Source organism: Schistocerca cancellata, chromosome 3 (genome assembly GCF_023864275.1).
Source record: "Schistocerca cancellata isolate TAMUIC-IGC-003103 chromosome 3, iqSchCanc2.1, whole genome shotgun sequence".
NCBI lineage: Eukaryota > Metazoa > Arthropoda > Insecta > Orthoptera > Acrididae > Schistocerca > Schistocerca cancellata.
The window spans coordinates 251123143-251267321 of NC_064628.1; the positions used below are offsets into that span (position 1 = coordinate 251123143).

The 144179-nt window shown below is 42.7% G+C and overlaps 1 protein-coding gene across 1 annotated transcript; it reads left to right on the top strand.

Annotated features, from left to right (window-relative positions):
- Positions 1 to 1744: 1744 nt before the first annotated feature.
- Positions 1745 to 90432, top strand: LOC126176246 (uncharacterized). The gene is made up of 6 exons (XM_049923392.1): positions 1745 to 1795; positions 24078 to 24172; positions 65814 to 66110; positions 76171 to 76222; positions 78310 to 78429; positions 90263 to 90432. Exons 2-6 carry the CDS (start codon positions 24098 to 24100, stop codon positions 90430 to 90432), a joined length of 714 nt encoding a protein of 237 aa, XP_049779349.1. The 5' UTR covers positions 1745 to 1795; positions 24078 to 24097.
- Positions 90433 to 144179: the final 53747 nt, after the last annotated feature.

Consider the following 144179-nt stretch of genomic DNA (forward strand, 5'->3'; position numbering starts at 1 on the left):
AACCGTGATAGCGTTACGGAGATGTTTAACAAACTCAAGTGGCAGATTCTGCAAGAGAGGCGCTCTGCATCGCGGTGTAGCTTGCTCGCCAGGTTTCGAGAGCGTGCGTTTCTGGATGAGGTATCGAATATATTGCTTCCCCCTACTTATACCTCCCGAGGAGCTCACGAATGTAAAATTAGAGAGATTAGAGCGCGCGCAGAGGCCTTCAGACAGTCGTTCTTCCCGCGAACCATACGCGACTGGAACAGGAAAGGGAGGTAATGACAGTGGCACGTAAAGTGCCCTCCGCCACACACCGTTGGGTGGCTTGCGGAGTATAAATGTAGATGTAGATGTAGAACCTGGACTCGCATTCGGGAGGATGACGGTTCAAACCTGCGTCCGGTCATCCTGATTTAGGTTTTCCGTAATTTCCCTGAATCGCTGCAGGCAAATGCAGGGATGGGCCCTTTGATAGGACACGACCGACTTCCTTCCTTAATCCGATGGGCCGAAAGACCACGCTGTTTCGTCCCCTCTCCCAAATCAACCAACCAACCTTCTCTTGAGGAAGAAGTTTCGACACTTATGGAAGAATCTTCCACAGACATTCAGGCACCTCATGGAGGGTCTCCCCACCGGAGTTCTAGCCCTCGTAGAGGCGACAGTTTGACACACCTCATAATAGCCCACTAACAGGTGCACAGGTATTTTTGATTACGTAGTGTATTTCTCTCCTCGTCGATTCTGCGTAAAACTTACTCAATTACTGTTTTATCTACATAATTTTCAACATCCTTCTGTGGCACCACATGTCAAACGTATATATGCTCGTCTTTTTGGTTTTCCCATTATGATTCACTTCCACATAATGCTGTGCTGGAAACCTGCTTTCTCAGAAATTTGTTCCACAAAATAAGTCCGATTTCTGATACTCGTAGACGTCTTTTGGTCATGAATGCACTCTTCTCCTGTGTTAGTCTATTTTTGCATCCTCCTTGCTTCGTCCGTCATGCGATATTTCGCTTGCAAAGTAGCACAACTCCTTCGTGACCCTCAGTTATGATGTCAAGTTGATCACTAATCTCATTTACTCCCGTCTTTTTTCGATTAACCATTAGTCTATAGTGCGTGCTCATTAGAATTTAGTTATTCCTCACTTTCCCTGAGAACATTAGTGTCATCAGCGAATCACGTCACTGACATCACTTCACCTCGAATTTTAATCCCACTCCGGAACCTTTGTTTTACTTGCATCACTGCTCCGTCGATGCATAGTCTGAACAGCAGGAACGAAAGATTACATCCGTCCCCGAAACCCTTTCTCAACCAAGCACTTCGTTCTTGGTTTTCCAGTATTACTTTTCCCTCTTGGTTTTTTCCAAAGCTTACACCTGTCTTTCTGAAAATTTCGGACATTTTGCATCGTTTTGCTTTGTCGCCCGCCTTTTATAGCTCGACAAATGCTGTGAATATGTCTTTATTTTTCTTAAATCTTGCTTCTTTTATCAAGTGCAGCATCAGAACTTCCCGTCTGGTGCCTCTACTTTTCCCAAAGCCAAACTGGTCGTCTTGTAAGAAATCCTCAGTCTTGCGAAATCGGATGAATACTTTTGAAATACTGTCTATTTTTCCTCGAGATAAAGTCCACCTTCCGCTTCGGCGTGCTATGCTTGACCACGACGTCCACGGAGCGGCTTAGCCGGTGCGCGCCTCTCGGTGATATATTGAGGCGAGATCGCGCTTCAGCCAGTAGCTGTCCGCCTGCGACTGCGAGCGTATCCTCCAGCGGAGACTGCCGGCACTACAGCAGGTAGGTACCGCTGCGGAGTGCTGCTGGAACGGCAGGTGTTCCGCCGTTGGGATGGATAATATCGCTAATGCAAACGACAGTGGCTCATTTCTTACGTATATGTACATTACTTTATAGACCTAAGGACTGCATACTTCACTCAAGAAGTGACTACGTTTACGCAAATGGACCCGATATATGTACTTCAGAATATATCGAATTTCAAGGCTGCAGCGATTTGTGTTTTTTTTTTTTTTCTCCTGTCTTAATACCCTATTTTCGATGGTTAAAGGTGCAGCAGGGGCACAGTGAAGAACTACCAAACTGTCGATTTTCACAATCCTTACATAATGCTAAATTGCAACTTTTTTAAAAATTTATGTTGGCTATTGGCCTGAAGGCCACACAGCAATCTCTGTGTTACAGGAATTTTCTAGGATTTTACATTGTAAGGCTCTATTTATTTAAAAATTGTGTACTAACTGTAAAATACATTGTCTGATGAATGATTGCTGCTACATTAGAATGTAATGGTTCATGATACCTGATTAACTGTTGTACGATATCACTTTGCCGGTTTGCATACAGCTTACATTCGAAAATAATGTGACTTAAATCTCTTACTGCTACTCTTTCACAGTAAGAATTATGTCGAATGTGTATTCGGTGAACATGGCTGGGGAATAATCCATAATTAGCTCTCGCGCGGAGTATTATTTGCTTTAATTGTGTGAAACCAGAGCGTCGAGGGTATGTTTGGCGATATTTGTCTGTTTTATTTCCTGTTATTGCGCATCGATGATTAAGATTCGTTTTGCCTTTGCCGTCTTGCTCTTCTGTATAGTGTAATCTTTACGTGTAATGTCTGTAGTAATATGTTTTTGAGTGTGCAGTTTTGAGCGTCTGTCTTCTCTACGTCATCGAATTATTGATTACATTTAATGTTAGCGCGTCCCTTGATACATATAAACTTCATCTTCCTGAGATCTTCGTTTTCCTTGGTGTCTTTTATAATCTCCGTTACCAGTGCGTTAGTTTTCTTGAGAAGGGGTAGTATCAACATTTCTGGGATCAAGCTCCTACAATCCATTAAAATCAAAGTGTTTTTTACTGTTACGTTCCGCAAGTAATGTGAAGTTGCAAGTATAGTTCTGGTTTCTCTACAAAAACTAGAAGTCCCACTGCGAAACAAATCATTACCTCGTAAACTGTACTAGGGGTTAGGTATTTGTAACCCATTCTTTCATTAGCTGTGGTTTTGGAGCCTTCAGTATATATCTCGAAATATTCTTGGCAATTATCAAAATGGAACTATCAAGACAATTTTGTTGCGATACAGGTTTGTGGATATGAATGTTATCATTGAGATTCAGGAAGGGAGTGGGTGTCTGGTTGATCGGTTTATATGAAGTTTAAGAGTGTGGATGTGCTTAGCTGCAAATGACCTTTTACAACCAGTGGTGCTACTAAAAGCATTACACTGACGTGACGAGCTGCATACTGGTCAAACAGACTATAGCAGCTAGACTGATTGAGCATTAACGAAGTTGGAGATTGCACAAGTCAAATTCCACTTTTGCTGAACATTTACTGCAGGTGAGTCGTAAACACAAAGTAATCACAAGATGTTCTACCTACAACCAACAAAGGCAAAAAAACTTATTTGAAGGACTTTGGGCAAAAAAACCTTTTTGCTCCAAACCCTACCTGGTTCTAAACGTTTGCTTCTTATCCTTAAATATAAAGTAAAGCACTAACACTTTACGTTACTGCTAAGTTTGTTTGTTACAAGCGATGTTAAGCGAATCGTTGGTAGCAGTTGAACTAGTTGAAGTACTTCATGATTCAAGATGAGTATTAATAAGGGAAATATTTCAGTTAGGCCACTTTACTTCCCTAGAATCCCACAATCCATTACGCAACTTATTCTCTTAATGACATGTTTTGAAATAAGCCTACGTGTGATGGGAAGCGTACGCTTAAGCTGTTTCGTCATTTTATTACAATTTCTCTGTCATCGAAAACACATAGTGTTCCAGTTCCCCCTTCAGCGGTGTTTCGCGGCCATTATTTATCACGCTGGAACTCTTCGCAGTTAATGAAGAAATGAACGAGCCACTTATAGTAATCTCCGTAGTGCCGTTTTAGCTGCTATATCCAAAATATTTCGCGCATCATGGCTGTACAAGACATACATTTTATCTTTGCTTTTCTCTTCCCTAGCTTTGAAACATCGGAGAAAGGAAGACCTTGGACAAATATTATATTAGCAATGTGACTGCCACACGTTATGTGACGAATTAGTACATACTTTGTCGTTGTTTGACGTCGCATCTCACTTATTTTCCCGTGAGGAAACAATATTCCCGATAGTATTGTACTTCTTGTTGCGTTCTGCAGTCTGAATATTGTTTTGATGCAACTCTTCACACTGGCGTATGTTGTCGAAGCCTCGTCATAACTGTACAACAACTGTGACGTAACATCCGTTTGAAACTGACTGTTGTACATGCGCCTTGTGCTTCCTCTGCAATGTTTAGCCCCACTCTTTCTTATAGTACCAAGGTAACGATTCCTCTATACATCAGCATGTGCCCTATAAAGAAATCCGTTCTTTTTGTCAAGCTGTTCTTCTACAATTTTCTTTCTCCCTAAATTAGATTCAGTACTTCACTAGTTAACCGATCTACCCACTTAATCTTCAGCATTCTTCTGTAGCATCAAATTTCAAAATCTTCTACTTTCTTCTTGTTTCAAATGTTTATCATCAATATCAGTCATGCTTCACTTTTGGACAAGGCTACACTCCAGACTGTTCCGATATCATAGGACTGGGTGGCTGTATTAGTAAGTGTCGAGGCTGGAATTGAATCTTAATTTCTCTAAGTGGGCTTCAACAACTGAAAATCAAACTCTCCCTGATGTTCAACACCCATCTCCCTCTGTATGATGACAGGAAGCGAACGCTGTCTCGCACCTAATTGACTATTGATCTTGGCCGACCGTCCAAGACACCTCCCGCAAGATCGGGTAGTGAGACTTCAACGCAGGCCAGACGTAGAACACACTGCGGCAGGATCTCTGAAACTACAATCGTCCTAGAAATAACTTAGAACAAACTTAGCAGCGGACTTAATATCTTAAGCTTCCAACGAACATTTAACTTTTTCTATCGCCCCTTTTTAGCTCTAACTTTTATGCCGTCGTCGACACTGTGGAGTCTTCTACCATAGGAAGCGTGGAAGAGGATTTTATTTGGGGGCCGGTGTCCTGTTTCTACAACAAAACTGCACACATTTATTAACAGGGTTCTTTATTCGTAAGAACAAGAAGCTACTTACACTCCTGGAAATTGAAATAAGAACACCGTGAATTCATTGTCCCAGGAAGGGGAAACTTTATTGACACATTCCTGGGGTCAGATACATCACATGATCACACTGACAGAACCACAGGCACATAGACACAGGCAACAGAGCATGCACAATGTCGGCACTAGTGCAGTGTATATCCACCTTTCGCAGCAATGCAGGCTGCTATTCTCCCATGGAGACGATCGTAGAGATGCTGGATGTAGTCCTGTGGAACGGCTTGCCATGCCATTTCCACCTGGCGCCTCAGTTGGACCAGCGTTCGTGCTGGACGTGCAGACCGCGTGAGACGACGCTTCATCCAGTCCCAAACATGCTCAATGGGGGACAGATCCGGAGATCTTGCTGGCCAGGGTAGTTGACTTACACCTTCTAGAGCACGTTGGGTGGCACGGGATACATGCGGGCGTGCATTGTCCTGTTGGAACAGCAAGTTCCCTTGCCGGTCTAGGAATGGTAGAACGATGGGTTCGATGACGGTTTGGATGTACCGTGCACTATTCAGCGTCCCCTCGACGATCACCAGTGGTGTACGGCCAGTGTAGGAGATCGCTCCCCACACCATGATGCCGGGTGTTGGCCCTGTGTGCCTCGGTCGTATGCAGTCCTGATTGTGGCGCTCACCTGCACGGCGCCAAACACGCATACGACCATCATTGGCACCAAGGCAGAAGTGACTCTCATCGCTGAAGACGACACGTCTCCATTCGTCCCTCCATTCACGCCTGTCGCGACACCACTGGAGGCGGGCTGCACGATGTTGGGGCGTGAGCGGAAGACGGCCTAACGGTGTGCAGGACCGTAGCCCAGCTTCATGGAGACGGTTGCGAATGGTCCTCGCCGATATCCCAGGAGCAACAGTGTCCCTAATTTGCTGGGAAGTGGCGGTGCGGTCCCCTACGGCACTGCGTAGGATCCTACGGTCTTGGCGTGCATCCGTGCGTCGCTGCGGTCTGGTCCCAGGTCGACGGGCACGTGCACCTTCCGGCGACCACTGGCGACAACATCGATGTACTGTGGAGACCTCACGCCCCACGTGTTGAGCAATTCGGCCGTACGTCCACCCGGCCTCCCGCATGCCCACTATACGCCCTCGCTCAAAGTCCGTCAACTGCACATACGGTCCACGTCCACGCTGTCGCGGCATGCTACGAATGTTAAAGACTGCGATGGATCTCCGTATGCCACGGCAAACTGGCTGACACCGACGGCGGCGGTGCACAAATGCTGCGCAGCTAGCGCCATTCGACGGCCAACACCGCGGTTCCTGGTGTGTTCGCTGTGCCGTGCGTGTGATCATTGCTTGTACAGCCCTCTCGCAGTGTCCGGAGCAAGTATGGTGGGTCTGACACACCGGTGTCAAAGTGTTCTTTTTTCCATTTCCAGGAGTGTATTTTTAAACAAATTGCTGTGGTACAAGCTCTTCTGTAATAGTCCTCATTAGCCTCACTGCTGGTGCAGTACACGTCCCGCTATGCACACTACTCTGGTCACTACGTGCTGCCTGAGACTGAGACTTTGAATGCGACTGCGACTGTCTGTGGCTGATTGGGCCCTCTGATCCGCGGCAGCGATCTTAATACTGGTGGTCGAGAGAGCGTTGGCTGTGGGTTTCTTGCGAGTCTGTCTTCGGCCTCTCCCCTGACAGGTGGACTTGATTCAGCGCCTATTATCGATCTTCTTGCAACCTCTTTGCCGACTGATGTGCTGGCGACAGCTTACGCCAGCAGACTAAAGTGCGTGGCCCATAACGAAGCTCAACTTCAAATCAAATGGTTCAAATGGCTCTGAGCACTATCGGACTTAACATCTGTGGTCATCAGTCCCCTAGAATTTAGAACTACTTAAACCTAACTAACCTAAGGACATCACACACATCCATACCCGAGGCAGGATTCGAACCTGCGACCGTAGCAGTCGCGCGGTTCCGGACTGAGCGCCTAGAGCTGCTCGGCCACCGCGGCCGGCGAAGCTCAACTACTTAGCCCCACAATAAAAAGAAATATCACAGAACAAGAAAGGGCGGTAGGCAACTTTAATACTAGAGTAAGATTTATACCACCAAACACATAAATGGCAGGCAAAACAGAATCAAGCTTTAGCAACAAGTTTCTTACAACTTAGAAGTGACCAAGCGCATGATTACTACATGCAGACAGAGTAGGCTAACATTGCTTTGCCACAAGGCTTTTAAAACTTACTACACTAAATTTAACACTGGCCAAGCTCAATGATCACTATACTCAAACAATAAGTTACCGACACCGAAAGGTACTACACGCTTTTAATCTCCCCAACTGCAATGCGATTGCTTAACCTTAACAGGGCGTAAGCATTCAAGTGAGGCCGAACACTGGTCAGGCTATAACCAACCGCACGGACCCTTAGGCGCTGCCCAAAACGATGTTAAACAAGCCCGTGCGTGCATACACAGCTCATCAGTTGCGGTCAAAAGCTCTTACTGAATCTTTACTAACTGCAGTGCTGCATCACTTTAATACTCTACAGAAGAGAAGCACGCTGCTTCGAAGAACACAGTCCGTGATACAACTGTCTCAAAATGGCAACATACACACTTTATAATAAAAACTTAAGAGCCAATTCAAAGGAACAATACGATAAAAGCCCTGACCAAACAACGCCCTGCACTTCCAGGACATAGTTACCGCACAACAAAACACGGGAACTTCTCAACTTTCAGTTTTTTAAAAACACAACATGTCCACGCTACAGACCACCACTACCTCCCCCTTTTTAGTTACATCAATAGCAACAACCAAACACGGACGATCCAGAACCACCACAGCCAAGAATGGTGTCACTGCTGAATAACGACCGTTTCTGTCAGCCTACTACGACGGACCACTGTCCTAACATTCCGTTGCAACCAATGAAACTTTTGCCACCAACGTTGTCGCCGGAGGCAATCCTTACAACATTCCACAACGGCCTCCTTATACCACAATAAGACAAGGAGAATCTTGCGCAGCACCTCTAGAATAGTAGCAGCTACTCCGTAACGGTCGTTTCCATCGCTTTACTACGGTGGACATGCTTTTGTAGTTCTCTTTAGCAACAAGAAGGTTATCAAGCACAGCTGTTATCGAAGCCAGTCCTTGCAACAACCCATAAAGTCCGCACCACAAAACAAGACAAGGAAATCAACACGTCACATACAGTTGAAGAATCAGGCTAACAATTCGCAGTCGTTACCGGCACTTTAATACGATAGAAAACTCCACCAAGAAGCTAATGAACCAAGGTAGCTGTCTTAGCCAGTTCTCGTAGTCAACCACCGTGGCAACACCACAGAGCTTCCTGTCGTTGGCGTGTTTTATCGGCTATGTCTTCTTAAGGCAGACATAAACGTTACAAAGACGCTACTCACCACTTAACCGAACCCTGCCCGCAATGTCGAAGGAAAACAACGGGAACGATCAGCCGAGCCTAACCAAAAATCCTGGCTACGAATTACTCTCTCCAGTATCGTGACTGAGTCCAACTGATAACCGAAATGACGGACCACCACTGAAGTATTTCAGCACTTTCGCAGATCTTGACCCTGGCCAACACAGCTCTGCCTCGTCGCTGTGATGCCCCTACGCAACGCTGCGGCCGTAAACATCGGCAATCAAGAACTTGCTTGCACTACTCCACGCTGTCACCTGTGACGCCTCTAGCGCCACCGCATCGTCACTCGCGCCTCTAGGCACTTCCAACTACCATGAAATACAGGGGGAACTGTGGTAGAACCGGAACTGCTAGAAATGCAAATTGCCGGAGGAGGAAACCAACCGGCACAAGACGAATATCTTATGAAATGCATTCCTAAATTGCCTCAGTATTGTCTCTAAATTTACATTCGTTATTAACGAATTTGGCTTTTTCAGTAATGCTTCTCTTACGGTTGCCAGAATGCATTTTATATCCTCTCAAGTTCTGCCATCGTCAGTTATTTTGCAACCCAGATAGCAAAACGAGGCAGTTCATCAGCATCGCACTAATCAATTCGACTACATTCCATCAGCCTAGTTTAACTTTTGCTGCTCTTCATCTTATAACTTCTGTTAAAGAGACTAACCTTTCCACTCAACTGCTCTTCCAGTGCCGTCTCTGCCTTCTAGATCTTTGTATCTTACCGTTTTATTTTCAGAATTTCATTGTCAAAAGCGTTCTCTCAGTCTTCAAATTCTGGATTGTGCGATTGCCTTTGTGCAGTCTACCTTGTGAAATAAGTCTTAGAAACAGTATTCCCTCTCGAATTGCTACATTTCTTCGCAAATCTAGTCCTTCCCCACGTCGGTTTCTATCAGTGCTTCCCTTCCTATGTAAGTAATTCAGCCGTCGGAGTGGCCGAGCGGTTCTAGGCGCTACAGTCTGGAACCGCGCGACCACTACGGTCGCAGGTTCGAATCCTGCCTCGGCCATGTATGTGTGTGATGTCCTTAGGTTAGTTAGGTTTAAGTAGTTCTACGTTCTAGGGGACTGATGACCACAGCAGTTAAGTCCCATAGTGCTCAGAGTCATTTGAACCATTGTGAAGTAATTCACCTGAATATTTTGCCACCACGACTTATTAACCTCATGGATCTGTAATGTTCACACCTGTCAGTATCTCCTCTCTAATACTCGATCCATTAAAATACACAGTCTTACATCACCAGCAGCTGAGTGCAGTCACAGAAAAAAGTCAAATTTGTCATTTCGTGAGCACTAAGTTACCCAGATGGTGCATATTCATTTCGAATCTGTGCTGAAGTCTCATGGCATCGGTCTTCTTTCGCTTAATTACTGCCGTACCCCTCTGAAAGCAGCCTCTCCATTTACATCTATAACCCACAATGAATGTAGTTCCAGGATTATTTTCCATTTTCTGGTAGCGCGCGCCGCGGAATTTGAATCTGCGACAGACGTCATGGACGTCGAAGACCCCTAGAGGTCTTTGCACCATCGCGCCGTAAGCTGTGGCGGCGCGCCCCTCCTGGTCCGCTTTTAGTGTGAGGGCGCCACAGTGGAACACGTGGTTCCAGCAGCCCCTGATATAGTACTTATGCACCTGCCTCTCTCTCAGCCAGCCCGCCGCTTCCCCTGCTGCCCCTTACTCTCCCCTCCTTTTCCATCCTCTCTGACCTTTCTCTCGAGGGGTCCCACCTGGCAGTTTTAGTCTTCATCGTGTTTGCTCAAAGTGGGTTTGAAGTGTGTTGTTCCAGAGTATTTTTAATACTGTGACCGAATTTTAACCTGTGCATGCTCATTCAGTGTCTTCTCTGTGTTTTAAGAATCGCGAACTGTGTTTTTTAACTTTCTGGTGACTTTTTTAACTGTCCCCCATGAACGTCTCCATGTCAGTGTATTTTTACCTCCATTTTCTCACGTTTCTGTTTTATGTTCCTCCCCTTTTCTATCGCCTTATGTATGTATCATTTTATTCTTGTTTTAGTTGTCATATCACTCGGCTGAAGAGCGGCGGATTGTGCCGCTGACAGCCCTCCCCTGCCTATATGGGGCAAGAGAATGAAATCTAACGTAAAAAAAAGCTCAGCTGGCCAGTCTAATCTTGTGTACATCTGTGGACACTTCACCTCACATTAGACAGCTTACTTACTTTCTTTTTCTGTGTACAAGTGGACGTGTTTGTTAGGTTTTCTTGTGACACCGTTGTTCGATCTTGTTGTTGTTGTTTGTTCTGTCCTTCGTGCGTCGTATCCGTCCTCTCCCGTTCTGTTATTGTTCGTGGGCCTCTCTGTGGGTCCTGCCATGCTTTCCATCATTTCAACCCAGCGACTGTCCCGGTCGCAGTTACAACACATTTCGTATTCGATTCCCAGTAATGGGGAAGACCTGGTTTCATCGCAGCGATTTATGACCACTCCCAACCTGTTACTTTCCAGATCGTTCGCCTCTACTTCCCCATCCCCCTCCTCCTCTCCTCCTCACTCTAGGCCACATAGGCTGCTATCCTGCATTTAGCATTTAATTTGACACTGATTGGTCTGAAGGCACATGTTGGTCTTCATTTTCAAAATGATTTATTACTCAATTAATTAGCCTTATGACTTTAATTTATTATTCAAGATGACTGCCTCTATATTTATGTTTACCACTATAATTTATTATCAAAGATGACTGCATCTGTATCCATGTCACCTGTACTCAAGGACCCATAATAGCCTAATTTAGAAACGCTGGGAAATTGGAGAAGTCAAAGAGAGGCACAGAAGATGGACAAAAATATGGAAAGATCAGAAACACATTTACGATGTCCAGGGCGAATTAGGAAAACCGGTATCCTGTCGGCTCATAATGGATATGTTGTGGATTGGCAAGACAGCCAACCCACTATGAGGAAGCCGAAAGGCACACATTTAAGCTCACGCAGGCTGGCGTGAGGTCTGGAACAGGACAAGGTAATTATACTAGCAAAAAACGTACGTAGCTGCTGGAATACTTCACTTTAATCCATAATTGGTGAACATTGCTCTTGACGGTACATGTTTTACAGCATCAATAGTAACTGGTAATGGCGCCTTGCTAGGTCGTAGCAAATGACGTAGTTGAAGGCTATGCTAACTGTCGTCTCGGAAAATGAGAGCGTAATTTGTCAGTGAACCATCGCTAGCAAAGTCGGCTGTACAACTGGGGCGAGTGCTAGGAAGACTCTAGACCTGCCGTGTGGCGGCGCTCGGTCTGCAATCACTGATAGTGGCGACACGCGGTTCCGACGTATACTAACGGACCGCGGCAGATTTAAAGGCTACCACCTAGCACGTGTGGTGTCTGGCGGTGACACCACAGGATAAATACAGGTCCTGTGTGTTTTTTTCAGTGAATATTTTACCCTTATTCCTGAAAAATCTAGGCAAGTTCAGGTGACGGTAGAGGCTGATAGCGAGCACGCACTCGTCTTTCCAAAGTATACCACAAAGGTTCAATAATATTGAGATCTGATGACTGTGATGGCCAAGGGAGATGCCCAAGTTCATTCTCGTGCTCACAAAACAAGTCTTGGATGATGCGAGCTGTGTGAACAGGGTCACTGTCGTCTTGGAACGTGTCATCTCCATTGAAGAGAAATACGGTATAGACCTGATGAGCAAACATCGTCACATAATCCTTGGCAGTACTGCGATCTTGTAGAATAATCAAGGACCTCATTGAATGCATGACGTGGCTTCCCAAATCATCACCAAACCGCTGCCATATTTCACTCTTGGAACATAAACTCTGCCAACTGTTGAAAACAGTATGAACAAGACTCATCCAAACAAACTACTTTTTTCCATTGTTCTGTACTCCAGGTTTTATGACTTCGGCACAACATTTTTCTGCTGCGGCCATTTCTATCCATGACGAGTGGTTTTGAAATTCCAGATCGCCCCTCAATTCCTTGCTTATGAAGCTACCTTCATGTTGGTTCAGTGCTGACAGTGTGTCACGAGTGTGACATTCAGTTCTGCAGTGACTTTTGTAGTTGCCGTCCTCAAAAGTTTCGTCGGTCCTCGTCTACGACGGTCTGTCACGACCACTCAACACACACTTTCGTCCTCATTGCGACTTAGCAGCTGATGTGTTTCTGCCTTTCATATAACTCCTATAAATTAACGATACGTTTCCTCTCGAGACACCGAACACTTCGGCTACCTTGGTTGCGGAAGCATCGACCATATGAGCACCAGCAACTGGCCCACGTTCGACTTCACTTAGGTTAACCTAATGCACTGTGACTATACAGAAGGCTGTTCTGACCACGACTGAAACCTGCATCGTGTTGAGGATATTGCACAGTTTCCGTGTCTGGTCAGATACAACAACACAACGTGCAGTCTTGGATAGTCTGTGTTTATGTTCAATCACGCCTTCCTTGCGGTGTTTACTTATTTTTGTCCATCCACCGTAGCTTGTATACTGCATGGTCTTTTCTTAAAATACACTACTGGCCATTAACATTGCGACACCACGAAGGTGACGTGCTACAGAAGCGAAATTTAACCGACAGGAAGAAGATGCTGTGATGTGCAAATGATTAGCTTTTCAGAGCATTCACACAAGGTTGGCGCCGGTGGCGACACCTACAACGTGCTGACATGAGGAAAGTTTCCAACCGATTTATCATACACTAACAGCAGTTGACCGGCGTTGCTTCGTGAAACGTTGTTGTGATGCCTCGTGTAAGGAGGAGAAATGCGTACCATCACGTTTCCGACTTTGATAAAGGTCGGATTGTAGCCTATCGCGAATGCGGTTTATCGTATTGTGACATTGCTCCTCGCGTTCGTCAAGATCCAATGGATGTTAGCAGAATATGGAATCGGTGGGTTCAGGAGGGTAATACGGAAGTCCGTGTTGGATCCCAACCGCCTCATATCACTAGCAGTCGAGATGACAGGTATCTTATCCGCATGACTGTAACGGATCGTGCAGCCACGTCTCGATCTCTGAGTCAACACATGGGCACGTTTGCAAGACAACAATCATCTGCACGAACAGTTAGACGACGTTTGCAGCAGCATGGACTATCAGCTCGGAGACCATGGCTGCGGTTACCCTTGACGCTGCATCACAGACAGGAGCGTCTGCGATGTTGTACTCAACGACGAACCTGGGTGCACGAATGGCAAAACGTCATTTTTTTCGGATGAATACAGGTTCTGTTTACAGCATCGTGATGGTCGCATCCGTGTTTGGCTACATCGCGGTGAACTCACATTGGAAGCGTGTATTCGTCATCGCCATACTGACGTATCACCCGGCGTGATGGTATGGGGCGCCAGTGGTTCCACGTCTCGGTCACCTCTTGTTCGCATTGACGGCACTTTGAACAGTTGACGTTACATTTCAGATGTGTTGCGACCTGTGGCTCTACCCTTCATTCGATCACTGCGAAACCATAAATTTCAGCAGGATAATGCACGACCTCATGTTGGAGGTCCTGTACGGGCCCTTCTGGGTACAGAAAATTTTCGACTGATGCCCGCGCCACCACATTCTCCAGATCTCTCACCAATTGAAAACATCTGGTCAATGGTGGCCGAGTGACTGGCTCGTCACCGTACGCCAGTCACTACTCTTGAAGAACTGTGGTACCGTGTTGAATCTGCATAGGCAGCTGTACCTGTACACGCCATCCAATCTCTGTTGGACTCAATGCCCAGGTGTATCAAGGCCGTTATTACGGCCAGAGGTGGTTGTTCTGGGTACTGATTTCTCAGGATCTATGCACCCAAACTGCGTGAAAATGTAATCACATGTCAGTTCTAGTATAATATATTTGTTCAATAAATACCCGTTTATCATCTGCATTTCTTCTTGGTGTAGCAATTTTAATGGCCAGTAGCGTACATAGGTAGTAATTAAGGGTTGATACTTTCAGCTATCCACTTCATTTCATGTTCATCTAACTCTTCACTTTCAACTACCTTTCAGTGTCACCTAACTATTTCTCAAGATCGTCATGCAATGACACATGTAGATTACTGTAAATACGTGTCTTTCTCCACTGTGTTTATGTGTGTGTGTGTGTGTGTGTGTGTGTGTGTGTGTGTATGTGTATGTGAGTGAGTGAGTGGGTGGGTGGGTGGGTGGGTAGGTGGGTGTATTGTAGAATAGGATGGGCTAAGAACGCATCTTTATCTAAACAAATACTGCTGATGACCCTTCAAGCTCTGCTGGCCAACCGCCGACATACTACACCGCCTAGGGTCCAACTCCACCAGTGTAGCCTAAAAGCAACAACTTTGCGAGAGAGCTGTGCCATACGAGGTGGCTCAGCCTTCAGCTAATGAAAGCGCACGTCCCATCTGGCCGGCTCGGAGGCCCGGTGTGGAATAGTTCTTCTAGTGCTGCTGTCGGTATCCCTCCGCGATTGCGCTGGTAAGCTGCTAATAGCTCCTGGTCCATACACCACCACTCCTATGTGCCATCGCATATGTAATCAGCGGCGCTCTCTGTGTCAAATGTGAGAGCAGCCGAGCGCTGACAGGTGCTGCATAGCCGCTGCTAGCAAGTCACTGCACTGCTCCGTGTCACACTCCTCCGTCCACTACGGACACAGCCCGACTTTGACATTAGTTTCAGCCAAACATGGACTAGTATTTTTGATAAATAATTACTTTGCTATAAAGATCAAACCAATCTGAGCAGTTACTTAGATCAGCAAAAGGCGCCATGCAACCTGCACGTGTTTCGTACGAATTTAAACGGGATTCCATGGGAGAAAGACAAGCCGTGTTCGTTAAATTTAGAAGATGGCAACATATAGAGCATCCCAGTCAACACCGATCAGTCGAAAGTCACAGTATTTTTTAAAAAGTCGTAACTGCAGTAGAAAAAATTTTTTCACTAACAAACCAATGACTTTCATTTAGTTCTGAAGATGGAACAAAGTCGGGCTGATTAACGAATTGTAGATTAGATCCTCTACAAGGCTGACACACGTGCATGGTGTTTTCTGCAACTTGTCTGATATATAGGTCAGCCTGAGACTTTTCTTGGGTGCTTTCTGATATCCTCAATTGCAAATACAGACCTGGTTTCACATCTCTGCGATAAATGGTATACTGTGCGCTTTAGGTGGTTCGTTTCGAACAGGTACAACGCGTTTAAAACGTCTAATGTGGAATACCTTTTCCATAGTAGCTACAGTAATTCATATAAACCACTTCCACTTTAATATTTACGGAGCGTTGTCACACTACCACAGATTTCTTTGCTTATGAATCAGTAACGCCTTCATTTTTTTAACGACTGAGAGCGACACTGACTTATCTTTTCAAATCATGCATTTACCATATTTATGTTTTCTCCAAGCAACATAATATGATCCATTCGTAAATAGCAATGGTTTTAATATTCTATTACAAAACCCCAAGGTGCTCGAACCAAAATTGTACTTCCAAAATGTATGAGGATTAGAGAATTCGAAGACGCGTAATGACAAAAGTCAGCGGATGTACTTATTAAAGAATCTTAATTAGCATTTTCTTTTCCACATAGTTTACAGAAAAATAATTAAAACAATAGGCTGACAAAACATATATTCTTGGATGCAAGTTAGCAGCTCTTACCCACCCTATTCTTTTCGTGTACAACTCAAATTTGTACCTTTAACAAAAGCGTGGCTGTTAAATGTAGTACATTGTAGAACATTGTTCACAGCTTACACATCTTCTGTTGCAAATTTCGATTACTTCTTCTGTATACAGTTTTTTCTAGGGGTACTTACAAATCAGTGAAACATTGCTAAAGTGGGAATTATAAAGAATTGTGATCGAACTCAGTACTACACAAATTACAAATATCCTGGAATGTTTCAATATTCCTCTATGAGTGTACAGATATGTGCTGTTATTTCCCACTTAAACTGTGGCGTAATGTTATATGACAGCATGTGCTTACTATGTAATTTTATGTGTAGCTTAGAATGTTTCGTCTTTCCTTTACTAAACTACAAATATGTTGTGTGATCTTCCTCTTATATCTAGTCTACATTAAAAGCCTAGATCTTTCGTCGCGAAATCCGATTACTTCTTCTTTATGCTAATTTTTCTACTTGTATCTGCAAATCAGTGCAATATTTTTGAAGTGGGAATTGCAAAGAATTCTAACGTATAGGTGCAGGTAGTGAATTATAACGGTTATGTTACAGATGGTTTGTGTAGTAATAGAACTGCATGTTTTCCATGGTCCACACTGACCAGCCAAAACATTATATCACTGCCCACCACAACACTGGATGCTGCCAGGTGGCTTTGCGGGCACGTGACGTGGAAACAAAAGTATGTAAGCTTAACAGACACGGAAGGGGAATCATGGGAAATCGGACGGGAACTCGATTGAGATAACCGACTTTAACAAAGGGCAGTTTATTATAAGGCAGTGCCTGTGAACGAGTACCTCAAAAACGGCGAAGCTCGTCGAATGGTCACGTGCTACTATCGTGATCATCTACGGAAAGAGGTGGAAGGACAGTGAAACTACCACCAGCCACTAAATGGTCGGACGTCCATGACTCTTCACAGAACGTGGGGTTCGGAAGCTTGTCTGCTCTGTAAAGTAGGATAGATGGTGATATGTGGTATCTCTGTCGAAAGAACACAACGCTAGAGCACGCACAAGTGTATCGAAGCACACCGTTCTTTGCACATTGTTGAACATGCAGCTCCGTAACAGACACCTCTACCTCTTCACATGTTGGCCCAACGATATCGTCAATTTCGATTGCATTTGATAGGGGCCATCGGTGTTCGACCGTCGATCAATGGGAACGTGCCGGTTCCTCGGTTGAATCTCATTTTTGCTACACTAGGTTGCTGGTCGTCTCCACAAATGCCGTCATCGAGGTGAATGGTGGCTCGAAGCGTACAGCGTGCCACGGACGCAGACTGATGGGAACAATATTATTTCATGGGAGACATTCTCCTGTGCCTGCATGGGTCTTGTGGTAGTAATCGACGACACGCTAACAGCTGTGAACCATCTGCTTTCTTTCATGCTTGATGGCTTCCCCGTCAGCGATTTCATCTTTTAGCAGTATAACTGTCCGTGTCTGGAGACAGAACCGTGTTACAGTGGATTGAGGAGCATTATAGTGAAATCAGGTTGATGTCTCGTGGACCAAATTAAGCTACTGTAAATCCTATGAAACCCATCTGGGACGCTATTGGGTGCCATCACCGCTTATGCAAATCAGTGGCCCGTTATTTACGCGAATTATATGACCTGCGTGTAGACAACTAATGTTACATACTTACACAAACCTACCAACAAACTGTCGGATCCCTGACACCCACAAGCTATTAAGCAGCGATCATAATGTTTTGTCTCATCAGTTGAAATGCAGCTGCTGCCTCGAGATATTACTAGGTTATCAGAGTATACAAGTTGCTTCTGCCACATATCCTATAACTGGACTCTGAATGATGTTCTACACTCAAATCGTAGAACCCTTGTTAAAAGACGATTCAGAACTGTGGAACACAGGCATAAATCCTTTAACAACAGTACTTTTCAGGAAATAAAATGATGTTCTTTTAACGAAATTATTTTATTTTTCCGCCAGCCCTGCTTTTTAATTTTCACGTGATTTAGATGTTTATAAAAATGAGTAGTCATTATAGCTCAGTCAATAAGGTAGTTGCAGAGATTTATACAAAATAGAGCAGTCCCATTACTATCATATCCCCAATTGGCTGAGCTATAATGACTTCATTTTTTTGAGAATTTTAAGAAACAAATACGAATGCAACGTACTGACAAAATTATTTTATTTATTCCCTCTTACAATGCTCACAGTTCTGTTACAAAGAGTTATTCCCAAAACTGCAGAGTGATAACAGGGATTTATGTAGAAAAAAAGAATGTATTGTTTTTTAACAACAGTGACTTATTTTTCAAAGTTAAAAATGTCAAAAATGTATGTTAACACAGGAAATTGCTATATTATAAACGACGGAGTTTCCCCTTTATTCATCTACACAGACAGTAATCACTACGAATGAACGTAATGGAGTTAAACCTTTTATCCGCCAAAGTTATTCGCCTGTGTGAATTTAATACATCAAAACTGCTGTCACCTTAGGTGAAACAGGGTCTCCAACACGCAGAATATAAGGAAAGCAGGACTACATATTTAACACAAACAACTGCGTCTCTGAATGGAAAGAACAGTAGTCTCATCTCTTCCTGGAGGCAAATTCTACGCAGTCGAGCACTGACGAAAGCCCTCAGTCATACGCTGTTCTGATTCTGCATTCGGGATAAAAATTTTGTCAAATTTCTGAAAATTTTATGGAAATTTAATATCGGTTACATGCATTGCAGTATTTATGTCAATCTTTAACCTTCATGAGAATCACAAAGACATTTGAAAAAATAACACAGAAGATTCAACCTCTCGATTTTGCAATTGTTTCCAAACTTCGAACCCTCGACCAAAATAGAAACACACAGTTTCTTTACAAATATGAAAGGGTGCCAGGCCCGCCTCGTATGTTCTATATTTAGGATGATTTAATCCAGTGTAGAGGGCGATGTCTTATACATCTTGTGCTGAACTGCGCAACAGTGATAGTGCAGTGGATAAATGGAGAAATAGTTCCTTTCCATACAGGCTACAATTATTGTACAAAAGTCAGTTTGATGCATAGTATTTGACTCGTCATAGACCTAATTCCACAGGTTGACCCACCTCAGACATCCCCTATCTTACACAGACTTGTCTTCATAGTTTCATCTATTCTCAAGAGATCCAAGATGCTGACACTTCCAGTCACGTGATCAATACATCATTTCTTGTCATACCTTCTACGTTTGCTTGTACATTAAATCAGTTGTAAATTCCTATCCTAATTGTGCTTTTCTTTGTGTGTACCAGACCTGTCATGAGAGGATTCACTGCAGACCCTACCCCAGACCTAACATGGAAGGATGCACCACTGGACGCCAACCAAGCGCAGATGGAACCAGCTCCAAACACTGCCCCAGACCTAACGCACCTGGCTCCATTCCCACATCCTACCAACATTTATAGAGATGCTCCATTCTCTTTTCCTTCCTAAGATACGGACTCCCGGTCTAGGGGTAGCATCTTTGACTAGGCCAGCCTCCCGGGTACGAGTCCAGCATCTGATTAAATTTTGAATAAAAATCATCTGCAATGGCAGCTGAAGATCCTCGGTATAAGGAGCGATCCTCATTTCGCCAACGAACTTTTCAGAGGCGGAGGAGGAGAGGAAAGAGATTCGGGCCACCTACTTCCCCTTACGAAGGGAAACTGTGCTTGAAAGTGGAAGAATCAGCAATAATCAACAGCATGAAGCAAGTGGTAACCACTACATTAAAGACACACAAAGTGTATCCATGGGACATGTGGCCTCTAATGGAAAAAGTGTGACGATGATGCCTCCATTGAGAAAAGATTGCGGACTTATCCACTACCTCGGTTGTTGGGAGGGAACTGCGAAGTGGAAGAGAAACATGACAAAAACGTTGAATAACCAACGACATGGCAATACATTACGAGTCGGAAGCTGGAACGTCTGAAGTGTGAAAATGGCAGGGAAGTCAGAATATATGAAAAGAAAAATGCAAAAACTCAGCCTAGATATAGAGCAGGTCAGTGGAGTGAAATGGAAAGTAGATAGGGATGTTTAATCAGGCGAGTATAGTGCAATGTCAACAGCAACCGAAAATGGTATAACTGGAGTAGGACTTGTAACTAATAAGAAGGTGGATAGAGAATGACTTACTGTGAACAGTTCAGTGATACTACCCCAGCCATACCGCAACTGGATCCACTCTCACACCCTACCAACATTTGTAGACATGCTACCTTCATTTTTCCTCCCCAATATACGGACCCGTAGTCTAGTTGACTAGTCCAAGAATGACCTTTTCGCTGTACTATTTACTGTATTCCAATATCGGTCTTACTCTATATCTATACCCTCTACAGCTCCCTCTAGAACGCCGCTATTTCCCTGATGTGTTGACAGATGTCATATCAGTCTATTATTCTCTGTTCCTTCTTCTTGTCACTGTTTTTCGTATATTCCTTGTTGATTCTGCGGAGAATCTCCTCATTCCTTACCTTATCAGACCATTAGGGGCCGAACTGCACAATAACCCTGGGTTCGGTGTGGGGCGGCTGTGGGGTAGTGGACTGCTGTAGCCTGTTGTGGGGTTGTGTACCACTGCGGGCTACAGCGGGGACGAAGCCTCTCCGTCGTTTCTAGGTCCCCAGTTCCATTCAATACAATACAATACAATACAAGGACTCTCACGGACATGATGGAGTGCCTACAGAATATAAAAGTACTGTGCTGTGCATGTTAGCCCTGTATTTAGCCATATTTGTAATTTTTCCTTTAGGAATGGTCAGTTTCCTGAACGATTAAGTACTCAGTAGTAAAGCCGCTTTCTAAAAAGGGAGAAAAGGATAATGTAGACAATTTTAGACCTATTTCTATGTCATCAGTGTTTGCGAAAGTTATTGAAAAGGCAATGTATATCAGGATAATTGATCTTTTTGTATCACACGATTTGCTGTCAATGTACAGTTCGGATTTAGAAGTCGTTTAACAACTGAAAATGTAATATTCTCTCTTCTCTGTGAGGTACTGGATGGGTTAAACAAAAGGTTTAGAACTCTAGGCATATTTTTTTATTTAACTAGGAGGCATTTGATTTCGTTGATCACAAAATATTACTCCAGAAGCTGGACCGTTACGGAATACGGGGAGTAGCTCACAATTTGCTCACTTCTTACTTTAGCAACAGACAGCAAAATATCATTAGTCACGATGTTGAGAATGGCTGTGATGTGGGGTCTGAGTGGGGTACAGTCAAGTGGGGGGTTCCCCATGGATCAGCGATGGGACCACTCCTTTTCCTTATTTATATAAATGATATACCTTCTAGTATTATGGGTAACTCTAAAATATTTCTGTTTGCTTATGACACCAGCTTGATACTAAAGGATGTTGCAAACATTGGCCCAGTTTCAAATAGTGCAGCTCATGACGTAAGTTCATGGTTTGTAGAAAATAAACTAACGCTAAATCACAGTAAGACTCAGTTTTTACAGTTTCTAACACACAATTCAACAAAACCTGACGTTTTAATTTCACTGAATGGATATGTGATTAGGGAAACTGAACAGTTCAAATTCCTGGGTGTTGAGATAAAAAATAAACTGTCATGAAAAGCCCACGTTCAGGATCTTGTTCAAAGACTTAATGCTGACATTTTTACTACTCGAACGGTATCTGAAGTGAGTGATCGTTGAACACGAAAATTTGTCTACTTTGCTTATTTTCATTCGCTTATGTCGTATGGTATTATATTTTGGGGTAACTCTTCCCATGCTAAAAGGATATTTTTGGCTCAGAAACGGTCGGGACGGACAATAAGTGGTGTAAATTCACGAACCTCTTGTCAACCCCTGTTTACGAGTCTGGGTATTTTGACATTGGCCTCTCAATATATTCCTTACTGTCATTTCTTTTTGTATCCCGCCTGGGAGGCGGCGCGTGGGTAAGGAACAGGAACAGGAAAAGGTACTAATCTCTCGGTACTGCAGATACTGTTAAAGCACCTTTACTAGCGGATAACATATGCAAATATATTACACAGCTTTCAATGTGGTGCGAAGTTGAAGTGAAGTGTCCTGGCTGTCTGCGCCTGATCAAATAGGGTGAAGCAGTCGGGAAGCTCGTCCACCTCGACAGCGCCGACTAGAGGGTGCTGTCGTCGGTTTCTCTCGTAGTGCCAACCTAGCAGAGTGGAACGTAATAAGTAGCACACAACTTCATCTGCAGTGCCTGATGTCGGCGAGGATTACACCTTTACCATAGTCACTTTTGTCCGTAGTTATGCCGTTATCTGAGGAGGGTAATTCGCATCGTTGTAACATCATTAGTAACCCCATCGTTCACAAGACTACGCCATTTTGTAGCAGGTAGGTACCGGCACACACAACTAACAACTTAATTAACAGTTAACTAAGCAACTGGCCATTGCAGAAACCTCATCATGACATCCGCAAATTTATCCGAACATACATGATGCCTGAACCTGAACGAATATGAATCACACAACCAAAGTATCGACTCGGATCCCAATTCAGAGACGTAATAAAGACAGTAGCAATCTCCACTGGTAACAACCAAGTTAAAAGTTAAGCCGTCTAAAGCAGCTCTCACGATTCAAATTCGCTGCTTGCTATTTTCATCAACGAAGTCACTGAAAGACCCATTATCCGCCTTGTTCCACAACTACAGGAATCGAAGAGCCTATCCGACGTCCGAACTGGAAAGACCCACTGGCCCAACAATGTCGCCTCTGGCAGTCAGTTCCACAAAACTGTTAATGTCCTGCAGAGTTGCACACCCTGTCGCATCACGCGACGAAGACAGATAGCCACGGCAGTCTGGCGCGCCAGGAGCGATCACGTGACAACTTGAAAGGTTGCCGAGCGAGAGCGACAACACAGAAACAGCGCCGCACTGCATAAACGCGGCGATTCAAGTTGCCGGACGGATGAACACGCCGGCCTGTGTGCCCGAGCGATTCTAGGCGCTTCAGTCTGGAGCCGCGCAACCACTACGGTCGCAGGTTCGAATCCTGCCTCGGGCATGGATGTGTTTGATGTCCTTAGGTTAGTTAGGTTTAAGTAGTTCTAAATTCTAGGTGCTGATGACCTTAGATGTTAAACCCCATAGTGCTCAGAGCCATTTGAACCGATTGAACGGATGAACACCCGGCGCTCCTTCAAGCCAAGTTCTGTGCGACAGAAGCTGTGAGGTATATGGAAAGTTGATATTTCCTTGAACTGTTTATGTTATCAACGAAATTGTTGCGTAGTAACATAATTATTTATATTGCCATTGGGGTGTATGAAATGCTCATTTTCCTTTGGGATAGATATTTCAATTTGAATCGTCTCAGAATTGTCTCCCTTCTGCAATTTGTACGCCATAGACTTAATTAAATTTTAACATTTGCCTTGCACGTTACTTCACCTTTTCCATCTATGCTGTCATTTGTTTCCCCTTTCCATCATCAATAAATTTAAGGAGGAACAGCATTTAATTTGTGATACTACAAAAGTAAAACCTTTGTCGTGTATATTTCACATATCGAAGTTTATTTTTAACGTTCATCCAGGTTCGTGATTTGAAATTAAGCAAAACCACTCTGCAGAAGACTGACGTAGCACTTTAAAGAGTTCAGTCACCTCAAACACTCTCCAGATTCCCAGATGACCAGTTACCATGTAGAATGTCACTGCCTTTCTATTCTCATGAAGGCAGAAATGACACGTGGCTAGACAAAGTTCGGAAAGGTACTTGTCTGACCATCCAGCTGTTCCATTAGTTATTACTCGCTGTCTGATAGATCAAAGACATTTGACTCCACGCTTGATTTTGTTCCAGAGACTGGCCGAGTAGGAGACATGGCGTGGATCGCGACAGTGCTGCTTTTAGTGATGGTGACAACCTCCAGCGCATCTGTTATTGGCATACCACCGGTGAGTACACAGATTTCCTCTGTACCATCAAAACTCATGTTCAATAAGTGCAGCTGCTCCACTTTTAAAAGGACGAACACTTGTTCACCCAGAATGTTCTCTTGACAGGACATCAACAACTGTTATTCATTATCAATGATAAAATCCACCATAGCTGTAAAAAATATTTATTTCTAAAAAGGAAAGCATAATCCAGTCTCAGGACATATATCCCATCTTCAAGTACGTACTATATTGTGAGCCAACAAAGAATGCATAACTGAGGTTAAAATAGGTTAAAGTATGTTAAAATTGGCTAAAATTTGTTAAAACGTCTTGAAACTGTGTTGTGCTCTCCTGTTTAGAAGTAAATTCACTTTGTGGTCATGGATACGCCCAATCGAAGTATCTCCTTTAGATCCCCACATCGACCCACCTTACTGAGCTAATTCCATTCCACTGACTGGCAAGTACACATTACTTTACTGCCATCACTTACGTCAGCAGTGGAGGGTCAGATGACCACCTAGTACCACCTCTACACCGTTCACAGCGTTCCAAAGCCACCAGCTTTCTCTCTTAAGGGGCTAACTAATACTTTGCAGTGACCCGGCCTATTCTCTATCACTACTCATCAGAGTGGGCGAAGGAAATGTTGAGCGAGAGGGCAGTCTCACGTCGGGGTGTTCAGTTAAACAGCGGTAGTACTGACAGATGTTCATTCAAACAGCCGTACACTGCTCTGCGGCCCTCCTCAGGGCCGCACTGTGTGTGTGTGTGTGTGTGTGTGTGTGTGTGTGTGTGTGTGTGTGTGTAAATGCAGCAGATTGTAGAATGCACTGACACCCCAATTATGTCGGTGACGTCCCTTGTCATGGGTAGCGGGCTGCGCCCTGTGGGTCGCTCGCAGACGAAGACGAGGGTGACCTTCTCGGGCCCTCCGGAACTGTGTGATCCCCACGTGTACTCGCTGACCCCATGTCGTGCGTTTGGGCGCAGTCAGCGATACCAGATACCCTGTTGCAAAGCGGCAGTGATAGAGCCACCCCCACTCCCCGCCCCCCAGCGGTAGACTAGGACAGTGGCTGGTGATGTTTGGGTGGCTACAAGGCCACAAGGGCGCACCTCCACCTGACGGATCATAGGCATCACGCAGTCCGTCTGCAGAAGTCCATCGGAGAGTGGAAGCTGGCTCGGCACTAGCTTCCCACATGGGTGAGATTTCTCCCAAGACCTACAGCCTCCACGCCACTGATGCCTCCTACCGCAACTCGATCAGTTAATCAGTGGACATGTTACCGGCAGATATATATCGCTCAGTGGTAGCCATGGTTTCTCTGAAACTCAAAGGCCCTTCATTCTCTTCGGTTCAAGATGCAGGCAGCATGGTGGCACGACTGATTTCTGTAAGTCTCTATACTCGTTTACTTGCACGCTTATAGCTGCACTTCTGGAGCAGTCCTACTGGAGGGGAACGAGTAGGTTAGCCATATACTTGTCCTGTCAGTTTTTCCAAGCTCACTCCGACACGAGCACCGGTTACTAGGCAGGACCACACTTGCAACGTATGAGTTTCTCGGAAGCACGCAAGTGCTCTGAGTTATAAAACGTTACTTCACTCTTCGTCACATTGTATTGCTGCATTTGTGATTCCAGGCGCCTCGGCCGTAAACAGTGTCGCAACCCCGTCTGGCCAGACTGGAGTGTTTTGAAGTCATGTCAACAGTACTACCCAGTGTCTAACGTGATTAGCACATCGCCGGAACTGGCCTCTACAGCCTGGCTGCGGCTCGATTTAAAGTTCAAAAATTTACAATCAGCACGCCTAACTTTTTTGGGGTACAACAATTTTATCCGGTGAGCTTAACTGTCTCACAATTGGTTGAGATTCTGTCTATTGTATGTAGTCTCGTGCTGTTAATATTATTCGGTAAAGTCAACAGAGATCCCGGCCAGGCCGTCAGCCGTCGTGTTTACAGCAAGAAAAGAAAGAGCCGGAGAAAGCAACAGCGTTACCATCCGGTATTTTAGCTACTGGAGCACTGTAGCTCACCGAATGTTTTGCAGAAATCCTTGATTACCTTTTCTATGTTCGATATCATACAGTGTCAATTTATCAACATTTTAGCGTGTTTTAATACGTCAGTCGCTTAATAAAGTATTATTTCTATGAGTTTCTTTACTTCAGCTTTTCCGAAAAATCTAATTTGTCCTTCTCAGCTATGTTTGACCTTCAATAAAGTTTATTTGTTTACGCTAGCACTTTTTAAAATGAAATCTTACAGACAAAATCATTTTTGTAGGAAATTCTTTCCTGGCCTTGTAGTCCAGTATGTGGAGCAAAAGCTGGGGAGTTTTCACACAAACGTTCGTTCCTTATATTGTTCATATTTATAGCAGGATGGTTGCTTTATGCCGGCCGCGGTGGCCGTGCGGTTCTAGGCGCTTCAGTCCGGAACCCCGCGATTGCTACGGTCGCAGGTTCGAATCCTGCCTGGGCCATGGATGTGTGTGATGTCCTTAGGTTAGTTAGGTTTAAGTAGTTCTAAGTTCTAGGGGACTGATGACCTCAGTTGTTCAGTCCCATAGTGCTCAGAGCCATTTGAACCATTTTTGGTTGCTTTATGTCCGTTTTTTTTTCATATTAGGCCGCAAATGAAGTGTGAATGGGTAGAAGTACAGATATTTTTATGTATGTACACGCATCAGTATGTTGATTGTTTTTCCTCTGCGTCGAACAGTCTTCTCACAAACGCGTTAAGAACCTTACATGATATTTTCTGCTTGGCTGTACATAGATAGCTAAGTTAACGACGCAGAGCAGTAAAAACTGCCCGTTTTCCATCCACAGCTGGATATACACATATCAAAAAAAGCTATGCATCACCTCGGTTCAGAGAGTTCCGGAACCTGTACAGAAAATTGGAATAGAGATCAACATAAACATCATTTCCGCCCTTTTTATTGCTCATGGAAACCACACATAGCATGTTGTACCACCATAAAGCGAGATCTTCAGAGGTGGTGGTCCAGACTGCTCTACACAACGGTACCTCTAATACCCAGTAGCACGTCCTCTTGCATTGATGCATGCCTGCATTCGTCGTGGCATACTATCCACAAGTTCCTCAAAGCACTGTTGGTCCAGACTGTTCCATTCCTCAACGGCGATTCGGCGTAGATCCCTCAGAGTGATTGGTGGGTCACGTCCATAAAGAGACCTTTTCAATCCATCCCAGACATGTTCGATAGCGTGATGTCTGTAGATCATGCTGGCTACTCTAGTCGAGCGATGTCGTTATCCTGATTGAAGTCATTCACAAGATGTGCACGATGGGGGCGTGAATTGTCGTCCATGAAGACGAATGCCACTCCAATATTCTGCCGATACGGTTGCACTACCGGTCGGAGGATGGTATACACGTATCGTACAGCCGTTACGGCGCCTTCCGTAACCACCAGCGGCGTACGTCAGCCCCACATAATGCCAACACAAAACAGCAGGGAATCTCCACCTTGCTGCACTCGCTGGACAGTGTGTCTAAGGCGTTCAGCCTGACCGGGTTGTCTGCAAACATGTCTCCGACAATGGTCTGGTTGAAGGCATATGCGACGCTCATCGGTGAAGAGAACGTGATACCAATCCTGAGCGGTCAATTCCGCATGTTGTTGGGCCCATCTGCACCGTGCTGCATGGTGTTTTGGTTGCAAAGATGGACCTAGCCATGGACGTTGGGAGTGAAGTTGCACGTCATGCAGCCTATTGCGCACAGTTTGAGTCGTAACACGACGTCTTGTGGCTGCACGAAAAGCATTATTCAACATGGTGGCGTTGTGGCCGAGCCATAATCCGCAGGTAGCGGCCATCCACTGCGGTAGTAGCCCTTCGGCGGCCTGAGCAACACATATCATCGACAGTACCTGTCTTTCTGTATCTCCTCCATGTCCGAACAACATCGCTTTGGTTCACTCTGAGATACTTGGACACTTCCCTTGTTGAGATCCCTTCCTGACACAGAGTAACAATACGGACGCGATCGAACTGCGGTATTGACCCTCTAGACATGATTGAACTACAGTCAACACGAGCCGTGTACCTCCTTCCTGGTGGAATGACTGGAACTGATCGGCTGTCGAATCCCCCTACGTCTAATAGGGGCTGCTCATGCATGGTTGTTTACATCTTTGGGCGGGTTTAGTGACATCTCTGAACAGTGAAAGGAATTGTGTCTGTGATGCAATATCGACAGTCAACGTCTATGTTCAGGATTTCTGGGAACAGGGGTGATGCAAAACTTTTGTTGATGTGTGTATGACCTGCTGCTACAGGTAAACTTAACATTGATGTCTTCCTTATGCCGCATGTATTTGGACGTACTATCCAATCTAAAAATATAAAACTTGTAATAACAACAAACATTAATCAGAAGATATGGTAAAACTGATCTAATGTTATTCAGTACACTATCCTCGGTCATCAATAGCAGTGTCTGTACTTACACCCCTCATGTGTACTTGTCACTACCACATGTGTTATTGTTTATGTTTGTTTCTTTATTCATGTTACTCACATTGTCCAAGTCTTCTCAGATCATGATGGGGAGAGACAAGACAGAATGATAAGCACGGTGCACACACAAGTTCTGTTCTGTTCAAATAGCACCAATGAGATGGCTAACGTTATGCCCCTAACTGAATTGTTCATCATCGACAGTCACATATGCTCTCACTTCTTGAGATCGAGTGGCGAATCTTGTAGTTTACTCCAGCACATCAGTGCATTGACCTGGAGATCACTCCACCACTAGGATTCGAATCTACTAACTCCGATATCTAGCGACACTGCACAAACGTACGTTAATGAGCTCGGCTACTGGTAAAGTGATTTATACAGCATTATCAAGAACTTCACTGACAAACTTTCAGACGCCGCGCGGGATTAGCCGAGCAGTCTAAGGCGCTGCAGTCATAGACTGTGCGGCTGATCTCGGCGGAGGTTCGAGTCCTCCCTCGGGCTTGGGTGTGTGTGTTTCTCCTTAGGGTAATTTAGGTTAAGTAGTATGTAAGCTTACGGACTGATGACCTTAGCAGTTACGTCCCATAAGATTCCACACACATTTTTTTAACAAACTTTCAGATGTTTTTTAGGGAAGCCCTCTGACTATGTTGGATATTAGTGATTCACGGTCTCTGGCGGTTCTTCGCAGTGTTATTGTATTTCGTTCGTTTTCTTACCCCCATTTATCTTATCAGAGGCAACCAATTCATAGTACTCTTTCTTCTGAGGGCTGTTGCTCTGCGTTGTGTGTTGCACATTTCTGTTATTGCACATTACAAGCTTTTTCACTGTTATGAAGATATTTTCACAGAAACAAGAGTGATTGCTGCTACAAACCGATTAAATGGCTCTGAGCACTATGCGACTTAACTTCTGAGGTCATCAGTCCCCTAGAACTTAGAACTAATTAAACCTAACTAACCTAAGGACATCACACACATCCATGCCCGAGGCAGGATTCGAACCTGCAACCGTAGCGGTCGCTCGGCTCCAGACTGTAGTGCCTAGAACCGCACGACCACTACGGCCGGCAAACCGATTAAATCATAACTACATTATTACTCTGTGACTGTTCACTCTGTGACACGGTATCGCTGAACAACCTCTCAAAGATTGTTGCTGGAGTTTTAGTCTACAGTGTGTAATGGTTCGATAAACTCCATACATTGGTACTACTGTCAAAAATTCTTCAGGAATTCGCTTCACCACGTGGACATCATTTTCAAATAAATAATTAGATCTGAAAGTGACATAATACGAAATACAGTAATGGGACAGATGCGCTGTCTACTAATAAATAACGAATGGTAAAAGTTGCTCAAAATGAACGTAAAATCCTATTTTCTCAACTCATTCGACGCCAGATAAGCCATCAGGCTGACTAGCTCCGTAGTAATACTCTTTTGTCAGCTCTGACTGAGATCCTGTTGACAACCGTTCCGTCACAAAATGGAAAGCTGCTCCCTATTCTCCCGCAGTTATCATTCCCGGATTTTGGCAGGTGTCTCTTTCATAACAACTGAAGTTCTGTAAAATGCAGGGCTCCTCGTGTATTTACGTTTTTGACGAAGACAGAAATATGAAAGTTCCGGCATTGGGATCGCACTTACTCTCGACATGTTCCATAAATCACGTTTCAGGTATTAATTTATATATGAATGCATGGTGTCTGTTTTCCGAAAGGACAGACACCACGCATTCGTATATAATTGATGCTCCTAACTGGGCAATGGAACCATCTTCTTCAGTGCGGATACACAAATATGTCCGACCTCCTGTAGGAATCTCAAAGTAGCGAACACGAAGGAAATGGACAGGGACTGCGGATAGGTAGCACTGGATGGGAGTGTGGGTGGGCCATGTGGCGTGCCGAGGTAGTCTGCGCAGCTGCGATAGCGCTGTGGCTCAGAGGTTACCACACCTGCCTAGCAAGCAGGAGATCCTGCGTTCGAATACGCCGGCACGGTAGCTCAGCGTGTTTGCCCAGAGAGGCGCTAGCCCTCTTAATAAAAAGCTGAGTAAAGGAAAGAACGATCAACTTGAACGGATGTCCTGTGACGTCCGCCCAACCAAACGCCCCGAACGATACCGAACAAAATGAAAAAAAAAAAAAATCCTGCTGCGCTACACATTTTCATTCGTCGGTGCTGATTCCGCACAATGTCCCGATGCAGCTGACACCAGTGATTCCTTTCCTTTCTTTCCCTCTCCACCTTCAATTTACATAAAATATCAGTTTTCAAGTTCCTATTCTAACAGTGAGTCAGAAGTAGAATTACCCGAATTCCATGTGCCAAAGATGCTGAAGAAATTTTTCATAGCTGGCTAAGGGCAATGACACCTGAACGACTCGGTTGGGAGCCTTCAGTAACGGGACTATCGTTCGCTGAAGCCTAAAGATGGTGTGGCAGGTTTTCCGACCGGTGCACTCACTGTACATCCTGTGCAGTTTACCAGCTCCACATATGTCGATCGCCATATACTTTGAGGGAGACATTCATTTTACTGAGATCTGCTGCGAAAAATGTAAAACGTTAAGCCCCACGCAGAATAACTGATGAATCTGAGGCTGTTCAACACAGTGTCTCCTGTCACATGAATAGAATTACAAAAGCTGAGAGTTCTATTCGGAATGGCAACAATTCTCATTCCGATATAAGAATGGACTCGTGGTCAGAAGGTCACCATCCAGTCATCCAAATTTAGACTTTCTCGTTATGACTGATAAATGGTGTGCTTCCGGGTATGCGGCTCAGTTTGAAGCTCAGTTCGAGTCCAGAGAGCGAGTACACATACTCCTAGCTAACAGCAAATCTTACGTCTGCCACAGACGGCCCCCGCCAGGCAGACTACACTCAAGACACCCCTGTGTACCATATACATACACAAGCACTTGCAGGTGCAACCAAGAGGAAAACAATTTTTCAAAACAAACATAATCTGCTAGAGACTAATGTGAACCTTTTCCTGCAGAGGTCGCCTCACAGATACTGGGAAAGTTGGAGTACTCCGGCGGCCTCCACCGGCTTTATAAGTCCAGCGCAGTAGCAGTACAGCCGTTTCCCCGCCAAGCTAGGTCCAGCTCCAACGGACCTCACCGATGCTCTTGATGAATGGTCGTCTACAAGTTATTTGTTTTCGTGTGTATATAGTGATTGTTCGAGAAGTGTAGTTCAGTTTTCAATAAAGAATATTATACTGAGTGTTCTACAATACTGAGTATTCTAAAGCAAAACCCGCAGCATCTGAAGAAGTTCAGTGCGTAGGCAGTCGAAAAACTGTGCAAAAGTGGAAACTATGGTTCGGCTGTATACCTGGAAGCACATAATTAATCAAATTTACACTTATCGAGATTTCCTTAAAATCTTCAACGCGAAGCTACGACGGTTCCTTCGAAAGATGATCTGAGCGATGCGCTCTGCCATCTTTCTGCTACTAAGCTTCTGCTTAAGCTCCAGCCACGACGACAGCAACTAAGACAGAATTGTAATTCATTTCATTCCTATCAAGATCATAAATGTTCTGACAAATAACATATGAATTTAAAATGAAAGGCCGGCCGCGGTGGTCTAGCGGTTCTGGCGCTGCAGTCCGGAACCGCGGGACTGCTACGGTTGCAGGTTCGAATCCTGCCTCGGGCATGGGTGTGTGTGATGTCCTTAGGTTAGTTAGGTTTAAGTAGTTCTAAGTTCTAGGGGACTTATGACCTAAGATGTTGAGTCCCATAGTGCTCAGAGCCATTTGAACCATTAAAATGAAAAAATCTCTTTGTTGTGGGTTGAAACTTCAGTGTGAAGTAACTTTCACCTCTTATTGAAAAACTTTAACTTTTAGGTTGGGTTCGCGACTGCAGAACTTACTGAAAGACAGCCATCTGCCCTATTTAATCGAGTTTGTCGTAGGAAATTGAGTACCGTACACCACGTGGGTCGCTAGAATTTATAAAATCTGGGATACTGTGCCCGCATCTCGTGGTCGTGCGGTAGCGTTCTCGCTTCCCACGCCCGGGTTCCCGGGTTCGATTCCCGGCAGGGTCAGGGATTTTCTCTGCCTCGTGATGGCTGGGTGTTGTGTGCTGTCCTTAGGTTAGTTAGGTTTAAGTAGTTCTAAGTTCTAGGGGACTTATGACCACAGCAGTTGAGTCCCATAGTGCTCAGAGCCATTTGAACCATTTGGGATACTGTATTGAGCATTACATCTGCAAGAAAAATATTGTAGAGAGATGGTATAATTTTAGTCAGAATCTGACAGAATTCTGACTTGGATAGTGAGCATATGTATAGTGTGATATTTATCTACTGTCACTGTGTGGTGCATGTATTGCTAATTTTAGTTAGTTGTCACTGAGAACAAACGCTGTCAGTGCTGCCTCAGTAGGTCAGGCTAGTGGATGAACTAGTCGGTACTCAACTAGCCGCCAAAATATATGTAATGCAACTGTGACAGGTTTGTAATAAACACTCAATGACTTGGTGATACCTGCTACGACAATTAGCAGACTTTTCCAACTTATATTGTAGCGTGGTGGCTTGGGTTGACAGCATAAAAGGGCGAAATTGACTGAGTTCAGCTTAATATTTGAACACTTTTTCATTTATTACTTGTAATAACTTGAGTCAAGATCAGTACAAAAGTGCAAATTTACTCAAACACACTAATTGTCCTAATAACTGAAATCATACTGGGATCAGCAATAATGTTTTAAACACTCTGACTCAATAAAATTCTACTGCGTTTAGTCACAAGAAATAAGGCATAACATTAACGGCCAGTAGAACAAATATTCCCAATTTTTACTCAGATTTAGAAATTAAAAATGAAATATTAACAAAAATGCTCTCTAACAGAATTTCTTAAAACGACAATCACTAGTTTGATTTAAAATCCAATAAAATTTCAGTTTAACTATGTTTTACAAAAATGCACGTGCTCATTATAACAATTTCAAAGAGATCTACATCTACATACATACTCCACAATCCACCATACGGTGCGCGGCGGGGGGTACCTCGTACCACAACTAGCATCTTCTCTCCTTGTTCCACTCCCAAACAGAACGAGGTAAAAATGACTGCCTATATGCCTCTGTACGAGCCCTAATCTCCCTTATCTTATCTTTGTGGTCTTTCCGTGAAATGTAAGTTGGTGGCAGTAAAATTGTACTGCAGTCAGCCTCAAATGCTGGTTCTCTAAATTTCCTCAGTAGCGATTCACGAAAATAACGCCTCCTTTCCTCTAGAGACTCCCACCCGAGTTCCTGAAGCATTTCCGTAACACTCGCGTGATGATCAAACCTACCAGTAACAAATCTAGGAGCCCGCCTCTGAATTGCTTCTATGTCCTCCCTCAGTCCGACCTGATAGGGATCCCAAACGCTCGAGCAGTACTCAAGAATAGGTCTCCTTTACAGATGAACCACATCTTCCCAAAATTCTACCAATGAACCGAAGAGGACCATCCGCCTTCCCCACAACTGCCATTACATGCGTGTCCCACTTCATATCGCTCTGAAATGTTACGCCCAAATATTTAATCGACGTGACTGTGTCAAGCGCTACACTACTAATGGAGTATTCAAACATTACAGGATTCGTTTTCCTATTCATCTGCATTAATTTACATTTATCTATATTTAGAGTTAGCTGCCATTCTTTACACCAATCACAAATCCTGTCCAAGTCATCTTGACTTATGACCTAAGATGTTGAGTGCCATAGTGCTCAGAGCCATTTGAACCATTTATTTTTGAACCAAGTCATCTTGTATCCTGTTACAGTCACTCAACGACGACACCTTCTCGTACACCACAGCATCATCAGCAAACAGCTGCACATTGCTATCCACCCTATCCAAAAGATCGTTTATGTAGCTAGAAAACAACAGCGGACCTACCACACTTCCCTGGGGCACTCCAGATGATACCCTCACCTCCGATGAACACTCACCATCGAGGACAACGGGGTTCTATTACTTAAGAAGTCTACGAGCCACTCACATACTTGGGAACCAATCCCATATGCTCGTACCTTAGTTAGGAGTCTGCAGTGGGGCACCGAATCAAACGCTTTCCAGAAGTCAAGGAATATGGCATCCGTCTGATACCCTTCATCCATGGTTCGCAAGATATCATGTGAAAAAAGGGCGAGTTGCGTTTCGCAGGAGCGATGCTTTCTAAAGCTGTGCTGATGCATGGACAGCACTTCTCTGTCTCAAGGCAATTCATTATATACGAAATGTTCGAGAATCCTGCAACAAACCGATGTTAAGGATATTGGTCTGTAATTTTGAGGATCCGTTCTTCTACCCTTCTTATATACAGGCGTTGTTGTGGCGTAGCAAGAGCCACGCCACTCGGAGGTAGCCGAAAGGCACGCGATGTTACAAATGGCGCCTTGCTAAGTCGTAGCCATTAACTTAGCTGAAGGCTATTCTAACTGTCTCTCGGCAAATGAGAGGAAGGCTGCGTACGTCTAGTCGCTAGCAATGTCGTCCGTACAACTGGGGCGAGTGCTAGTCCGTCTTTCTAGACCTGCCATGTGGTGGCGCTAGGTCTGCAAGTACTGATGGCGGCGACACGCGGGTCCGACATGTACTAATGGACCGCGGCCGATTTAAGCTACCACCTAGCAAGTGTGGTGTCTGGCGGTGACACCACAGGCGTCACCTGCGCTTTTTTCCAGTCGCTCGGAACTTTACGTTGGGCAACAGTTTCGCGATAAATGCAAGCTAAGTAAGGAGCCAATGCAGTAGAGTACTCTCTGTAAAACCGAATTGGAGTCCCATCAGGACCTGGCGATTTATTTATTTTCAACCCATTCGGCTGCTTCCCAACCCCATGGATGTCTATCACTATGTCCCCCATACGTGAATCTGTACGAGACTCAAACGGCGGTATGGCTGTACGATCCTCCTGCGTGAAAGATTTCTCAAATGCTAAATTTAAAATTTCAGCTTTCGTTTTGCTGTCTTCCGTTGGCAGGCCAGACTGATCAGTGAGTGACTGGATGGAAGCCTTCGACCCGCTTACCGATTTTACGTAAGACCAGAATTTCCTTGGGTTTTCAGCAAGATCTTTTCCTAAGGTATGACGGTGGTAGTGGTTGAATGCTTCGCGCATCGCTCTTTTTACAACAGCACAAATCTCTACTAACTTTTGCCTGTCCTCATTCTCCCGATCTTTCTTGTACCACGAGTGCAACTGCCTTTGTTTCCTGAGCATTCTCCGAATAGCGCTGTTGAACCACGGTGGGTCTTTTCCGTCCGTAACCCACTTTTTCGGCACATACTTTTCCAATACGTGATATACAATGTGTTTAAAATTTGCCCATAATTCTTCCACATTCATCGTACCGGAAGTAAATGAAGTCGATTCATTTACTAAGTGGGATGCTAACAACTTTTTATCTGCTGTTTCTAGTAAGAATACTCTCCTAGCCTTCTTGACCGACTTTTTAACTTTCGTAACCATAGTCGTAATGACAACATCATGATCACTAATCCCTGTCTCAACACTGACGTCGACCAGAGTGGCCGAGCGGTTCTAGGCGCTACAGTCAGGAACCGCGCGGCCGCTACGGTCGCAGGTTCGAATCCTGCCTCGGGCATGGATGTGTGTGATGTCCTTAGGTTAGTTAGGTTTAAGTAGCTCTAAGTTCTAGGGGACTGATGACCACAGCAGTTAAGTCCCATAGTGCTCAGAGCCATTTGAACCATTTTTTCAACACTGACACCGTCGATGAGGTCTGGTCTGTTCGTGGCTACCAGATCTAAAATATTACCATTACGCGTTGGCTGCCGATTTAGCTGCTCAAGACAGTTTTCGGTATCAAATCTAAATTTACATGGAATCGTGAAGAGAGCGGTAACTTCAGTCGGTCCGATCCCAAGTGCTCGTTTTATCATATCGTGTTTTTCAGAGTATGAATGTCAGCTCGTACGAATGTAAGGAAATGTGACAGACTGCCCTGAAAGAACTCACTATCACAAAAAGGAAACCATGGCTTCTTAGCACAGCCTGATAGTAGAGTATCATCTACAAGTCTAACAAGACAGTCGTGCATCAACAACGCATTCATACAAAGCCTGTAACTGTAAAATAACTTTAAAATGCAATGGGCAGTCAGATTCATAGCAACAGTATAACTTAAACTAATCAAACAACTGCCTACTAACAACGTACACTGATACATCGTCAGTCCCTATACAGAATTAGGCGAACACAATCAATTACCAAACCTGTGAAGTTTTAAATAGACGCTGTCGGTGCACAATCTGTGACTGGCAACTGTAAAAAGGCGATATAACTACAACAAAATCACAGTACCCGTTTTTATTTGAAGCAAACACGTGTCACAGCCGAATTCACTCCGTGCGTCCCACTTGATTAGCTACACTATAATCGAAGAAGTAACTTCAGCCCACCGCCTCACGTAGTCGACAATACAGCAAGGACGCTATCGTCCAGTGCGTGCGCGCCCTTTAACAAACCACGTTCAAAACTTGGGGCAATGGCCCTCCAGGGCGAGCGAGTGACTGCCTTTTCTCGGATCTCCGTGCACTGACTGACCGACCACTTCCGTGTCAGCACTGCGGCCAGATAAACGCTTCCCTAACCAGAGAGAGCGAGCCTCAAGGCGCCAGGAAGTATAGCCAACCTGTGACTTAAACCTGACAGTGTCAACTTGGGCAATAGTGTTCAACATGGTACAGTCGATGAGTGACTTACTGAACAAATGACAAGGCATGGATTGCTATTGTCGCTTCCTACTTGTTGATCGTCTTCTGAACATCTATCGATACGACACGGAGGTTTTAGAGCTTGAGGAACTGCCCCTTGTTCAGGCATCTGAATGGCCAAACTTCAATAAGAAATCTGGCCATATAATGTGTGGAATGTGCATACCTTCTTCGAAAAATATTGGTTACCACGCATTTACGCATGTCCAGCCCTGACCTGGATGTTTACTTCGCTTGCCACCGACCAAACTTTTTTTTTTTTTTTTTCTTTTAGTCATAAGTCTCTTGACTGGTTTGACGCCGCCCACCACGAATTCCTCTCTTGTGCCAAGCACTTCATCACAGAGAAGAACTTACAACCCACGTCCTCAGTTATTTGTCGGATGTATTTCCATTCCAATCTCTGCCTTCCTCTACAGTTTTTACTCTCTACAGCTCCCTCTAGTATCATGGAAGTCATTCCCTCATTCCTATCATCCTGTTCCTTCCCCTTATCAGTATTTTCCACATGTTCCTTTCCTCTTACATTCTGCGGATGACCTCCTCATTCCTTACCTTATCAGTCCTTCTACTTTTCAACATTCTTCTGCAGCCCCACGGCTCAAATGCTTCCATTCTCTTCTGTTCCGGTTTTCCCATAAACCATGTTTCACTATCATACAATGCTGTGTTCCAAACGCACATTCTCAAAAGTTCCCTCCTGATATTAAGGCCTATATTTGATAATAGATTTATCTTTGCCAGGAATGCCCTTTTCGCCAGTGCTAGCCTGATTTTGATGTCCCCCTTGCTCTGTCCGTCATGGGTCATTTTGCTGCCTAGGCAGCAGAAGTCCTTAACTTCATCTACTTCGTGATCACAAATCCTGATGGTAAGTTACTCGGTGTTCTCATTTCTGCTACTTCTCGTTACCATCTTCTCTGACTTACTTTCAGTTCATATTCTGAGCTCATTATAAAGTTCATTCCATTCAAGACGTCTTGTAATTCTACTTCAATTTCAATGAGAACAGCAATGCCATCAGCGAATCTTATCAGCGACATCCTTTCACCTTCATTTTTAATTCTACTCCAGACCCTTCCTTTTATTTCCGTCATTGCTTCTCGGATGTACAGGTTGAACAGTAGGGACGAAAGACCTGGTCCCCGTCTTACATGCTTTTTAATGCTAACATTACGTTCTTGGTCTTCCACTCTAACTGTTGCCTCTTGGCTCTTGCACATACTTTACATTACGCGTCTTTCTCTGTAGCTTACCCCAATTTTCTCAGAATTTCGAAAATCTTACACTATTTGACACTGTCGAACGCTTTCTCCAAGTCAAGGACCCCAATGGACGTAGCATGATTTCTCTTTAGTCTTGCTTCCATTATCAACTGCAATATCAAAACTGCCTCACTGGTGTCTTTACCTTTTCTAATGCCAAACTGATCATCATCTAACACATCCTCAAATTATTTTTTCATTATTGTGTATATTATTCTAGTCAGCAACTTGGATACATGCGCTGTTAAGCTGACTGCGCGGTAATTCTCGCACCCTGTCCGTTCTGGCAACCTTCGGAATTGTGTGGATGATGCATGATGCTTTATTCAGTCAGATGGTATATCGCCAGACTCATACAGTCTGCGCCCCAAGGTGAATAGCCGTTTCGTTGTCACTTTCCCCAATGATTTAGAAATTCTGATGGAATCTTATCCATCCCATCCACCCTATTTGATCCCAATGCTTCCAAAACTCATTTAAATTCTGATTGTAATACTGGATCCCCTATCTCCTCTACATCGACTTCTGTTTCTCCTTCTATCAGATCATCAGCCAAATACTCACGCTCATGGAAGAGACTTTCAGTTTATTCTTTCCACCTGTACGTTCTCCCCTTCGCATTTAACAGCGGAATTCTCCCATTGCACTCTTAATGTTACCACCCTTGCCTTTAATTTCAGAGAATAATGTTTATTTTTCTATATGCTAAGTCCGTCCTTCCGACAATCATTTCATTTTCCATTTTTTCACATTTTTCATGCAGCGGCTTCGCCTTAGCTTCCTGCACTTCTTATTTACTATACCTACATGAGTTGTATCTTTGTATTTCTCAAGTTTCCTGAACATCTATGTGCTTCTTTCTTTCGTCGATCAGCTGAAGTATTTCTTCTGTTACCCATGCTTTCTTCACCATTACCTTCCTTGTACCTACGTTTTTTCCGAATTCTGTGATTTCCCTTTCTAGAGATGTCCATTCCTCTTCAATTTAACTGTCTACTGAGCTATGCCATATCGCAGTATCTATAACCTTGAAGAACTTCAAGCGTATCTCTTCTTTCCTTACTACTTCCGTATCCCACCTCAGTGCACATTGATTCTTACTGACTAGTCACTTAAACTTCAGCCTACCCTTTATCACCAGTAAATTGTGAGCTGAATCTATATATACTCCTGGGTATGCCTTACAATCCAGTATCTGATTTCGGAATCTCTGCCTGACCATGATGTAACCTAATTGAAATCTTCCCTTACCTTCAGGACTTTTACAACTGTATTTCCTCCTCTTGTGATTTATGAACAGATTATTCGCTATTAGTAGCTGAAATTTATTGCAGATCTCATTTACTCTATCCTATCTCTCATTCCTAGTACCAAGCATTTGCTCCTGTAACACTTCCTTCTACTTCTTCCCCTGCAACCCCGTTCCGGTCTTCCGTGACTATTAGATTTTCATTTCCCTTTAGGCACTTAATTGTTCGTTCAGTATCTTCATATTCTTTCTATCTCTTCATATCTAGCTTGCGACATCACCATGTATCCTGAGATAATGTTGACGTCGTTGGTTCGCTGTCGATTCTGATGAGAATAACCCTCTCACTGAACTGTTCTCAGTAACTCATTCTCTGTCCTACATTCCTATTCATAACGAATCCTACTCTCGTTATACCATTTTATGCTGCTGTTGATATTATCCTGTACTCATGTGACCAGAAATCCTTGTCTTCTTTCCATTTCATTTCACTGACCCCCACTATACCTAGATCGAGTCTTAGCATTTCCCTATCAAATTTTCTAGCTTACCTAACACGTTCAAGCTTCTGACATTCAGCTCCGGAACAGAACGTTATCTTTTCGCTAGTTATTCAATCTTTTTCTCAGTCATCTCCCCTTTTCCAGTCCCCTCTCGGAGTTAACTGCGGAACTACACTCCTGGAAATTGAAATAAGAACACCGTGAATTCATTGTCCCAGGAAGGGGAAACTTTATTGACACATTCCTGGGGTCAGATACATCACATGATCACACTGACAGAACCACAGGCACATAGACACAGGCAACAGAGCATGCACAATGTCGGCACTAGTACAGTGTATATCCACCTTTCGCAGCAATGCAGGCTGCTATTCGCCCATGGAGACGATCGTAGAGATGCTGGATGTAGTCCTGTGGAACGGCTTGCCATGCCATTTCCACCTGGCGCCTCAGTTGGACCAGCGTTCGTGCTGGACGTGCAGACCGCGTGAGACGACGCTTCATCCAGTCCCAAACATGCTCAATGGGGACAGATCCGGAGATCTTGCTGGCCAGGGTAGTTGACTTACGCCTTCTAGAGCACGTTGGGTGGCACGGGATACATGCGGACGTGCATTGTCCTGTTGGAACAGCAAGTTCCCTTGCCGGTCTAGGAATGGTAGAACGATGGGTTCGATGACGGTTTGGATGTACCGTGCACTATTCAGTGTCCCCTCGACGATCACCAGTGGTGTACGGCCAGTGTAGGAGATCGCTCCCCACACCATGATGCCGGGTGTTGGCCCTGTGTGCCTCGGTCGAAACACGCATACGACCATCATTGGCACCAAGGCAGAAGCGACTCTCATCGCTGAAGACGACACGTCTCCATTCGTCCCTCCATTCACGCCTGTCGCGACACCACTGGAGGCGGGCTGCACGATGTTGGGGCGTGAGCAGAAGACGGCCTAACGGTGGGCGGGACCGTAGCCCAGCTTCATGGAGACGGTTGCGAATGGTCCTCGCCGATACCCCAGGAGCAACAGTGTCCCTAATTTGCTGGGAAGTGGCGGTGCGGTCCCCTACGGCACTGCGTAGGATCCTACGGTCTTGGCGTGCATCCGTGCGTCGCTGCGGTCCGGTCCCAGGTCGACGGGCACGTGCACCTTCCGCCGACCACTGGCGACAACATCGATGTACTGTAGAGACCTCACGCCCCACGTGTTGAGCAATTCGGCGGTACGTCCACCCGGCCTCCCGCATGCCCACTATACGCCCTCGCTCAAAGTCCGTCAACTGCACATACGGTTCACGTCCACGCTGTCGCGGCGTGCTACCAGTGTTAAAGACTGCGATGGAGCTCCGTATGCCACGGCAAACTGGCTGACACTGACAGCGGCGGTGACAAATGCTGCGCAGCTAGCGCCATTCGACGGCCAACACCGCGGTTCCTGGTGTGTCCGCTGTGCCGTGCGTGTGATCATTGCTTGTACAGCCCTCTCGCAGTGTCCGGAGCAAGTATGGTGGGTCTGACACACCGGTGTCAATGTGTTCTTTTTTCCATTTCCAGGAGTGTAATTCGGAATCTTTTGCCAGCGGAGAGATCCTCGTGACACTTTTTCAATTACAGGCCACATGTCCTGTAGGTACACATTATGTGTCTTTAATGCAATGGTTTCCATTGCCTAATGCTTCCTCATGCCGTTGATCTTTACTGATTCTTGCCCAAGGGTAAGAAAGTGCCCTGAACCTCTGTCTGCTCCTCCTCCCTCTTGACAACATCGTTGGCTGAATGAGAGTGACTTCTTATGCCGGAAGTATTCGTCTGCCATTGCTGATGAGTTTTGTTCAGAATTTAAGCAGTGTCATGGTTAGATTGCGGAACCGAAGACGTTTTGATTGCTTATCAAAGATGCTACATTTAGACCACGGGTGCTTTGTAGATTGACTCAAAATGCAATCCACGGTCTCTTGGATAGTGTGGCAATTTTCGGAAACATTAAGAAGCAAAGACAGCGTCAGAAAATAACTAGGAGGTGCATTCAAGTTATAAGGCCTCCGATTTTTTTTCTCCGGACTGGAAAGAGATAGAAACAGGCGCAGTGTTTTAAAATGAGGCCGCGTTCATTGTCAATACGTCCCAGAGATGGCAGCACCGTACGGCAGATGGAATTTTTCCGCCAGCTGCGAGAATGAGAACTGTTTTAAATACTTAAAATGACGACGTTTTCCTTACTTGAACAGCGTGCAATCATTCGCTTTCTGAATTTGCGTGGTGTGAAACCAACTGAAATTCATCGACAGTTGAAGGAGACATGTGGTGATGGAGTTATGGATGTGTCGAAAGTGCGTGCGTGGATGCGACAGTTTAATGATGGCAGAAAATCGTGTGACAACAAACCGAAACAACCTCGGGCTTGCACAAGCCGGTCTGACGACATGATCGAGAAAGTGGAGAGAATTGTTTTGGCGGATCGCCGAATGACTGTTGAACAGATCGCCTCCAGAGTTGGCATTTCTGTGGGTTCTGTGCACAAAATCCTGCATGACTACCTGAAAATTCGAAATGTGTCATCCAGGTGGGTGCCACGAATGCTGACGGACGACCACATGGCTGCCCGTGTGGCATGTTGCCAAGCAATGTTGACGCACAACGACAGCATGAATGGGACATTATTTTCGTCGGTTGTGACGATGGATGAGACGTGGATGCCATTTTTCAATCCAGAAACAAAGCGCCAGTCAGCTCAATGGAAGCACACAGATTCACCGCCACAAAAAAATTTCGGGTAACCGCCAGTGCTGAAAAAATGATGGTGTCCATGTTCTGGGACAGCGAGGGCGTAATCCTTACCCATTGCGTTCCAAAGGGCACTACGGTAACAGGTTCATCCTACGAAAATGTTTTGAAGAAAAAATTCCTTCCTGCACTGCAACAAAAATGTCCGGGAAGGGCTGCGCGTGTGCTGTTTCACCAAGACAACGCACCCGCACATCGAGCTAACTTTACGCAACAGTTTATTTGTGATAACAACTTTGAAGTGATTCCTCATGCTCCCTACTCACCTGACCTGACTCCTAGTGACTTTTGGCTTTTTCCAACAATGAAAGACACTCTCCGTGGCCGCACATTCACCAGCCGTGCTGCTATCCTCAGCGATTTTCCAGTGGTCAAAACAGACTCCTAAAGAAGCCTTCGCCGCTGCCATAGAATCATGGCGTCAGCGTTGTGAAAAATGTGTACGTCTGCAGGGCGATTACGTCGAGAAGTAACGCCAGTTTCATCGATTTCGGGTGAGTAGTTAATTAGAAAACAAATCGGAGGCCTTAGAACATGAATGCACCTCGTACTTTAATTTAAGATTAAGTACATGTCTCAAACAATATTTGTCACCATCTGTAGGGTTCAAGACGTTGAAACATAATTATACACAAGGGGTAAGACGCAAAACGGTGATTCGGTTGCTGGATCGTTATAACTTGTAATTAATATTCCTGAGTTGTTAGTTAATGATTTGTTGATGAAAGTATGCCTTTTTAATTACTGCAGCGGTGAATTAGTTAAACCGTATTCGGTATCTCTCGGAAAACAGAGCAGAGCGATGTAATTCTTGTCAATGTTTTAACTGAAATATATCAGAGAAATATTCTGCGACTTGCTGAAAGTGAAGACTGAATGGTTCAAATGGCTCTGAGCACTATTGGACTTAACAGCTGTGGTCATCAGTCCCCTAGAACTTAGAACTACTTAACCCTAACTAACCTAAGGACATCACACATCCATGCCCGAGGCAGGATTCGAACCTGCGACCGGAGCAGTCGCGCGGTTCCGGACTGGGCGCCTAGAACCGCGAGACCACCGCGGCCGGCGTGAAGACTGGCACGGCTTGTACAGCGCAGTTTTATCTCTGCTACCATGTAAACTTTACATTTTTAGGATGAAGCTACAATATAACAGATCACTTCGGCCTCGTATTTTGTGCGTTTCCTGGTTACTATTTCAAAACTTTGACCATAAAATGCAAATCATTCGCACTACAGGAATCATATTGTGGTAAGAAAAAGAGTTATGAGACTAAGTTCGCAGCAGTACACTCGCTCATTTTCTTAGTTTCTCTTTAGTTGCTATCTTCTTTTTTTTCTTAAACCTCTCGTAATAATTTATCAAAATGTTGTTGTTGTGGTCTTCAGTCTTGAGACTGGTTTGATGCAGCTCTCCATGCTACTCTATCCTGTGCAAGCTTCATCATCTCGCCATACCTACTGCAACCTACATCCTTCTGAATCTGTTTAGTGTATTCATCTCTTGGTCTCCCTCTACGATTTTTACCCTCCACACTGCCCTCCAATACTAAATTGGTGATCCATTGATGCCTCAGAACATGGTCTAGCGGTTCTGGCGCTGCACTCCGGAACCGCGGGACTGCTACGGTCTCAGGTTCGAATCCTGCCTCGGGCATGGGTGTGTGTGATGTCCTTAGGTTAGTTAGGTTTAAGTAGTTCTAAGTTCTAGGGGACTTATGACCTAATATGTTGAGTCCCATAGTGCTCAGAGCCATTTGAACCTTTTTTTTTTTTATCCTCAGAACATGTCCTACCAACCGATCCCTTCTTCTAGTCAAGTTGTGCCACAAACTTCTCTTCTCCCCAATCCTATTCAGTACTTCCTCATTAGTTACGTGATCTACCCATCTAGACTTCAGCATTCTTCTGTAGCACCACATTTTGAAAGCTTCTATTCTCTTCTTGTCCAAACTAGTTATCGTCCATGTTTCACTTCCATACATGGCTACACTCCATACAAATACTTTCAGAAACGACTTCCTGACACTTAAATCTATACTCGATGTTAACAAATTTCTCTTCTTCAGAAACGCTTTCCTTGCCATTGCCAGTCTAAATTTGATGTCCTCTCTACTTCGACCATCATTAGTTATTTTGCTCCCCAAATAGCAAAACTCCTTTACTACTTTAAGTGTCTCATTTCCTAATCTAATTCCCTCAGCATCACCCGACTTAACATATCATTTATTATTTAGTTCTGTTTTCTTTCTTTGTTCATTTACTTTTCAAAATATCATTGCAGATCACTAAGAGGCCATACCATATGAGAGACACTTATCAGTAATCGGCGGTCACCAAACGATGAAATTTTTGAAGTAGACACCTCTGGTGTGCGTACTGTAAGACCTTCGGTACACACACCATCAGATTATTTGACTTGTCGCTCTAACGAAGTAGGCAAGTGTCAGCAATATGTCTCGTGGTCTCATCGTGGCGTGTTTATCTTCTGCCGTTAGATCAGACTATGGAAATGCCACTTGCACGCTTAGAGTATCAGATTGACGGTGACCAACTTTAAACAGAACTTGATTAATTTTCACACACATTTATTAAAATAATAAAAAGCATAGAAATTACTTAACTTGATTCTGGATGCTGTTTACAATTGACAATCTGAAGTTCCTTTGGTCTTGGTACGTTAATCTTATTCTCAAATATCTCTGATACTTGACAAAGTGTGTATTCATTTATCTTCATGGCTATGTACAGGAATACGGTAATCTTATTAGGCAGACTGAAACTTGATTACGGACTAATGCAGACTAATGCAGACTAGCGCAGACTGGCTAATCGGAGGTCTGAACACACGTTATAATACCTCGAATGTTCAGGTATCACTGCGCGAGAATGATCCGCGAGGAGAAAAGGTTCTACGTTAGCAGCAATCTCATTGGCTGCATTACATATTAATACGCGGATCGGCGGTAGCAGAATTTGGTCCATCTCTAAGACAGCGCCATCTCGTAGTGCGGAGACAGACGAGCGCTGCACCTGCGCTGTTGTGCTTAGCGGGGCGCGATCTATTGGGAAAATTGTATACTCGTTGACTATGCGGAACTATGTACACAACACCATAACACACGACCATTTGTGTTACACCAACATTTAAAATATAGATATGGAGCCGTGCCGACTCCAGTGACATGGCCAGTTTCACTAGGTTTGTCGGTTGAGGATCCAGGGTCTGAACAAAATGGCTCTGAACGCTATGCAACTTAACTTCTGAGGTCATCAGTCGCCTAGAACTTAGAACTAATTAAACCTAACTAACCTAAGGACATCACACACATCCATGCCCGTGGCAGGATTCAAACCTGCCACCGTAGCGGTCACTCGGTTCCAGACTGTAGCGCCTAGAACCGAACGGACACTCCAGCAGGGATGGTGTGAACAATCTGATGAAGGTGGTCTTACAGATTCTCGACTGGATTTCAGTCCGGGGAGTTTGGTGGCCAGTGGGGTACTGTAAACATATCCTGGTTCTCTTCAAATCACACTTGTACACTGCGATCTGGGTGACACGTTGCATTTTCCTGCTGGTAGATGCCATCGTGCCAAGGAAAATCAAGCTGCATTTAGGAGTGGATATGTTCCTCAAGGACTGATGAGAACTGACGCCTTCCTGAATGACAAGATCACTCAGGGAATGCCCTCTCGCCTGGACCCTTCCAACGGTTGTTGCACAACGTTTACTTTCAGATACTTCACGACGTGTCCATCAATGGCCATCTGTCCGATATATCATAAAAGGTGAATAATCCGAAAACGCGACATGTCGCCAATCAGTGGGCGTCCAGTTGCTGTACTGCCGTGAAAATTCCAACCTCCGTCGCCGATGAACGGCAGTCAGCATCGGTACGTGAACTGGGCGATTGCTCTGCAGATCCGTATGCTTAACGATCAATGAGGAGACACTACTGGTAGCCCTTTGGTTCATATGGCCAATCAGCTGCTCAAAAGTTGCACGTCAAAGTTTTAAAATTTACCCGTTTCGGAAATGCTTTCATCCTTGACCCGAAAGCCAATGATGATGTCCTTTTGAACGTCAAATAAATCGCTCCGTTTCCACATTACGACACAGGCTGCACTGTTTTCCGCTTCCCCTCCCCCTCCAACGTGTCACGCTTTGTATATCCTCCACTGCTAGTACAGCCACCCACCATCAGTGAGTGGTTATCACACGTTGACGTCTAATATAGATGATTGTCTCACTAATGTGACTGGTCGGTGTATCATTAACCAAAACGTGTTGTTTCCCCAAAAAGAAGGCATGTTACCATGATACATTCATCTTCAGATACAACAGGAGGCGCCAGCTGTTGCTATGTTTTTCGGAGTATGACTGAATCCTTCTATTGTATTTACATGTCTCGCTTTATTTGCTGATGATTTCGGCACTACAGTGCACCATCTTCAGGCCCTTTACGGTAAACCGGATAATCAGGCATATAACAGTTTTTTGTTTTGGGTCATCAGTCTTTTAACTGACTAATTCTTTTGATTAATTCTTCTTCTCCTGCTCTTGTGCCAACCTCCAGCACCCTACGCCCACACTTATTTGCTCGATATATTGCAGTCTCTCTCTTCCCCTACCGTTTTACCCTCTACAGGTCTCTCAAGTGCCACATAAGATAGCCCCTGATATCTTAACACATCCATTCATCCTGTCCCCCTCTTTTGGTCATTGTTTTCCACATATTTCCTCTCGGATTCTATTGTTATCAGTCCATTTAATTTTCAGCATTCTTATATTACACCACATTTCCAACGTTTCGATTCTCTTCTTTTCCAGTATGCAAAAGTCACACGACCGACCGCGGTACAGTTCCGTACTACAAATGTACATTTCCAGAATTTTCTTCCTCAATGTTTGATACTAGTAAACTTCTTGGCCAGGAAAACTAGGCATAACAGGATAACAAGCATAATAGACCTCGGTAGAGGACACACTCACATCAGTGTCCGCTACGATGAATGCCTTCGTTTCTGCTTACGTAATTGCCAGAGCCACGACATCAACAATACCTACGCCCTCTATCTAAGTGTCTTGTGGCGAGTACCAGCTGGATTACCAGGTTCGTCACGGAGTGACCAGAAGATGGTGCTTGTAGGAACGAAATCGATAACAAATATTCAGACAATACCGTCAAATAAAGACGAAGCAATCGTTCCGACACATGCAGTGCAATAGGACATTACGTACACTCTATGCATCAAATAAATTCAATAAAGCACGGTATTCACTCTGGCCTTACTAAAAAGCACAGAGAAACATTTCAGTTACCACATGTTCTGAAGAACAATACATCAGTCATCACTAAACATGCATTCAACGCATCAGTTGAAATATGTAAGCCCACCAGTCAAAAGAACCAATGTGCAATTACAAAATAATGTTAAATTTAAACTTTATTTAAACCAGAGAAATATTACTTGAACTCTTTAAGTAGAATGCAGTTAACGTGGGCTAGTTATGTAAAAAGATGTACAGAATAAATTTATACACAAAGCCCACAAGACTTACCTATAGCAGCAAGCATTAAAATTAATCCTGGGAACAAAAACAAGTTACTCAAGACCAGCACAAAAAAATCCATAAATTAAAAACTAGGCTCAAAATCGATGGGCAGGAATGATTCTGGAATAGACATACATAAACCTTTAATGACGTTGGAATGACTCTTTAAATAAAATCGGGATTATGTCAGACCTGCGGCACAGCGGACAACTCTGAATAATCATTCATACAGTCTACACACTAAGGTGGTCACCAAACAAGTCAAGTAGCACCGATGACAACAGCTCAGTAATCCCATCTGCACGTGCATTCTTTAGCCGCAAATAGTAAACCAAGATTGAGAACCATCTTGCACCGCATCAGAACTATGTCCATCTCGGGAATGTAAATTGATAGAATAGTGACACACATTTGTTCACAATGTTGTTCAAATGCGGCAGTTGCTTATTACGTTCATGCCCTACATGACTGCCAGCAGTACTCCTTGGATGGCCACCATGCAGTTATCGGTGGTGGACTGAGAACGAGCTCAAAATCAGCGCCGTTAAGTCGGCGCGGTGGAGACCCCGAAGTCAAAAAATCGTTCAAATGGCTCTGAGCACTATGGGACTTAACATCTATAGTCATCAGTCCCCTAGAACTTAGAACTACTTAAACCTAACTTAACCTAAGGACATCACACAACAGCCAGTCATCACGAGGCAGGGAAAATCCTTGACCCCGCCGGAAATCGAACCCGGGAACCAGGGCGCAGGAAGCGAGAGCGCTACCGTATGACCACGAGCTGCGGACCCCCCGAAGTCCTTCCGGTGGAACGCCAGAGAGACGGTTACTTTTCTACACGGGCGAAGATATAACATGGCGCTTTCATTAGCAAATCGAAGCACCTAGCGTGTAACTTACGCATTTATAAAAAAGGCAAGTAACAAAAGAATCCGAATGCCCAAATTTTATTTCACACTAGCTGTTATCCAGCTACGTATTGCTGTGACTGAGTCAGGTTAAATGGAAAAGAAAGATAAGAGGAAGCACACGTTTCCAAATTGTGTGGGAATTGGATTACGTCTCTGTCCGTCCCTTCCTCGCCCTCTCTTCGTTATATACAATTTCGAAGCCATCAGTGACGAGGAGATTAATTTTACATTTATATGTGTGGCAGCAGTAGGTATATAAAAACTCACGTGTATTGCAGTGCAACGTTGTGTCAAAACTTCATAGCAATTGTTGAAGAACTTTCGCACATTTACGATTCTGAATAAACGAAAGTTTAGATTTATATAAATAAAAATGTAAAATTTGAGTAGAATCAACATTTTACATTCTTATTTATAGAGATTTAAATGTTCGTTAATTCAAAATTGTATACCTCCGAAAGTCCTTCGACGATTGGTTTGAAAAAGTGAGACAGCGCTGTATTCGAATAAGCATTTTTTTATACCTACAGCAGTGCCATATGATACATAAATGTGTCTATTAAACATACTGGTATTACATGTTATATATATATATATATATATATATATATATATATATATATATATATATATGTGTGTGTGTGTGTGTGTGTGTGTGTGTGTGTGTGTGTGTGTGTGTGTGCGTGTGTGTGTGTGTGTGTGTGTGTGTGAGTGAGTGGCGTCCCAGTAGATAAATAAGAAAATTCACTTGTTCAAACGAAACTTCGTGTCAATTTTGAAAGCAATCGGCGAAAAACTTTCGGAGACATACAGTTTTACAAACTAACATTTATATTTATTTATAGAGGTAATGTCTTCTTGGGGATTTAGATGTCTCTCTCTCTCTCGGTATCTCTGTCTCTCTCTGTGAGCACTACAACATTACTAATGATCAGAACACTAGATTTGTAGGGAATGGCGCAAGCTAGTGGTCTACTGAAAGCCAGCCTCCCCCTCACTTATCGACCTTAATGACAGTGAAAAATTAAACCGCGTCTACCTAATGGAAATTTGGGAAAAGCAATCGTCACCAAAGTTAATCTGTCGGTAAAGAGGGAGGAAAGGGTTACATCTAAATGAAAGGAAAAATGCAAATGAAACTGGTGGAAATTAATTTTGAAAAAAGGGGTAAAGTTAATAAAGTAAATGTGCGGCCGTTACGTTAACAATTAACTAGCGGTAATTAGATATTTGAGATTTGGGGTAAATTATGATCGCCAGTCCTAAGGACAATTACTATAGTAACTGAAAAAGAAAGGTTATTACACATATAATTAGCACTAGAAGCATGGCAACTGAAGGTTGACACATGTAGTGAAAAAACTGAAAGTTTGTCAGAAGTAATAAATTTCGCTACACTCTTGACTTAATTTAGCAAAAGAATTAATAAAACCGGAAAATCAAAAGTTAATTTAGTGACTGAAGTTAATAGTGAGCTTTGTTTCTGAAGAACATCGAAATTCAGTAAAATACGGTTAGTCTTGGGCTACCTCAACAATCATTTCAGAAGCTACTTGAATCTATGCAATTTAGAAATAAGAGATTTAACTTTGAACTTGAATTAAATGATTCTGAGCAATTAACAATAGTAAAATTTAGTACGTACCAAGCTGAGCTGCAGTCACAGGTAAGCTAAAATACGCTAACAAAACTCGCACTCTTAATTTGTGATTGTGTAATCTAAATATTGTAGCCAGCTATGAATACCGTAACTGAACTTTGAAATTAAAGCAGTGAAATCGAATGAATTTCAACGACACTCGGGTTCATTCCGGAAAAGGAAGGGACCCTGCTTGGTAATGCAATTGGGACAATGAGCAACAAAGGTTCATACTAAGTTGCTGTAATTTTGTGATGCAACAATTTTAAAAGCTGAGGTCTGCCATACAGTTCTAAGACTTTACGTGCTTCCAGTCTTCTTTGATGGTTGATTGAAGCTTTGAAGCCGTCGATCGAGGTGGCGACAGTCACTCATTGTCGGCCGTCGCTGTTGCAGAAACTGAATGTAGGCACGCCTTCTTCTCGAAATGGTCACCAGACGAAACGGACTGCCGATGCGCGCCAGCCAACGCCTCCTGTCCGCGACACCGTGTCAGAAACCATCATAGCAAGTCGAGCGCAATCACACGCTGCCCAACCCCAAAAGCGCGGCAACTCACGGGAGCGCCACACAACACACCTGCTCCACTCGCTACTCCCGGCAGACTCCCTCTGCCCGCACTCCACGCGACAGCGTTAACACTACCAAAGATCCTAAACACTCTGGTTCTCCACACGACCTATCGACGTATTCGTTCGATAGCATAGTTTTCCCTAGGCAAGACCCAGCATAAAAATACAAATAATATTTACAAAACAACCAATTATACATCGACATAAATGCATAAATATATATATATATATATATATATATATATATATATATATATATATATATATATATATACAGACAGTAAAACAATTACAGTATATAAAGAGACAGAAATGTCATATCTTGAGGTAACAAAACAAGGAAAAAAAATTATAGTACAATAGATGGAAATAGGAGGATATGCATTTCCGGCGTTACAAGCCAAAAAGAAACTTTAACATTTTATTGCCATGCAGCAGCTTAACACACAAAGTACTGGTTGAATGGTCACACTGTGTGCTACCAAAGTAATTGATTATCGTAATTAAAATAAACATTCATAGTCATCATATTAATTAAAATCTCTTACATAAACAGCTTTACTTGTCATATAACATCCACTGTCATACAACATGTCCAAAATTTGGCTTCTTTTACTGTCAGACATTAATTTAAGCTCAAGCACTTCAACATTTTGAACAGATACAAATATGTAACTTTTCACTATCAATTAAAAACTTATAAAGTCCTTTACTACCATAATACTGTAACACAAATGTGCTACCCAAAATTAATTCCCATTATGTCCACTGTAAATAAAATGCACTTGTTTTCTTGTGTAAAATTTTAGACTCTATGTGTTAATTGGAAATATGTGTAAATTTTTTGTATTGTGATGTATTTATCCCAGTTAATGCCATTGAGGAAAGTTGGGGAAAGCATTATCGTCTGCAGAGTTCTGCTGTCCCATCTCATGGTAAAAATAAAAGAAAAAGAAAAAGAAATGGAGGTAGCTGGTGATTTTAATGTGGATTTATTTAAAAGCTCTGTCAGTGAACAATTATTGCAGTCAGTAATACTATCATTCAATTTAGTTTCTACATTGAACTTTGCTACTAGGATATGTAAATGCTGTGAGACTGCTATTGATAATATCTTTGTACATAAAGCTAGGGAAAATGTCATATCACAAAACCAATAGTAAATGGGCTATTTGATCATGACATGCAGCATCTTGCGTTAAATGTTGAAACTTGTCAGGATAAAAAATCCATTAACTCTACATACAGGAGGATATTAATAAGTAAAAAATTGAGAAATTCGGTTAATTGCTCAAAGAAATTAATTGCTTACAATGACTCTGACTCAAATGGAAAATACAAAGCATTCATTAATAAAGTTACCTCCACTTTCGAAAACTGTTTACCCTTAAAGGTAACTCTAATCACAAAGAAGTCAAAAAATAAACCATGGATTACCAAAGGAATAAAGATGTCGTAGAACAAAGAGAAGACTCTATCTACTATCTAGGAACAGCTCTGATGTTAGAATTGTAATTCATTACAAAGAATACAGCAAAATACTGAAGCAAGTAATCCATAAATCTAAACAGCTTTATTATGAGACAAAGATAATTACATCAGGGAACAAAGTAAAGACTTTATGGGATATAGTGAAGACAGAGACAGGTGGGACCAAAAAGGAAGAGGAACAGACAGCTCTTAAAATAAATGAGACTTTGGGAACAAGTACATGCAGTGTTGCAAACCTATTAAACAAGTACTTCATTTCTGTTATAGACAGCTTAGGGCTGTCAGGTTCGGCGAACAGTGCAATGGAATATCTGAGACCGGTCTTTAAAAATAACTACAGTAAAATGGAAATGATGCTCACATCTCCCAAAGAAGTAGCATCCACCATAAAATCCTTAAAATCTAAGATTCCAGTGGCTATAATAACATATCAATGAAGTTAATCAAAGAGTGCTCATGTGAGTTGAGTTCTGTCTTAAGTTATTTGTGCTATGAGTGTCTTATGAGTGGAACATTTCCAGACTGGATAAAATATGCTGAAGTTAAGCCTCTTTAGAAGAAGGGGGATGAAGAGATACCATCAAACTATTGACCAATTTCACTTTTGCCAGCTTTCTCAAAAATATTTGAAAAGGTTGTGTTCAAGCACCTCCTTAAGCATCTGACTGCAAATAATATATTGTCCAAGTCACAGTTTGGATTTCTTAAGGGTTCTGATATAGAGAAAGTTATTAGCACTTTCGGTGAGAATGTACTTAATTCACTAGATAGTAAATTAGAGGATACTGGAATTTTCTGTGACATGTCAAAAGCCTTTGACTGTGTGGACCATAGCATTCTGTTAAGTGAATTAGAATATTATGGTGTCACTGGCAATGCTGTGAAGTGGTTTGAATCTTATCTAACAGGAAACAAAGGGTGTTGTTGCGAAATACCTGTCCACTAAGCAGTAAGTCTTCATCTGACTGGGAATTACTTACATGTGGTGTTCATCAAGGTTCCATCTTGGGTCCATTGCTTTTTCTTGTGTACAGTAAAGACCTCTTGTCTGTTACATTGCCAGATGCTAAGTTTGTTTTGTTTGCAGATGATACAACCATTGCAATAAGTAGCAAGTCAAGTACAGATTTAGAAATAGCTGCTAATCAAATTTTCACTGACATTAATAAACGGTTTAAAGCTAATTCACTGTCATTATACTTTCAGAAAAGCCGCTATGTGCAGCTCAGAACCTGTAAGAGATTTCCTTCCAGCATGAGTATAACATATGAAGACATGCAGATCAAAGAGGTTGACAATGTTAAATTTCTGGGATTACAACTCAATAATAAATTCAGTTAGGAAGGGTATACCACAGAATTGCTTAAGCGCCTAAAAAATGCCTGTATTTTCAGTGAGAATGATGTCAGATGCAGGAGATATAAATATAAAAGACTTGCATACTGTGCTTACTTTCATTCTATTATGTCATATAGGATCATATTCTGGGCCAACTCATCAAACTGAGCTAAAGTTTTTAGGGTGTAAAAGCGTGTGATAAGAGTCATGTGTGGTGTAAATTCAAGAACATCATGTAGAAACCTGTTCAAGGAACTTTTTATTCTAACCACTGCTTCTCAGTATATTTATTCCTTAATGGAATTTGTTGCAAGTAATACATTTGTATTTCCAACCAATAGCTCAATATATAGTATCAGTACTAGGAATAAGAATCTACATACAGACCTGAAACCACTTACCTTGGTCCAAAAAGGGGTCCAATATCAAGGAACACACATTTACAATAAATTGCCAGCGACCATAAAAAACTTGGTTTCAGATAAAGCACAGTTTAAACAGAGTTTGAAAGATTTTTTTATAGCCAACTCCTTCTACTCCATAGATGAATATGTTAACAGAGACTGTTAAGCCAGCTTAAGTAAATATATCTTAGATTTCAGTTTTGACCATACTTGGTTACAACAGTCAAGATTAGGTATTTTGTGTATGATAAATTTATTAATATTGCATAACATGTTTGATTCTGAAGGCATATTATTTCTGTAAATGTGAGCTGTTCGAGTTTACCACACTGTATTCATGTATTTTGACAATCTCCTGAAAAATAATCAGGTAGTAAGTATTATCTTCAAATGTTTTATGTTTTTATGTTATACTTTCTGACATGTTCCGCATCCACGAGAATCATCTCACTTTTTGGGTCTATGGAACAAAAACTGAATCTAATCTAATCTAATCTAGAGAGAAAAGACTTCTGTAGGTGCGCCTTATCTGGACGCTAGTGTGGCGTCAGCAGGCTTACTTGATTGTGAGACGTAAGCTGGAACACTCCAACTGGCTTGTAGTATCAAGCATGTTTGAGGGCAGTTGTTACTAGCGAGGTACCAAGAGCATACAAGTACTGGCAGGTGTAAGAGGCTTAAATAACATCGAGGTCCTGCTCCATAAATGATCGTTGCGAATCAAGGTGTGCCTGCAATATTACATGGAGCAAGGGGAGCACTGTAGACAACAACTAAGACGACGGCTTAACATCTACAGGGAACTGTCAGGTTCTTTTACTTTCGTTCAATTTAGAAACTCTGTGAGGCATTACCCAGTGGTATTCGCAGTGAATTCTAGTTCAGTAATGTGTTGTACGTAAAAACTGTAGATTCCTGATCTTATATTTATCCTCATTGTCGCCTAATTAAGGTCCATTACTTTCCAGTTACTGAATACCAGATTATCGTTGTTTCAATAGTTAAAAGCATAATATTGAGACTATCATCGCCCCCTTTTTTTCTAAATGATAATTGAAGCTGGTAAAAAATGAAGCACGAATAATTTAGCAGTGTTGTTCAATAATATTTAGAGGCAAAGGCATTCAATCTAATTGAATGAAGACAAAATAAAGTAACGTAACTTAAAATTAATGAAGTTCTGGCAATCTCAAATCAAAGCAAAGATAAATAAAGTTTACAGCTTCGTATTCCACATCTGTGCCTATTGTAATGATGATGTTGGGTACCGACAAGGTTCGCATTTTGACGTTGTCAATCTGTTGAAAACCAGAAGTTGCTTATTTAATCCAATAAGTGATCATTGTAATTATAGTCTATTCGCAATTCCTCGATTGCAGTGTCGAGAAATCTAAAACGTCAATGTGAGGTTACGGAAATTACTGCCACAACAAAACAGATACCTCCGGTCAAATGGTTCAAATGGCTCCAAGTCTGTCCAGGATTTTACTTTTGAAATATCAGCTGAAGTCTCTGGTTTAGAATATGTAACAAATTTAAAGGCATTACGCGTAGTATATTTCCTCCATGGAACACCTGAAGACCTATCCGGCTTAAGACTAAAAGAACCAAGTTTGTTAGTACATGCTATTCTAACTCTTTCCAAGGCTCCCTGATCTTCAAAAATTTTTTTATTAGCTCTATCGTCTAGTGTTAGTCTCTCTATTCTAACATTAACTCTGTACACATACGTAACAACCTTATTTATAATTACACCAGCATATTTGTTAGAAAAAAATTTGAATTCGTCTAAAATATGACTTTTTGTAAACGTAAGGGAACGGTCACGTTTTAAATAAAGATTATTATTTACAGCTCATGTCTGCGTTGGAATTTTTTTACGCCAATTGGGACCACATAAGGAACTACCCCGACGAGCTACGTCTAGCATTCCTGGTTCCCACATCCCAACAACGAATTGATGAACTCGCCATTACATTTTATGGCAACAAAATAAACTATGCAGCTGCTGTTATAGTGTTAGAAGAGTTGTGGTACTATAAGCCTAATTTAGAACAACTGATTGCGCAATTCAGGGACGCTTATAGAGAGTATGTATTTATGCCGAACGGAATAAATACTACTTAGAACTACTTCAACCTAACTAACCTAAGGACATCACACACATCCATGCCCGAAGCAGGATTCGAACCTGCGACCGTAGCGGTCGCGCGGTTCCGGACTGTAGCGCCTAGAACCGCTCGGCCACTACGGCCGGCTACCTCCAGTCGGTTCCTTATTTTTTAATAACTAGTTTAAATATCTTTTCCAAATTAACATAGCTGAGCTCGCGATCGACCGAGCACAGTGGACTCGTATTCGGGTGAACGACGGTTCAAACCCCCCTCTGATTATCCTGATATAAGTTTCCCGTAATTTCCCTAAATTGTTTCAGGAAAATGCAGGAATGGTTCCTTTGACAAAGAATACGACGAATTTCCTTCCCCATCATTCCCTAATCCGAGCTTGCGCTCCGTCTGTAATGACGTCGTTGTCGTCGGGGCGTTAAGCACCAATCTACTCCTTATTCTGGTCGCCGTCGGCAAGCTATAGATCAGAAATAAGATCCGTACACTCGCTTTCCACTCGCCAGCGAGTCCTGTAATATCGTCTCCGTACTCGTCACCTACGTGTGCTCCTAGACTCGACTCGTGAGTTACTACCACCACTCACTCGTCACCCGAATCTGTTGTCACACAAGTGCCTAGAAAATATGGCTCTGAGCACTATGGGACTCAACTTCTAAGGCTATCAGCTATCAGTCCCCTAGAACTTAGAACTACTTAAACCTAACTAACCTAAGGACATCACACACATCCATGCCCGACGCAGGATTCGAACCTGCGACCGTAGCGGTCTCGCGGTTCCAAACTGTAGCGCCTAGAACCGCACGGCCACCGCGGCCGGCTGCTGAGAAAGGACAGAGACTACACGAGTTCTCACGTACAATCGGGGAATCGCGGAGTTTATGCTACATACGCAACCGTTTTGAAATGAATTTTCGCCGCTAAACTGTAAATTACTACTCATTTATTTCACACAGTCATAATTTCGGTTTTGTAGCCGTTCTGAAATGGACGAGAAAATTTTCGACCTGCCTAAATGACGGAAGCAAGTTATACAAGATCTGTTAAAAAAGTATCTGGCCTTTTTCTTTTTTTTTCTTTTCTTTTATATGCGAGCACCTGGTGGATCTGAATCCAGCGCGCTTGCATGAAACAACCTTGAATCTTCGTGCGCAAGCGTAAATTTTTTTCCCGCCTGTTGATTACCTCAGTTGCTGTCAAGCAGCAGTTGAGTAACGTAGTGTGTAGAGCTCGCGTCGGTTTTTCATTGCAAGGGAAATGACGGAACGACTGGAGCAGCGCTACTGCAAAAAATTTTGCCAGAAACTGGGCGAGAGCCAGGAGGGAACCATTCGAAAGATTCAGACGCCTTTCGGTGACGATGATATGGGCATCACACAGATTAAGGAGTGGTACAACCGGTTTAAAGAAGGCTGCACGCCTGTGGTAAGCCAGCCACGCTCCGGACGCCCATCAATATGCCGTAATGACCAGGTCATCGCCGAAGTGAACACTGTGGCGATGCGGGACCGTCGAGCGACTATCAGAGAAATTGCTCAAGAGTTGGACATCAGCACTTTTCGGCATATTCCATTGCGACCCAAGAATCGGCCATGAAGAGAGTGTCGGCGACATTCGTGCCCAATCTGCTGACAGGGAAGCGAAAGCAACTTCCTGTTGAAGTGTTACAGGACGTGCCAGACTCCACAAACAGTGACCCCTACATCGTGAACGGAATCACTGGTGATGCGCCCTGGATATGCGGATACGACCCGGAAAACAGATCCTAGTTGTCACTGTGGAAGCATTCCTCGTCACCAAGGCCAAAGAAGGTCCGCCAACTGCGCAGCAATGTTATAACGAAGCTGACTGGTTTCTTTGACCCCTGAGTGTGGTACAACACGAGTACGCACCACAGGGTCAAACAGTCACCAAATTGTACTAAGGAAGTTCCTCCATCGCCTACATGATGCTGTGCGGCGCAAGAGACCGGACTTGCGGTTTCTCGCCTTTGATTCAGACTTTCTGGCGAAAAAACAGATTCCTGTGCTTGAATAGGCTCCTTTTCTCCTGATATAGTCTCCTGCAATTTCTCGTTCTTACCAAAACTCAAGAGGCCATTGAAAGGAAAGTCATTTCAGACGAGAGAGCACATTATGGCAGCAACCACAGTCGAACTAATTTCTGTTCCGAAAGAGGGTTTCTCGGTTTGCTTCCAACAATTGCAGCACCGCTGCGAGATGTATGTGGAATCCAAGGTAACTACTTTGAGGGTGATTAGGTGTCCAACACTCAAGTTAAGCAATTTTTTTTCGGTCGAAGATCAGCTACTTTTCTAAGAGACCTCGGATACCAATATAAGGACTGGTCTGTTACCAGTGAATGTTGTTTTGTTTACACATACATTTATGTAGACAAAACATAGGAAACATGACGTGAGGAAGAAGTGTAATTTGCAAATGGTGGTTAGTTATTAAAATAAATTACGGAAATGAATGATGAGCTACACAACTCGCTGTTAGCCCACAAACGCATGTTGCCGTGAGCAAATGAATACAGAATAGCGCGCTTTTTTCTTCTTCTTTTTTGCCGCAGTCATATAACAGTGACGTTGCTCTGTACCGAGTTTTCAATTGTGCAGTGCTTCAGTGTGATTCAACTGCCCATACCGCTGCCGATTTACACAGCCCAAAATGCTATAGTTGGCCTTCATGAACCACGCGCGAGAGTTTCATATTCTTTCGCTCGCTACAAGCTAACTATTACTCGTACAGAAAAATGAACGAGACCTTTTTGTAGGAAATTTAACTCATTTAAATCTTTTACTTAGATACGTTTCCGTTATAGGCCGTACTTTTCGAGTTATTCAAGAAAAGTATACCAAAGTGATCTTCGAATGCAACCCCACTCCCACACTTAGGCCCACCATCAGGATTTCTAGTATGTTGTTTATGGACCCCCTTCCCACCACTAAACAAATATATGCGACTGCAATAATTATTTCCTACATTCGACTTTTTTTGTTCTTCATTGATTTGTTTTGTAACACTGTCGTCTAGTCGAGAACCTACAAATTGTGAAAGTGACTTTTGTGTACATTTTAAATTGCAAAAGTGACTTTTTTGTAAATTTTACCAAAGAGTTTTGTAAGTTTTAACAGGATAAAATACACAATTACATTGTTGTGTTCGTCAGGCCTTCTGACTACAAAACTACTAAGAGTTAAGTCTGGATCGAATTGTCGACATAATTAGCCTTAGTGTAACGTTAGTTTAAATTAATAATGTCATCGAAATTGCGAACTACGCTGGAGGGGTAACAGCACGATCAGGAGAGCCCACAAAAGGTTGAATATAGTGAATACTTCGCCAAGTCGTACATTTTTGTACAGCGGTAAGAGGAAGTGCCATGGAGAAAACACTAAAATTCCTGACGTTTAGGGATGAGTGTGGGATGAAGGTGCATTAGCAGGGCACTTTTGTAGGTTTCTCTTGAATAACTACAAATCCGTGACCTCCAGCGAAAGCGTATCCAAGTACCATATTTAGCTGATTAAATTTCCTCCAAAAAGGTACTGCTCATTTTTTTCTGTGGGACTAGAAGTTTGCGCGTAGCGAGTGAGACAACATGAAAATATCGCTCATTTTTTTAAGAAGGCAATCTATAACATTGCGGGGCAGGTGAATCATCCTGAACATTTTCTCATGATGGAGGTGGAATAAGCAATACAATCATTTTGTTTGCGTTTGGCGAAATTGGTATGTTTTTCGTCTGAAGCGTGGACTATAGTACGAAACGCATTTACAGTTGTGTACTCTGTATCAATAAATTTTCGTCTTACATCTTCCATAATCTCTCAGACCGCACCTTCGTTAAATGCCATCCGAGCCCGACAGATGGTCATTTCGCCTTGTCAGTGTTAGTGTCAGTAACAAGGTCGTGCACTCATCTTTCGCTCTAACATTTGATATCTGTGCTGTCCGACATGTCCGACAGAACAGACACCACTCGCAAATACATGAATAACCGGGATGAAGGAATGGAGAGGATACGAAATGGGAAAGAAGTAGGAAGGAAATAATGACTTCCAGTCACACGAGGCACTCCGGCTTTGCGACGAAGATAATTGACAGTTTATGCCAGACTCGAACCCGGAAGCTTGTAACACCTCCGATTTATATTCGACCCGACCTGATCTGACCGAATAGCAGCCCAATAATTATTAATTAATGTGATCGTGTACCTAATGGGGCTGGCAATCGGAATTGACTGCTACGGAGTTGTTACTTTCCAGTTTGTCCTTCTTAAATGCTGTAATAATGAAATGTCTGGTAACAAGAAGAACACCAACACAGTTTCACTAATCAAGAACCTATATTCGTCTCAAAAACACAAAAAGAAGGAGACAGCCACTGCCTTCGTCATACATATCTAATTACGGCTAATCTCAGCACAGGCTTCTTCGTTATTCATTATCGCCACACGCAAATTCAATTACTGCAATCCTACACTGCAATCCAACACTGCAATCCAAAATGATGCCGGCGCGGTAGACGCGAAACCAAAATATCGGCACTAGAAATATCACAGATCACTCTCGTAATTATACTTCTTCACTTTCCCAGCATTATTCTAGCACAAAGGGTTAAACCACGGCGATGGCCACTCCCTTTGTCGGTAAAGCGTTGCATTACAACAACAGGCCTCCACACAGCTCGGCCTGCAACATGGGACTGACTCAACTCCACACTCGCTCTCGCAACACGACACAATCGATTATTCGCCCTATCGACCTGTGCCGAGTGCAAACTTATAGTAAGGGCCTACGGACCCCTTACAAGCTCCGCTTCTCAAGAACGGCTACGCTAACGGCCGCTTATACCTGTAAGTCCATGGGCGCGACGGCTGTCTGATGAACGGATGTGCGGATTCACAACCAACGTCCGAACTGCTACGGGAATCCGAAATCTGGGAATAGGGGATTAATTTTCTGGGATCGTTGAGATGCAGGAGAGGGAATTTGGGTCTGAAGAAAGTGTGTACAGATAGCCGAGGCGGTTAACAAAACCGTTCCACAGAAGCCGAACTTTCGGGCTATAGTCCCGGTCCAGCACCAATTTTCAACTCTCGTCGTTACTTTGCCGCAGTACCCTGTGCTACTGAGAGTCATTATTTCCTTCCTAGCCGGCCGGAGTGGCCGTGCGGTTCTAGGCGCTACAGTCTGGAGCCGAGCGACCGCTACGGTTGCAGGTTCGAATCCTGCCTCGGGCATGGATGTGTGTGATGTCCTTAGGTTAGTTATGTTTAAGTAGTTCTAAGTTCTAGGCGACTGATGACCTCAGAAGTTAAGTCGCATAGTGCTCAGAGCCATTTGAATCATTTTCCTTCCTGTCTCTTTCCTTTCTTGTTTCCTTTCCAATCCTTTCCCCCTATTATTGAAGCAGAAATCGCTAATAGCCTTGCACTCCTGCGTGCTTCGGTAAGAGAGAACGAGTCGATAAGTATGAACCGAGCGCATCGCCACAGTTCTCAGACTCGTCATACTCGCGTAACTACAGCGGGAACGAAGGAAGTCCATTAGTTCTAATGAAACAGCGGCGCCTTGATCTGCGAAAGCTGATGTAACAGCAGCGCCTTTATTTATGAACTATGCAACCCGAACATTAGACTCGTACGCACTCCGTTTCTGATCTCTACTTCTCTCGTCGCACGCTGTATGGTACTCTCCAACCAGTCCCGACTGTCGCCTCTCACCGTTCGAATCTTAACACCGCGGTAATATCCAGCTCACTACCCACTGGGAACACTACCCAAGCGCCTCGGATAGGACCAATAATAATCGACCACGTAACATTTTTTTTAAATTTATTTATTTATTGTTCCGTGGGACCAAATTAAGGAGAAGTCTCCATGGACATGGAACGAGTCAATACATGAAATTATAACACGACATTTGAAACAGATAAAATGAAATATAAGAAAAACATATTCAGGTGACAAGTCGCAAGTTTAAATGAAGAAAATCAACAATGTAACACTGGAATTTGCTTAATTTTTTAGCTCTTCCAGGAGCTCCTCGACAGAATAGAAGGAGTGAGCCATGAGGAAACTCTTCAGTTTAGACTTAAAAGAGTTTGGGCTACTGTTAAGATTTTTGAGTTCTTGTGGTAGCATATTGAAAATGGATGCAGCACAATACTGCACTCCTTTCTGCACAAGAGTCAAGGAAGTGCATTCTGCATGCAGATTTGATTTCTGCCTAGTATTAACTGAGTGAAAGCTGCTAACTCTTCGGAATAGGCTAATATTCTAACAACAAACGACATTAAAGAAAATATATACTGTGAGGGCAATGTCAGAATTCCCAGATTTTTGAATAGGGGTCGACAAGAGGTTCTCGAACTTACACCACATATAGCTCGAACAGCCCGTTTTTGAGCCAAAAATACCCTTTTTGAATCAGAAGAATTACCCCAAAAAATAATACCATACGACATAAGCGTATGAAAATATGCGAAGTAGACTACTTTTCATGTTGAAATGTCACTTATTTCAGATACTGTTCTAATGGTAAATAAAGCGGCAGTTAGTTTCTGAACAAGATCCTGAACATGGGCTTTCCACAACAGCTTACTATCTATCCGTACGCCTAGGAACTTGAACTGTTCCGTCTCGCTTATAACATGCCCATTCTGTCTGATTAAAATATCAGTTCTCGTTGAATTGTGAGTTAGAAACTGTAAAAACTGAGTCTTACTGTGATTTAGCATCAAATTATTTTCCACAAGCTACAAACTTATTTCATGAACTACATTATTTGTTACTGTTTCAATATTACACACAAGATCCTTCACTATCAAGCTGGTGTCATCAGCAAACAGAAATATTTTTGAATCACCTGTAATACTAGAAGGCATATCATTTATATAAATAAGAAACAGCAGTGGCCCCAGCACCGACCCTTGGGGAACGCCCCACTTAACAGTGCCCCATTGGGACTGAACATCACTACCACTTTCAATATTGCGGAGAATTACCCTCTGCTTTCTGTTCTTAAAGTAAGAGGCGAACCATGTGTAAGCTACTCCCCTTACTCCATAATGGTCCAACTTCTGCAGTAATATTTTGTGGTCAACACAGTCAAAAGCCTTCGTTAAATCAAAGAAAACACCTAGCGTTCGGAACCTTCTATTTAATCCGTCCAAAACCTCACAGAGAAAAGAGAATATAGCATTTTCAGTTGTTAAACCATTTATAAAACCAAAGTGAACATTTGACAGCAAATTATGGGAATTTAAATGCTCCAGTAACCTTGTATATACAACCTTCTCGATAACTTAAGCAAACACCGATGGCATAGAAATAGGTCTAAAATTGTCAACATTATCAATGTCTCCCTTTTTATAAAGTGGCTTCACTACCGAGTACTTTAATCGGTCAGGAAACCGACCACTCCTAAAGGAAAAGTTACAGATATGGCTGAGAACTGGGCTAACATACATAGAACAACACTTCAGTATTCTGCTAGATACCCCGTCATATCCATGAGAGTTCTTGGTCTTTAGTGATTTAATTATTAACTCACTCTCCCTCTTGTCAGTATCATGGAGGAGCATTTCAGGTAACAGTCTCGGAAAACTTTTTTCTAAGAGCGCTATATGATTCCCTGTTGGGACTAGGTTTCTATTTAGTTCACCTGCTATATTCAGAAAGTGATTATTAAATACTGTACATATATGCAACTTATCAGTAACACGGACATTCCCACTACGCACTGATTCTATATCCTCGACCTGTCTCTGCAGACCAGCCACTTCCTTTACGACTGACCATATGGTATTAATTTTATCCTGAGACTTAGCTATTCTATCTGCATACCACATACTTTTTGCCTTCCTAATAACATTTGTAAGCACCTTACAATACTGTTTGTAATGGGCTGCTGCATTTAGATTTTGACTGTTTCTAACGTTTTGATATAATTGCCACTTTGTTCTACAAGATATTCTTATCCCTCTAGTCAGCCACCCAGGCTGCCTGTTTGTGCTAGTACCCTGTTTTAAACGTTCTAACGGAAAGCAACTTTCAAAGAGCATGAGAAAAGTCTTGAGAAAAGCATTATATTTATCGTCTACTGTATCAGCGCTATAAACATCTTGCCACTCTTGTTCCTTTATAAGGTTTACAAAGGTCTCTACAGCAACTGGATCAGCTTTCCTGAACAGCTGATGACTATATTTAAGACGTGTTGCAGCACAAAAATCTTTTAAAGTTAAAATTTGTGCACCATGATCTGAAAGGCCATTCACCTTTTTGCTAACAGAATGCCCTTCTAGTAATGAGGAATGAACAAAAATGTTGTCAATGGTTGTTCTACTGTTCCCTTGCACTCTCATTGGAAAGAATACGGTTTGCACAAGATTATATGAATTAAAGAGGTCTACCAGCATCCGCTTCCTTGCACAATCACTTATACAATTAATATTGAAGCCACCACATACAACTAACTAAGATATTTCACAAATCGATCAATCTATTGCAACACAGGGAACCTCCACGTCGCTGAGAGATGGTGGAGTGTCGGTCTCTTTCGAAGACTACAGGGATGGCCTACACACGGGGTCCGGAAGCCCCGACGGAGCCAGCGCGGCGGCTGGGCTAATGGAGGACGCTGCAACTGACGGTCTGGGCTACATGTCCGGTGTCCGACTCTACACTGGGGCGGCAGAGAGTGACAGCGGCTTCGGCGCCGCGGCTAGACGAGCTGGAGAAGAAGCTGCCGGGGGCGGTCGCAGGGTGGTCCGTCAGAAACCTCCAGGCACAGTGTACGACCATATTTTCAACGTAAGTTCACAGCGTAGCTGTTCGTATTTAACTGACGTTGAGCTTTAAGCCATATAGTAACCAATTCAGTGTTGCGCATTTTCGTGTTTTCGGAGCGCTTTGACTGATTTGTTACGTTTCGGGCCTGCAGCCGCATAAATTCAATTTCTTCTTCTGATACTTCGCCAGTATACTTTCCGACTACCATCAGAGTGAGGCGAAACATTGTCACCACAGCACTCGCTCCGTCCCCTAAAGGCGCGTACACAATAGGCCAACGAAGGCCAATGGAAAAGAGCTAACCGCTTCATAATATTCTTCTCGGGTCTGCAGCCGGATCATGAAGTCATCCTGACACAATATTTCCGCGGTTCACCTGGCCGCCATCCACAGGTGAGTAAGATGTTCCAGTGATTACGTGCCCTGGAGGACCGCGGAAATCTTGTGCGAAGCTTACGTAGTCACAGCTGACCACTCTATTGGCCGAGATTTGCATAGCGTGCACGGGCGGCAAATCGGAGTCAACGAAGTGATTGGCCTTGGTTGTGGTTCGGTCTCCTGTCGCTAACATCAAAGCTTTGGCACTTGGTTGACCTTGAGACCTCTCTCCTAGTATGGACGCCGGATCGAACATTCATTGGTTCGATAGCAGTTTTCTGTGTCTCTAGAATGTTTTTATTTTTTATTTTTTCAGTAAAACATATGAGTTCGACTTGTCGCTGTCCCGAAGAGCTTAATTTCAACAGTCGCTGTTTCATCTGCAGGCAGCGCCTGCTCTCTCTAAAGTCTATATTTATCGCGTTTAAAAATACTGGAGTGTGGAGTGGAATATAGAGAGAGCATTAAAGCTGATAGAGTTTTTCCGTGAATGGGCGTGTTTATGGGACGCTAACAACTGTGTTAATAAACATAAGATAAACATAAGATGAAAATATTAGACGCTTGCAGGGAAGTAAGTGAACTGTTAGTAATGAGCAGTTGTGAAAAACGAAATGTACACTTTATTGACATATTTTCGCCGTGATCGATAAAGAGACAATCAAAACTCAGAGTGACCTTTAATCTTCCTGCTATAGATGCAGCTCTTGTAAAAGTGGCGTCACCTTTGGTAATTTAGGGGCAGCACAATTCAATAGGCATAGTCCATTTCAATTCAGGTAAGCTAGGAAAAAATCTTACCTTCATAGTCTCGGATGTTATTGAATTTAGCATATGTTAAAATGAAGGACTAAGTAAGGGACACGTATTTCTTTGTTTCCTCCAAAAAAATTTCTGCTCCGAGATACAGCCCTTCAAAGATGACACTGCGCATACTATTTTGAAGATGTGAATTTTGGAAAAAATCCTCTGGGACAGTTCTAGAAATTTTGTTGTTTTTTTTTATTTGAAAGCTAATTGCTTTATGATTCAAAGAAATCCACCACTTGGACTTGTCTGTACTATAGCGTTCTGAACTTTTTTATAATGTATGGAAAATTTGATTTTTGTTTCAAAAATTCCAATCCATAAAATTTTGATTTTTTTTTCTGTTGGTTAGTACCACATAGTTCTACATTCCTTGAAAAGGAGAGCCGGAACTTTTAGGTTGAACAGGTTTTACAAATAATTGAAATTTTTGCGTAGATAAAACCTGTTTTATTACCACATTATCACATAACAGGCTTATAAAAATGAAAACGTAGCCTTATTTAACGCAATTTTAGTATTGAGAAATGCGTTAGAGACTCATTTCTCAGGAATTTAAATGGTTCCAAATGGTGTGAGAGAGGTCAAAGACTTAAAGGTCTCAATTTATATAACTTCTGTGCACTCTGTTTTGTACTGAAATTAGCCTGTCAATGAACTACAAATGTGTTCCAGTGCTTCAGTATCTTCCTTTGATGTAGAATGATGCCTTCCTGTTGAACCAATAGGAACTGGGGCACTTACAATCTTCAAAACATTGTGAACAGGAAGTGAGCACTAATGGCGCTGTTGCTGTCCTTCAGCTGGCGACCTATATCCAGCAGCTGGTCCATGTGGTAGCATAAAGTTCACTACAATTTGTTTAACTCACAACTGGTGTCTATAATCTCTGCAATCCACCAGTCACAGTCATGCACACACGCACCACAAACATACCCCTTCTTAGGTTGTGAATCTGAATATTATCTAGAAGTTGGCAAAACGAACAAAATTTCTTCTTTCTTGCTCTTTGAAGTGCGCGCAATATTTCACCCATCATTTTGAGTCCAAAAATGTGTCTTCTGAATTTCTTTCACAGGAGTAGTTTGTTTGGACCATTCTCCTTTTTTCTGCTCACAGAATACTTCGATTTCCTCTTTGGACAAAAGAAAGAGGGCTGTGGATGTGTAAGATTTCACGACTCTCGTAAAATCTTCAGCATTCTGAATCGCAGCTGTATTTGGTCTGAAAAGATTATGTTTTGTAGCATGGTGCTTCAGCAGGCCACCTACAAAATCACAAGACCCCTTCCCGTGACCAGTAGCACTGTATACCCAATCAGTTGGCACAACTGACTTGCTCAATTCTAACAGCTGGTAACGATTTTTAAAATGACTAGGACCACCATCAGAAATAATGATGATCTTCTCTGCCCCTGTTTGCAGCTGAAGAATATTGCGCATTGCTAGCAAATCATATGCTGAGTCATGTCCTGTGTCATCACTTATAACTGCAACACTTGTGGTCTTGCTTCAAATGGCTCTGAGCACTATGGGACTTAACGTCTGTGGTCATCAGTCTCCTAGAACTTAGAACTACTTAAACCTAACGAACCTAAGGACATCACACACATCCATGCCCAATGCAGGATTCGAACCTGCGACCGTAGCGGTCACGCGGTTCCAGACTGAAGTGCCTAGAACCGCACGGCCACAGCGGCCAGCATTTGTGGTCTTGTTTTGAAAATATGTCACTACTGTAAAAATTGAAACCTGGTCATTACTCCAGTGACACCCGTGTACTTCTTGTGGGAGAAATACAGACCAGTTCTCAGCAAAATCACAGTGAAGCAGTAAACATGGTTCTTCAGCCTGTACACGCCCTTTCACTTCTGCAATGTGTTGTTGCTGCACTATCTTCAGATGTTGTTGTGTTACTGCTTTCACTGACCGTTTACCAAGTTCATCAATGAAACTGTCAAAGGCAACAGTTTTCTTAATTATTTTATTTTCCTCCCATGTCGAATATGTAATTTCTGCAGAGTTATCTGCAACATCTTCCGGGCCAAGTGTCTGTAAAGACAATACTCCCTTTCCAGGGCAGTCACCACATTCTTGACACAAATAAGTCTCTCGCTTTACGTCACAGACTACTAATGACTTCACATGCCCAACCAAGGTGTCATATGACACGTGCTCCTGTAAGTTCTTCAAAGTTACCACACAAAGTTCAAAATTCGCTCATACACACGTAAACAGACATCTTTAGGTGGGTGTGGAACTACCCACTTAGGTCGTATTGCATAAAATTTTGATCTTTCGATATGTGAAAGTTGTATACTTAATCTTATAAATTGCAAAAGTTTCTTTAATACTGCGAGTCATATACCTCTTCACTTCAACAACTTTTTGACCTTCAACTGTTACAGTTATACTGTCTTTCTTGTTGGCACTCTGGCGAGAACAGTCCCATTTCTCTTCCAGATAAAATAACTGCACTATTTGAACTCGATCTGCTTCTACAGGATGACCATATTAGGGATTCGGTCTTCCAAACATTCCTTTTACACACCTTACATTTCTTGATTTGTCTACCATGCACGTTGATACTGATGGAATGTGGTTCAAAACTGTTTTCTATAGCTTTAATAATTTCTCTGCGCTTTCTTGATGCATAGAGATTATGACTCGAATTCACTGACTACGGTTTCTTAACAGGACTAACACCTACCTCTGTAGTTGACTGATTCAGGGTATTCAATTCTTCCTCTGTTGATGCAAAATCTACATCATAAGCACCATGGGAGGTTTCACCTTGTTCAGATATTATTATTGTTGTTATTCTGTCAAAACATTTAGAACATAAAAAGTCGTCACTGGAAACATCTTCACTTTGAAACAGAGTCTTCAAATGAGAACACTTATTCGCAATCTGAACAAAGTCAGCTATTTTGTTTGTCTTATACACTCCTGGAAATGGAAAAAAGAACACATTGACACCGGTGTGTCAGACCCACCATACTTGCTCCGGACACTGCGAGAGGGCTGTACAAGCAATGATCACACGCACGGCACAGCGGACACACCAGGAACCGCGGTGTTGGCCGTCGAATGGCGCTAGCTGCGCAGCATTTGTGCACCGCCGCCGTCAGTGTCAGCCAGTTTGCCGTGGCATACGGAGCTCCATCGCAGTCTTTAACACTGGTAGCATGCCGCGACAGCGTGGACGTGAACCGTATGTGCAGTTGACGGACTTTGAGCGAGGGCGTATAGTGGGCATGCGGGAGGCCGGGTGGACGTACCGCCGAATTGCTCAACACGTGGGGCGTGAGGTCTCCACAGTACATCGATGTTGTCGCCAGTGGTCGGCGGAAGGTGCACGTGCCCGTCGACCTGGGACCGGACCGCAGCGACGCACGGATGCACGCCAAGACCGTAGGATCCTACGCAGTGCCGTAGGGGACCGCACCGCCACTTCCCAGCAAATTAGGGACACTGTTGCTCCTGGGGTATCGGCGAGGACCATTCGCAACCATCTCCATGAAGCTGGGCTACGGTCCCGCACACCGTTAGGCCGTCTTCCCCTCACGCCCCAACATCGTGCAGCCTGCCTCCAGTGGTGTCGCGACAGGCGTGAATGGAGGGACGAATGGAGACGTGTCGTCTTCAGGGATGAGAGTCGCTTCTGCCTTGGTGCCAATGATGGTCGTATGCGTGTTTGGCGCCGAGCAGGTGAGCGCCACAATCAGGACTGCATACGACCGAGGCACACAGGGCCAACACCCGGCATCATGGTGTGGGGAGCGATCTCCTACACTGGCCGTACACCACTGGTGATCGTCGAGGGGACACTGAATAGTGCACGGTACATCCAAACCGTCATCGAACCCATCGTTCTACCATTCCTAGACCGGCAAGGGAACTTGCTGTTCCAACAGGACAATGCACGTCCGCATGTATCCCGTGCCACCCAACGTGCTCTAGAAGGTGTAAGTCAACTACCCTGGCCAGCAAGATCTCCGGATCTGTCCCCCATTGAGCATGTTTGGGACTGGATGAAGCGTCGTCTCACGCGGTCTGCACGTCCAGCACGAACGCTGGTCCAACTGAGGCGCCAGGTGGAAATGGCATGGCAAGCCGTTCCACAGGACTCCATCCAGCATCTCTACGATCGTCTCCATGGGAGAATAGCAGCCTGCATTGCTGCGAAAGGTGGATATACACTGTACTAGTGCCGACATTGTGCATGCTCTGTTGCCTGTGTCTATGTGCCTGTGGTTCTGTCAGTGTGATCATGTGATGTATCTGACCCCAGGAATGTGTCAATAAAGTTTCCCCTTCCTGGGACAATGAATTCACGGTCTTCTTATTTCAATTTCCAGGAGTGTATATCACTCTTTCATGGATATGCGAATAGTGAGCACACTCCACTCTCCTGTGGCCCCAGTCAGAAATCATTTCAAACAGTCCTTTTCGCAAAACACACTGCAGCTGTGTCAACTGGCAAATTCCTCACGAAAACACAGAACTCACTGGATGGTCTCAGATTTCTTAGAAGCCTCTTCAGTGAACAAATTAATACTGAACAACTATATTACAGAAACCTGCAGTGAACAACCACAGCAAAGAAACTGACAAGAAACTACAACAAAAATATCTGCAATAATGAAAGTGAAAAGAATAACTGCGACAGAGAAAGTGGTAAGAAGTAACTGCAACAAAGACAATAAAAATAACACTTGAAAGTTAAAAAACGATTTTCTAAAATAAACCCTGTCCATCTTAAAACTGGAAGCTCTCCTTTACAGAGAATATAGCACTACATGGTACTAACCAACAGAAAAAGATCTAACTTTCCTGCATTGGCATTTTTGAAAAAAAAAAAATTTTTCTCTGAATTATAAAAAAAAATTCAAAAGGCGACAGTAAAAGAACTTTGACAGATATGAAGTGATACGGATTATGCCAATAAGAAGTCAAAATCTTTTGCTTTCATTTGGAAAAAAAATCATGATATAATCCACATTTCAATTCAGCTTTAAGTCAGAGAGTAATTTTGTCCCATTATACTGCTTCTTATTTTCTAAAAGAGAGGTTGTCTATCAGCATCAGTTCTTCTTCTTGTTCTTATTCTTCTTCTTCTTCTTTTGATGATCAGATTTTACTGTAAAATAAATTCTGCACCTGCTAAATCCCCCTCTTCTCTCATAATATCGGCTGGTGAATTTGCTCCTAACTCGCAACTTTACAGCAATAATTAAATGGGTGCAACCTTGACAAGTTATTAGACCCAGCTGTGATTTCACGCGGCCGAATCCCTTGAATCCGTTGGCTACCATTTGTTGGCTCCCGTTGGCCTACTGTGTAAACACCATCAAGACGCGTGGGGCGCACCCATGGAGGTAAGAATAAGGGGAAATGGCGCTACGTATCCCAGCCGTACTACGTTTTGAAGCCATGGGGGCGTAGATCGCTGCCATGACACTCTAACCAAAACATTGCCAGTGTGCTATAGTGCTGCGTGTATTACAGTCGCTAATTGCACCATATACGCATGTAACGTCCTCAGATTGGTTGTTTCAAAGTTTTTGTTTAAAATAAAATTCTTCTGATTAAAAACAGTTTTTAATGTAATATTACGAATAGCTAGCCTTCAATGTAAACGATACAATTTTGTTAATTCAGTAATAAACGTGTATCACAAACTAAATAATAGGAACTGAAAACTAAGTTAGCTATACCCTCCCTCCAAAGCCCCATAAATACATTTTGTTTGTAATACGTACTGGGACATTTCAGTTACATTACACTACTGGGAAACACTGTTCATTACCACCAATATTTACTGAAATACGGTACATAGAATGGCAAATCTATACAGTGTCCTGTTTAGGCCTATACTTTACGCCAGTTAATGTAGTGTTAGCTTTTAATTTGGTACATGATGAAGACAAAGTGAGTTACTCAACACTTCGATTATCGACGATACGTACGTGTTATACTGAAACGTGAACTTGAAAACTAAGAATTTACTTCTTTGAATTAACATACCTTTTGCAAATGTTTTGGGTGTGTAGGGAAAACTGATGGTACAGCATTTTCTCGGAGCCTTACTGTTGAAAGGGAAGTTCGGTCTATGTCCTCTTCTCGGAAATGCTGAGAACATATAGTGCTCCATTTAGACGCACGCCAATTCTTCCTCCTCACGGCATTCTCCCACAGAGCTTTCCGACTTTCACTTTTAGGAAATCTAAAATCATACAGGAGAAAAACACGCTATAGTACAAGTACCGATGTAGCACACGTTCATTCACAATGAAGTTGTAAAATCACACTTAACGAGACAACTTACACATGAAATGTTATTCCCTTCGATTTCGCATCACAATCAGAACGATTCGTACATCTGAACACCACACAAGTCACCATAATAGCGGAAAATCCTTCCAAAAGCGAGCGACAAGCCTATCCACACAAGCTTACAGCAGCAATGTTTTGGTCGGATTGAGATGGCTACCCTCGGCTTCACATAGCTTCATAGCTGTGACGTCACGGCGTCTCCCTCTATTCTTACCTCCATGGGCGCACCAATGCGAATGCGGCCACAGATACTCATGCGCCAGAGACGCAGATTGGCGCCAGATATGTACGTATAAAATGAATCTTTGGCTATGTGGTCGATCTACACTGGGAAGTCGACGTATCATTAGGAGCTACTCTGTAGTGACTTCTTTGCCAATTTATTAAATGAAGTGTCAGAGTCCATGATTTGTCCAAGCTGAGTTCGCTATCTCCATCAATTTAATTCGTAGCAAAACGATTTTGGCTGTTTTTTTCGATATTGTGGCTGAGAACGAACCTGGGATTCAAGACTATTACTGGCCAAAAACGCTGCTCCTAGATCATAGTGACGATGGTACGCTTAAAACACAAGTACTAAAATTTCATTTACCGCCTTCACAGATGCCAGACTACAGTTGAAAAAGAGGTTGTGCAAACTTTTTTTTTAAATTACATTTACTGGCATAAATGATCTTTGTATCTGTATCTATCATTTTCTATAACAGGGGGTCATGTCCTATCAACAGTAGTGCTCGTTAGGACCATGATTTAGAGAAGGGGCATGTCCATAGAAACAAATGCATAATGGACCTGTTCCATAAACACAACCAGACATTATAAAGAAAATTCTACACCATGTATCTGCTGAACAGAAACCAATTTATAACAGTATCTGCAGTTGGACAGCACAGGATGAACCAGATAAAGACAAAGCATCCCACCACTGTTTGCTTCTTTGCTTCTGGTTGTATTTTAGGTATATTATGGATGAACCTGTATGTTCATAATACATTCCCTTACTGCTATAATAAATATGAGTAATATAAACTTGCATAACACAATCCTCCCACTGTAAACAAGACGCTAGTTGCTTCATCAACATCATCAGGTTCGAAAAACACATTGAAACTCGTTTACTGACCACAGTCGATAGGTAAAGTATACTGTATAGTGTTTCACCTTGGGGCCAATTGGTATATGGTAACTCGACGACACCATGCTTAAACACTATGTGTAGTAAAACAGTTTTTTATGTCTTGAAGAACATTTATTTTTTGGCACATGACTTCTTTTCCAATTCACCAATTTAATTGTACCATGACCTGCTGAAAAGTGATTCGTCCAATATTTTTATTCTGTTCTCAACACCAGTTGAGTATTAAATGTCATGCATCTTACTTGGTCTATTTTCCCGCTTCGTTGACGCAAGTTGCAAGCTTCTGCCACTAGAGGACTCTAGTGTAGCGTGTAACACGGCTGTGTGTAATGTAATTGTGTCAGTGCTTGAGAAACAGTGTGACGTGTGTGTGGTAGATGCCTCAAATGTTCACTTCTTACATGAAATAGAGGGGACTGGACATCTGTCTACAATTTACTTTGCGTTTTGAGCGTGGGTTCATTAACATCATTGTGACAGGTGAAGAAAGTTGGGTCCACCATTTATACCACGAAAACATGAGAACATCAGTGGAGTCCTGCCACAAAGGATCATGGACGCCAAAGAACTTCAAGACCATGTCATCAACAGGCAAAGATGCACTCACAGTGTTTTGGGATGTTCAAGGTGTGGTGCAATTAGATTTCATGCTCAATGACACCACCAGAAATTCTGCGAGGTACTATGAGACTTTTAGAAAACTGGAACGACGAATTCTAAGACTTCGTCCATACATGGAGCATCCCGTCCAACACCAAGACAATGCTATAAAATGCGTGAGCGCCATGATATCTCCCACGATTCGACACGTTGGGTTCACCATCATTGATCACCCTCCATACAGTCCCGACTTGGCTCCATGAGATTTTCATCTGGTTCCAAAATTTAAAGAACACCTAGGAGGACATCATTTTGATAGTGATGAGTCAGTGCAAGCAGAGGTGAGGTTGTGGCTCCGCCAACAAAGTCAAATATTCTACAGCGACATTACGAACAAACTGGTATCTTGTTGGGAAAATATGTGTGTCCATCGCCAGGGTGACCACACAGAAAAATAAATATGCAGACATGAAGAATAAAGAAGTAAAACGTTAATAAAGTTTGTTTTATTTAAAAAGCTCTAATAGTTTTCATATAAAAAAATTAGGAGGTATTACTTTTCAACATGCAGGTCCCTCATAAGACACAAAGGACAAGAATGAAAAGCAGTACATGAGAAAGGAATGAGACAGGTGTTGTCATTTAATATACGTTCAAGATTATTATGCACACATTTGGTGTGGGTGTGTGTTTCGTAACATCTAGTATTAATATCTGTTTACCAAAAATTTCTTTCTTTCTTCCAAGCCAGTCGGGGTTTTCTCGTTTGATCCATTCTCCTTTCACCATCAGTGCATTGATTCATATTGTTTCCTTCCAGATCCCAAAGACGGTGCTACGTTCCGTGAACCAGGGGCTGAACAACAGACAGGGTAAGTAGCTAACATCTAGGTTGTGTGGTCATGGCTAGTGGTGAATACATTTTTTTTCTTGTTCCCCTCAGCATGGGAATTGAGCTCCACAGAGTGGCCAATCGGCTAGAGGCGCCATGTCACAGATTGGGCGGTCTCTCCCACCGGAGGTTCGAGTCCTCCCTTGGGCATGGGTCTGTGTTGTTCTTAGTATAAGTTAGTTTAAGTGGTGTGTAAGTCTAGGGACCGATGACCTCAGCAGTTTGGTCCCTTAGGAATCCACACACATTTGAACATTTGAACATGGGAATTGAGTGTCTTGTTTTTGAATGGTTGTGCTTCCTGCACAATCATTTCCACGTTAACTTCAACCTGTCTCCTCTGTCGTTAAAGCAACAATTAAATGTAGACGATACCATTTCTTTACCTATATCAATATTTTAAATTCATTATTCATTACACCCAGCATAGTACTGGGTTGAGTTGTCTATGTACCTAATGATTTTGATTTCTGTATCTTCTTTTGATGGTATCTGTAATATAAAACAAAACTTTTCAGTATTAGCCTTTGGTAAGTAATGGCAAAGACTTCTTTGAAAGATTATCCCAGAACATCAGTGTCTGTGTTTATTCACTTAACACACCCTATCTGATGACAAATGCTATCAAATATGATATGTGGCAAAAAAGTTTCATACAAACTAATTTCCTAAATTTGAAAGTACAAACTATTCCCTACATGAACAGTTTCTTAACTTTCATTATTTTTTAGCAGAATTTAGTTATCATTTCACAAGAAGCCACAGATATTTTAAGCAAGTGATCAACATGGAGAGAAAGACTGACAAACTTAGCTGTGAGTAGGTAAATCACGTAAAACGTGAATTGTGGAGCATTTAGACAATTACTGTAATGACACCTCACTATACATAACTTTCAAACTCATACATTCACTCAGTTCATCACTTAGTACATCACTGGTTTTACATTTGAAGAAAATCTAACATGAGACACAAACACATATGTAATGTGCAAACCTGGTGCAAAAGACAATCATTATAACCTAACACAAAATTACATGGCTGATACATCCGCAAACTTTTGAAGTCCCTTTTCTGATTCGGAATTCTGGAGTCGTATGTCATACACATACATAATATAGTTTCAAAGATCTAGAAACATCTATGTATGGCATAGTTACACAGTTTTTTAATATAATGTTGGCTGAGAATTCAACCCTGCACTTTGCATTGACTAGGTATCTACATCAGTAGATCTAAAATGGGGTACCAGCTATCTTACCAATAATGACCAAAATCCCTTCGACATATCATGATATTAATCATTTTTTGTTACCCTCCAGTTTAGATCTGCTAACATAATTAATAGAAAATAAGGAAAATATAGGAAAATGAAGGGAAATAATACAATTTGCTCTTACATTTTCTAGTACTTTACCTGTATTTCCCTATATTTCAGTAGCACTTAAAATTTTTTGGTTAAAGAGCCAACATTTCAAATTTTTATAGGAAATGATAAAAGCCATCTCATTTGATCAAAATCAAGAAAGTCACAAAAATTTCCTAAATTTTTCAAACTACAAACTCGGGGTCTTGGAATTCATTAGCATTACTTTCATGAAGTTTTTACATTCCTTTGAGTCTCAGCTTCCACATTAACTACTTGTCAGTTTCAAATATCTGCGTGACAAAATGATTTTAAATTTATTATTGAGCTCCATACAAATTTTCTCTCCATAACTAGTGTTCAGGTATCCACATCCAGTAATATTATATTAAACGTTTTACTTCTAGGTGATTTATTTTTTTAATGGATTAGAAATGCTTGTGCTGTTGTAATTCTTCAGTAGTACATGCATTTATATTCAAAAAGTATTCAAAAAGTATTCAAAAAGTAATTATATTCAAAAATTTAAAAGTAAATTTATTCAAAGTATCACATACCATGCTCTTAAAAAACTTTAGTGTTAGATTTTATGTTATAAACAGTCTCCTAAACAACAACAAAAATCAATAAATATTTATGTGGTCGAAGAGTTAGCAAAAAGGTGCAATATAATTATGAAATATATTCTACACTTTTTAAAGATGAAGAAGAAAAGTTTCCAACTTCTGATGAGGAAGTTCAAGATTATGGTGATGATGAATATAGCGAATATGAAGAATATCATGATGATGGAGAATACAGTGATTATGAAGATTATGATGGTGATGAGGAATATGCTGATGATGAAGAAGATCACAATAATGACAAAATTTAAATCTATAATTTATTTGATTAGAGACAGTTTGGCCAGAGAATGTATATACAGTGATGTATCTATTTTATTTTACAAAAACACGTTTTATTATCATGTTGACTTCACTCTTTTTTATTAACCTCAACTGAATAAGTTTTATCTCTTAACACTTTGTATTAAATTCACAGTTCTGTATTGGTCAGTGTTATTAAACAAACAACCTTTTTAATCTACTAAGCTTTTTGTTCTTGCAGTACATTTATTTACTCCTAACCTTTCTCCACATGGTCACCATCCTTATAGACATACATTTTTGCTCTTAAACCACAAATTTCTTCCATTGTCTTTCCACTGCACTCATCCATCATCTTACCTAGAACTTTCTTGATTGTTTGTGGAAAGTTATATATTTTTTCTGTTGGTAGTCACTTGTATCAAAGTGATCAATCATTGATTTCACGGCTTCACAGAAACCTCCAGTTTCCATGTGGTAAATGTAGCTGTCCATATCTAGATACCAAAGGGAACAGTTACCTTCTCCATTGTTATCTTTTTTCTTTCCCAATCCATGTTAGAGCATGTCAGTTGTGTGTGTGCCAAGGCAATTCATATACATGCTGCTTACTTGCTTGGTTCAATGTTTAAGGATTCATTGAAAGCGCACTGGCCTGAAGTTACTATTTCATCGACTAGGTGATTATCATATAAAGATTATGTAATAGATAGTGTGAGGGATCACTTAAGCAATCAAGTGTGCAAGTAACTAATTACCATGCTCTAACATGATATACATTCTCTATCTTTGTTAATTTTCATTCCCACCAGATTATCATGACTTCACTTTTAGTTACATTGTCCTCTACACAGGATGTGGGTGTTATGATCAGTCACTGAATCCATGAAATTAAATTCATATAACACTTTTATTATTTACCCAGAAACTTTACAAATGTTATAATTGCAATTAAGAAAGCAAAGATGAATAAATTCTATCTCATCTAGCACTGAAGGTGCCCATATTATCAGAAACCTATTCAACACTCTCTCGTACTGAAAGTGCTTATACTATCATAAATCCGATCTCGTTTATAATATTGTACAATGGGAAAGGGGAGGGATCTACATGGCTGCATGTGTTGTTACTTGGACAGAATCGTTATGAATTAATGAACTGCACTTCAGTTCCACAATGGCCACTCTCTCCATTACTTCTCAGCACCGTTCCCTTAGTCAGAATTATAGCAAAGTTTCTTGGTGGGAAACTGGGGGAAACAAAGCAGCTGCAAACATCTCTCATGTACACAAAAAACCAAGTTCTTTAAAAATAAAACATCCTATGAAATTTGGCACATGCAAATTAACCATTTTACATCACATGTAAGCATTCTCACGTTAACTACATTCAGGAACAAACTGGTATCTCGCTCGCAGTGCAACTCGACAACTCGTGGGTGATCAACACCAACGGGCTACTTTTTTTTTTTGTACACACCTCAAGGTTCATTCTCGTTTTTAATATATACATATATTCACACACAGACATATTATTTACAAATTAGTTAGGATGTGGAGCCTCATCCAGATTGCTGCTTGCACATGGGGGTAATCATGAATCAAAAGATCCGTGGACTAAATTTATGAATTTGCCAATAAATTACGTCACACATTTAGAGACTTAAGAAACTCACACAAAACACATGCATATCCTAGCAGGTTTCACATGTAATCATCGTCTAAATCTCTCATCAGCAATTACGACCATGTGTTTAGCTGACTAGGCGGCATGAGGCCCCATGTCACATTAACAAGTCCAGAGAGAAATTTACAATTGCAAAACGCTACTGCTAAAAGTGGAATTACATGATTTTTGATACTTTTGTTGCTCTCATGTGCTTAAGGCACTAACTGATTGCATTACTACAAATGGATAACGTGACCCCCCATGCTCACTTCTGGAAAAGAAACCCTAACGGAAAATTTTAATTTTACAGGCAAAATTTCTCAAAAAATTAGTGGTCATAACGACATGAAAACCACTTCCACCCTGAAAAAGAGCAGATTAATAACAATATAATAAATTATACCTCATCCCACAAAGAATATGGTGCCAAAGGTGGAGATCACCCTCGATTCCGTCTGTTCAGTTCCACAGCTTGCCCCTGAGTGACCCTGTCATGGTGGCCCTCACTGGTCATTCTCCTCCACCTTGGAGAGGAGGGGACCTGTTACCTGAACTACCTCTGGCAAACAGGTGCATTGTCACTGGCTTTACCCCAAATTTATGTTGGCACTAACCAACCTACAGAGTCTACCAGCAGATGAACTCTTAACACAAACTCAAAGTTAATTAACCGAAGGAAACATAGAGGGATTAATGAAAGGATGTGCATTTATGTAATTCTGAAATAAATAAACAGGTAGTCCATTTCTTCATGGGACATATAACATTTCTTAAATTTGGAAAAATGATAAACTTATCTCAAACATCTGTAGTGTTCAGTATCATGCGATGGAACAAGCTAATTATAATGAGTTGGAACAAGCTATTCCCTCTCAAAATTTCAGTATTTTCTCCATTATTTTTGTTTCATCACTCTATTGTAGAAACCATACATCGGTTCTTCAGACATATCAAGTATGTCCATACCAATATTAATTGGTCTGTTGGACAGAACTTTTGTCCTATTCATTAGGTTTTCATTAAATATCTTTCTTTGTTTAAAATTTGGCTTTGCTGTACGTTCTTCATGCTTGTTTGCATATATTACCAATTTTATGTCCACTCTGTTTCTTACACTTTCTATTGTTTTTCCAGACTGCGAGATGTTCATGAACTTGCAAAAACAATCTTTCTCGAAGTCGTTCTTTGCCTTAGTCCCCATTTGTTTGTTCAAGACTATAAATTTTTACAACCAGTCAGATTTATTAAATTTTAAAGCTGTTTATTTTTGTTGTCGTAATACCAAGAGAAAGGCATTGTTTAAGATTTCTATAGTAAACTTCATAGTTGTGTTTGTCAATCAAAGTAGTCAACAACCTGCTTTCTTTAGTCCCAGGCACAGTTTTATTTTCAGGAGCAAGTGGTAAACTTTATGCAAGTCAAGCAGTTCTCTTGTTTATTCTAATTCAGCTTTAAACACATTGACAGATAAGGAACCACAACGCCAAACATAATTAATATAAAGTGATGAAATGTCGGGAATACATTTGTCTAGGTAACATATTTAAATGATTAACTTTGAAAAGGCACAAATTAATGTAAGTGCAAGAAACGCCATTGCAAATATGAAATGCTGGTACTTTAATAACCATTGTTACCGTCAGAATCTTGAATGCAAGCATTCAAACGAGTAATCATTGTGTTGTATGGCTGCTGGTTGTCAGTTTATGTGATGGAGTTCCATGACTGTTGCACATGATCGATCAATACGGTAATGATAACGCGGATTGTGTATGCTGCTCCAGTTTCATCCAATGATGTCTCATAAAAGCTTGATTGGAGGCAGATTTGGTGATCAAGCAGGCCAAGGGAATATGTCGACACTCTGTAGAGCATGTTGCAATACAATGGTGGTATGTAGGCGAGTGTTATCCTCTTGAAAAACACCTGCTGTAATGGTGTTCATGAATGGCAGCATCACAGGTCGAATCACCAATTTTTCAGTCAGGGTGCATGGGATAACCATGAGAGTTCTCCTGCTGTCACACGAAATCACACCCCGTATCACAACTCCAAGTGTAAGTCCAGTTAGCCTAGCATACAAGTACGCTGGTTGTAGGCCTTTAACTGGCATCCTTCTAACCAACACACAACTACATTGACACCAACACAGAACCAGCTTTCATCAGAAAACGCTAAAGTGCTCTGCCGTGCCCTCCAATAAGCTCTTGCCTGACACCACTGAAGTCGCAAATGGCTGTGGTTTGAGGTCATTGGAGTGCATGCTACAATGCATCTGGTTAGCAGCTGTCCTTGAAGTAAGTGCATTGTAACAGTTCGTTGCATCACTGTAGTGAAGATGCAGTACAATGGGCCAGAGCCATATGTCAAACACAACTGTATTCCCTCTCAGTAGTGCACTGTAGTCGCCAGGAGCATAGTCATCTTTGAACCGTATATCCTCTTTACCACTGGTTCTAGCAATCATTCACAGTAGCTACATTCCTACCAAGTCTTCCTGTAGTATTGCAGAAGGAGCATCCAGCTTCTCACAACCCTATTACATCAACTGGTTCAAACACACTTACAATGGCATCTTTGTCGTCTTAAAGGAATTATTGACTCACCAAATACAGTCTTAAATGTAACTAATGTGCATGGCCCTTACAGTGATTATTTAGAGCAAACCTTATTTGCATCCTCATAGTGGTGCTATGAGCACCACTCATATGGGAGTGGTGAAAAATTTGAGTAGATATCATCTTTCACAAGTAGTAACAGACGTGTGAACTTCCGTTTATGTCACACAACTCGCTCTTGGTGCTGCAATTTTTTATCTGTCACTGTGTATACCCAACTAAAGCAGTGTACAAAATTTCACTCGTCTCTTTAGTATCGAACGAAGTAGGATTGTCCCATCCAAGCGCAACATAAGGCAAATATTGACTCAAAGCATAACTAGTTGTATATTTTCTGGCACGTCAGTGTATGATGAACCTCTCAGTAGAACATATAAGTTAATTGCTAGTTGTAAAACAATTATTCTGTTTAATTTATTTAGTTGATTTCTCGAATTGACAGGTTTTACACTTCATAGTCGTAATTTCTTCCATTTACATAAGGGAAAAATTGATAAAGAGTAAGCAAAATTTATGTAGTTCTAGTTTTTGAATTGCATTTTGTAATATATTTATTATCTCTGGAATTAATGCTGATGGTTTATTAAATTTCATGCAAAATAGCGATAAATAGGTACCAACTCTAATTACCTATTTTGTGAATATATATGAAGTACCTTCCCTGAAAAAATACAAAAAAGAATTAATGCACCTGAACACTGAACTTATTCCTGTAGGCAAACCCGTAAATAGTCTGTTTATAAGTCCACTTACATCTCTTTTAAACTTGCATCCCTCCAGCTTTCTATGGCAAATTTCATTAATGGAGGAAAATGTTATTCCTGATCATGTGTCAACTACACCATTTAATTTAAAATCATAACGTAATCCCACTCTAGACAGTGACTCTGATTATCCTGTAATTTATTGTAATATGTGTAAACATGCCACATATATCATGTTGCCGACAAATAAAATACCGACACAACTAGGTCATTCATTCACTCCCTTCATTCTACATAAATCTTGTGAAAAGAATTTTATCAGTTATTAAGTAGCTGTGGTTTTAGTTTGTATCTGCGATTATCCATCCCACTTCTTAGAAAAATTATTTGAAAATCCATATACAAATAATAAGTGATTGAACTGTTTACTTTCCCATATTGACTCAAATGGTTCATTTGGTGTAGAAGAAACAAAGGAAGTAGTATTTAGTATAGACAGCTGTGTTGGCGGTACAGACACTTAACAATGCAATCTCTGAATAGCATCATCATCACACTGATACAATTGTAAATTTAAACCATTGTGATAAGGCAGCATTATTGATCCATACACATCTGTGTGTTCTACACCTAATACATGACCAATCTCATGCACTAATACTTTAAATACATGTTTTTGGTAATTTAGCGTGTTATCATCAGTCTCCAGGATGACACCTAATCATCATCTATGTGTATTTCTACTGGATCTTTATTCATAGTGGGATAAGATATATGACCTAACAGAATATCTTTCTCATCTAGTTGTCTTGGTCATGGTTGATCATATATTTCATACATTATATTGTTTTTTGTATAAAAGATTGTGATAAATTTTGATATTTTTAAATGCTCTCCCAGTGAACTTCATGTTTTTGTGCACATGATATACTCTTCCAGTTTATTTTGTTTTGAAATTCTCTCATAAAATCTTCAGACAGTTCTTGAATATCTGATATATTGTACTAATCTATTTTGTCTAGAAATTCTCCCAGAAAATCTTCAAATAAATTTTGAAGCATTAACATATTAAACCAGCATATTTTATGTTGAAATTCACTGATAAAGTCTTCAGATGATGTATAACATCTTGATACACGTTACCACTCTCTTCATTAAATCTATTTTTCTTTTTAACAACTATGTTTCCCTGTATTTATTTGTTATGAAGAATTTGTATTATTTCTCAGAATCTACATTTTCGTGTATTATATAAACCAAATGACAGAATACTTGTTTTCAATTTTTACTTCTTTTCATTTAGCTTTTAGTCATTTACAGTATAATTTGTTACCTCATCGTTATTGTTGTCATTATTCATAAAATCAGTAAGTTATTTCTTTCTTTTTTTAGAATATCCATTAGTATCTAGTTCTTTTAGTTGAGATTTTAGTTCTTCTACAATACTGTTCTTCAGATATTCAATACTGTTACTGCTCTTACTAATAAGGACAATAATTTGTTCTTTTCTTAGTTTAGAATATCCTTTAATTTTAGAGATTCTAAGTTCTTCATTTATAAGATTTTCGTTTGAAAAAGAAAAAGAAAAACAAGCTACAGACACTGTGAACCCATTGTCTGAAAATGTTAGACAAAATGAAAATTGTAAATAAAATTTGTACTCAAGAAATAAGCCAGTTCCAAGTACATCTAGTGTAACTTGCAGTTTAAAAATATCAGAAGCACCTTTAATGAGTACATTTGAATTGATTAACCATAAAAATTATCCACTAAATTTACTCACTTGGTTCAAATTGTTTGTTTACTCTCTCCAAACAGAAAAATGTATTGATCATGAACGATATTCTGTCATTTTATGTTTTTGTGTGATGTGCCAGCTGTTTTGCACTGTAGATTGTGTCAAAACATAGAAGATGTTATGCTGAATTTCATAAAACAAATAAAAAAACATGGTAACCACTTTCTTTAGAATATGAATACATTAAAAATGAAATGAAAATTTTAAGACATTGTTCAAAACACCTTTTTTCAAAAGAAAAGAATTTTACTAACAGTTGATACTTGTAATGAGCCAGTTACGATATTCAGCACATAACAGAGCAAAGAAGTAAAAAAATATTATTTGACTAGAAAAAATATTGAGTATCTGAAGTATACTGCAATTGTCGAAAAAAGTTGTCTCAAGAAAATATTGAACAACAAGCTAAAAAATTACATGAAAGAGAGAATGAGTTTTTAAAAAGTTAGGAAGGCCATCAACATACAATAGTCAGAAACCTAATAAAAATAAACTATTTTGTATTAGAACCTATAAATGTACAGAATATAAATTAGTAAAACACACGCTTAATACTTATCTAGGTGTACATGGAGTAGATAAAAGTAAAGAAATGTACAATATCCCCTTCAATAGTTACATTATTTTGTTGAGAAAGTACTTGCACATTGTAAAAATTTTGTTGATGAAATAAATAACAAGAGAGAAATGTTTGTGATGAAATTTTGACTGAGAATTTGGACAAATTTTAATTGAGGAAGAACTAAATTCAAAACCTATTGCATTAGATGACTTATCTAGAGATACCCTAGCTCCAGTTATTTGTGAAATCTATGAAGACTATCCCGATAAACATGCTATGATTAGAAAAAATTAATTTACCTCATGGAGTCAAGGGGCTATAAAGGAAAGAATGAAGTAGATATGGAACAAAGCAGAGAAAATCAGGTAAATAAATCCAAATACATTTCTTATGTATTTCGAATAGAAAAATTTATATTCCGTTTTTATGATACCAGATACAATGCCTATTTCATCAAAATTCAGATGAATAGATGATACAAAGTCTCATCAGGAATACATGAGTATAGAAAAAAATAAGGGAAAATTTTTCCATTTGAATCTGTTCATTTATATAGTAAAAATTATACATGCAAATGAAGCAAATTCTATATATACAAAACAGCAAAAGCTTGTTCAAATGAATAAAAAAGTGTTGTGATAACTGATGACAAAAACAGTTATAACTTCATTTAATATTTATCAGTGAATCTGATATTTAAATCAAATATGCCTCTTGCTGAAAAGTTTAGAAAATGGATAACAAAAGGAGTGTACCATCTATTAGGAAATATGGTGAATATAAATTACTAAAAAAGTTAAAATTTAGGATGAAAGGTTGAAGATTTAGAAATAAAAAAATTACTTTGTCTGTACTAAAGAGAAACAGAGAAGTACTTGTAATCTTTAAAAAAATGACTTTGTAGAACAGTGTAATAGATGAAATAACATTACAAGTGTATCCAAATGCTGTACACCAACTGGAAATATGGATATGAGGAATTTGTTTGTTATTTTACAATCATTTGATAATGAATTTGAGTGTGTTTACTATGTAATTGGGTACCAAGTAAGAAAGCTTGAAGCACAGTTATATGAACTTGGAGGAAGGTCACAGTCCGAAGACTGCTTCAGTTATCGCAGGCATCCAAATTGTGAACAATAACAGAAAGGGAATGTAGTCCAAGTACAATCTGTATATACAGTTGAATGAAAGTGCAATTGCATCACAATGTTAATTTTTTCCAGAACTTATTTCACGTTATGTAATTGGTACACAGAGCAACAACTTTAACAAGGTGTAAGAAATTTCTTATAGAATAACGTGTGAAAGCTAAAACAGTCAACATTGTGTTTTCTCTTTATTTATGCAGCTATTGTGTAATTTATTGAAACCTAACCATTTAACATATAATTGATCACCTTTGTTTCTTAAAACTTTCTCAACAACCTATACATCAGGATAATTAGTTTCCTTTAGCTTATGCTTACACAAATTTCCTTTCATGTCCTTGCCATCTAAAGCTCTTAACTTGTACATAATTGAGTTAGAAAGGTCAACACTTTCAATTTCAAAAATGTCTCCTGACTGGTTGGTTGTGTATCCTTTTCAGGTATTCCCTTAAGTTTAATAATTTTAACTTTGTGACCCACTTTATACTTGGGGTTAGTATCTTCATTGTCTGTGACATAAACAGTTTACAGTAAGTCAACCTCATTTTCTTCAATTACATCTTTTGGCTTCATTTTTATTGTTGAATGTTTTGTGTTGTACTCATCAGCTAGTTTTGAAACAAAATGTTTCCATTTCAGTTTCCTTGAAGAACACATCTTTCCTCATCTCCTCCTGTGATGTTCTGTTAAATATTTCAACAACAGATGGTTTCAGTTCTGTAAAAACTGAGTAATCATTATTGTTGTGTGTCTTCATCATTTCTTGAAATTCTTTAATATAGAATTCCTTACAGTTCTCTGTTTGTAGATTTCTTGGAGCTCCCTCAAACAGAATTTTTTCAGGCTCTCCTGAAACATTTTTACCAATTTTATCTTTAACTGGATTAGGCCAAGCAAATTTTAAAAACACATCAATAACAATGAATATTTATGTCCTTTATTTATTTTTGAAGTTTCATTCAGATTTTCACTATCTATTTCTACTAGATCTGATTGCCAAAAATGATGTAATGATACACATTAGTAGTTTTAAAAATTTTTCTCATTGGTTTACGTAAATCATTAATAATTTTTTCATGAATATTTATAAATTTTTCATTTATACATTTTTAAATAATCTACTGTTTTTAGTTTTATATGTTCTGTAAACAGCAATCCTCTGTCTTGCATTTTTGTGTATTACTCATTGAGGATGACATGTTTCAGTAAATTTTCTACACTTCAAACATCAAATGTGGTTATCCATTTACATAGGGTTAAAATTTAGTTATAATTCTAATACAACATTTTCATCTGATTCTGACATCAGTTCACCAATCATGAGCAACTTGCCTGAAACAGGTATAGTTGTAATTGACTGATATAGAGACATAGGCAGTTTATCTTTCCTTTTCATTTCAAGTGATGGACTTTTCTGGTGAGTGGGATATAAAACTTGTAGTGCCTCAACATTGTATCTCCTTATCTCTATCTTGAAATCTGTACATGACATGTAACCATTTACTTTGGCTCCAAATATAAAAATTCACTTGACTTTTACATCATACTGATGTGTGTCTTTTAATATTTCATTGACAACAGCAAAATGAAATTTCAGTTCCTCTATGTCACACACTCTCTTTTGAAGATAAGTTTATGGGCTTATGTATGGTGTTACATCACCATTTGAGAAATAATCTTTAAAAGCTTTTTCTGCCTCCTTTTTAGTAAAGTAGCTACTCAGAGATGTTAGAATATTTGTATATTCAGTTTTTGTAGCAAATCATTTGATTCATCCTGTATATGTTGTGTAGTAACTGCATCACAACAATGAATAGCATGTTTCAAATCTAGTAGTCTTAAAATCGATCTAATAATAAGAATAATGATTTTATTGTCATTTGGCCATTACAGCAATAGACAACATATTACACAATACAATTTATAATTCAAAAGAAATAACAGTATGGTTGTTAGTGTTACAATATTTTATTAACTCTTAGCTATTAACTTTCAACTATTTTAACATATTAGATTATTCCTTATAGAGTTAATTAATTGTGTTTTACTAAAAATATTTCTTAACAAAAAAGTTATAACATGTAGACCAATATTTTCCTATTACAACCAAAGTAAACTAACTAGTCTCAGCAGCTATCTGCAACCATTTTCAGATTATTCAAAATGCAAAATAGTAGTGAATACACATTGGAAAGTATAATTAGCTGCAGCCTTGCAACTACATACACTCGTAAATTTCGAGACAATGACAGTACATAGTTTCAAAACATTACATTGAACAAGTCATGTTGTAGACCATAACCTCGCAAAATGATGGTAATATAGTGAGATGGCCAGTTGCATGAATAAAGGTAATGTCAAAGGCTCATTATTTGCGATATTATAGCAACTGGCCATTTTCCTTTATTACTGTCATTCTGTGAGATTATTGTCTACAACCTGACTTATAGTGACCTTTTTACTTGCTCAAAGTGATCTTTTTAAACTACTTACTGCCATCATCTTGGTATTTCTGAACGCTTGTCATTGTATGACTTCATCTAATGGCGTATACCAATGCATATTCACTGCTTTTTCCCATTCTGAAAGATTTTGAGATGTTCGTTGTTAGTAACCAAAACTAGTTATAGTATTTTAATTCTAATAGCAAAATTTCAGTCTAGGTTTTAAATGTTATTTACTCTAAAATATTTATATTTAGTAAACCACATTAAGACTCCCTCACCTGCCTGACAATGTCAAGCTTCATTAGTTATTTATGCCATGCCTTACCTCTGTCTCGCTTCCACAGTATCACTGTTGCAGTCAAACATGAGGATGCAGTTGTTGAAACCATTCATAGATGGCTCTGCTTGTAACGAACTTAATATGGTGCTTTTTTAACATATTGTACAAGTTTCATTAACCAAATTTAGTGACTTAAACTTTGAAGTTACGCTGTTTAAACAGTGTATTATTGTTTCTTAAAGGTTAAAATGATTCATAATATTTTTTTTAAAAAATAATTTTTTCGAAACCTGTGAAGTGACACAAGACATAGTCTAGGACTGTTTCAGCTGTTGTTACCTTTTTTAAACATTTTTACATGTTTGTTAACCGATTTTAATTATTTCAACTTTCAAGTTACAGTATTTAACTGATTTACATCCATTTTCAATGAACTTTGTCTAACATATACACTCGTTAACTGAGTTAGTTCTTTGCACTGAGTGGCCCCAGCCATATGCTTTAGTAGTGGTCTCACCAACCAGTTGTGCCCTATTTGATATCAATATCCATTGCTGCAGCTCATAAAGAAGATAATGTGGACAGTCGTCTGTGGCATCTGTGCAATCTACAATGGGTGTGCAGATGCCAAGATGCAGCAATGAGGTGGATGGATGTAGATGGCAGTCACTCGCATCCAACAGCAACGGCAGAATCAGAAGAAAAAACCTGGACTGTGAAAGAAAAATGAGCACCAACATCAAGATAAGCCCCCTGGGTTCCCACTACAGGCCTGGAGTTTCGCTATTTCAAACTAAATTTATTTTTTACGTTATTAAATATTTTTCTACGTAAATGGAGGCTACTGAAGACGCTTAACACTGAAAGCAGTTCTAATTCATTTAAAAAAATTAATGAGCTAGCAGTAAACGTTTTATTTAATATTACTGGATGTGAATATTTGAACACTAGATATGGTGAGAAAAATTTTATGGAGTTCAATAATAAACTTAAAATTATTTTGGAAGACAGATTCTGAACTTGATCAGTGGTTGGGATTTCCATTTTTTGCAGGTGGAAGTGTTAAGGTAAGATACAAAGGAATTTAAAGCCCTCGCAAAGATAATGCTGTATAGTGTTAATATTCTAGTTCGAAAGTTTTAAGAATTTCATGATCTTGGTAAAGTGAGCTGGCTTTTACTGGCTCTGAGCACTATGGGACTCAACTTCTGACGTCATTAGTCCCCTAGAACTTAGAACTAGTTAAACCTAACTAACCTAAGGACATCACACACATCCATGCTCGAGGCAGGATTCGAACCTGCGACCGTAGCGGTCGCGCGGTTCCAGACTGTAGCGCCTAGAACCGCTCGGCCGCCCCGGCCGGCTGGCTTTTACTGTTTCCTGTATAAACTTATTATTTTGGTTTTTTAAGTGAAAACAAACAATTTTTATGGGCTAAGGAAAATAAGGGAATATAAGATAAACACTGGAAAAAATGATGAAAACGCTGGCAAAAATGGTGACAAAACCTTAAAAAGTAAGAAAGTCTGGGACATTTGCCTTCATTTCCCGAGTTTTCCTTATTTTCCTGTTAATTATGTTAGTAGATCTAAAATGTGGGTAGTAGGTCACAGATAAAGACTGAAACAATGATGTTTCAAAGGTATTTCATGATTTTGGTCATTTTGGGTAAAGTGAGATGGTACTTCCATTTTATATCTACTGACATCCTCTATAAACACAGAGATTTATTTTCCATAGATGAATACATACAGTATTTCATTCTCCGTTTGTCATTATGTGGCCTGTGTTTCTGCCTGTGTAGGCCTACACATGCATGTTTTCACCCGCGACAGTTTGTGTTCAATTGTAGGTAAGGATTTACCATAATTTAGTTGTGAGTCAGTTGTTATAGGTGTTGGTTATAAGTGGTGTTCCTAGTGTTGACATCTTACTTACACAGAAGATCGCTGCTTACCGGTTTATTATCTATTTTGTTTATCCCATGAATGATTCACTTCGGGAAGTAATTCCCTTTCCAACGGTTGTTACTCCCTACGAGTTCTAAAAAATCTGTGCTTTGTGTGAAGTATTGCATAGGACTGATAATTCCACTATTACACAGTTACTTGTCAGATAGATATTAGGATACATACACGCAAATTGTATCTGCTGTAATATGAGTGACCATTGCTCACCGTTTTCTTTCTATTAGCTCTAAGTAATGAGAAAAAAAACAGTGAAAAAATAATCATTGAAACATGATGTTAGAATAACCAGTATAGCATATGCAGTACATCTCAACTTTTTCTAACATTGTTGTTTTAACTGTTTCTACTTTTAGCACAAAATTGAAACAGCTGAAGATATTTATTAATTTGCTTTCGAGGTCAGAGCTTAATAATACGTATTCCGATTTCTTGCAGTACCAGCAGTTCCGATTTTTTTTTACAGTCTTTGTTTATTCGGTGGAGTATTTAACATTTCGCATTAAAGTCAGTTGTTTCCTGGATAAAGTCGTGACTAGGGACTAGTAGAAGCAAATATTTTTGTGTCAAAAACGACACACAGTTTTTGGCATTCTTAGTGTTACTACCGTGAGAGTTCTCACTTTATTCAGTTGTAAGATAGCTTCTACATTTCAAGTAAAAGAAATTTCTATATGTACATTATCGTCTGTACTGTGTAAGTCACTTTCCGTTGTAAAGAAGTCGGATACCATTATCATTTTCCTCTTTCTCTTAACACTCACGAATGACGCGTGTGGAGACAGGGTGCCGGTATGCCTCGGTACGAGCTAGAATTTGTATTGTTTTGTTTTGCCCATCATGGCCACTTCGGTGGATGCGTGTCAGAGAAAATGATATGCCGCTTAACTGCTCTTGTTAGAGCAAACCTCTCTGTGGCGACAGCCGTGGCAAGTTTACTGAGCATCTTCATAACTTTCTGACGCTTACTTCACGAACCAGTGACGAAACATGCCAATCCTCATAGCATATTATCTGTCTCCTTTATTACGAAGGTCGTCCAATCAGTAATGCAACACTTTTTTTTTCTGAAAGCAGATTAGTTTTGCTCAGGATTCCAGTACACCGTATTGTTTTCTACTCTTTTGGGTACAAAGACCTATATTTCAACATAATCTCCGTTCAGTGAGACGGCCTTACGCTACCTTACTGGGAGAGTCTGATGCCGGTATGGAACCACTCTATTGGTCGACGTCGGAACTAATGTCCTGCTGCATTAGTAACCTCTACATCATCCATGTACTGGTTCCCACAGAGTGCATACTTCATTTGACCAAGGAAATAGAAGTCGGAAGGTGCGATATACGGCTGTAGGGTCAATGAAGAAGAACAAAAAAAATTGCTCTGAGTACTACGGGACTTAACAGCTGAGGTCATCAGTCCCCTAGAACTTAGAACTACTTAAACCTAACTAACGTAAGGACATCACTCACATCCATGCCCGAGGCAGGATTCGAACCTGCGACCGTAGCAGTCGCGCGGTTCCGGACTGAAGCGCCTAGAACCGCTCGGCCACCGCGGCCGGCGAAGAAGAACAGTCCAATGAAATTTTGTGAGCTGTGTTCGGGTACCCAGACTTGAGTTGTCGTGGGGGAGGAGAAGGTCTTGCATTTCTGTGGCGACGAGCCCGCACGTCCCAAAGTTGCACCGGTCACAGCTGCTTGCGGCCGGCCGGCACGCGGGATATGGAAGAGGTTTAAGGGTCCTGGTTGCGACGACTGCAGATGCCTCGTCCTGCGACTCTCCTTTCTTTTGTTCACTGTCTGGTCTCCGTAGACAAGTGCCTATAAATATATATGACGCTGTCGTTTTTCACCGAAAGGAACTCAGTGACAGCTCTCTGCTTGGAATGCACCTCCGTTACACACGCCATTTTGGAGGCAGCTTATAGCGCCGCAACTTATCGGAACTTCATGGAACTGTAGGAGCTGAAGCGGGAATATTCCACAACGTCCAACAACAAATTCCATGCCTCTTATCCGAAATTGGCCGAGAAAAAATGTGTTGCTTTAGTTATTGAACGCCCCTCGTATTACTACCTGGTAAAGGCTTCGAAGTGAAGAACAATACCCAGGGATGAGTTCATGAGGGTTTTGTAACATGCCTGTTAGGTGAGTGAAAACTCACATAACAGATAACAGACGTTGGTGACAACAGTGTCGCTATACATTGAACTGCACTAAGATAAGGTTGGTAGCGACATGAAACTAGTGAAAATCGTTCCAATTTTTGTCTGTTATTTTACCCCCACCACCCACTGCGCCGAGGGTCTTCCTATAGTAAGTGATTAGTACACGGTCCAGTCACGTTAATGTGACCACTGCCTATGTTCGACGTCAACGTGCAATAACAGCTCACAGACAGCAGGTGGCAACACTAGCAGTGAAGGGTATATAAAGCGTGTAGGGGAGACGCGGACACGGTACAGTCGTTACCGTATTGCGGAAACGGAGTGATTTATCTGACGACCGAAAGGCATTATCACTGGCTTTCGTGCCAGGGATAGAAGCATTTCCGAAATGGCTAAGTCTGCAAATTGTCCGCGTGTCACCACGGTTAAATGACAAAATAGCGCTATCCAAAACCGCCGCCGAGCAGCTGCGGTGCACCACGGGCCACTGATGACGGAGATGAACGACAGCTGCGAAAATGTGTACGGGCAACCAGACGTCCAACTGAGTGCCCAGGTTAAACAAGGGGCTACCAACAGTATCTCCTCGACCATCATTCATTGCTGCGTATGGGCCTGCCTAAGAGACGTCTGGTTCACGCACCCACGATGTCTGCAGTTCATCAACGACGAAGGCTGAAACTGGCGCGCCATTTCCGTAACTGGACGTCCAATGAGTAGCGACAGGTGGATTTTTTTCATATGAATCACGTTTTATGCTTCTTCAGACTGAAAGCAAACATACTATCACAATCATCGGAGGGTCCGGGCTGGAAGAGAGAGTGTTATGGTCTGGGGAATGTTTTCGTGGCATTCCCTGAGTGATGTCATTCTGGAAGACATAATGGTTCCAGTATGCACTATCCTTTTTCCTCGTCACGGTGGCATCTACCAGCATGACAGTGCAACGTGTCACATACCCCGCAGAGTATGTTGTAGCGTTGCTCTTGGGGGAAGAAAATAAAAAGAACTGTTACTTTTTTTTAATGTCGAAAAAGTGAATATTTTTGGTGGGCCACTTGGCAACAGAATCAGGGATTTATTACGCTATTATAATAACATACGTTGACCATTAAATACCTTAATAAGAGCAGCATATTGATATATATATATTTGAGATCGTTCGGAAGAAACATTATCATTTCTGTGCATTTTTATAGTCGCGATGTAGTCATACCCGGATCAACACTAAGGGACCAGAAGATTTATAGACTTTAAAAGAATTGCAACACTACACAAAAAAGTTGGTTCAGAAATAATAGGAAAACGATAATGTTCCTTCTGCCTCATGCTGCGTTCGGCCCATCAGCGTAATCGTAATTTCTGATGATGAAGTAACACAAAATAATTATCATCCAGGTAATTAAGGAGATGGAATCATCAAGGTTAATTTACGAAAATAAGCACACTTATCTTTAACACACGTTTTTTAATGCTACGTACCTTTTCATATTAAATTACAGTAGATGACCATTGTGGTTAGATACTTTATACATAACAGTCAAAATGTCCTCTTGACGCTGTCTGTTCGATATCAGTTACAAGAAACTACATGTTTTCTGATTGGAAAAAATAACAATTAGCATATTCACTCAATACTTTCACATAGAATATAAAATACAGTTGCGGAACGCAGCAAGTCCGCGTCCGCCTCTCATGGAATACAAACAGTAAAAGGTGAGGCGCCAAAAGCCTCATTTGTCTTGAAACAACAGAATTCTTTTTTACACCATTAATCGATACATGTACATAGAGATTTACTGGGACCGCGCAAGAACGGCAAAGATAAAGAATAATAGATTCTGTCGCTGCTATGCGATGGTTCATTTCTTTTACTTTACAATTGTTCGATAACTTTAGGCCATCAGGCGTTTACTATTGAGCGTATATTAATGTTTGTGAGGCGAAAATTACTAATCTTACAATATGTGTGGTTCGAACAGCGTTAGGATGAGTTCAATGAGTTCATCGTACTTCCCTGGCCCCAAACTCCCCACATTTAAACCCAATCGAGAATCAGTGGGACGGCCTCTGTCAGGTTGTTCGTGTCATCATTTCTCAACTGAGAAATGTAGCGAAACTGGCCACTGCACTGGAGTCGACATGGCTCCACATCCCTGACTCTCTTTCTGCACTTCCCGCAGTGGTCGGTGCTGAAAAAAGTGGTTAATCAAGCTTTTGTCATGTGGTCACTTTAATGTGACTGGACTGTGTAGTTTGCAGTGACTTATTTATGTACACTTCTTTATGATTAGGGCTGACATGATTTAACAGACTTGCGGAAAGTATCGATCTTCTGCAAAGGTTGCTTTAGAAGCACACTGCAGCACCTCAAGAAGACATCCCAGTAATATCGTGTAGAACCTTTTGAAATCGGCGAGGAGGAGAGTCCACAAGTTTCTTCTGGTATACCATATCCGTCCGAAGCCACATACAGATGATTAGATCCATAGAGGTACAAAACTGGGAGGATATTGACTGCTACATTTAACCTGCTGTTCTAAATAGTCCCATACATATTCTACTGGATTAAGGTCAGGTGACTTAGCGGGCGATAGTGTACCTGATTGTTCGTCAACCAGAGATACACACTGAGGTAACAAAATCCATGGCATAGCAATATACACACATACAGATGAAGGTAGTATGACGTGCATGAGGTATAAAAGGGCAGTGCATTGGCGGAGCTGTCTTTTGTACCCAAGTGATTTGTATGAAAAGGTTTCCGACTTGATTACGGCTGCACCACAGGACTTAACATACTCTGAACGGGGAATGCTAGTTGGACCTAGACGCAAGGGACGTTCCCTTTCGGAAATCGTTAGGGGACTCCATATTCCGAAATCCACGGTGTCAACAGTACGCCAAGAATAACAAATTTCAGTCTTTATCTCTCACCACGGTCAACGCAGTTGCCCACCGTCTTCACTTACAACAAAGGGCAGCGTTGTTTGCGTAGAGTTGTCAGTGCTAAAAGACAAGCAACACTGCGTGAAATAATCGCAGCAACCAGTGTGGGACGTGAACGTATCCGTTAGGACAATGCAGCGTTATTAGCCGTTGGGCTATGGCAGCAGAAGGCCGACGCGAATTCTTTTGCTAACAGCACGCCATCGCCTGCAGAGCCTCTCCTGGGCCCGTGACGACATCGGTTAGACCCTACACAACTGTAAAACCAGGGCGTGGTTAGATGAGTCGCGATTTTAGTTGCTAAGAGTTGGCGGTACGGCTCGAGTGTGGCGCAGACCTCGCAAAGCCATGGACCCAATTTGTCAACGAGGCACTGTGCAAGCTGCTGGTGGCTCTATAATACTGTGGACTGTGTTTACATGAAATGGACTGGGTCCTGTAGTCCAACTGAACCCAATATTGACTGGAGGTGGTTACGTTCACTTACTTTTGGAGACCATTTGCAGCCATTCATGAACTTCGTGTTTCCAAACAAGGATGTCATGTCTCCGGGCCACAAATTTTCCAGATTGATTTGAAGAACATTCTGGACAATTCGAGCGAATGATTTGGCCGCCGACATCACAAGACATGAGTTCCATCGAACTTGTATGGGACGTAATCGAGAGGTCAGATCGTGCACAAAACCATGCACCGGCAACGCTTTCCCTCAGAATTTCTTCAACGACTTGTTAAGTCCACGCCACGTCGAGCTGCTGAACTCTGCTGGGCAAAAGGATGTATCCCATGACCTTTGTCACCTCATTGTTTGCAGGCCGCCCTATGAACACGGCTGGAGGACGGAAGGATCCACAGCACATGCTTCATGAAGATGTAAAAGTAAGTGCAACGTTTCCTCACCGAGAATACTGAAATAAGCGTACTGAAGTAAGCATCCTGGTTTACGTACGCAGTAACTCGATTGTATGAACCCAAGACATGGTACTAAAAATACTCTCAAAACATCAGAGGATCACTTGAATTACGTTATTTACACGGTATGCGTCGAACATTCCATAGGACCGTCGATACGTTCAAGGCATTACGTCAATTGAAAAGAAGCAAAGTACCCTTCACTCAGCCGGTATCTAGTTTTATGTGTTACTTAGCCCATTAAGAACGGGCTTCTTCATGCTGCTGTGATTAACGACCGTTTGCAACGTAGCCGATCACACATTTCCATTGCATGCTGTTCGCCTAGGACTATTCCCTCGGAAACTGCTTTAAATGAACTTGCATTCACAGACAGCTACAATTCCTGTCGATTTTGTTGACAACATACGAAATTCGTCTCGGTTCCCGTTGGTTACGAGCTCTTTACGACAACTGTTCTTGTGCCGAGGCAGTCAACGTTGATACGCCAACAAATCTGGCAACTTGATTCGCGGTGTAGTCATTGGCACGCGCAAACACGATAGCTTCATTCTGCCATTCTGTCACTTCGGCACATCTTATTTCGCTGATTCCAACAACCGAATGGCGCATGATATCGCTGTCATAACTTACGCAAGCTGTGTAGAATCACGTGAGAGCATGGTACTAATTTTACACCATGTACAGCGTCCAAAAGCAACCAGTTGCTTTAAATAAAAATAAGTGGCGTCAAATCGAAAGACTTGCACCAGGCGAACGGTCTACCTAACGGGAGGCCCTAGTCACACGACATTATTATTTTGAAAATGAAAAAATAACAAAGAGGTGACTAACATTTCGTCTGGCAATCTCGATACAATTTTCTGGCATTGCGACTTCTCTACAGACGATAGCAACGTCATCATCTAGCTTCCGACGTTGTCCATCAGTTCCTATACACGGGGTATCCCAGGAGCAATGTTCACCATTCATGGATATGACACGAACAATCATTCGAAGCAAAAATACTCCAGTAAACATGTGCTCTAAAAAGCATACCTTAAGAGCGACGAGGACTTCATCTTTGATACTGTGAAACAATTCTCTTCTACTGCAAGCTTTTCGTTTTTTATATATTTGGAGGAATTAGTGTGGAGCAAAACAAGAAGAAATGTTCAGTAAACATGGGTTCTTAAGTGCATAACTTAAGAGCTACGAGCACTAGTTATAGTAGGAGAGATGTGTTTCACAGTAGCGAAGGTGAAAAAGGGCTCATAGCCCTTAAGATGTGCACTTTAGAGACCATGTTTGCTAGGCGTTTTGTTGCGAACGATCGTTCCTCTGATATCCCTGAATCTTGACCATTCTCTTGGAACGCCCTGTGTAGCTGGAGCATTCAATAAGTAATGCAACAAATTTTCTGAAAGGAGGTTGATTTTATTCAGGATTCCTATAAGCTGTATTATTCCCCATTCTTTTGGCTACAAAACCCTATTTTTCAACGTAATCTCCGTTCAGTGCTCCGACTTTACGCCACCTTACCCGGAGGGCCTGTATGCCCGCATGGTACCACCCTGCTGGTCGACGTTGGAGCCAACGTCTTGGTGCGTCAGAATCCTTTTCATCCACATACTGCTTCCCGAAGAGTGAATCCTTCTGTGAGCCAAACGAATGGATGTCGGAAGGTGCGAGTTCCGGGCTGTAGGGTGGATGAGGAAGGACAGGCCAATGACGTTTATTGAGCTCCTCTCCGGTAGGCAGACTTGGGTGAGCCCTTAAGTTGTCATGGAGTGGGAGAAGTTGGTGTGCCTCTTTGTGGCGATGAACAGGCTGAAATCGCTCTTCAATTTCTGAGGGTAGTACAATACGCTTCAGATTGATCGTTGCACTATAAGAGAGGATATCAAACAGAGTACCTTCTAGAGGGACCCAGACGACCGTTCGCCATGATTTTTCCATCTGAGGGTGGGGCTTTGAACTTTTCCTTTGTAGAAAAAGTCGTGTGATGCCACTCCATGGATTGCCGTTCGGTTTCCGGTTCGAAGTGTTGAACCCATGTTTCATCGTCTTTGACAAAGTTCGACAAAGAATTTCACGATCGGCCTCGTAACGCGCAAGCAGCTCGAAACAGATGGTTTCTCTTTGCTCTTTATGGCCTTCAGTTAGGCGCCGAGGAACACAGCGTGCACTCACCTTTCGTACCTCAACAGGTGGCCGAGAGTGTCAGCACTACCAACACAGACGTCCAGTTGTGCAGCGACGTGTTTGACTGTGATCCGTCCATCACCCCGAATGAGAGTGTCCGCACCTCCCAAAATTGCTGGAGTCACAGCTGTGTGGGGCGAGCTGGCACGCGGGAGTTCGGACACGTTTGCGCGACCTTGTGGCGATTATGGCAGATGCCTCGCCCAACGCCTCACCGTGTTTTTGTTCACTGCCCGGTCTCCGTAGACATTCCGCAAGCACCTATGAATATCTGCGATGCTTTGGTTTATCGCCAGAAGAAACTCAATAACAGCTGAATGAGATTTTCACCCTGCAGCGGAGTGTGCGCTGATATGAAACTTCCTGGCAGATTAAAACTGTGTTCGAGTCTCGGTCCGGCACACAGTGTTAATCTGCCAGGAAGTTTCATATCAGCGCACACTCCGCTGCAGGGTGAAAATCTAATTCTAGAAAAATCCACCAGGCTGTGGCTAAGCCATGTCTTTCAGGAGTGCTAGTTCTGCAAGGTTCGCAGGAGAGCTTCTGCAAAGTATGGAAGGTAGGAGACGAGGTACTGGCAGAAGTAAAGCTGTGAGGACGGGGCGTGAGCCGTGCTTGGGTAGCTCAGTTGCTAGAGCCCTTGACCGCGAAAGGCAAAGGTAACGAGTTCGGGTCTCGGTCCGTCACATAGTTTTAATCTTCAATGACAGCACTCTGTTGGGAAGCACCTCCTCTACAGACGAAATTTTGAAGCCTGCAGACAGCGCCGCTGCTTAACGGAACTTTATGAAACTATAGAGGCTGAAGCACGAAGTTCCACGATGTCCCACAGCAAATTCCATATTTTTGCAACCGAAATTGGCGGAAAAGAACTGTGTTACCTTACTTATTGAACGCAACTCGCACATGTAGAGCATGAAGTAGCTACCAAAAAATGTTGTGTTGTGTTGTGTTGAAGTTCATTTCTTTAGCTGCAGGTTCAGGTAATCTCTTCCAAGGAAAATCAGATTTAACTTTATAGTGATGTAAAAGTGAATTTCATGATTTATAACTTTGGAAGCTTTGCAAATTCTGGAAATGCTTTTGATCGAGTCTGTAGAATACTATAGTGCACTCATTAAGTGTCATTGTAAATCTGTTCTTAGAAGAATGTAATGAATTACGCAGCTTAATGGTGACCTGCTATGTTGTCAACCTGTAACTTGAACGTTTACATAAAGCGATCTCTACAGTTAACTTGGAGATTGGAGAAGAACAATGATAAATCTTTCGTTTGGAAATTGGTGAGATATGAGAGAGGATTATTTTGAAAAAGAGGTAATCACAATTCCGTGATGGATAAGATTATTCCGTTACGGAACTGGACCGTGCGTAGTTTCATAGCATCAAACAAACGTCCAGCAAGTCGGTAGAGCCTAGCAACACGTCGTAGATTGAGACCCCTGAATCTTGAAAGAAATAACAGAACTTACCTTCTTATCGGTAGAAACTAGTAATATTCTGAAAATGGTTCCACACTCTGCATAAATCTTCTTAACTCCGTTAATAGTACTCTCGCAGTACGGTCTTACAATAAACTTTCTGATCCGAAAAAGTTTAAGACGGCGGCTCTTAACAATACCGCAAATCTCACAGTAGAACAACCTCTAAATACACGTCTGTTCTCCGCGAGATCTCGAACCAAAGTAATTTCAGATTACACATTGGTAGTTCATTGTGATCATCCAAAGAGATGCCAGTCATATTTTCAAAATGGCTCCAGATATCGAACAAATCTTAATTCCGTTGGTGTTACTCTTACAGTATCACTATAAACAATTGTGATTCTAAAAATCTGAGATGGTGACTCCTAACAATACTGCAAATGACGCAATAACACAATCTCCAAATACACTTCTACTCTCCGCGAAATCTAGAATCAAAGTACACGTCAGCAGTTCATTACGATAATCCAAAGAGAAGCGCGGCGCGTGACAGAACGTTGAGCTAGTGCAACATTCGTGACGTCTTTCATCTACAGTTTCACAGTAAAGTTCATTGACTTAATGGGTCTTCAAGAATGATGTAAATACGCACTGTAACTAATCGGTGCGAAATGTCACTGTAAGATACACTCCTGGAAATGGAAAAAACAACACATTGACACCGGTGTGTCAGACCCACCATACTTGCTCCGGACACTGCGAGAGGGCTGTACAAGCAATGATCACACGCTCGGCACAGCGGACACACCAGGAACCGCGGTGTTGGCCGTCGAATGGCGCTAGCTGCGCAGCATTTGTGCACCGCCGCCGTCAGTGTCAGCCAGTTTGCCGTGGCATACGGAGCTCCATCGCAGTCTTTAACACTGGTAGCATGCCGCGACAGCGTGGACGTGAACCGTATGTGCAGCTGACGGACTTTGAGCGAGGGCGTATAGTGGGCATGCGGGAGGCCGGGTGGACGTACCGCCGAATTGCTCAACACGTGGGGCGTGAGGTCTCCACAGTACATCGATGTTGTCGCCAGTGGTCGGCGGAAGGTGCACGTGCCCGTCGACCTGGGACCGGACCGCAGCGACGCACGGATGCACGCCAAGACCGTAGGATCCTACGCAGTGCCGTAGGGGACCGCACCGCCACTTCCCAGCAAATTAGGGACACTGTTGCTCCTGGGGTATCGGCGAGGACCATTCGCAACCGTCTCCATGAAGCTGGGCTACGGTCCCGCGCACCGTTAGGCCGTCTTTCGCTCACGCCCCAACATCGTGCAGCCCGCCTCCAGTGGTGTCGCGACAGGCGTGAATGGAGGGACGAATGGAGACGTGTCGTCTTCAGCGATGAGAGTCGCTTCTGCCTTGGTGCCAATGATGGTCGTATGCGTGTTTGGCGCCGTGCAGGTGAGCGCCACAATCAGGACTGCATACGATCGAGGCACACAGGGCCAACACCCGGCATCATGGTGTGGGGAGCGATCTCCTACACTGGCCGTACACCAATGGTGATCGTCGAGGGGACACTGAATAGTGCACGGTACATCCTAACCGTCATCGAACCCATCGTTCTACCATTCCTAGACCGGCAAGGGAACTTGCTGTTCCAACAGGACAATGCACGTCCGCATGTATCCCGTGCCACCCAACGTGCTCTAGAAGGTGTAAGTCAACTAGCCTGGGCAGCAAGATCTCCGGATCTGTCCCCCATTGAGCATGTTTGGGATTGGATGAAGCGTCGTCTCACGCGGTCTGCACGTCCAGCACGAACGCTGGTCCAACTGAGGCGCCAGGTGGAAATGGCATGGCAAGCCGTTCCACAGGACTACATCCAGCATCTCTACGATCGTCTCCATGGGAGAATAGCAGCCTGCATTGCTGCGAAAGGTGGATATACACTGTACTAGAGCCGACATTGTGCATGCTCTGTTGCCTGTGTCTATGTGCCTGTGGTTCTGTCAGTGTGATCATGTGATGTATCTGACCCCAGGAATGTGTCAATAAAGTTTCCCCTTCCTGGGACAATGAATTCACGGTGTTCTTATTTCAATTTCCAGGAGTGTATTAGAAGCTGTAACTGCCCTATAGCACTCCGTCATAGGGCGCCGGACATTACGAAATGGTGCTTGTAAGAACGACGCGTCGAGTTCTATCTAATAGGAAACTTTTAATCCATTTAGCCGGTCCAATATTTCGTAAGCAAAACAGAAGTTGACGGTAACTACTATAAGAAAAACGGCATATTGCGTCAGAAGGAGGTGTAGCTTCATTGCGAATACGGATGTGTTTTGCCGTGAAGTGAGCAGATTCCTCAAGACGAGTATCGACTCGTGATGCGTGCGTCCGTCACGCAGTGCGTCGTGCGCTGGAGATCCAATCAGCTTCCTGGGCGGCCAGAGCAGGCTGTTTCCAGTGTGGGCACGCGAGGCCACGCTGAGGTCGCGGTGGAAAAGACGTGCTCAGCCACATTCTCACATCGCTCTTCTCGGAGCGCTGTTGTTCTGCAGATGCCTGACTCCAAGCTTCGTACCTCTCCTCTCTTGAATTGCGCCTCATGCAACAGAAACATTAATACACTGTACAGCATATTAATGTGACCACCTGTCAAGAGCCTGAATTACCGCCTTTTGCAGGGCGAGACGTACTGGAAGGGAGTCATTGGCGGTTTGCGAGGTACCGAGAGGGATGTGAAGACATGCCGTCTCCAGTGCCGTGCTATCTCGGTTGAGAAACCACGGTGCGAACAGCCTGATCGAGTTTTCTCCACAGATTCTCTAATGGGTTTAAATGCGGCGAGTTTGGTGGCCAGGGGAGTACAGTAAATGCATCCTGGAGATCTTCGAACCATGCACGTACACAGCGAGCTCTGTGACACGTGGCTTTCTCCTGATAGTAGATGCCATTGTGCCGAGGAAAAGCAAACTGCTCGTAGATGTGGAAACGGTCTCCAAGGATAGATGCATACTTATGTTGATCCAGTATGCCTTCTACAATGACGAGGTCACCACGAAAACAGCCCCCAGACCATAATTCTCCTCCAGATTTTTTTTTTCACTTGCCGTCCTGATTCCACGACCCACCACTTGATTGCTTAAGGTGGGTCTTTATTGACCACTTGGCCGCTGCGATCGGTATATGGGCGCTGATGTGGCTAGAACCTCCACACCAGTTCCCGCATCCGATCACGCCGTTGTCCGTGTCCCGCCACGTGGAGGCTGGTCATAGTTGATCGTGTTTTGTTTTTGTCCCTTTATTTTTGTTTCCTTTTACTTGGTTATCTTTGTTTGCTATTTGTCTTTCTTTTCTTTTCTTTATGGCAGCTTTCCCAAACCGTTTAACAAAACCTTACATGAAATTTAAATTTTGAAAAGGAAATACGAAAATATAGTTTAGAATGAAGAAGAGGAAATAAGATGGGAAAGGAAGAAGTTAAAAATCCCTCCATCCTGGGGAACTGAGGATGAAAGCCTTGGAAGTAGTCGTCAAGCCATTGATCCTCAGTCTCCAATCCTTTGCTTACCTTTAACTAAGAAGATCTATGCTAATCTATATCTACTATGCGAATTACTACAGCTGTTACTAAGATAATTACGCTATTGACAGGTTTAAAGTACCATGTTTGCCTCTGGCAATTGCGACGGTGCGCCGACACTGTTTACATCTATTCACGTTGAGCTTTAGTTATGTGTAATCTATTGTGTTATCTATACATTACGTTTACACTAATGCATTTCTGTCGGTCTTCTTTCTATCTCGGTTTTCATCCTCGACACTACGGCGTCTATGAAGGTGCTGCATGTAGGTTTGTCGTCTGTACGGCCTCTCGCGCCTGACCTCTTTATGGCATTCATCTGAGATTTTTTCTGTCAGTACGTTTAGTTCGTCCCGTAATTCTGGTGTTCTGATTGCATTATATGTGTGTCGTTCAGTTTGTAAGTGTTGTATTTCTGGTGTGTTCCTGTGTTGTCTGTATTTCCCGCAGAATAGGACTGTGTGTTCGGGGATTCCCATACTTCCGCACGTACATGTAGATGTGTCTCTTAGACTCACGCGGTTCAAGCGCGTGGGATAAGGTCCGTGCCCAGTCAAGAAATGCACCATGCCGCGGCTAGGATCGGCATGTTTCGTTCTTAACCTTACCGTGATATCCGGAAAAAAGTATGTACTCTCCGTCCCTTATCACTTGTGCTCCATTCTTCTTGCCATGTGTCGATTTTGCATTTTTTGAGGTCCCGCTTGTTGTTCAGCGGAGAACCAGTTATTATATTAACCTGGTCAAGTCTGCCCATCTTTAACCAGTACAGTGCAGCCCGATGCCTAATTGTTACATCTATCGGCAAGATTCCAAGCACTGCACACAGCGCTTCGATGGATGTCGTACCAAATGCTCCAGATAGTCGCATTACGACGCTTCTCTGTCTTCGCCTAGCCGTTGTTCTGTTTGTGACGATGTTGAGTCTGTGCGCCCATGTACTGGCCGCAAAACTTAGTACTGATTCGAAGAGTGCGCAGTGGTAGTTTCGTGTAACTGACAAAAGAAGTTTGTATTGTCTTGACTTTATCCTTGCCAGTTTGTGCAATATTTTTTCTGCCTTGTCTGTTGATATTCTAAAGTGTTCATGGAAATTCAGCTTTTCATCTATGTGTACGCCCAAGTAGTGGGCTACTCTCGTTCTTTTTGTGTTGTTTTCCCCTATTTTGACTGATGGGTTGCGTTAATTGACCTTCCAGAAACGTGTATGTTGTTTTGTTACCCACTATCTTGAGCTCGTTTGTGTTGCACCATTGTGTTATTGTTTGCAATGTGCCACTCGCCTTCTCCTCTGGCTGGGCTCTTGTGTTTGCTGAGATGACCACAAGCAGATCGTCTGCGTATGCGACAACTCCATCTGTCCTACTGTCCCCATCCAGCAGTTGCAGGGGGGGTTCAAAGATTATGTCCCAGGAGATGGGCCCAGAAATCGAACCCTGGGGACAACCTTTGGTAATTTTCCTTATTACTTTCTGGTTGCTCACACGCCATTCCACTATTCTATCCCTGCAGTAGTCTAATAGACTATTGTATAGGGCTGCGGGTACTTCCATCTGGCGTAACCTCATAAACAAAGCTGGCCACCACAGGTTGTCAAAAGCCTTTGCGATGTCAATCATAATTGCCAATGAGTATTTGTTGTCTGTATTTTGTGTTATTTCGAGAGCTCTGTTAATTGCATCATCAATGCTTTTGCCTTTTCTAAATCCAAACTGGTGTGGGTTTAGTCCAAGTACGGCTCTGTGAGCCTGCAAGCGGTCACACAGTAGCCTATCTTGGACTTTTGCCATGATATTTATTAGACATATTGGTCTGTATGATTTAGGATCTGGTGTATCTCTGTCTGCTGACTTACGTATAATAGCTGCGCTTGAGGTTTACCAGATTGTCGGTACGCGGCCTAGCCGTAAGGCGTCATTTAGTAGTTCTGTTAAGTAAGGGGTAATCTGTGGTGCTAGCCTCCTAAGCACCTCTGCATGGATCCGATCCGGTCCGGGTGCTTTCTCATTTTTTAGTTCTCTTATCGCTAACGCAACTTCCTCCTGCGCAAAGGGACAGGTGACAGTAATTGTGTTATATGGTTCGCGTAATTCGCGCCTTAGTATGTTCCTGTGTGTCTGTGTCGAGACGTCCTCCGGGAGGAGTTTGTTCAGCAGATGTTGAGCTGTGTTTCTCCACCCCATTGTCATCGTACCGCCATCCTGCCGTAGCGTGCCTAGTGCCAATGGGGTCTTAATTTTGTCTGTCAATATTTTGTATTGTTCCCCCAGATGTTTTGTTGAGTATTTGTGGTCACGTAGCTTTCCCATTGTTGTTGTCTGGTTTGCAACAAGGTTTAGCTTCCCTGTATGCAGCCGATCTTATTGGTCTGTATCTTTGTATACAAGTTCTCTAATATGGTTTTCTCTTTCTTGTCATGTCCCTTTTTAGTCTGATTAGTTCGTCTGACCATGGAGTTACCCGTTCTTTGCTGGTCGTGATCTTACGTATTGCTGATTCTTGGGCTTTTTGTATTATTTCTGTAAGTTTATGTGCCCTATAGACCACGCTTCCCTGTATGTTCTGTATATTTTCATCTTGAACCATTTGTTGTAGTCTAATACAATTCGCCCTTTTGAAACTGAAATGTGTTGTGTTGCATTTAGTGTGCTTATTGTTTGCAGTGAGTTTGATATCAATTATGTTATGGTCGCTTGTAGTCAGAGAGTCGTGTATGGTCCATCTTTGTAACCGTCCTAGTGCTTTATCGTTCATTATGGTAATGTCGATTTTGCCACTGGACCCGCCTGCTTCTCTGTAGGTAGGTGTAGGTCCGTCCTCGTTTATGATATGTAGTTGTGTCTCCTGTATGGCGTCATTGACTTTTCGTCCCCTGTCATCTGTTCTGTTAGAGTGCCATAGTGTGGATCTGGCGTTAATGTCTACACATATAATTAGATTCTTATATCTAGAGTACAAAGCTATGTCCTTAATCATTTATATATATGGTGCTATATCATCGCTATACTGTGCGTACAGTCACGCAATCACCCACGTATCTCCTCCTTTAGTTAGCTCTACAGTGGCCAGATGACTGTTGCATAGCTGCGAGATCTTTATCGTGGGCAGCCTTGCAATTCTGACTGTCAGATATTGCGACAGCGTCCCAGGACAAATTTTGTCAGTTTACCCTGGGTTGTTGCGTAGGGTTCCTGCAGGCAGATTGCAGAGTGTTTGTTTTCAGATGTTTCACGTTTTACACGCCAAAGGCAATCTGACCGGTAGAGCATAAAACGTGATTCATCTGTCGCGGCTGTTGTTGTTGTGGTCTTCAGTCCAGAGACTGGTTTGATGCAGCTCTCCATGCTACCCTATCCTGTGCAAGCTTCTTCGTCTCCCAGTACTTACTGCAAATCACATCCTTCTGAATCTGCTTAGTGTATTCATCTCTTGGTCTCCCTCTACGATTTTTACCCTCCACGCTGCTCTCCAATGCTAAATTTGTGATCCCTTGATGCCTCAGAGCATGTCCTACCAACCGGTCCCTTCTTCTTGTCAAGTTGTGCCACAAACTCCTCTTCTCCCCAATCCTATTCAATACTTCCTCATTAGCTATGTGAGCTGCCCATCTAATCTTCAGCATTCTTCTGTAGCACCACATTTCGAAAGCTTCTATTCTCTTCTTGATGATGATGATTTTTGGTTTGTGGGGCGCTCAACTGCGTGGTTATCAGCGCCCGTACAATTTCCCAACCTTTGCTCAGTGCAATTTCGCCACTTTCCTGGATGATGATGAAATGATGAGGACAACACAAACACCCAGTCATCTCGAGGCAGGTGAAAATCCCTGACCCCGCTGGGAATCGAACCTGGGACCCCGTGCTCGGGAAGCGAGAACGCTACCGCGAGACCACGAGCGGCGGACTATTCTCTTCTTGTCTTCTTGTCCAAACTACACTCCTGGAAATTGAAATAAGAACACCGTGAATTCATTGTCCCAGGAAGGGGAAACTTTATTGACACATTCCTGGGGTCAGATACATCACATGATCACACTGACAGAACCACAGGCACATAGACACAGGCAACAGAGCATGCACAATGTCGGCACTAGTACAGTGTATATCCACCTTTCGCAGCAATGTAGGCTGCTATTCTCCCATGGAGACGATCGTAGAGATGCTGGATGTAGTCCTGTGGAACGGCTTGCCATGCCATTTCCACCTGGCGCCTCAGTTGGACCAGCGTTCGTGGTGGACGTGCAAACCGCGTGAGACGACGCTTCATCCAGTCCCAAACATGCTCAATGGGGGACAGATCCGGAGATCTTGCTGGTCAGGGTAGTTGACTTACACCTTCTAGAGCACGTTGGGTGGCACGGGATACATGCGGACGTGCATTGTCCTGTTGGAACAGCAAGTTCCCTTGCCGGTCTAGGAATGGTAGAACGATGGGTTCGATGACGGTTTGGATGTACCGTGCACTATTCAGTGTCCCCTCGACGATCACTAGTGGTGTACGGCCAGTGTAGGAGATCGCTCCCCACACCATGATGCCAGGTGTTGGCCCTGTGTGCCTCGGTCGTATGCAGTCCTGATTGTGGCGCTCACCTGCACGGCGCCAAACACGCATACGACCATCATTGGCACCAAGGCAGAAGCGACTCTCATCGCTGAAGACGACACGTCTCCATTCGTCCCTCCATTCACGCCTGTCGCGACACCACTGGAGGCGGGCTGCACGGTGTTGGGGCGTGAGCGGAAGACGGCCTAACGGTGTGCGGGACCGTAGCCCAGCTTCATGGAGACGGTTGCGAATGGTCCTCGCCGATACCCCAGGAGCAACAGTGTCCCTAATTTGCTGGGAAGTGGCGGTGCGGTCCCCTACGGCACTGCGTAGGATCCTACGGTCTTGGCGTGCATCCGTGCGTCGCTGCGGTCCGGTCCCTGGTCGACGGGCACGTGCACCTTCCGCCGACCACTGGCGACAACATCGATGTACTGTGGAGACCTCACGCCCCACGTGTTGAGCAATTCGGCGGTACGTCCACCCGGGCTCCCGCATGTCCACTATACGCCCTCGCTCAAAGTCCGTCAACTGTACATACGGTTCACGTCCACGCTGTCGCGGCATGCTACCAGTGTTAAAGACTGCGATGGAGCTCCGTATGCCACGGCAAACTGGCTGACACTGACGGCGGCGGTGCACAAATGCTGCGCAGCTAGCGCCATTCGACGGCCAACACCGCGGTTCCTGGTGTGTCCGCTGTGCCGTGCGTGTGATCATTGCTTGTACAGCCCTCTCGCAGTGTCCGGAGCAAGTATGGTGGGTCTGACACACCGGTGTCAATGTGTTCTTTTTTCCATTTCCAGGAGTGTATTTATCGTCTATGTTTCACTTCCATACATGGCTACACTCCATACAAATACTTTCAGAAACGACTTCCTGACACTTAAATCTATACTCGATGTTAACAAATTTCTCTTCTTCAGAAACGCTTTCCTTGCCATTGGCAGTCTACATTTTATATCTTCTCTACTTCGACCATCATCAGTTATTTTGCTCCCCAAATAGCAAAATTCCTTTACTACTTTAAGTGTCTCATTTCCTAATCTAATTCCCTCAGCGTCACCCGACTTAATTCGACCACATTCCATTATCCTCGTTTTGCTTTTGTTGATGTTCATCTTATATCCTCCTTTCACGACACTGTCCATTCCGTTCAACTGCTCTTCCAAGGTCTTTGCTGTCTCTGATAGAATTACAATGTCATGGACGAACCTCAAAATTTTTTTTCTTCTCCATGGATTTTAATACCTAATCCGAATTTTTCTTTTGCTTCCTTTACTGCTTGCTCAATATACAGATTGAATAACATCGGGGACAGGCTACAACCCTGTCTCACTCCCTTCCCAACCACTGCTTCCCTTTAATGTGCCTCGACTCTTATGACTGCCATCTGGTTTCTGCACAAATTGTAAATAGCCTTTCGCTCCCTGTATTTTACCCCTGCCACCTTTATAATTTGAAAGAGAGTATTCCAATCAACATTGTCAAAAGCTTTCTCTAAGTCTACAAATGCTAGAAACGTAGGTTTGCCTTTCCTTAATCTTTCTTCTAAGATAAGTCGTAAGGTCAGTATTGCCTCACGTGTTCCAACATTTCTTCGGAATCCAAACTGATCTTCCCCGAGATCGGCTTCTACCAGTTTTTCCATTCGTCTGTAAAGAATTCGCGTTAGTATTTTGCAGCTGTGAGTTCGGTAATTTTCACATCTGTCAACACCTGCTTTCTTTGGGATTGGAATTGTTATATTCTTCTTGAAGGCTAAGGGTATTTCGCCTGTCTCATACATCTTGCTCACCAGATGGTAGAGTTTTGTCAGGACTGGCTCTCCCAAGGCCGTCAGTAGTTCTAATGGAATGTTGTCTGCTCCCGGGGCCTTGTTTCGACTCAGGTCTTGCAGTCGGCGCCGATGAACACGGATCAACAGGTGGGCGCTGAATGGTGGTTGAGAAGACACTGTTGCTAGCCTCTTGGCTCATCTGGGCGGTGAGTTTCCAACAGCTACTCGTCTATTCGCCCGTACACATCTGCACAGCCGTCGTTCAAACTTGCCACATATTGCCTCTGCGGATAGCGCCTTGACGGTGTACTTTAACCATGGCGGCACACGAACAGTTCATAAACTTTGCCGTTTCGAAAATACTGACACCCTTGGCCCTAAAGCCGAAGATATGCCGTTTTTGACGTCAGATAAATAGCTCTGTTGAGCATCACGACAACGACTGCAGTGTTTTCCGCGTCCTCCTCAAACGCTTTAAATACCATTCTCTCCTAGTGCTGCCACGAACCGTCTGTGAGTGATTATTGCGTGTTGACGTCGAACATAGGCGGTGGTCACGTTCATGTGTCAGGACTGTGTAGACAAGTACTGTTTCCTTCTCAATATGTCTATGTTCCAAAGTGTTAATGATACATAGTCAAGTTGTGTGATCTTGTAAGCACTACATAACAGAGCACAGTGGACACTCAGTGCTTTTCCTACAGGAGCAATAGGGCCTGTGGGCTGCCAGGAAATCACTAACTTGCTGGTAGGTTCTCAGGCGCATCTGGAGGCGTCTTTCCTCCACTTGACCCCAGACATGCTGAATGTGTGTGTGTGGTACAGGATCAAACAGATCACATGCAACAGTTAGAGCTGGTGGACCTCTGTAAAAGTAGTGCTGTGCTAGAGCACGACTCGAATGGCTCGAGCAGCTTGGGACACAGCTCAAGTAATTTCATGTTCCGCACAGTCCTTCGATAACCCTTGATCTAGTGGCCTCTTTTGGTACGATCTCAAAGACATGTCTTAGCTTTTATAATACAATGTTGTTGTTATGGTCTTCAGTCCAAACATTGCCTTGATGCAGCTCTCCATGGTAGTCTACCCAGTGCAAACCTCTTTACGTCCGAATAACTACTGCAACCTACATCCTTCTGAATCTGTTCACTGTATTCATCTCTTGGTCTCCCTCTACGATCTTTACCCCACACGCTTCCCTCCAGTACTAAATTGGTGATCCTTTGATGTCTCAGAATGTGTCCTGTCAACCGATCGCTCTTTTAGTCAAGTTGTGCCAAAAATTTCTTGTACCCCGCTCTCCCGCTTTATTTAGCACCTCCTCATAGTTACGTGATCTATCCACCTACTCTACAGCAATATTCTGTAGCACTATATTTCAAAAGTTCCCATTCTCTTCTCGTCTAAACTGTTTATTGTCAATGTTTCACCCTCATATGTGGCTACAGTTCAGTCAAAGACTTTCAGAAAAAATCTCTTAACTTAAATCTATATTCGATGTTAACAAATTTCTCTTCTTCAGGAACGCTATTCTGGACATTGCCAGTCTACATTTTAAATCCTCTCTATTTTGGCCATCATCAGTTACTTTGCTGCCCAAATAGCAAAATCTACTACTTTAAGTGCCCTGTTCCCTAATCTAATGCCCTCATCATCCCCTGGTTTATTCTGACTACATTCCATTATATTTGTCTTGCTTTTGTGGATGTTCATTCTACGTCCTTCTTTCAAGACACTGTCCATTCCATTTAGCTGCTCTTCCAAGTCCTTTACTGTCTGTCACAGAATGACAATGTTATCGACAAACCTCAAGGTTTCTGTTTCTTTTCCTGAACTTCAATTCCCACTCCAAATCTTTCTTTGGTTTCCTTTACTCCTTGATAAATATATGGATTGAATAACGTTGGGGATAGGCTACAACCTTGTCTCACTCCCATCTCAACCACTGCTTCCCTTTCATGCCTGACGCCTCTTACAACTGCCGTCTGGTTTCTATACAAGTTGTAAATAGCCTTTCAGTCCCTGTATTTTTACCCCTTCTACTTTTAGAATTTCAAAAACAGTATTCCAGTCAACACTGTCAAACGCCTTTCGAAGTCTACAATGCTATAAACGTAGGTCTGGCTTTCCTTAACATATCTTCTAACATAGGTTGTAGGGTCACGTGTTCTTACATATCGTCGAAATCCAAACTGATCTTCCCGCATGTTGACTTCTACCATAGTTTGCACACTTCTGTAAGGAATTTGTGTTTGTATTTCGCAAATATGACTTATTAAACTGATGCTTCAGTAATTTTCCCTCCTGTCATTAGTCGTTATCTTTGGAATTATAATTATTATATTCTTCTTCGTCTGTTTCATACATCTTACACACCAGATGGGAAAGGTTGTCATGGCTAGCTCTCCCAATACTATCAGTAGTTCTGTAGTTCTGACGAAATGCCATATTTTACAGAGGCCTTATTTCGACTTATATCTTTCAGTGCTCCATCAAATTCTTCACGAAATATCATATCTTCCATCTCGTCTTCCTCTACGTCCTCTTCCATTTTTATAACATTGTCTCCGTGTTCGTCTCCCTTGTATAGCCCTTTATATATTCCTTCCGCCTTCCAACTTTCAGCTTTCTCTTCTTTGCTTAGGATCCGTTTTGCCTCTGAGCTCTTGATATTCATATAGCTGCTTCTCTTTTCTCCAAAAATCTCTTTAATTTTCCTATGGATGGTATCCACTTTCCCCTAGTGAAAACTACCTCTAAATCTTTATATTTGTCCTTTATCCATTCCTGCTTAGCCACTTTGCACTTACTTTCAATCTCATTTTTTAGACATTTGTATTCCCTTTCGCCTGCTTCATTTGATGAATTTTTATATTTTTTTCCTTTTATCAGTTAAATTCAGTGTCTCCTGTATTATACAAGGATTTCTGATAGGTCATTGTACCTATTTGATTCTCTGCTGTCTTCACTATTTCATATCTCGAAGCTACGCATTCGTCTTTTACTGTTTTCTTTTCCTTTGTAGTCAATCGTTGCCCAAACTTTCCTATGAAACTCTCAACAGTCTCTGATTCTTTCAAATTATCAAAGTCAAATCTCCTTAATTCCCTATCTTTTCTCAATTTCTTCAGTTTTAATTTCATTTCGTAACCAGTAAATTGTGCTCAGAGACCACATCTCTCCCGGAAATGTCTTACAGTTTAAATTCTCATTCCTAAATCTCTGTCTTACCAGTATATACTAAATCTGAAACCTTTCGGTGTCTCCAGGTCCCTTCAATGTATGTAACCTTCTTTCATGATTCTTAAACCAAGTGATTGTGATGATTAAATTATGCTCTGATCGAAATTCTAGCGGGCGGCATCCTCTTTCAAAATTTCCCACGGTCCATATTCGCCTACTATTTTCCCTTTTCTTCCTTTTCCTACTGTCGAATTCCAATCCCCAATCACAATTAAATTTTCATTTGCGTTAACTATCTGAATAATTTCTTTTATCTCATCATACACTTCTTCAATCTTTTCATCATCTGCGGAGCTAGTTGGCACATAAACTGTAGTACTTCGGTAGGTGTGAGCTTCGTGTCTACCTTGGCTACGATAATGCGTTCGCTAATCTATTAATAGTAACTTACCCGCATTCCTATTTTCTTATTTATTATTAAATCCACTGCTGCATTACCCCTATGTGACTTTGTATTTGTAGTCCCGAATTCACTTTCCGGAAGTCCAGTTCCTCCTGCCATCCAACATCACTAATTCCCACTGCACCTATCTTCAACCTATCCATTTCCCGTTTCATGTTTTCTAACTTACCTGTCCGATTAAGGGATTTAACATTCCACGCTCCGGTTCCTAGAATGCCAGTTTTGTTTCTCCTGATGACGACATCCTCCTGAGTAGTTCCCGCCAGGATATCCGAATGGGGGACTATTTTACCTCTGGAATATTTTGCCCAAGAGGACGCCATCATCATTTAAATATACAGTAGAGACGCGTGCTCTCGGTAAAAAATTACGGCTGTAGTTTCTCCTTGCTTTCATCCATTCACAGTAGCAGCACAGCAAGGCCATTTTGGTTGCTGTTACAAGGCCACATCAGTCAGTCGTCCAGACTGTTGCCCCTGCAGCTATTGAAAAAGCTGCTGCCTCTCTCCAGGAACTACACGTTTGTCCCGCCCCTCAACAGACCTATGGTGCAGCCATCTGGATCGCTGATGCATGCAAGCCACCCCACCGACGGCAAGGTCTGTGGTTCATTGGGAACTATGGATTTTAAAAATAAAAATTCTACAGACCACGTCATATGTAACAACGGCGGGTAGTAAATAAATAGAAACTGCGATCACAATTCAGCCCCAAACTTGAGCTTTCGCTTATCCCAAGATCTAGTGAAGCCTGTTGGTGTTACTTCCAGGACGGATTTTGCCGTTGTAATTCATTATCGCGATCGTAATTACAATCTGTCTCTTTCATCTTCCTTGGGTATGAACCACTATGGGCTACCTTTTCTCGTTTCTTTCCTTACACATTTCTCTAATAATTTCTCGATTTTCTTCCGTCTTTCCTCAGTCCAAGTGTCTGCAGTCTTCTTCATGGGTTATTCATGGAAACTTTTGTAATCTTGCAATTTCTTTCTGAGTGGCAGCCGTTCCAGAATATCTTGTGGGGTAGTTCGACGTTCGTCTACGTCACAGTTTCTTTACACCATGCAATTGACCGAGATAAGTGAACAGTAATTTTGTCAGTGTGTTTGGACTCATCCTTTGGATGCAGCCGTAGAAAGATAGTCTTCTTTTCTTAATCATATCTGTAATTTCGTCAAAACCAAGTGTGCGTAAAGTTCATTATTTTGACGACTTGTACTTCTTTTGCCTCTTTAACAGGACCCAAAATTTTCTTTACTATTTTTCTCTCTGCTCTTTCCAGTGCTTCCAGTTCCGCCTTTTTGTTTTGAGTGAAACATTCTGCTGCATAAAGTGCTTCTAGACCAATTACTATAGAGCAGTTTCTAAGTTAACCACTAATTTCGTATTACCCTGGTGTACAAACCTTAAGGATGAAGGCAACTTTCGCATGATGTGTCACTGCTGGACGTACCCTCATATGGCGAGCGGTGGGAGCACGCATGTACGCAGGGACATTGTCGAATATGATCGTTTTGCTGGTCCAGCTGCTACGGTGTGGGGAGACATAATGTTGCATAGGCGTACTAACCTCCAAATCTTTGAACATTGTACACTCACCGCTGAACGTCATTGCGACACTGCAGATAGGTTTTTCAGAATTTCCGAATGTTAGAGATATTAAGGTGGCAGAACCATTGGTAACTGGATCCAATTGAAACATGGTGCTACAGAAGAGTGTTAAAAATCCCCCCCCCCCCACACTTACTTGCAGCACACCTACTGATGTGCTTATACGCTAGTATTAAAGGTTTAATTATCACTCCAACAAGGAAACAAGGTGTTGATGCTTCTCTATATTTTCAACATTCAATGAGACGTATACACTCTTAGACCAAAAAGTCACTCACCAGGAAAGAATTATCCGAATGGGACGGAAATCGGTAATGTGATGTACATTTACAGACAAACAAATGATTCGGAAAAATTGGATGGTTTGTTGAAGATAACAAGCTTCACAAGCTGATCTTGTGAGTAACACGTTGATCCATCTCTGGCCCTTGTGAAAGCTTATTCGGCTTGGCTGGTCATGATCGGGTTTGGCAAGCACGAAGACGATAAGTGGAAACTCTCATCGAGTGCGGGCTGGCATTATCGTACTGAACTGTAAGCCCAGGACAGCTTGTCATGAAGGCAACATAACGGGACGTGGAACATCGTCGACGTACCGCTGTGCTGTAAGCATGCCGCGGATAAAAACCAAAGTGATTCTGTTATGAAGTGAAATGACACCCTAGATCATTATTCCTGGTTGTCGTGCCGTACGGCGGGCGTTATTTCGACTGGCATCCCACCGCTGTCCAGGTAGTCGTCAGACACGTCTTCGCTGATCATTTGGGATCGTCTCAAAGCGGGACTCATCACTGAAGACATTTCTACTGCAGTAAATGAGATTCCACGCCGAATGTACCCTACACTGCTGCAAACGGGCTTCTTGGTGTACAGAGGTCACTGGTAGTCGGCGCAAGGCGTGCCGTGAGCTCAGCGTCCTTTCTGTGAGCCGCCTAGTAACGGTCCTTGTGGTCACTGAAGCGCCAGTTGCACTTAGGGTCGAGGATAATAATGAGTCCGGGGCTCTGAATACCTCTCTGACGATTGCTAGGTCCTCTCGTTCTGTCGTTCCTCTAAGTCCACCACTTCCTTCTTGTCGCTGTGGTTCAAATGGCTCTGAGCACTATGGGACTTAACAGCTATGGTCATCAGTCCCCTAGAACTTAGAACTACTTAAGCCTAACTAACCTAAGGACATCACACAACACCCAGTCATCACGAGGCAGAGAAAATCCCTGACCCCGCCGGGAATCGAACCCGGGAACCCGGGCGTGGAAAGCGAGAACGCTACCGCACGACCACGAGCTGCGGACTTGTCGCTGTGTTCACAATGGTTCACCTCATTCCTGCCAAGATCATCGATAAATGGCAACACTGTTATTCAAATGTCGAGCGATCGCCGTTTACTTCAACTGGTTTTTTCCAGCTCAGCTAAACGTCCTCTCCCAAATGCTGACGTCTACGTTTATGTACACGCGCCTGTCTGCTACGCTTAGTTACGGACCAACTGAATTAAATGGGATAAAATTCGCAAAGACTTTATGTCCCGTTATAGAGGTGCCCCTCTTTACTACCCTTGCCAGCTGCACGGTGAAACTGCGCAGGAAAGTCTCGCATTCATCCATCGGCCACCTAAGTTTACGATTTTGCATGTTCCGTCGATACTTGAATGTATATCAGTTTGTGACCAATTTGGATAATTTCTTCGTGGCACGCCAAATGTATTTTTCCCTTAGAGTTCATTTCCGAATGATGTAGACCCTGATTGAAGAAACTTGCCTTTTGGCTGTTCTGTAAACGTACCATCACAGAAAGGGCGTCGTCATTATTCTGGAAACGCTTACCACCCAATGGTCATTTCACCTAAAAAAAAAAGGCGAAGAAGTTTCTCTGTGCCACGTCAGAAGCATACGGGAGGAAGAATCAAAATTTGTTACTCTAAATAAGTAGCATGTGTGACGGTGGCCTGAAGAGAAAAGGTCGGTGTGTTGTTGAGGAGAAAAAGCGACGACTCTAACAGCTTCCCGTGACGTTCCGCACTGACCTCTTCGGATTTCTGTAGAGTGTTTCTCTGGCGGTTTACCTCTTGCGAGAATAATTTGTAAGCACCAAATCTGCTGGGGAAAAAAGTTAGTACATCTGAAAAGACGACGTCTATTTTAATCCGATGACGGCATATGCCACCTGGGGGATAGTAAATGTACTGATAATGGTTTCAACGTCGTCCGTCAACAGATTTCGTAGTAGCATAGCTACCAGAGCGTCATCTGTGTCTATCCCTCAATAGAGAACGTTTACAGCCAGAAGGCTCGTTGTGGTGCAAAAGTGAGAAGCAAGCAGGCAACCATGCCACGGAGATGCACTCGTGCTTCCTACAGCCAACTGAGCGAATCTGAAAGAGGTCAAATTTTGGCCTTCCGAGTGACGGGATGGTTCTTTCCGAAAATTGCCACACGAGTTGTACATCCTGCGTCAGTTTTGTAACAATGCTGGTATCAGTGGTCACGTGGATGTTCTCACGCCTGTTGACGAGGTTCCGTACGTCCACCCAGCACAGAAACCCCCTTCCCCTTTCCCCAGGATCGTCTTATTGTAAGGGTAGCAGTGACAGAACGTACAGCTGCCACAGCATAGATAAGAGGGCTTTTGAGCAGAGCTGTGTCAACACAAACTGTTGCGAACCGCTTATTAGCAGGGGGACTAAGGGCACATACAACTTCAGCCCATCTTCTAGTCACGCGCACCATCGACGTCCACGGCTCGACTGGTGCCGTCAGAGGATCACTTGAAAGATGGAAAGACGCCCCATAGTCTTCAACGATGGAAACAGATTCTGCCTCCACGCAAGTGATGGTCGTTTGCGCGTATGACGTAGACCTGGGGAGTACTGTCTCGTAAAGTGAATTCGTCCAAGTCACATTGGCTCCACCCTTATGGTCTGGGGTGCGATAAGCTACAACTCTCGTACAGCTTTGGTGTTTCTGGAGAGGACGTTGACCAGTGCTCGGTACATGCGGAATTTTATTAGACCCTTGCGTTTGCCTTTCTTGCAACGGGAAGGTGGTGTGGTGTTGTAACAGGATAGTGCTCTCTCACACACTGCCCATGAAACTCAATGTGCTCTTCAAGACGTGTAGCAACTTCCATGACCAGCATGATCTCTCGGCTTGTCTCCCAACGAGCACTTGTGGGATGATATATTGGACGGGAAGTGACTCGTTTTGACTCGTCAGCCAACAACTCTTACAGAACTGCATGAACAGGTTGAGCAGGAGCGGCATAACGTACCCCCAGGACAGTATTCGTCATCTGTACGATAGACTGAATGCTAGTGTCAGCACCTGCACTGCCGCCCCCATGGTGGCCACAACATGTTCTAATACGTGTGTTTCATCACCTGGTACCTCAGAATCGGTTGTGCTATTGATCTATAAATATAATATTACTCAATATGTACTGTTTCCACTCTAAATCTTGAGTGAATTAGAAACCTCTAAAAGAGTATACTAATTTTTTCCGGCAGTGTATTTTAGAAGAAGAAAGTCGACTTGTAAGTGGGCAATTCAGACTGTGTTGAAACCCTGCGTAATTTTCGGTTGTGAATCCACATTCCCACTGCTCTGTTTTGCTCGTGTATCTGTAGATCATAGGAATTACCTAGCACTCTTATATGGTGATGAAGTGGCTATTAAGTCAGCCGAACTGGCCTGACCCAGTTGTAACATTCCTGTTGCTTCCTCGGTTCGGCTGGTATTTTGAATGGGTGCGAACGATGACCGTGGCCAGGTCTTGCCCTCGTTCAAAATGTCTTGCGAGATGTTGAAAATTTATCCATGACTGATTTTCACTTTTTCTGCAATCTTTTCGATTGTTGACACACCAGTCATCGATCACCAGGACATCCACATCTCCTGCGATCCCCGTTTCTTTTACACAGCGATGGTCCGCAACTTCATTCTTCTTCATTCGCATTTGTTTGACCACACCTGAAGCGTCTGCACTTCTCTGTCATATGATGGTGCACTGTCGCCGTTCGCTTCGACCACATCAGTATGGACTTTTGCAGCGGCGTTGCGCTTCAAATGCAGGAAACGGATTACCGCATCTTATTCCACTTAACGAACGGGTTCGCCATTTTGTTTTGGCTCGTCTAGCGACGTGTTGCAGTACTGTGGCGCTAGGGTTCTGGTGTATACCTGGACTGTAGATGAGCCGCATGTCGGCTCTCAACACATATAGCTCTCTTAAGATTGTTCTGAGTTCTTCCATTCTATCGTTAATTGATTCTTTCATATTTACCGTTATGCTGCGTACGATTCTGCTGAGATTCCCCTCTGGCGGCGTGTCTGGTCTTATCGACCTTCGAGTCGTTGCTTCCCGTTAGCCTTGTGTAAGGGCATAAGATCTTTGGGGGGATGGCCGGTTGGTTGCCTAGCGGTGACGAGTCGGTCGGTCGGTTTTTAAAATCGGGAATTAGAGAATGTCGTACAATGAGACCGCGGCGTGGCGTGGCGGTGGAGAGTTGGCTGTTGTTCCGGGAAGCCGCCTTGTCTATCCTGGGGGTGCGAGACGTGTGGGTCTAGTTGAACACAGCTCTTGCTGTGAACACCCGAGTCACTACTTGGCGGGAGCGGCAACGGATGTCTTTAAATTTTCCGTCTGGAGGCGGAAATGATAGACTAGTAACTCGCCTAAACGAGGAGTGGTATTTCGCCGCTGTGGGTGCAGAGAAGACAAGGGCTCCGGTGACAGAGCGCGTGGCTGCGTTGACTGTGCCCAGTTGGGTACGCTGGCGACATGGACACTGTCGGGTGTGAGGAACCTCTGCATCGGAGTTCACCTGCTCTTTCTGTGATAAACTGCAAGTTAAGTTGGTTAAAGGTTTAGACGTTAATTGAAAAATTTTGGTTTGTGCAACCAGCGTCGCCGGCCGGAGTGGCCGTGTGGTTCTAGGCGCTACAGTCTGGAACCGAGCGACCGCTACGGTCGCAGGTTCGAATCCTGCCTCGGGCATGGATGTGTGTGATGTCCTTAGGTTACTTACGTTTAATTAGTTCTACGTTCTAGGCGACTGATGACCTCAGAAGTTAAGTTGCAAGTGCTGAGAACCATTTGAACCAACCAGCGTCTTTTCTGCCTTGTGGCCTACTGCGTTCGGGTTTCCTGTCCCTGTCGCCGGTGTATTTATAGACAGTGATCTTTTCCGCTTCTTATTAGTACTGCCCGGTAGGAAGCGTATTTTTGGGCAGGGATTATTGTTTTAGATTACATTTTTTCCGCTCTGTGGCCTCCTGCGTTCGGATTTCCTGTCCTTGCCGTCGGTGTTATTATAGACCGTGATCTTTTGACTTCTTATTAGTACTACCTGGGAGGAAGTGTATTTTTGGGCAGGGATTATGGTTCCTGATTTGATTCCTCCTCCTCCCCTGGCCTCGCGTGAGGTCGATGTGATTGCTGAATGTGAGGCGTTGTGGGTCTGTTCGTCCGCTTCTAGCCTGAGCATCCTTCGGGAGGCAATTGTGGCCGCCCTTACACCCGGTCGGTTAATTATTTCTATACCAGGACATTTTGGTGGCAGGACATGGTATTAAAGTTGTTAGTTATTGTAAAATGTTAAATGGTTGTATTTTACTCTGATTGCTTTTGGCCACTGTTTAAACAGGTTAAGTTTGCCTTTCATTGTTTTTTTTTTTAAATTACGTAGCTTTACAATTGTTAGTTATTGTAAAAGGTGAATGACTGTATCTTTACTTTGATTGTTTTAATCTACTTGGTATCCTTTGAAAATGCTAGTTCTGCCTCCCTGTTAGTGAGCCCTTGTAATTTAATATCTTGTTGTGCCAAAATTTAAAAGACGCGGCTCCCTACATGTTCGGTAGCGAAATTGTATGCAAATTGATGTTTTGTTTCATTACTTGGAAACTTCAATTTTGTTATTAAATGCTTTATCAAAGTCTGCTTTAAGTAAAATAGCTTGGCTATTAACAGTAAGGTAAAGTTTTTTATTTCATTACTTGGAAAATTTTGATTTGTTATCAAATTTTTATCAAAGCCGGTTTTAAGTAAATGGCTTGGCCGTTAAGTGTAAAGTAAATTGTTTTGAAAAGGCACTCATGCCTGCTAGCTTTTTTGGATCTTTTCCTGGTCAAGTGGTAAAGAAATGACTTTTAATGGTTGAAGTAATCAATAAAGAAATTGTTGTGACTTGGCAAGACAGCCAAGCCACCATGATTGGTAGCCGAAAAGCACGCGTTTAAGCTCACGCAGGCTGGCGTAAGGTCTGGAACAGGACAATGTAATTTATAGTAGCAAAGAACGTAGCTGATGGAATACTTAACTTTAATCCATAATTGGTGAACATCGGTCTGACGGTACATGCATCACAAGATAAATAGCAAATGATACTGGCGCCTTGCTAGGTCGTAGCAAATGACGTAGCTGAAGGCTATGCTAACTATCGTCTCGGCAAATGAGAGCGTAATTTGTCAGTGAACCATCTCTAGCAAAGTCGGCTGTACAACTGGGGCGAGTGCTAGGAAGTCTCTCTAGACCTGCCGTGTGGCGGCGCTCGGTCTGCAATCACTGACAGTGGCGACACGCGGGTCCGTCGTATACTTGCGGACCGCGGCTGATTTAAAGGCCACCACCTAGCAAGTTTGGTGTCTGGCGGTGACACCACATTCCTCCCCCGCAAATCGGCGGACGGTTGTTGGATGAGGCTTCCGCCCGCCGTGGAGAGGACCCCACGTTGGCGTATGCGACGAGGTGGGGAGCCTAACAACAGGCGAGGCTGTGCCACCCGCACCCTGCCATTCGGATCGAGGGGAGCTAGGAAACGCCTGAAAACCAGCTCCAGGGTGCACGCCAACATGCGGTGTATGCGCCCGTAGAGAGACAGGAGGGGCCGAAGGGTCGACGTCCATCGAGCCGGAGCACCCGACGGGCGAAGACGACAGATGGTCCGGAGCGGGCAAGAGTTCCATGGCGGAGGACAACTGGTCACGGGAAGCGATCGGCGGCGCGTGAACCAGGGAGGCGCCCGGCGGTTGCAGCGACGTGTTCACTGCGGGCGTCGCCGGCGGGAGAACAGGCGGCGGCGGCGGCGGCGGCGGCGGCGGCGGCGGCGCGTCGCCATGGGGCAAAATGGAAGGCATCGTCGGTAACACCTGGGGCTGAGGCGAGCCAGTAGATGGGTCCCCAGGGCGCTGACCGGACGGCACCGTCGCTGAAAGCAGACGGGGAGCGGCAGATCCCATGCGACGACAGAGGCGCAGCTGATTGAGATGCCGACGCACCTCACCAGAGGCCCCCAAAACCAGATACATAGCGCGGCCGAGGCAGCGAAGAATGCGCCCTGCGAGCCAACGCCGTGAACCTCGATAGTTGCGATAGTATTCAACGTCGCCTGGGGCAAAAGCAGGTGTCTGCCGCTGCACAGGAACCTGATGCGGCGGATGTAGCAAAAACATCAAGGTGCGATGAGGGCGACCATGAAGCAACTCAGCCGGCGAGCGACCATCTCGGGGCTGAGAGCGATACGAGGACAAAAAGAGCAATAACGCATCATCCCGAGAATGCGACTCCTTCAACTTCAACATCTGTGACTTGAAAGTCCGGACTAAACGTTCAGCGGCACCGTTTGACTGTGGCGAAAACGGCGCGGACGTCAGATGTTGAATACCATTGGCCTTGCAGAATGACTGAAATTCTGCGGACATGAATTGTGGGCCATTGTCGGAAACAATAGTCTGCGGAAGACCTTCATTGCAAAAGATAGCGGATAATGCTTGGATGGTGGCAGATGACGTCGTGGAAGACATCCGGACAACAAAAGGAAAATTACTGAATGAATCGACCAGAACCAACCATTGAGCATTCCAGAATGGGCCAGCAAAATCGACGTGTAAGCGTTGCCAAGGGGAAGTGGCTTTTGACCACGCAAAGAATTTCCGCAGCGGTGCTGATTGTTGTTCAGCACACACCATGCAAGAAGAGCACATATTCGTAATCGCAGCATCGATTCCGAACCAAGTACCGTGCTGACGAGCAAGTTGTTTCGTTCGCACTATACCCCAATGTCCTTGGTGGAGAAGCCGCAAGACAGAGGACTGTAACGAACGTGGGACCACGACCCTGGACTGATCATTATCTGAGCGCAACAACAAAACACCACGTCGTACAAAAAGTCTCTCTTTGTGAGCAAAAAATCGGCGAAGCAACGGATCCCCGATCCGTGACTTTGACAAGGGCCATTGCGTGCAAACAAAACGCAGAACGGTAGCAAGGACAGGGTCGGCAGCTGTGGCTGTAGCTACACGACGAAAATCAATCAGAAACGATTCGACCACGTCATCGGTTTCCGAATCAATGAACATGCAAGCAAGTTCGGAAGAATCGAATGCTCTATCCTCAGCAACAGGCAAACGCGACAACGCATCGGCGTTTCCGCGCTTAGCAGTGGACCGATACAAGATATCGTAGCGGTACTGCGAGAGGAAAATAGACCAGCGAATGAATTTCTGCGCTTTACGTGGAGGTACAGGCTTGTTCGGATGAAAAAGCGATGTCAAAGGTTTGTGGTCTGTGATGATGGTGAAGTGACGACCATACAAGAAATCATGAAACTTTCTATCACCAAATACGAGAGCCAAAGCTTCTTTCTCGATCTGTGAATAATTTCTTTGCGCAGACGAGAGCAATTTGGACGCAAAGGCAATAGGGCGATCGTGCGAACCATCTTTGTGCGCAAGCACAGCACCGATCCCGAAATCCGATGCATCCACCATCAACAAAAGGGGCTTCCGGGGATCGAATGGCGTAAGGCAAGTATTGGAAAGCAACGCCGATTTCAACTGGCGAAAGGCGCGTTCGCATTCCATCGTCCAGACGAACGGAACACCTTTACGGCGTAAGCGATGAAGCGGAGCTGAAATGGAAGAGGCGTGTGTGATATAACGGTTATAATAATTAATTTTTCCTAGCACACTCTGTAGCTGCTTCAAATTCTGCGGCGAAGGCAAGTCTTGTATGGCACGGAGGTGCTCTGGACTGGGATGTATGCCTTTGGCATTGAGTACATGTCCCAGATAGGGTAAGTCACGAGCAAAAAACACACATTTGTCCTTCCGCAAGCGAAGACCATTTTGTCGCAAGACCTGAAATAATGTCCTGAGATTGGCTAAATGTTCTTCTTCCGTCTTTCCGGAGATCACAATATCGTCCAGATAGTTTACTGCAGTAGGGACCGACGCACAAACAGTTTGTAGATATTGCTGAAACAATGCAGGGGCGGATGCACACCCGAATGACAGTCGTTTGAATCGGTACAATCCAAGATGCGTGTTAACCACCAAAACGCGCTGGGATTCTTCTTCCACCGGTATTTGCAAGTACCCATCAGCTAGGTCCAACTTCGAAAAATATTTACCCGGGCACAGTTTGTCAAAAAGATCTTCCGGGCAGGGTAAAGGAAAAGTTGTAGTCACTAATTGTGGATTTATTGTTGCCTTGAAGTCCTCACAAAGTCTCAGTTTTCCGGAAGGTTTTTGCAAAATTACTAAGGGTGAAGCCCAGAGAGAAGCCTGCACACGTTCAATTACACCTTGTGATTCCAAATCGTGTAATGTTTTAGCGACCTCATCACGAAATGCGTGGGGAACATTGCGAGCTCTGAAAAATTTCCGTTGCGCGTTTACTTTCAGTTCCAAATGTGCTGTATAGTTCTTAGCGCAACCGAGGCCCGGTGCAAAAATGTCGGCAAATTCTTCACATAGACGAGAAACACTGTCTGAAGGCACAGTCTGGTTCACTGATAAGACCTGATTTACTATAGACAAGTTAAACAACTGAAATAAATCTAAACAAAACAAGTTCACTGCAGAAGAATAACGAAGGACGTAAAATGACACAAGTTTAGTTTGTCCCTTGTATGCTGCAAGAAGGCTGCACTGTCCTAACACAGGAATCTGCTGTCCTGAATAACTACTGAGCTTAACATTTGCGGCACGCAACGGAGGTTTCCCCAGCTGTTTGTACGTGTCCTGATTGAGTAGGGAAACTGCAGCTCCGGTATCGAGCTGGAACGGTATCACTGTGCCGTTGACGTCCAAATCAACAAAAAGTTTATTGTCCTGCTGACGACAAGAGCGACTGTCTCGTGCAACGTGAACTGACACTGGTACAGAATCACTTGCGACTTGACGGGATGTCCAGCGATGTCGACGCACACTATTTGTGGGACGAACACAGTCACTGTTAGAAAGAGTGGCACTGGGCAGAGTGGCATGAACTACATGAATTTCCATGGGCGAAGGTTCACGAGCCCGAGTATTCTTGGTTCGATGCCGGCGCGAAGCAAAAGGCCTGGAATGGTTGTGAGTGTCCGATCTGATCTTTTTCTGGCAAACACTTTGAAGATGTCCTTTTTTATTACAGAAAAAGCAAATAGCCTGGCGTGACGAGCAATTCTCACGCGAATGTCTAGTAGCACACCGCGGGCATGATTTCACTGCATTTGCATGCTGGCGCGGGACACGTGGCTGAGAGTCAGGCGGCTTTGGCGCGGCTGGGCACGAGGACTGTTTACTGTTCCGTGCAGCGCGACCGGCGGGCCGGTTAACCTGACACACAGGTGGCGAAGTTTCAAATGATTCCTGAGTAAAGTCAAGTGTGTCCTGCCTATCCAATATGTCCATCACTTGTTGAAGGGAGGGATTGACTAGTTTCAAAATCTGTCCCTTATACGAACATCAGAAACGTTCTGTGCAATTGCATCACGTATCATAGTATCTGAATAAGGGAGTCCACATTGACACTCAAAAGCACAATCCCTATTAAGGCATTGCAAGTTTGCAACCCACTCCCTATTAGTCTGACCTGCCATACGTTTTGTACGAAAGAACGTATACCGTATGGCAACTACATTGACTGATTCTTTGAAATATGCATCTAATGCAGATAAAATTTCTTCGTAGGACAGAGTTGCTACGTCGCGACGGGAAAACAATTTGACTATCACACGGTACGTGGACACTCCGACGCAAGAAAGGAGAAAAGGCTGCCACTCATTACCTTGAATTCTGTGGGCGGCGAGATGGAATCCAAATTGGCGTGACCACTCCGTCCAGCTTTCCAGTGCCGCATCAAAAGAACGAAATGGCTCTGAGCACTATGGGACTTAACATCTATGGTCATCAGTCCCCTAGAACTTATAACTACTTAAACCTAACTAACCTAAGTACAGCACACAACACCCAGCCATCACGAGGCAGAGAAAATCCCTGACCCCGCCGGGAATCGAACCCGGGAACCCGGGCATGGGAAGCGAGAACGCTACCGCACGACCACGAGATGCGGGCTCAAAAGAACGAGAAGGTGGTGCAACTGCGTGTTGTGGCTGCGTGAGCGGTGGAGCGGCGGCTGCCGCATCGTTTTGCAGTGCACGTTGACCCTGGACGAGCTGTCCAAGGGCATCCAATAAGGCCTGCGTCTGCTGATTCTGCAAGCGATAAAATTCGGACAGTACATCTGGAGATTGTGGCGAAGCCATGACACAATCAAATAAGCAGTATCAAGACGAACGCAAAATTCCCGTCGCCAATTCTCGGCGCCAAAACTGTTGTGACTTGGCAAGACAGCCAAGCCACCATGATTGGTAGCCGAAAAGCACGCGTTTAAGCTCACGCAGGCTGGCGTAAGGTCTGGAACAGGACAATGTAATTTATAGTAGCAAAGAACGTAGCTGATGGAATACTTAACTTTAATCCATAATTGGTGAACATCGGTCTGACGGTACATGCATCACAAGATAAATAGCAAATGATACTGGCGCCTTGCTAGGTCGTAGCAAATGACGTACCTGAAGGCCAGGCTAACTATCGTCTCGGCAAATGAGAGCGTAATTTGTCAGTGAACCATCTCTAGAAAAGTCGGCTGTACAACTGGGGCGAGTGCTAGGAAGTCTCTCTAGACCTGCCGTGTGGCGGCGCTCGGTCTGCAATCACTGACAGTGGCGACACGCGGGTCCGTCGTATACTAGCGGACCGCGGCCGATTTAAAGGCTACCACCTAGCAAGTGTGGTGTCTGGCGGTGACACCACAGAAATTGCAAATTGCAACTCGACAGTAACCAACTACTTTTGGCCCCATTTCCCAACTGGGGGTTTTCCTAGATTAATCGTAACACCCGTCTCAGTAGACAAACGGAAAGAAAATTAATTGCTTAACTTCATACTTTCTAGGTGATAGTTAAAAGTTTGTGATTATCCCCCCTGTATCTTCATGAATTCTAGGGAGATGAATGGTATCTTGCCTTGTTCTGTAGCTTCCTCCACTTTAAGAGCCAATGGCCAACGACCTGAGTATTTCTTTGTGTTGCAGCTAGTAATTCTTCATGGTTTTATTGTGATTTCCTCAGTCATAGTACTGGAAGGTTATAATTACGGTGGAGCTACTCACATAGGTCCAGTGTGGGCTATAATTATCGTATGGCAACTAACTATGGTTAATGCGGAACCGATTTATGTACCCTGTAAACAATACTCATAGTTCCGATTTCGATCACCAGAGTAAACCTGGCGCTGTGAATGCTAGAAAGGTGTACAGATATGTTTCCATGTGTAACGGATTAGGAACGGGACGTGAGGTGAAAAGATGAAAGACGTGAGAAAGGCATGATGTTGATTTAATTTACCAAGCGCCGCTTACAGTTTGTTCAATATGAGCACCGAAGGTGCTTCATCCGTGAAACGAAGACATCAGCTGTTGCTCGCAGCAATTCCAGTGAAATCTGAGCAGCGTGTTGCTGTCTACTAGCCTATCTACATCGGGGTAGAGACCGACCGTGCCCCTGGTAAACGCGTTCTTTTGCGTATTCCCTGAGCCAAAAATCACATGGTCTGAAATCAAGTGATCTTGCAGGCCATGCATCTAGAAAACGTTGGAGATATCACGTTCGTTAAAGGTTGCATTAAGGAGATCTTTCACTGGGCGAGCGACATGAGATGTTGCCCAATCTTGCATGAAAACAGTGGTTTCCACAACAGTTACAGGAATCACATGCTGTACAAGGTGGTCTCGATAACGTGCAGACCTCAGGGCACACCTAACAGGCCCTCAGGGCGTATTCTGTTCAAAGAATAACGGACTGACAATGAAGGTGCTCGTGAATCCACATCAAACACTCAAATATGGCGAGTTCAATGGCTCTTTGCGCACAACTCGCGGTTTAACAGTACCACAAATTTGGCAGCCCTGTGTGTTCACTGCACCCTGTAGTTTAAAATGTGCGTCGTAACTTCACAGAACATCGCGCGGCCGCATGTCACCAACTTTGATCTGCACCAGAAACCGAAGAGCAAGTTAGGAACGTTGCTGCGGATCATGACGTTTCAATTTCTGCACCATCAGAATCTTGAACGGGTACCAGTGTTAAATAGACCACAAAAATTTCCGTACTGTTGGCCACGAGAAGGACAGTTCTCGTGGCCCTGCACGGGCACTAGCACTAACCCTGGCACATGCTGAACAGTATGGATGTCATACCGTCATACGAATAGGGCACAGCGCCAAATTTTCACCTGGTGTCCAAAATTGTAAATAATTTTTCAAGGGTAAAGCAGTTCAGCATTAACGCATTAGCATATCTACCAAGTTTCACTGCCGTAAAATATTACAGCCACACTGGACATTTGTGAGTAGCTGCATTTCAATTATAACTGCCCAGTAGACAAATTTTTCTCAAAATTGTTACTGCCAGCGAGTCGCACCGTTGACACCATTTCTTTGTGATGGACTGTGCAGCCGCTCTGATGGAGGGTAGTCGCAGAGCCACGAGACGAAATAGGCGGCTCAACTCCAACCGCACCAGCCGCCAGAGGGCCACGGGCTCGCGGCGTTCGGGGGCTGCATCCAGGGGAGGCAGGCGTCCTGTCAACTACAATGACATCTTCAACGTGAGTGCCACAACCCCTACCAGTCTCCTTCCAGTCTTGTAACGACACAGATTGGGAACATTTCTACCTTCGAATATCGCAGAAGTGTCAATCAGTCTCGGCCGTTACTTTGCTGGTTTCTGCTGTCTGAGGCTATTCAGGTCAACTCATCGATGTCAAGGCCCATGACACATAGGTGCACAAGCCTATTGTACACTGCTAGACATCAACCCTTTATTTGGAAAATCCAAAGTTATCTACAGTAAAGTTATCTAGATAGTTATTTTCGTTGTACTTAGGGTGTTCGAAAATTCCCGTTACAGACTTCTAGGACTTGTAGATGGGAGTGAATACATAATATTTGGAATAGGAACTCATGTTTGGAAACGTAACGTTTCGTGCTACAGCCATTTGAAAACATGTTTGCTAGGAAGGTATGCAACAGGGTAGTCATGGGGAGCCGGGCTACTTACGTCGGATCGTCTGTCCTACCTCTACAACCTGGTTCGAGCCCAATTCATGTGTCTGTGTGTGTTAGAGCAACACAGTTGAGTACACGTTTGCACCGACATCGTCCTACTGTATGGCGAAGATCACGGTAGTGAAAGAGCTGCTCGTCGCCTTAATCAAGGTCGTTATCCACAATGTCCGACTCCATTGCACACTCTTTTCCCCACAAATAAACAACGACTTCGAGAAAGGTGTACTTTCACCATCAGCAGGTGTGACTGTGGTACTCGAAGGACACGCCGCAACACCCAAATTGGAAGAGCCCATAGTGCAATACTGCATCACGTTGGAAAGATCCTGTCAACGGGCACACGAGCAGCTGCGAGTGCAGTGGATGTTGCTCCCAGCACTGTTTGATATGGTAAATTACTCGTAAGAGTGTTCGCGCTGCTAACATGTTTTTGAAATGGTTGTAACACAGAAACGGTACGTTTCCTGACATGGGTTCCTGTTCAATGTATTAGTTACTCACTCCCTTCTACAAGTCCTAGAAGTTTGTAACGGGAATTTCGGAATACCTTGTATAGACATACGAACTGTATTGTATGATTTTTTTTTCAGATTTTTATCTTTATCTTTATTTTTAGAAAATATTGCTGCTTACAAACAACATTGTCAGTATAATTTAGCTACTTATTTTCACGTACGTAGTCATATGAACTAGGTTATATAATTTTTCAAATTTTTATGTTTTATTTTTCGAAATTATTGCTACTTATAAGCAACATTGTCAATCTGAGGTACAAATTCTATCCACAGTACCATGTGAACAAAGAGTAATATTCCAGTATTCTTTCTCATAGTGGTATACAAACATAGCGGCTCAAATTCATTTCTGTTCGTATTATCTGATGATGTTCCCTGGTGGACTGAATACAGATTTGTCTCCCTTAGTACTGAGTCCATTGCTGCATAGTTTAAGATCTACTTGAGGTACCGCAGTGGTACGTCACTAGCGCAATCTGATGTAACAGGAATATATGTCACTGAATCTGAAGAATTCCCTTTTATCCACTGATACTCTACGGACAAATTTTTCTGCTCCGGGTCTTAGTTTTGTCATTATTCGATGTACACTCATGCTCAGGAAAAAAAAGAGAACACCTTGAAAGACTAGAGATAGGACTTCGATATTAACAGGATATGTACATTACTGTGTTCTGCAGAAACGATCGACATTTCAGTTGCCTCGGTTCAACATGTGTCCTGTTGCCTATAAGGCACAGAGTCCGCCATGGGCCCTGATAACTTGTTCCATGCGCGAGGACATGGACGCATATAAGGTGCGAATAGCGTCCTGTAGTGTAGCCATTAATGCTGCATTCACCTGGTGCCAAAGTTCTTGGCACTGAGTCATTTCGCCATATCACATACGTTTTCGATTGGTGACAAGTCTGGTGATCTGGCGGGCCAGGGCAAAAGGCTGACATCGTGTGACACCAAGAAGGTACGTGTTCGCGCAGCAACATGTGGTCGTACGTTGTCTTGCTGAAAAAGAGCGTCTGGGATGTTGAGTAGAAACGGTGTGGTTACAAGTCTCATGTTGGCATTCACATAGGTCACACTAGTCACAGAGCCCTGGACATGCATCAACTGTGGTTTGTGGTGGTACCCAATAGCACTCCACACCATAAGGCCTTGAGTTGGCGGCGTATGTCTTCTCTGTGATGCCGCTCTGCCTGTCTGCGGCGAACCAAAATTCGGTCATCATTTTCAAACAAACAGAACCTGGATTCATCCAAAAACACTACCTGATGCCGTTCCTGTCCCCAGCGGCGTCGTTCCATACACCACTGCCATCTTGTCTCTCACATTCGTCAAAGGTAGGAGGAGAAGTGGACGACGCGCACTTAACCCATGCCGTAATAAACGGCGACGGTCTGTCACCCTTGATAGTGTACGATGTGTTACACTGTTCCACTGTCGCGCCAGAGCCAAGGAGGACTCAGATCTGTCCGACAATGCCTTTCGGCTGATGTGTCGATCTTCTCGGGGAGTGGTCTGGCTGTTGCGTCCTGACCCATCTCGTCGTGTTCTGAGGCCTTTCGTGAACCATTCCGTACACTCCCGTTGCACTGTCGAAACACTTCGTCGCACACGAGCAGCAATTTCACGGATCGATGCATCACTTTCTCTCATGCCAACCATGCGCCCTCTTTCAATCTCGCTGATTTGATGGTACGGTTCGCGCATACATCTATGAGGCATCCTGCAGGTCTGCTCAAGTCACACTAATCCATTACCTTCGTTTTATAGTGACAATGAGAGGAGCAGGCATATTTTATCGGTAGGTGGTGTTGCGCAGCAATATCATTGTTTACCTTTAACCCGCTGGCCGAAATCGATCAAATGCTAATCATTACTGTAGAACATACTAATGTACATGTCCTGTGAATGTGGACGTGCTACCTTTGGTCGTTCAAAGTGATCTTTTTCTCTGAATATGAGTGTACTAGGCAATGTGTCCTACACTGTGTGACGAAGCAAGCTGGGATAATTTTAATTCCCCTCTTGTTTTGTCATCTGCCTTCCTAATATTCAATTTTTCATTTTGACTCAATTAACGTTAACCTATTAACGTATAATCTGTATTTCCATAAAAGAGAAAGATTGGCCCTTAGTTTTAAAGAATATTATCCCAGATCTAATTTTTTATGTATGTAATTGATTTTCTAATTTATTTCGGCTATTCCTATCTTTCCTTATAGCATGAAATCAGTAATTTTTTCATTACTTAAATTCTGTTGTTGACGTATAAACAAATACTAGTTTTGTACTACTTATAAACATTTGGAAGACGAACTAATAGTATTCTTAAGGTATGTATCTGGATCTATTCAAAAACATTTTAGCAAAGCCAACCCTTGACTAATTCCGAAGTAATTTCCAGTTTCCTCAAAAGTATTGTTTGCGTAACTATATTTGTTAAGTTCAAGATTTGAACAAATAATTCGGACTAATTTTTTAGTACAAGAAACTGTTAAAAAGGACCAATTTTTCGATGTTTTCAGTTAATTTAATTAGCTGAGTTTTAATTGTAATTCCTGTAAATTAAACTTCGAACAATGTGTAGTTTCGGTACCTATTATTGCGAAGATGGGCCCAATATTTGGTCACGAGACAGTCAGTCCACGGTCGAGTTTCAGACGAGGAATTTGTGCTGCTTAGAACGAGAATAACGCATCAACTTAACAGTGAAATAAATGTTCACCAATAGGCCGTTTGTTAAAACACAGTGTCTGCTCCATACGTACCTTTATATTCTTCAAGAACTGTGAACTGTGTGGTTAGGTTTTTACTGCTCGTAGATGTTCAACAGTAAACTATTGTAGCAGTATGCGGAGGCTCGCCTGCAAACTATTAATGAGGCTTATGGAAAGTTAAACAATAAAGCACTGGACATATTAAATGTGTATATGGGAGGTTGTGGAAAGAGAAAGTAAAAGGCAGTGAAACGCAACTGTGCATCTGTCGGCTAAATTATTTACATTAGTCAGTGTCCAAATTACAAACCCCATTTTTCAGCCAGTGTAGCAACGCAGTACGTCGACACCGAGGACAACAAACGAAAAAATAAATATAAAGCAGGTGGAACCCCTACAACTGCACAGTTAGATTCTTCGAAAACAACACTATCACTTTACCATTGTACATCTGATTCTTCTGCCACCATAACATACTTGCTAGAAGGAATAGCCTCCCTGTAATCGGGATCATTGTCAGTGTCACCTGCCAGGATTTCAGGAAACATTACGGCATATCCCCATTTTCTTGCACCATACAAGGATTCTGCATTCATTTCCTCCTGTAAAAACTGACCATAGATTGACAATGTTGCCTGTAAGCAATATCTGTTTTGCGAAGAATTTTATATACTCCAAATTATACAGAGATAAGCTATTTAGCGTTACAACTCACCTTTAGATGTTCTGCTGCTAAATAGATGCAACGATCACCGTGGATCACAAGATACATAGAGTATAAAATACGTTCACTAACACTTGGCACTACTTCTCCAAACAGTAACGCAACAACTCTTAACTCGGAAGCTTGTTGCTGATAATTTTTGAAACTTGTGTACTAAATATCTCTGAATGACAGACAACCAATATTTCCTATACGCATCAGTGGCAAGAAAAGGGTAAGAGAGTGTATTCACTTCTTTAAACGACCCCTGAATTCTACACTGAAGGGCCAAAGTAACTGGTATAGGCATACGTTTATATGTAAACAAGCAGACTACGGCACTGCGGTCGGCAACGCCTGTATAAAACAAGAGTTTGGCGCAGCTGTTAGATCGGTTACTACAATAGCAGGTTATTAAGATTTAGTGAGTCTGAACGTGGTGTTATAGTCGGCGCACGAGTGATGGGACACAGCATCTCCGAGGTAGCGATGAAGCGGGGATTTTCCCGTACTACCATTTCACGAGTGTACCGTGAATATCAGAAATCTGGTAAAACATCAAATCGTCGACATCGCTGCGGCCGAAAAGATCTTGCAAGAACAGGACCAACGACGACTGAAGAGAATCGTTCAACGTGACAGAAGAGTAACCCTTCCGCAGATTCCTGCAGATTTCAATGCTGGGCCATCAACAAGTGTCAGCGTGCGAACCATTCAACGCAATATCATCGATATGGGTTTTCGGAGCTGAAAGCCCACTCGTGTACCCTTGATGACTCCACGACACAAAGCTTTACGCTTCGCCTGGGCCCACCAACACCGACATTGGACTGTTGATGACTGGGAACATTTTGCTTTTTTTTCTGACGAGTCTCATTTCTAATTGTATCGAGTGGGTGGACGTGAACGGTTATGGAGACAGCCTCATGAATCCATGGACCCTGCATGTCAGCAGGGGACTGTTCAAGCTGGTGGAGGTTCTGTAACGGTGTAGGGCGAGTGCCGTTGGAGTGACATGGGACCCCTGATACGTCTAGATACGGCTGTGACAGGTGACACGTACGTAAGCGTTCTGTCTGATCATCTGCATCCATTCGTGTCTATTGTGGGTTCCGACGGACTTGGGCAATTCCAGCAGGACTGTGCGACACCCCACATGTCCAGAATTGCTACAGAGTGGTTCCAGGAACACTCTTCGTAGTTTAAACACTTCTGCTGACCACCAAACTCCCCGTACATGAACATTATTGAGCATATCTGAGATGCTTTGCAATGTTCTGTTCAGAAGAGATCTCCACCCCCTCGTACTCTTGCGGATTTATGGACAGCCCTGCAAGATTGATGGTGTCACTTCGTTCCAGAACTACCTCAGACATTAGTAGAGTCTACGCCACGTCGTGTTGCGGCACTTCTGCTTGCTCGCGGGGGCCCTACACGTTATTAGGCAGATGTACCAGTTTCTTTGGCTCTTCGGTGTATGTTGCTTCAGAGAAACGTTGTCAAATACAACAAAATAGGCCGTTGGCGGAGACAGCTGAGGATCATACCTGACGGCGTGTGCCCGCCAGCTGCTACAAGGTCACTCAGCGTACTACAGTACATACTGCAACACAACGCATTAATATGTTTTTCTTGATTCGACTGACGCCGTGTACAGGAAGTCAGGTACAATATCTCGTTTATATTTCTGAACATCGTACGTTTTTTCAATCAGCCAAAGATATATTGTACTAAACAGAGTTGGGAGTGCCTGTTTAGTTTGTAGGTGATTATTTCGAGGTGTACGGTGTCTGAAATGTAGGACACTAGTGAACCCGACAGTGCTTTGCAATTGCCAAGTATGTATGGGAAGGGGATGTACGTCATAATTGTCTTCTCCTTCCTCTTTCTCGGCACACCTTCCTCCCCATTCTGTCTTTCCATGTGCTCCTTCCCCTCCCAATCAATTTCCTTCTCCCCTGGCTTTCCATCAATTTTTCTTTCTCTCTCTCTCTCTGACGTTTAGCCTTCTTTATCGTTATTGCAAACGAAACCTTGGTTAGGAAATGAAATATCTTAAAATGAACAGATAAAAGAATGCGATCATTCGTGGGCACTGTGAAGGGCATGAGGAGGATTTCTGCAACTGTGGGGTGATGGAGGATAGTACAATAGCTTCAGTAACAGTGTTGCTCATAGATCTGATCTTTGAATCGCTTTAAATGAACAGGTAAATGGGTTGGGATCATTGGTGTGCATTGTATAGAGTGTCAGGAAGATGTCTGCAGGTGTGGGATGTGTGAGGATAGTAGCTTCAGTGACAGTATTTCACACAGTTTCGATCTGTGAATGGGTGGGATTAGAGAGTTGGCCATAAATACGACTTGCCTCCATTGTGTTCAAACCTACTGCGAGAAAGAAAACGAAAACATATATTTTCACAACGTGGCGTGGCACACTTTTCCTCACCAAATTTCATGTTTGTGCTATTTTTTATTATAGAGTTATGAGGACATCTTTGGTTTTTTTTAATGCGACCCTTTGTTAAATTTTAGTGTAACATGATGGGCTTAAAAAGACGGTTTTAATATGTGTATATCATAATATTTAGGAGAATAGTTTTTGAGACACAAATATGTTCTCGTAACGTGTTCGTCCTTCTAAGCGGCATTGTCCAATGCGACCTTTCCTGTTGACCACTGAGGAACTTAACAGGCAAGGTGGCGCACGGGGTAGCTGGAGAGAAGGAGTCAAATTAGAGCTTGAAACACAGTTCCTGATCATAGTAATAGTTTACAGGTCACCTATGGGTGACATTCAAAAATTGCTCTCTCAGCTAGAAACAGTTCTTAGTAAACTTTATAGAAACAATAGTAATGTCATCATATGTGGTGACTTTAACATAAACTTACTCACAAAAAATAACAACCAGAAACTATTAGAATCACTACTGTTAACCTTCAATCTGCTCCCCATGATCTCATTCCCAACAAGAGTATATGGGCACAGCAAGACCGTGACTGATAATCTGTTCCTAGATCCCACAAATTACAATGAAGTGATGACACGGGCAGTAACAAATGGTCTGTCTGATCACGATGGTCAAATGACAACCCTAAACCTTACCAGCAGAAAAACAACACATGGCCATTGTAACCAAGTTAAACATGTTAGATCAATAAATGCTGAATCTACTTGCTTGTTCAGAAATAGTTTCAAAAATGGTTCAAATGGCTCTGAGCACTATGGGACTTAACTGCTACGGTCAGCAGTCCCCTAGAACTTAGAACTACTTAAACCTAACTAACCTAAGGACAGCACACAACACCCAGCCATCACGAGGCAGAGAAAATCCCTGACCCCGCCGGGAATCGAACCCGGGAACCCGGGCGTGGGAAGCGAGAACGCTACCGCACGATCACGAGATGCGGGCCGAAACAGTTTATGCCATGAACAATGGGAGGAAGTACACCAGGCTGACACAGTGAATGAGAAGTTCAACTCATTCCTGAACTTATTCCTTAAACATTTTAAAGCTTCTTTCCCCCAAAGTCAGATTAAAATCAAACCAACCTGTAGTAAAAGGAAAGAGTGGGTAACAAGAGTGGGTAACTACTGGCATAAAAATACCATTTAAGAAAGAGAGAGTTCTGTATGTACAACAGAGGACTAGTACAGACTTAGCAGTAAAGTTACATTACAAGAAATACTGTAAAATTCTAACAAGTGTAATCAAGAAGGCCAAACAGTTGCACTATGCACGAAAAATTAGCAATTCAAACAATAAAATAAAAACCATATGGCACATCATAAAAAGTGAGACAAATAGGAACATAAAACCTGACAATAATAAACACAAAGTTGCAGCCTCAGATTTCAACAATTTTTGTCCCTCTGTAGCCGAAAAAACAGTGAACCATAATAAACAGGCTCACACAGAAGCTATTGGTCTACTTAACAACATGCAAATAACATCTAAAGTAGCACTTCATTTCAGAAGTACTACCCTTAAAGAAATTGAAAAAAATCATAAAATTACTCAAAAACTCAGATTCCTGTGGATACGATGGCATATCAAGTAGGATTTTAAAATCATGTGCAGACTTAATCAGTTATATATTATACTATTTGTGTAACCAATCTATGGAAACTGATGTGTTCCCAGATAGATTAAAACGTGCAGTAGTGATGCCAATCCACAAAAGTGGAGCAAGGGCTGAAATATGCAACTATCGGCCCATCTCCCTGCTGCCAGTATTCTCAAAGGTATTTGAGAGAATAGTGTATGATAGGATTTATAGTCACACTACACAAAATGGCTTACTAGCTCCTACACAGTTCGGCTTTCGTAAGGGCTCCACAGACAGAGCTATATTTAACCTAACATATGAAATATTAGGTGAACTAAATTACAAAAGGTATCCAATGGGGATATTTTGTGACCTTGCCAAGGCATTTGATTGTGTAGAAAACAACACACTCTTAAAAAAGCTTCCACATTATGGCATTAAAGACAAATCTTTGACTTGATTAGAATCATACTTACAGAACAGGAAGCAAAGGGTTGTCTTAAGGGGGACAGGAATAGCATTAACATCAGACTGGGGAAATATAAAGTATAGAGTCCCACAGGGCTCAATTCTTGGGCCATTAATTTTCCTGATCTACATTAATAATCTACCAATCACAATTAACAACAGAGCAAAAATAGTAATGTTTGCCGACAATAGAAGTATTCTCTTAAAAGGACCAAACTCCACAATGCAGGATACAGCCACCATGACGTTCCTTACTCAACTACACAAATGGTTCACTGCGAATAGCCTAACCTTAAATATTTCAAAAACCAATATGATACAGTTTCTGACAAAAAATAAAAAAATAAAGCTCCTGAAATACACGCTAACAATCACAAAATTAATGAAACCACACATACAAAATTCCTAGGTTTTTAGAGAGACAGTCACCTAAGATGGAAAGAACAAATTGATCACTTGGTCAAGAAACTTATCTCATCGTGCTTTGCACTAAGAGCTCTCCGTCAGTTAGCAGACAGAGAAATAATGTTGTTGTCATATTTTGCATCAAAAAGGAGCAGTGAGGCTAAAATGTGGGGTCCCTAATGGGACATCTTGCAGAGGTCTCTTCAAATCTCTCAGGATACATACCATCACAGGTCAGTATATATACTCACTGATGTTATTTGTAGCCAACAACAGGGAACTGTTTCAGAAAAATTTTGACATCCACAACCATGACACAAGACAGGTGAAAAGTTTTCATCAAGGCTCTGCAACTCTCACTAAAGTACATAGGGGAGTTACTGAGTCAGGTATAAAGGTCTTCAATAAGCTCCCCATCAATATAAAAAAATGAAATAAATAATGTACAGGTTTTCAAAAGGATACTAAAATTATTTCTCATCGAACAAACTTTCTATAGAATGAATGAATACTTACAGTTATGATGCACAAGAGTGGGGGAAACTGCCTAAGAACAGCACTCCCTTAAAGATAAAGTGTGATGCTGTTACTTGTAGTTTAATTGAAATTGTGGTGATAAAATGTAAATTTATCTGTTTCATTACCAGAAAATGTGAACTCCCATGTATCCCACTCTCTTGAGCATTCACTTAAACCTCTTCTTAAGGAATGCAGTTAAAACTTGTATTCATTCAAACCATGACCATGAAAAAATTTACTTCCTTATATATGTCAGTAGCATAAAAATATGCACTCTTACTTATTCTCCTATTTTAAACAATCACTTAAGCTGTTTTTGGCATAATGCAGGCTTTAATACTGCATGCAAGTAATTGTTCTTGTAAGATAAACCAATGTCTGTGCAATGTGATGTATGAATGTTAGTGTACTACTGTAATTGCATCAATTGACTTGTCCTATATTACTTGTACACTGGCTGTATAATATGTAATCAACAGGACCAAAGAAATAAATAAATAAATAATAAATAAAAGGGTACAAATGTGCTGCTGGGGTAATGAGACATCGCATTTCCGTCACAGTTGCTTGGAGCACTGATGCACACCAACGAAGAAAAGTGAGATATGCTTCTAGTGCATGGTGAAAGCAGAAGAAATGCTGTTATAGCAATAAATCGGTGTGGAGAGCTGTATCCTGTTCGTGAGCGTCCTACGCGCCAGCTTCTTTCGCGTATTTGCGAGGAACTACTTTAATCGGGATCATGGAACGCCATACAGAGGACAAGGCAGAAAACTGCAACTGGCGAGGTACATGAACAAGGCGTTCTAACGTTGGCGCATAACGACCCTACTATTTCGTAGGGACGTATCGCCTCGTAATGTGGTATAAGTCAGAGAAGTGTTCTATGCATATTTCACCGGCACAGATTTACAGATTTCACCCATTTCACCTCTCATTACATCAAGCACTCTCCGGTGTCGATTTCGAACGGCGCCAAGAATTTTGCCGGTTTTTTTTTTTTTTTTTTTTTTTTTTTTTTTTTTTTTTTTTTTTTTTTGTTTTTTTTTTTTTAACTAGGGCCTCCCGTCGGGTAGACCGTTCGCCGGTCGCCGGGTGCAAGTCTTTCAATTTGACACCACTTCGGCGACTTGCGCATCTATGGGGATGAAATGATAGGACAACACAACACCCAGTCCCTGAGCGGAGAAAATCTCCAACCCACCCAGGAATCCAACCCGGGCCCTTAGGATTGACATTCTGTCGCCCTGACCACTCAGCTACCGGGGGCGGACGCCTACAAGATGATCCAACGTTTTTTCGACGGGTGCTTTTTACTGATGAAGCGACTTTCACCAACCACGGTAATTTTAATTTGCATAATATGCATTACTGTTCAATAGAGAAACCTCAGTGGCTTCGACAGGTACAGAATCAGCAACCGTGGAGTGTTAACGTGTGGTACAGCAATGTCGGAAATGTCATTGTAGTGCCGTACGTCATTCCGGTTATACTAAATGGCAATAATTAAGCACAGTTCCTGCCAAACGTTCTGCCCATTTTGCTGGAAGAGGTGCCACTAACTATGCGTGCATGTGGTTCCAACATGACGGCTGTCCTACTCACTCTTCCCGTGTGGCTACAGAGCTGTTAAATGAAATGTTATCGGATTGTTGGATAGGACGACGTGCTGAAGTGAAGTGACCAGCCCGGTCTCCTGATTTGACCCCTCTTGATTTTTTTTCTGTGGGGGGCAATCAAACATAAAGTGTATGCTCAAATACCAACTACGCCAGACGATATGAAGCAACGTATCATCGAAGTGTGCGCTGATATCTCACGTGACACCCTCGCAACCGTTCACAAATCATTGGAACGGCGACTACAAATTTGCATTGCAGCAAAGGGGAAGTATTTTGAACACATGCTTCAGTAAAGTTTTGTGTTATGTACAGTATGGATTTTGCATCTTTGTGTGTATTTGCTTCGTACTGTTATCAATAATAAATATTTTCGAATAAAAAACGAATACGTACGAAATAATTGTGACCAATAAGGGCATCCTCATTTACATTTGTATTTCTGTTACTTAAAATGTATTAACCAAAAAAAAAAAAAAATCAAATGCCTCCAAGCACTATGGGACTTAACATCTGAGGTCATCAGTCCCCTAGACTTAACCTAACTAACCTAAGGACATCACACACATCCATGCCTAAGGCAGGATTCGAACCTGCAGCAGCGCGGTTCCGGACTCAAGCGCCTAGAACCGCTCGGCCACAACGGCTGGCTATGTATTAACATCTTGCAGTATTTTAATACCGTATGTTGTCTACTATTTTGGTATCACAATTGTCAAATAACTAAATAATATTTGCGCGACATCTTCAGTTTATTTTTTCTCAAAATATCGCGCTATGTATTACTATTGTCGGGTAAATGGGCGTGTTTGTGTAAGAACGGACTCGCGACGTTTACCATGTACTCTACACAACAGGAAAGACCGCACTGGACAACGCCGCTTCGAAGGACGAACACGATACGAGAACATATCTGTGTCTCAAAAACTATTCGCCTAAATATTATGATATACACATATTTAAACCGTCTTTTTAAGACCATCATGTTACGCTAAAATTTAACATAGGGTTCCATTTAAAAAATAAAAAATAAAAAAACAACAAAGATGTCCTCATAGCTCTGGAATAAAAAATAGCACAAACATGAAATGTGATGTATTCAAGTAGCACGTGTCCCTGCAATTCACTGTCTAAACGGCATCTTTGTATCTATTACGATTGGGGAGATGCAAGGGGTGTTATGACTTAGCTGCCTCACCCTGTATATTATGTATGTAATAATAATATATTTGAGTACCATGTAAAAATCTGAAGTAGATCTGTTCAGAACTTCCCGAGTATTTTGCTAACATCGTTTCCCCTTTGCGTATTACATATATGTCTGTGTATCATATATTTAAGAAATACCTGAAGAAAATCGATCCGGAAGTTTTCGTGATTTAAACACCGACTTGTCTTTGTATAGTGGTATAGATTTTAAGTATGTATTTATATTGATGCATATTAAAAATGTGTAGCCCATCTCATTCCGAAGGTTTATTAGTGAAGTAAATCTGTCAAGAACTTTTCGCACCCACCCGCGCGCGCGCACACTCACACACACACACACACACACACACACACACACATACATACATACATAGATATACACTGATGAGCCAAGACCTTATGACCATCTACTTCAGGAAAGCAAATTCAGTAGTGATTCTGCGTGCCATGGATTCGGCAAGTACTGATAGGTTTCCAGAGGTTTGCGCCACCAGGCGCCTACACACAGGTCGCACACTTCCCGTAATTTACGGGCGATTGGTTAGTGAGCGCGGATCTGGGGCTCGATAGCATCCCAGTTGGGTTTCATTGGATTCAAGACGAATTTGATGGCCAAGACATTAACAAGAGTTCCCTATGTTGCTCTTCAAATTACTGTAGCATGGTTCTGGCCTTGTGATAGTGAAGCAAACCAAGCGCTGTATCATGTGTGAGATACGGAGGCGAGCGAGTGCGCCGGGACACCCCAGTTCACTGCTAGTAACGCCACGTGACCTTAACGCGTCTGCATGTAGCGCACAAGTATTGCACCACAATTTAGTGTGAAATTAAAAATCAAAATTTATGTTTAAAACTTTGTTAAATTATAATTTAGTGTAGTAATGTTCGAAATACCAAGTCTTGACGTTCTAAACTTAATAGTTTACGGAAAAATGCCGTTTTAAGGGAAAAATCAGAGGCGCTAAATAATGACACTAGGATGCCAGAATTTGGTCAGAGGGCGCAGTTAGAAGTTATAAATAAGCGATGCTGGTTTCCAAAACCATAAAACAAAAATTAAAGCCAGAATCCACGTTTTTTGGAAAAATCAGAGGCGCTAAATAATGGAATTAG

Coding starts and splice junctions, on each gene's coding strand:
- LOC126176246 (XM_049923392.1), top strand. CDS start 24,098: ATGGCGTGGATCGCGACAGTGCTGCTTTTAGTGATGGTGACAACCTCC. Junction 76,223..78,309: donor GGGGCTGAACAACAGACAGG/GTAAGTAGCTAA, acceptor CACTTTTTAAAG/ATGAAGAAGAAAAGTTTCCA. Junction 78,430..90,262: donor TGATTATGAAGATTATGATG/GTGATGAGGAAT, acceptor CCATTGCTGCAG/CTCATAAAGAAGATAATGTG.